The 144,179-nt window shown below is 40.2% G+C and overlaps 1 protein-coding gene across 2 annotated transcripts; it reads right to left on the reverse strand.

The window, feature by feature from the left end:
• Positions 1 to 13,998: 13,998 nt before the first annotated feature.
• On the reverse strand, positions 13,999 to 105,666 carry spred1 (sprouty related EVH1 domain containing 1). 2 transcript variants are annotated; one of them, XM_069916642.1, is made up of 6 exons: positions 105,588 to 105,666; positions 77,041 to 77,215; positions 44,675 to 44,843; positions 31,291 to 31,340; positions 17,150 to 17,311; positions 13,999 to 16,379 (listed from the first exon to the last, which is right to left on the reverse strand). In XM_069916642.1, the coding sequence occupies exons 1-6, from the start codon at positions 105,596 to 105,598 to the stop codon at positions 15,720 to 15,722; spliced, it is 1,227 nt and encodes a 408-aa protein (XP_069772743.1). In that variant the 5' UTR covers positions 105,599 to 105,666; the 3' UTR covers positions 13,999 to 15,719. The 2 variants fall into 2 exon arrangements, with proteins under 2 accessions (XP_069772743.1, XP_069772742.1); XM_069916641.1 differs by lacking the exon at positions 105,588 to 105,666 and adding an exon at positions 105,039 to 105,383.
• Between the last annotated feature and the right edge of the window lie 38,513 nt (positions 105,667 to 144,179).

Consider the following 144,179-nt stretch of genomic DNA (forward strand, 5'->3'; position numbering starts at 1 on the left):
AAAAACGAAAAACATTATATAAATTAAACAAAGACATATAACAGAAAATCGTTAAAAAGTCAAAAACATTTTAGGGAACTTAAGAAGAATCCAAAGGAACCTAAAATAAAATAATAAGGAACAAACTACAAGAGCACGTAACCTGCACCACGACCTACTTCACTGATCTGAAGCATTCCACTTCTGGCACAGTTGTTGTATTCACTTTATCTAAACGGGGTATAATTACATCTGCACACCAATGCGCTGCAGATAGGGGTGCCACACCCTAACGAATGTGTCACATTTCTTCCTCAAACTGTACGTAATTTTCTCCAGGGGAATACAACTGTGCATTTCCATATTCCATCGTGTAATGTTTAGTTGGGAGTCAGACTTCCAAGTGACTGCTATACACTTTCTGGCTACCCACAATGATCATAAACTGAATTTGGTATCTGGACAGTTTAAAATTCATGCCCATAATATTATCTAAAAGGTACAATTCAAGATCCTGTGGAAAATCCACCTTCGTAATTTTTTTCAGTATGTCCCCCAGGTCCTCCAAGAAGGATCTCACCTTTGTACAATGTTAGGTTGAAAGGATAAAGTTTCAATCTTCTCACCACACTTAAAACACATTTCCGAGATTTCTGATTTAGATTTATGTAGTTTTTGCAGTTTGAGGAACAGTTGATGCAATAAATTATATTGCACCAAACTACCTGGCATTAATAACAGCTATTAAGCTGTCCAGACACATGTCTGAGCAGCACCACTTGTGGATTGTTGTGCTCAAGTCTGATTCCCACCTTTCCCTCGACCTGTGTAAGTCCATCTTCGGGCCCCCACTTTGGAATAGGAGATACATTATAAACTTACACATATTCCCCTTTTGAATTAGAGTCTTCATGTCACTACACACGGGCAGGGCCACATACAGCTCCAAATTATTCCTTAAGAAAGATCTTAGCCGAAGATAGCAGAAGAAAGTTTTATTAGGTTAATCATATTTATCCCTCAGCTATTTGAATGACCCTGGGGCACTGGAATGGATGAGGACTGAAATAGATATTGTAGTCTTGGCATCACTTTCATTTTAATATAATTAACCCTGCCCACCAAAGTTATGAGTAGGATCCTCCATCTACCAAGGTCCTCCTCAATCTTCCAGAGCAAAGGGAGATCATTGAATTTATATAAATTGCATAAATCCTTATCCACTTTTATCCCCAAATATTTAATGCCCTCATGGGGCCACTTAAATTGATTTCCTTGTTGGTATTGTCTGAAATCCCCCTTTGCCAAGGGCATAATTTCATTCTTATCTAAATTTATTTTGTACCCAGAGATTTTTCCATAATCCTCCAGTGTGGTCCTCAGCCTGGCCAATGACCCACCTCCTGGGTCAGTCAAATATACTAACACATCATCAGTGAATAAATTGATTTATGCTCCTCTTGGCCCACTTTGAACCCCTTTGTATCTGAATCCCATTGAATGGCTTCTGCCAGCGGTTCAATAGCTAGTATGAACAATGCCACGGACAGTGGGCATCACTGCCTACTGGACCTACCCAGAGGGAACACTGGAGACATTTTCCCCATTTGTAATAATTTTAGCTTGGAGTTTATAATAGAGCATCTATATCTAAATAATAAATGGTTGTCCCAATCCAAACCTCTCCAGTAAATAAAAAGTCCCACTCCAGTCCGTCAAAGGCCTTCTCTGCGTCCAGAGCTACAGCCACGCCTGGATCCACCCCCTACTGTTCAAGATGCACTATATTGAGTAAACTACATACATTTTCTGCTAATTGTCTCTTTTGTACAAATCCAACTTGGATTTGTTAACTTCGGTATATCTTGAGCCAACCTATTGGCCAATGTTTTTGGTATAATTTTAAAATCTACATTCAGTAATGAAATGGGCCTATAGAAGGAGGGATTCAATGGGTCCGTGTCTTTTTTGGAGATCACCATAATAATTGTTGATGAGAAAGACTCCAGGAAGGTATGTCTCTCTGCTGCCTGGCCCATCACCCCCACGAGGCATTAAAAGATCCTTAAACACTTTATAAAATTCAGTGAGGAACCCATCATGCCCCCTCCCCAGTGATTTGTAAGCCTGCATTGAACCCAGGGCTTTCTCAATCTCCTCTCTAGAGAAGGGGGCATTCAGCCCCTCTCGTTAATCTTGATCCAAACTTGGTAGTTCCAATGTAAGCAAGAAATCATCTATTTTAGCGGGGTCTCCCACTGAGTCTGATTTATACAGCTCTGTATAGAACTTTCTAAATGTTTCATTTATCTCTATTGGTTTATATGAAATCTTGTCTTTCTCAGTTTGAATCACATTAATTGTTCTTGAGACCTCTTCCACCCTCACTTGCCAAGACACTACTTTATGGCGCATAATACTGTTGTTTAGATCTTAGGATAATCTTTTCCACCTTGTATGTTTGAGCTTTTTGTTCATTTAATTCCTATATTTATCCTCAGAGCCTGATCTTTGATAGTCTTTCTCCAATTGGGCTATATCCTGCTACTAGTCATTTATCTCTTTTATATGCCCCTTTTTGATTCCTTTGGTATATCCATTTATCTGGCCCCTTAAATAAGCCTTCGGTGTATGCCATAATAAATTGGGAGTAGAGGAACAGTTCATCTCATAGAACAAATCTATCTGAGCTCTAATAAAGCTACAAAATTCTGGTTTTCCTAACAGCAACATGCCCAGTTTATCTGGCATTACAACAGAGTTAAGGGTGAATGGTCAGACAGTAACAAAACCATGTCCTCGGTCTTCACTATCTTACCCTTCAATTGGGCTGATGCAAAAATATAAGTCAATTCTAGTGTAGAATCATGTTGTCTCGAGTAAAAAGAATAGTCCCTCTCTCTCAGATGTTTCCTTTTCCAGTCATCTATTAAATTCAACTCTTTCATAAAGGCCAGGGTAGTTTTGGCTGCCCTGGTCCTTGTTACTTTTCTTGCCGACTTGTCCAAGACCAAATCCAGACAACAGTTAAAATATCCTCCAATCAAAACATTCTCGAACCCCTCTATTACTTTCAATCTGTTTATTTAATAAATTGATTGTCATCCAAATTTGGTTCATACATATTCATAAGTGTTCATGATTCTGAGTATACATGACAATGAATTATCACAAATCTCCCAGACGGGTCGACGACCACTCCCCAGACTGCCACCGAAACATTTTTTTTCCTATGAGGATAGCCACTCCCCAGGCCCTGGAATTAAAGGACATCAACACTTGGCCCACCACCTCTTTTTTAACTTTATATTCTTGATTTGTGAGATGGGTCTTCTGTAGAAATATTGTATCTGCTTACATTTTCTTTGTGTGCCAAAACCTTTTCTCTTTATCATTTCATTCAGCCCATTTAATTAATACTCACAAATGTAATTGTCTTATCCATCACCCAAAAGCCTCGCCATTATTTTTCTCCCCTTTATTCTTTTTCCATAATATGTATCCTCTGTCATCTTATCTTCCTCAGACCCCTGGTGCAGACGACCATGCTCCAAATACAACCTATACAAACTGAAACCAACAAATCAGAAAAAGACACTTCCCCACTCCGCCATTTGATTTATCGTTATGATGTTCCAGAGGAGATTCACTCTGATAACGGCTCACACTTCTCCGGGAAAGCAATCTGTGATTGGGCAAATGACAACGGTATCTTATGGGTTCACCATATTCCTTATTACCCACAGGCTGCTGGGTTAGTTGAACGAATGAACCATTCACTTCCGCCATTCACTTCGAATGCCCTATGGAGGCTCCTGCCACTCCAACCGCAGTTCCTATCTGGCCCCTGCCCCGTGGATTGGCCTTACCAAGGTATCGAGGCGCTGCTGCTACCAATTATGATGTTGGTCCTGCTGTCCGCTAGGCCCCTCGCCTCACATGCCCAATGTCACTCTTGTCACTTCGACTTCAGCTCCTTCTCCCCCCCCCCCCCACCATGGATTGGCATTACCTAAGCTGTTTTCACTCACCCCTCCGGTGAGCCCTTCTCTTGCAGGGCAGTCCAGGGCTCCGCTCCTGCCACCACTGCTGTCGATTTTGATCAGAATGAAGCTTAAATGTCAACCACAACTGATTCCCTTGTGAATTGTAAATATTCCAATGAGGATCAAAATTATAATAGCACCCTATCTAGCTAGGATTTACACCTTGTACACTGCGCAAATCTGAAACTCCACTGATCTTCTCAGGGATTCTACACCTGCTAGTTAAAAGGCATTGATTTTTTTTTTAATCTTTAAATATTTTTTATTTTACTACAATGTTAAGTTTTTAAATGTCTATGAATATCAAGCCAATGACGACTGAAAGCTTTCCCTTCTGTGAAAGCTCATCAGACAAGTCCACAACATGAGCTCAACATGACATATTCTGACCTGAGGATTTGGAAAGGCAGCAAAACCCAGAAAAACACATTATATCAAAAAGTGGTTCAGTAAAGATGTACCATGGACTTGGTCCTTCATATACACACAACTTGTGAAATACCATGTGATTAGTTTATTGCAGTACAATATACATGGAAAAAATACAGAAAGAAGACAATGAAAGAGGACCTGCTGCATACAACTGAATGGCCCTGTCACAATGAAAATAGTGAAAAGTTATTTGCCACATGCAATTTTGAACTCAGTTCGGCGGGCAGCAACCTCCTTTGAAGAAGACCGCAGAGCCCACCTCCATGACAAAAGACAAAGGAGGAAAAACCCAAAACCCAACCCCAACCCACCAATTTTCCCTTGCAACCGTGCCTGCCTGTCCCGCATCGGACTTGTCAGTCACCAACGAGCCTGCAGCAGACGTGGACATACCCCTCCATAAATCTTCATCCGCGAAGCCAAGCCAAAGACAGACAAGAGGCATAAGAGAACTGCATTCTGTGGCATGTTCATACTGCATACACCATCACCAAAAATAGCTCAAAGCCAAACTAATTTGAATGAATTTATCTGTTACTTCTGATCAGCATGCACATTCCCTGACTCGTGTTCTTTGATATGGTGAAATAAATCTCTAAATTTTTTGCAAATTGTCTTGGGTAAACTTATACCTCTCATTTTGTTCATTTTAGATTGGTCACAGTGTTTGAGCTACCGAAAGAAAACAGACACACACACCGAGAGCAGTTCAGTTTATACAAAAGTTTATTACTAATTTAAAATCTGATTTCACACTACAATATGCAAGCCCTTCCCAACTATACTTATCAACGCTTGGACTGGTCCCAACTGCCAAAGCGAGGCAACGACTGCACACTTGTAGTAGGTTGTCAGGGCGCCGGTAGCAGCTTCTCCACCTCCCCCGACCGGGACGTTGCTCGGTCTCTGGCTGTTCTTCCTTCTTGACAAGGGGTGTTCCCACCCCTCGGAGAGTCTAAACTTCAGCAGCAGGACCACAAGCTTATATACCCCAAAAACAATTAATCATACGCCTACTCCTTCTAATATTTGTCAGTCAAAATCAAAACTGAACATTATATTCTACAATTTAGAAGATTAATTATTATGGATCCAGGATGTTATGATTTCCTGGTTTATCTCGTAGATACAAAGACTTATTAAAACTTCTCGAGCAAGACAGGTTGTGACCAAATCGTCAATTTCAGAGTGTTGCATTTGACAACTGCTTTCCCTGGGCCTCACAGTGGAATTCCATTTCAAAGTGTATCTTCAGATAAGTCCCCATGGCTGAGTTTAATTACATCTGCTAGTTCTGAAAGTAAGGTGACCTGCGTGTGGACCCAGTGTCGTCAGTTCCACATAAGCAAAAAGTATCTGGGTACATGGTTTTAATCCTCCATTACATTCCACCCCTTGGTCACAATCTGTCATTTGCGAGGCCTAACCAGTATTTGAGTACAGAGGGAGCGAAAAAAAGAGAAATCAAAACAACAATTACAAAGATAAGCAATGACGTGAGCAACCAACGGAGGATAGTGTAGCCCACTCCCCCAAATGTAGCAGTTAGCCATGAGAAAGGATTCCAACCAAGGCTCAAATTATCCTTGTGGGCCACAATACCCAGATACTGGAGCTCACGAACAGATTTTGAAACATGCTGAACAATAACATATTTATATAAGCTGCACTTGAGGCTGGTGACCGAGGACTTCCTTGGTGTAATGCATCGGACCGTGTTTCCCACGGGGAACTCCCTCGGAACGTCCTCGAAATTACAAATCCAATTGCTGGCATCAAAGCAGCTGTTAAGCCAGATCACCAGGAGTGTAAAATGGAGAACCTGGAACAAAGAAGCTTGACACATGTCACTCACGATACCACAAGCGTTCAGTGTTTAAACAGACTAAATCATCCTGTCCCTCAATAGCTACCCATCGAATGTTATCCTGGGCAGGTGTCACTATTTCTCCTTTAACAGGAGGGCCACTACCTGGTGGTGCCACCCATACCTTTTGTCCAACATTCTCTAGTTCGGGGATGGGGGGCAATGACTGTTATTCCTCTGGAATAGGCTGTAATTCAGGAGCGTGAAGAAGTCGGTGGAAAGGTGTACCTCCTTTTAAAGGGCGATGATTCAAATTGTCGACTGCCTGCTGCAGCACATGGCACCATCCCTTTTGGGTCCCCAGTGATGTTAAAAAACGAATTTGTTCCTTTAGTAAGCCGTTCATTCGTTCAACTAACCCAGCAGCCTGTGGGTAATAAGGAATATGGTGAACCCATAAGATACCGTTGTCATTTGCCCAATCACAGATTGCTTTCCCGGAGAAGTGTGAGCCGTTATCAGAGTGAATCTCCTCTGGAACATCATAACGATAAATCAAATGGTTTAGTCCTTGGATAGTGCTAGCTTGGTCAGCTGTCTTGGTGGGAAAAGCAAAAACAGGCCCGAAAAGGTGTCAACCATTACTAGGACGTAATGTTTACCCATACATTCTAGCATGGGGCCTATGTAATCAATTTGCCAGACCGCAGCTGAGTGAGCACCCCGTTTTATTCGGACATGCGGACCAGGTGGAACGGTATGGAACTTCGCAAGCTGACATTCTGGGCATGTACGTACGACCATGCGGACATCATCCTGATGGACGGATAAAGCATGTGTTTGGGCCCACATAGCTGATCCCTTCTCCCCCAAATGACCACTCTGTTCATGTGCCCATCGAGCCAGGGGAACAGTATCGGCGCGACTGATCGTGGCAAGCTGATCTGCCACCGCATTATGTTGGGCCATGTTTGTCATTGCAGTAGTATGGGCGTCAACGTGGTATACAGTTATCTCCCGATGGTGGGAGGCATCCCACAACAGCTGCCACAGTTGTTTGCCCCATACAGGACGGTCATGTATCAGCCAGTCATTCTGCTGCCAATCAGACATCCATACCACAAGTCCATTGGCCACAGCCCAGGAATCGGTATACAGGCGGAGAGGGTGATCATGGGGATCTAGTGGTAAAGTGACTGCCTTTAACTCAGCATACTGACTGGAGCCACCATCCCCCTCCTCCGATAAGTGAGTTCCTGACCTGGGATGGTAAGCCACCTGTTCGTGTATGCGGCCCACCCCTTCAGGCCCTCTGGTCGCACGACTCTGAATATACCACTTCCATTTAACAATAGAAGACTGCTGAGCCCTCCCGATCTTTAGATTAGCATAATTAGCCAGGACCCAATTCATGATAGGAAGTGCAGGTCGCAATTGAACATCTGCATCGCCTGTCATTCTTTCAGTCTCTAGCAGGGCCCAGTAACAGGCTAGTAACTGTTGTTCAAAAACAGAATAACGAGTGGTAGCCTCGGGCATGGTACGTGACCAGAATCCCAGCGGGACTCGGCGACCCTCTTGTTTCTGCCAGAGGCTCCAGGAGGCCACATCATCAATATAATGGTGAATTGAGAGGGAAGGCGATACTGGAAGGTGGGTGAAGGTATACTGGCACTCCTTCCAGGTAAAGGCGAACTGATCCTGTGAGTCCTCAGCTATAAGAATACTGAAGAAGGCGTTTGCAAGATCAATGACAGCATACCATGTTCCTGAGTTCCCAGTAGCAAGATTTTCAATAAGGGTGACAATGTCCGGAACTGCTGAAGCAAGTGGTGGGGCATGTTTGTTCAAAAAGCGATAATCAACTGTCATTCTCCAGGAGCCGTCCGGCTTCTGGACCGGCCAAACAGGGCTATTAAAGGGCGACGTTGCAGGCCTCACTATCCCTTCTTCTTGCAAAGCATCAATGGTGGCACTAATCTCTTCTTGCCCCCCAGGGAGACGATATTGTGGAATGCACACTGGTTTCATGGGGGGGTGGCACCATTACAGGATCCCACTTAGCCTGACCCACTACTAATTTTTTTGTAATAGTCCGAATTCCAAATGCAAATCCCCCTTGGCTAGTATTAAGGGCCGTACCGGCCAACATATTAATACCCAGGATACACTCGTCAGTAGCAGCCACAAGGGCATGTAACCAGGTAGGGGAAGGGCTATCACCCACCGTGGCACGGACTTTTATTTCCTTTGCCAGGGTGACTGCCCCTCCCAACCCCTCTATTCGAAAGGTCGGTCCAGTCCAGAGGTCGGGGTTACCCGGAATCACCGAGTGCTCCGCACCGGTATCGACCAAGGCCAAATATTGGCGGTCATTACCCCCACCCCAATGGATTGTTAACAGTATGTAGGGCCGTGGGTCCCCGTGTATCCGCTGTATCTCAATGGTGTAGACACGGGAGCCCTGCCCACACCCTCATGCTTTAGTAGGGTTCGGGGGCTTCCAGGCCCACATGCCACTATTATCCATAAGAGCCTTGTTAATCATTTGTTGTACCTCATCACGGGTAACTGGAGCAGGAAAAGCCTGCTCGATAGAAACAGCAGGGGGAGCAGAGGGCACAGCTGGGCCAGGAGGACTCAGTAGCTGGGGATGATGTTCCCCTGCTTTTCTCTTATAAAGGGCATAAAGGACCGCAGTAGGTTTCCCATCAATATCACTTTTAGGTACGCCTAACTTTAACAAGGTTAGAAAAAGGTCCTTTCTTGTCAGTCCGTTATTACCAGCAGCCCCTCTCTTTTCATCCTGTTTGTCTGATTTAACCTGGGTTGTACGTGAGTGGATTTTATCTCCCAACTCTAATTCTCGAAGCCCAGATAAGGCGTGCACCGCCTCAGACACAGGGTGCCCAATTAGTGGACTAGTTACGGACAGAACCAGCCCCCGTATAGTAGGTTGGGCGGAACGAACCAATCTGGTATGCATTCCAGCCGTGAATATCTCTTCATCAGGGCTCCCCCCGTGTACCCGCAGCCTCAAACGCCCTGCATACAAGGCAGAGGCCAGGGCCTGCTGACGAATTACTGCTATACCCTCCTCTGGGGTTCTCCAATTGTTTTGCAAATGTAAATCCCAATCTATTGGTGATGGGTATACTCGTAGCAGGGTATCCCCTAGAGTAGTAAGTAAGTAATCCATCTCTCTCCCTCTACCCCGCAGCTCAGCAGTGACCCTGATATCAGTAGACAATGTTCCTAATCCCAACAATTCCTTAGGGGTTAAAAATACATTACCCCCTCCTTGTTCCCAGACACGCAGGAGCCAGGCTGCCAGAGTTTCTCCTGCCTTTTGCCTATATCGATCTCCAATGGCAGCCAGCTCTTTTACAGAGAAGTCACGTATCATTGACTCCTTCCGACCCCTGTTCCCACTTTGGCCCGCAGGGCCCTCCACCCAGTCTAGGGGAGGATTCCGAGGCCATCCTGTAGAGGGAGTTGGCCACAGAGCATAAGCAGGGATTTGGGTATTTTCCCCTGGGTCCACTTGAGAGACCGGGGTATCTATCCCTTCAATCTCTACCTTTACATCATCTCCCTTTCTGTCTGTTTGGGAAGTCTGCTGCCTTATGGGGCGGGCGTGAACAGCAGGGGGAGAGGGTAGTATGTTAGACACATGCTGAGGAGTACCTGCATCATTACCATGGTCATCATTCCAGATATTCCCATCCCAATCCTCAATTACATCAGGATCGTCGCCATTCATTATCATGGCACGAATACGATATGGATCGGGTTCTACTCCTTGCCTTTCCTTATCTGCACAGAGCTGCTGCCGGAGTTTAATATTACGGCAGACAGTTTGAACATGCTTATCTTCCAATTCTTTGGCTCTGTCCTGACTGGTGCGAACAATTTCACTCATCTTGGAGCAGCGTTGTCGCATGGCTTCTAGCTCCTCCTCTAATTGCTTTCTCTTGCGCTGAGATTCTACTTTTCTTTGAACTGATTCTGCTTCACGCTGAACGGAGTGGCGTAAGGCTGTGGCCAGCAACCAAAAACCATCCGTCCCTTTTTATCAGGAAATCTTTTTTCTCGAAGGAGAGTGGCAACCCGCTCTCCCAGAGGTGCACTTGATGAATCTAACTTCTCATCCCAACTAATGGGTGGTCCCAACAAAGCCAGGGTATTGGCCAACATGCCAAACCCATCGTCTTTGGAAGTCCATCCAGGAATCAAGAACTGCTCAGGGCTCACCTCTTTCTTTCGGCGAAACATCTTGAGACCAACCCTGCTCGCTGCGCCAATTGTCTTGGGTAAACTTATACCTCTCATTTTGTTCATTTTAGATACAAAGACTTATTAAAACTTCTCGAACAAGACAGGTTGTAACCAATTCGTCAATTTCAGAGTGTTGCATTTGACAACTGCTTTCCCTGGGCCTCACAGTGGAATTCCATTTCAAAGTGTATCTTCAGATAAGTCCCCATGGCTGAGTTTAATTACATCTGCTAGTTCTGAAAGTAAGGTGACCTGTGTGTGGACCCAGTGTCGTCAGTTCCACATAAGCAAAAAGCATCTGGGTACATGGTTTTAATCCTCCATTACACAAATGAATGGATACATTTGCGATTTAAGTACAAATTATATCAATTTTGCAAAACAAAATTATTCATCCCTTGTCAATACTAATTGAATCCATGGTTTAACCGACAAATTCCAATTACTGATTCAGCAATGGGCTTTAAACTTCCATTCTTCCCACATCAGCAATTAAAAATGTTGTGACGCTATTGTGCTTTTTTCTTAATATTACAAGTGATCACTCCAAAGAAAATTTGTAAAAAAAATGCTTCAGGGTGATCAGGCCATGGAACTCATGAAATGACAAAGGAAAATAGTATTGATTTATTGAAGGGAAGCTGTACAAGTATAGAGTATGGAAGAAAATGAAGGTGCACGATTAGGGCAAAATAAAATGAGATCAAGTTCATGTACTAAAACAAGAAAGTTTGCAGAAGCTATGATTGAAGTTAAGGTACAAATGTGTTGGAGTAACTCAACAGATTCTGCTGAGTTTCTCCAGCACCTTTATGTATTAACTGAGATCCAATTAATATTGTTCAACCAGTGTTGACCTATTGGGCTAAATTATTCATTTCAAGCAGAACAGAAAATACAAACCTCCAGATTCAAGGAGTTTCTTTCGTGCTATTATCAAACTCTTAAATGGACCTCATATTGGTGAAAAAAATAACCTTGTAGTATTTTAATTGTTCTTTTCTCTAAACCCAGCACTTTGCCTTTGCAACACAATCCCCATACTCTTGACTTACTGTTACAATGCACCCTGCACTTTAGTTTTGTTATTGCACGAACTACTGTATTTAAGTACAAGCTGACTTACCTGAATAGCATACAAAACATTTCCCTGTATCTCAGTACAATGATAATATTTGGTAGATTGTTTAACAGCTTGCTGATTTGGCTGGCATTCTGACAATGGAATATCACAAGAGACAGAAAGTAAAGAAATTAAAACTTACTGTTTTATTATGATAGTTATTTGATATGTCAAATTACAAGTGTATGATGTAACAAAATCAGTTACAAATTTATATGCATATTTACATTATATATATTTGAGAAATTAAGAAACTATACCTTCATACATTTAAGAAATTACACAAATGGCAAGAGTTAAACTAAATTGTACATCACATCCTATATAGCTATATATATTTTCAACACAAAAAAATACCCAAAATGAAATGTGTTAAGTATAATATGAGCTAAATTTAGATGGAATTTTTAAACATACAAGCGAGGCACTTTTTGGAAGTTGACTGGGTATGAAGCAAATGGCACGGAACAACAAACAACAGAATGAAGAAAAATTTAAAAGGTACTAGACATTCAGTAGGTTATTGTTTTCTACTGATGCCTCAGTTTAAAAGTGTAGGCATTTTAAAAATGTAAGTAAAAACAAAATTGTGTTAAAAAGATAACAGTGAACAAGTACCATCAGTACTCAGAGGAGTCAATTAGCATTATTAGCTTGCCTTGTAGGCTTTTCTTATAAATCCAGAAAGCAAATGGTGCACATAAATTCAATATGTGGCTCAATGCACCAAGCCAAAAAATACCTATTACAAGATAATACTTTGCTACAGCCAGCAAGTTGACCTGATGGGGATAATTATACCATACATACCACAGCACTAGTACTCTCAGACCTTCTCTGGACCCAAAGAAAAAACAGAACAGCTTAAGATTGCATTGAGTCACTTAATTCTAACAGTCTAGATAAGAAAAATTCTCTCTCCAAATTGAATCATTTCCACTATGATTTTTTTGTTCAATGATCTTTGTTTAAAAAGTAATACACGTAGATTCTATCTGTGCATGGGGAAAGGTTGAAATGAAGGAAGCAAATTTTAAGTTAGACAGCAAACATGATTGCAGTAGAAAATAATAGGTCTTATTGTGAAAATCAATTTGACATGTGCACAAATTAGTTTACAAAATTGTAACAACAGCAACATCAAGAGTGAAAAGTGAAATGGTCAGAAACTGAGTTTAAGTCTTAAAGGAGTGCAACAGTTGGCAAATCATGTTTTCTATACAGCTAGTAAAGATGGATTCTTTTTCAAGATCTACCTTCTATTCACAATCCAGTCTGTAGTATGACAAGCTTAATATTTAGAAAAATGAAATTAATTTAGTCAAATGTAGGTACTTCTTAATATCAATTTTATGTGAAAAAGCAGGTGAACAAACTTCACACACATTTTTTCTGACCATACCCCAGATGAAAAGTAAATGCAGAACATTAAGTACTAAGGAATTGTCAGGTCGAATAAGACTGGCCCAGATGTGCACATGGAAAACCACAAAGGAAGAAATGTGGAAGCCTATGGAATCTTTTGAAATTCCATGAGTTAAAAGAATTTTCTCTCAGAATATTACATACTGGCAAAATCTGACAAGAATCTTGCCATTAGACACATACAATTTTCAAAAAATGTTTCTGATGCAAGAATTGATATGACTTCAGCTTTAATTATGGCGGTGTGGATGTTAATTGCAATTGACAGAAAAACAAATCAATCAAATCCTTTTCTACAATTCTTTCAAAAATATTAGGGTAAATTAAGGAGCACTTAATGGAACCATGGACATCAGATTTTTCAAAAAATTGGCAAAGGAAATGTATAAATACAAAATAAGCACAGATTGTCAGACTATGGGCAAATCATAATTCAAAATTAGTTCTGAATCTCCTAATGTTCAGAATATTGATTAAATTAAATTTCATAAACGGTATGGTGAACACAGCAGTTAGCACACACTGTTTCAACCCCAGCGACCCGGGTTCTAATCCAGTGCTGTCTGTAAGGAGTTTGTATGTTCACCCCGTGTCTATGTGGTTTTCCTCCCACCTTTCAAAATGTACATGGGTTGTAGGTTGAGCAGCATGGGCGCACGTGCCAGAAGGGCCTTTTACTGTGCTGCATGTCTAATTTTTTTAAAATTTAAATGTAAAATAGTCATGGATGAAATCCTATAATGAAGAATTACACACAATCTTAAATACTGTACTTGAAATTTCAAAGAAATAACTGCCCATCCTTGTGAAGCCATTCTATTCAATACAAAACTAGAAACAAGCTCTTTAAAATTTAGTCTCATATCTTTAGCTTCTACTTTCAATGTGAAATAATATTCAAAGTTGGCTTATGTACAGAATGCTGTCAGTTTATTCCATCTACTCACAGCTGATAAATAGATGCATTCTAAAGTGGACTATCTTACAAATGGGGTTATTTACATATTTAAACGTTAGAAACTGGCCAAACAACTTTACCTGAAGTCCTAATTTTAAGTGTATTTTTTAAAAATGAATAAATATGATAACATTTAGAAGCATTGAATTTTAGACCAAAGATAATCCTACCACAACCACATGAGCTCAATTTTCCCCTTCAAAGTTACGGACATGAAAGAAATTGAGTACAAATGGTGTGAGTTGAAAACGTACAAAAACAAATGTGCCCTAAGTCAAATATATAGGTTTATTTTACATATTAATCGACAACCATAGGTTCTGCACAAACTGAACAATGCAGCCAATAATAATCTTTTGGAAAGAAATCTGGTTATTAAGTCCAAGAATTTAATCTTTTCATTCTCAAAATTTGTCTTCTGTGTAAGCCTAGTTCATGATATTCTGCATGGTTCCAATACAAATTCCAATTTTTAAATGCATCTATACATAACTATGTACTTAAAGACAAAAACCACATACACATTGACCACTCCACAATAACATGGAGATCTATATCTGCGTGCAAAACTTATCGGGGAAACACAAAGTAAAAACATTCATCTTTGTAATCCCAGAAGAAATTGAACCAGCATAAGTTCAGTATCATTACTTTAAATGTTCTAACATATCCTTAAATTTACAAATTAAAACTGGATTTTTCCCAAACTACATCTTCTGTTTTTGGTAGCATTGCAAAGATAAGGCTAGGTCTGAAGTGTGTGAAGCAACTATATCTGTTTAGTTTTTTAATAACATACAATTCCAAGTTACATCAATATATTATGCCATTTGATTTCTTGACAGAAAACTTGCTGGTTGTACAAAATATTGCAAGTGTTTTTCAGATGACGAGAAATCTAAATATGCCCCTAATTTTAAATATGATTATATAAATCATTGTTCATAAAATCAGTTATTTTGTGTTGTTATGGGGGAGGTGGAACTATTCAAAATAAGGCAACGTCATAAGCAAGAGTGATTTGAAAATAAAAGATGTACCTATGGGTCCATTATATATCAAAACCTTAATACACGATTGAAAGATTATATTTCTTCAAGTACAAGCCATATCTCAAATTTAGTTATATAGAGTTTGACACTTTACACATGTTAAATAATTTGTAATTATTCTGACAGTAAATTATTCTGCGCTGCTGGATAAGTGATTCAGTAAATGTACGTAGTCATACTTATTAGAAACAAAATCTAAAATAATCTTTCTGAATAAAAATCAAACAGTTACCTAGTGCTTTTAATCTAAAACTTGAGTCTCTTCAGTAAAAGCTTTATGTGAGACACCAGGCCCCATAGCCAATTCAATGTACAAAATTGCAATATGAATACTTTCTGCATCATCGTATACAGTGTTCACTATTAACAGCTACAAAGCAACAAATCTCTCTGCTTTACAAGACCTTGAGTTAGACTGTGCCATGCAAAGTATTAGACATGGTGGCCTCGATAAATGTCATTATCATTTAAAGCCTATCACTCCTCCTCTAGACTTGGAAACTTCTGCAGCTCTGCAACTGACCCTGGGTTTAATCACCAGTAGGCCAAAACCCTCATGAGCAGGGTGGATGCCATAGGAGAGGAACTATTCGCACAACTTGGCTCCCAACTGGTCACCTCATCCAGCTGCTTTGTGCTTCCCTCCGCAACATCCACAGATCTCTCCACAATGATGGCAGGCTCTCAGAGGGAGATAGCAGCACATACATGGAGCAATAACAGACAAGGCTATAAGTGCTAGCCATCGCAAACAAAATTTGTCATCACCAGTGTCACATGAGCATGGATCAGAGAAATCTCCCTCAGAGTCTGACATGCAGTGATAGAGCATACTCTCAGCACACAGCATGCAGCTCATTTGATAAATGCACCTCTTGATGGGGTCTGGTGCATCCTGACACTGTCCTCTTCGGTTCTCCTCATGGTTAAACATATCTCGACAATATATACAACGAGAACGCTCTCCATCCTCTTTCCTTCGTTTGGATTTTTTTGATTTTAGTGAAGTGGGGGGCTGTGCTTTGAATACAACTGAACCTTTTGAATCTTTAACAGAATCAGGTTCCATCCCTTGCACTGAAGGATATAGGTAATCATGTTTCTTAGATTCAGGTTTAAAACACACATACGAGTCTACTTCAGTGTCCAAATCATTTTTTTGTACAATAGGATGCCTGTAGTCTTCATAGCCCCTAATCAATACATCTTTTAGAGGATTTATCCTCACTACTTCATCTTCATCTTGAAAGCTGACATGTCTAGTTGATTTTAACATGATCTGAAAGAGATTTAAAGTTTTATCATTAGAAATCAAACCACAAGATTGAATGGTTTAAGTTCAAGAAAAAAAATAGTTGCATGCATAGAAGATCTTATACAACAGATATCATGAAAGAGACACAGTCCCTACCTTTTCCTTGCTGCCCCTCCATAGCTCCCTTAAATGCCTGCATTAAAATCTTAGCCTTTCCCTTCTGCTTATCCTCAGATCTCTGTACAAAGGCTTTTTGTGCAATTTGTAGAAGCTGGGTTATTCCCTGCTCATGCCAATTCTCAGTTTTCTGTAATTTCCTCCTTATGTCTGGGGCTGAATTTGTAACGAAACTCGTTAATACTAATTGTTCCCCTGCTGGGGATTCTATATCCAGACCCCCATATTGCTGTATAGCCGTACGCAATCTATTCAAAAATGCCGAGGGGGTCTCCTCGGGTCCCTGAGGAACTTGTCTCAGGTCAATGATCAAAACATAATTTATGCCACTAAGATTTATGCAAACAAATTCAAATAAAGTTATGAAAAACACTATAATGAACCACCACAATAATAAATTTTAAATAGTGCTCTGGAAAGATGGAACTTGGAGTACAGGGATGCAGCACTTGATGTTCTCATCGATTAGTTCTGTAAATGTGATTTAAAAAATCACAATATTCTAATATTCGCAATCAAAGAAAAATATTGCAAATGATCCAATTTCATCTCTATAAATAGCTCCATATATTCCAAATTTAACTTTAATGAAACTAAATAAAATGATAAGAGGTTACCTGATTCTGCTGAGCAGGAAAATACAATCTTCGAGAACTGAATTCCTCAGGTGGAGGGGTTCTAACATAGCAGCTTCTGCAAGGCTCATTGGTCACTACAGTGTCACGTCGTAAAATTCTCTCTTTTCTTTTCAAAGAATCACCATCATTTTCTTCAGGAGGCTGAAAAATAACACAAATGTCCTTTATTACGTACTTTCAAAAAAGTCTTGGTTAATTCACCTCTTCAAATTATTAAGTCTATTTCCATTTTGACCACCCTATCACAATTCCAGGAAATGTTCCACTACAAGGATCTTGGATCCTTCTGGAGTATGCAGACAATTCACTGCAGAACTGCTGGAATTCTACTCAAATATCACCAAATTTGGGATTCGCAAATGTTGTAATTATACTGTCTTATGAACTAACATTGACCTAAGCCAGGAGTGGCCAAACTGTAGCTTGTGGCTCTTTAACATGTAATGTGCAACTCAAGAAATTCACTGGCTGGAGGAGATACCAGTCACTTGAATCCCTGCAGCCAGACCAAGGCGTTCTGGAACAGTCACAGTCAGGCTGCATGAGGGAGTGGGCATTGGAGGAACCACTCCTGCAGAATAGCAGAGCAAGCAGTGCATGCTGGAGATGGTATGTGGTAGGAATGTCAGGTAAAGCTCAGGGTCCTCTGCAGGGAGCAGCTGCAGAGGTTGGAAAGCTGGGGCTGGGCCAGGAGAGCTTCAATGAGGCATGGCCTGTTCCAGAGGCAGGGTGATATCCAGGTACTCTTGTGGGGAGGGGGGGTGGGGATGAGTGGTGATGGAGATGGGGAGGAGAGGCTGGAGAGCATCCCTAATGATGACCTCATTCAGATGCCAAGCAATGACAAAGTAGGAGATGGTAGCAGTGAAGTTTCTGTCAATGGCCTCGGGCAAAACCTGGCCCTACGGGATGGAGAGTTAGCACAGAGCTCCATTCCACAGCCATCACTCCCTCCTATCCCACCAGCATCTGGGAAGAGGGGAATGGAAGGTGGGACAGGAAGAAGCCTGGGCCCCTTGGAATGGGCCCCTTGGCTTTGCCCTGTCGCAGGAAGCAGCTTTGTATCAGGAGGCCTCCCATACTGTGTACTTGGCTATGGATGCTGCAATGGTGTAGAGACCAGCAGCAGTTGCAGTCCCAAAGAGAACACATCAGAAACAGGAGCAGGAATCGTCCATCAAACCTGCTCCCACATTTAGTGAGATCACAGCTGATCTGGCTGTGGACCCAGCTCCACTTTCCCCCATAACGTTCAATTCCCCAACAATGCAAATATCTATACAACTGTATCTTAAATATATTTAATGAGGTAGCATTTGGGCAAAGATTTTCACCAAAAAAATCAGGATTTTGAAAATATTTGGAGTATGTGTATTTCTTTTGATTATTGAAACTAATACAAATTAGCAGTTTAAAAACTACATATATTAATAAATATTACGCACATGTATTTCTTAATATTTATATAACATTTTTGGAACAAAATATACATGCCAGAGTAAAAATGTGCATGTAATATATTTTAATGTTTTGCAGTTCTCAAATATCTGAAGTTTATCGTATGTGGCACTTATGTTAAGCAAGTCTGGCCACCCCTGATTTAAGTGGACCATTGAAATAGGATATTGACTAATAGTTGACACTGGTTGATTACCCCAGTTGTTAGCAAGTTTTGGAATGCGTGTGGGTTTATTGAGGAATTATTCTAACAAATAGAGTGGACAAGAGAATGAGAAATAACTGAGAAAATGTATTATTAAATACAACTGTATACACACAAGCACTGTAGATTTAGCTCCACTTTATATTAGTAGTCAAAGCTTGAGCATGTATTGGTCCACACACCCGTTACAAATACCTCAGCTGTAAATTCAGGTGTGTGTGTTAAATTTTCATGTCATAGTAATGAAAATCATCTGTACAAAAAGTGAATGTTAGGAGACTAGTCTGAATTGATATTAGAATTAGAGATTCTTTTGGTGATCAAAGTGCAGCAATAAAGTTTAAACAAATGTTATTAAATTTATCGTCATGGTAATAAAGGGTATCACACGCTAAAGTGGGATTTCTCCACGCTACATCAGTTTCCAGGATGTTCATGAAGTTTGCAGCAACAACCATCTTTTAAATCATTAACTTGATAATGCATGTGCATTTTATAATTCACATCTTTCATCCCCCAGATTTATCCTCCATTTCAGTTTCATGAATTAATTTTGCATACAAACCAATTCTAATCTAAATATTTTAACCACAAGCTAAATTTAACTTGATGGAGGAACTCAGAGGATCAAGTGGGATCAGTGGGAGAAAGAAAATGGTCAACTTATTCAGCTAGAGTCCTTCATCAAGACTGGGAAAAGATGAGAGTAAAACACACAAGTCTAGAGACACTGATTGTCATAAACACTCAGAATACTGGAGGAAAACAAATTTTGTGTACACGACAATAAAGAAAGTTTAAAATTATGGCTTCTCAAATTTATACCATTTTTGCAAACATCTATTTAAATGCCTTCAGTGAGATTTTGGCTCTACCGAAGTACAAAATTATCCAATGAAGTCAAAATGATATCCAAAGAGACACTGACCATTGCAAACTTTCACTTCTTATCCTCTTGATCTATATCAAATCTCTAACAGTGGATTTCAGCCTTCTCTTCCAAGCCTTCATCATTTTCTAACTCAGTCAAACTGTTTTCATCTGCTTCTACCCCTATCCATCGGCTGATGTCAGAGAATCACCTACAGTGTCACACTGTCCTCTCAGAGACCCTAGGGAAGGTGAAGGAGGGACAGACCTTGGATACAACTTATCACAGACATTTCTTTTGTCCTAGCAATCACTCTTCCAACTTTCCTGCAAGATAAAATTAACCTCCGTCAGAACTGAAAAAGAGAGAAGACTCTTCAACCTGAAATGTTACCTCTGTTCCTCCATCCACAGATGCTGCCTGATCTGTTAAGTGTTTCTAGCATTTCCTCTTTTCATTTCAGATTTATAACATCTGCAGTTATTTTATTTATTGTAATCCTTTCCCACCGACTATTTCTCATTTGCATTCTGACTCAATCTTCTTTGGCTTGGCTTCGTGGACGAAGATTTAAAGGACGTGGAGGGGGAGGACGTGGACCTGTCCTCGGGCCTGCGCAAAGGAGCTTTTAGGTGGAGTGCAGTGCGCGCAGTACTGGCCCCACCCTTTACACCCATGGTTCGTGTGCCGTGGCCAAGCAAGCTGGGACGTGGCAGCGAGGTCCTTGGGTCGTAGGTTTTATATCGGAGTGACCTTCTCCTATGCAGGTTTCTTACCCGGGCTGGAGGGGTCTGCCTCCCCTCTTAGGTCGGTCCATACTGCCCGGACCGGGGCCGAGGCCGCCGCCGCTCTCCCTGTGCCCGGACCGGGGCCGCCACCCACAACTCTCCGCCCGGATCGGGGCCTCCGCCTGCCCCACCTGACCGAGGCCGAGGACTCAATAGCATCATTAAAAAACATCAGATTATATAAATTTGATGGAAAATCTTGTGAAATGGCGTGAGAATAACAACCCGAGTCTCAACATGGACAAGACAAAGGAGATGATTATGGACTTTGGGAGGACTAGGGAATGAACACTCTCCACTGCACATTAATAGCTCGATAGTAGAGAGAGTGGAGTGCACCAAGTTCCTCAGAGTCCATTTATTTAAGAAGTGACCTATACTGGACACATAACATCTCCTCACATCAGGAAAACACAAAAGCTTCCTTTGAAGGCTGAGGTGGGCAAGGCTACTTGCTACCATTCTCTCAACTTTCTACAGAAGCACTATCGAGAACACCCTGGCTGGCTACATCACAGTGGAGTAAGGTTGTTGTTGAGCATCGGATCAAAGGTCAATCCACAGGACCATAAAAGTGGCAGAGACGATCATTGTGTTCTCCCTCACATCCCCCTCCCCCATCAATATGATTTATCAAGATTTTGTCCAAAGGTGGCTTGCGAAATAAGAGAGGACACGAACCACCCCACACGCAGCATCTTCCAGCTACTCCCATCGGGGAAGAGATTCAGAAGTGTTAGAGACAGAACCACAAGGTGAGCAATAGTATCTTCCCACAAGGTTGTGAGTCTGCTGAATGACTACTGAGCAGCTAAAACAACTCCCCATGACTCAACTATTTATTAATAATATTTATTTTAATGTCCATAAGATGTAGGAGCAGAAATAAGCTATTTAGCCCATCAAGTCTGTCCCACCATTTAATCATGAGCTAATCCATTTCCCCTTAATCAGCCCCATTGCCTGGTCTTCTCCTCATAATCTAAAGACCTGGCCTCCACACTGCATATGGCAACAAATTCCACAGATTGTCATCCTCTGACTGAAGAAATTTCTATGCATATATGCAGATACTTTTCAATCTTGATGATATAGGCAGGAGGCAGTGTCTTAAGAAAGCAGCCTCTATCCTCAAGAACCCCCACCACCCAGGCCATGCCCTCTTCACTCTGCTTCCATCGGATGAGAGGTACAGGAAACTGAAGACAAGCACTCAGAGGCACAAAGACAGTTTCTTCCCCTTCTGCCATCAGATTTCTAAATGAACAATGAACCACAGACTTTGATTTTTTTCCTTTTCTTGCACTATTTTCATTTATTTTGAAATGTGGTTTATAGAAACATTTGCACTGTGAGGCTCCACAAAGCAACAAATTTTGTGACACGTTCATGACAATAAATTCTGATTCTGCTTCATCCATTTTGCTCCATTGATGCAGCCTGACCTGCCAAGTCCCTCCAGCTTCTCAAAGTTTGCTTAAAATTATATTGGTTTATTTTACAAGAGGCAATTTTCTATATTTATTCAGAAAAATGCAAGATATAATTTAAAACTCTCTAAACATGGGCTCAGGATAATAACGACAATTTTCTAAGAGGTTGCAAGTCCCATAGTTTTCATAATTTTCTGTTGTTACTTCAGGGTTTTCATTGTGGTATTTGCTGTATTTTCCATTTTTTGGTTTTTGAAATGGATGCTGAGAGGATGCTTTAGAAATCTAGAACTATGGATGAGATTGCCCATTAATGAAGGATCTCCTTAACTAAGCATCAAGAATCTCTGGAATCCACAGAATTGTGAAGGATGTATCACTGAATATATTCAAGGACAAAGTAACATTTTGGTCTATAGTGACTGAGTTCAGGGATAAAGGGAGCACAAAAGAAAGTGGGGATGATCTACTTTTCATTGTGAGGATGTCGTCATGATCAACCGATGGGCAATGCAGCTGAAGGCCAGATAGCCTAATCCTGCTTGTACAGTCCATGCTCTTTTGGTCTCAGATAAAAGATGGTCAAATTTATAAAATTATATCTTGCTGCCCTATGAAAAGTAGACCACTAAATTAATGCAATGCAAATCAGCCCCCAATCAATCAATCTGAGACAATACAAACACACTAATGTAAAACCTCTATTTGACTGCTTCATTTCCAATTAACTTAAATGTATGAAATAAGACCAGGATTGTACACCATCTGTTTACAATTAATAATATACAAAAGGCCTCCCACTGAATAGTCGACAAGCATTTTGAGGACAAATACAGATGTTAACAATTCAAAAACACCCATCATCAACATCTTGATGGTTACCATGGATCAGACTATTCAACTTGACCATCATATAATTATTATGATAATTAGAGCAGTTCAGAGATAAAGGATCCTCCAGTGAGTGAAACACCACATGATACCTCACCATCTACAAGGTGCATGATGGGAAGAAACTAGTTGTCTGACAAGTGCAACATTAGCAATTAAAAAATTCAAAGCCATTTATGACAAAGCAATTTGTTTGACTGGCACTGCATCCACCATCCTAAATAACTCATTGCCTTCAGAATTGGTACAATATGCTTACAGAGTGTGACATCCACAGGATGTCCTGCAGTTACCTCTCTAAGCTATTCTGTCAACATTTCACAAACTCACAACCTCTATCACCAAGGACAGTGGGCACAAAGAATACCACCAGCTAAATTGGTAATTGGCTTCCTCATTGTCACTTGGTCCAAACTCTGAATATCCTTCCCCAACAACTGAATCTTCACCAGAAGGATTGGAGTATTTCAAAAAAGTGGCCTACCATCATAGAATTTTCAGATATAATATTTTGCTTTAGCCCACATTGATAATTTAAGAAATACCAGTTGTTCAAAATAAACCGTTAACTACCCAATTAACGGATTTGGTTTAATATACACTCTTATTCCTATTTCCTTTGCTGGAAATATTCTGGATTTTTATAACATAAAAGGACCTAATTTCCTACTGTTTATCCACTATTGGCGGCACAATTAGTGTGGTGGCTACAATGCTGTTACAGTGCCAGTGATTAAGACTGGGGTTCAAATCCTGTGCTATCTGTAAAGAGTTTGTACATTCTCCCTGTGTTTGCACGGGTTTCCTCCAGGGGCTCCGGTTTCCTCCCACTGTTCGAAATGTACTGGGGGGGTTGGTTGTAGGTCAATTGGGTTTAATTGGGTGGCATGGGCTCGTGGGCTGAAATGACCTGTTACTGTGCTGTATGTCTAAATTTTTTTTTAATTCTAAAAAATGAAGTACTATTTTCCAAATTCGCAATCTCTTTATGTTTAACAATCTAGAATCGCATAAAACTTGAGCATAGTTTATTCCTAGTGCGCTGCAAAATGGAAATTTTTGAAAAGCAGCTGAGTGATTAAAAACTGTAACCACCACCCACATTCTGTGACTATTATATAACTCTGCTGTGACAAAACTTTGGCAAGTTCCGTCTGTTTAAAAAAAACAACCCAACACTGCTTTTACGTAAAACGGAAATCTGTTTTCTCCCAGCTGCTGTTATAGTAATTACTGCCCTGTGGTTACTAAGAGATGCTTCCTACGATTCCACCCCGCCCCCCCCTCAAAATACTAAAATGGCCTGGATGGATGATGGGTAAAGTTATAAAATCAACTGCAGCTGCAGAATGCTGGACAAATATAGTTGCACAGAAAATGGGATCCAGACCCAGCTCTCCTTCTTCAAAGTATCAATATTTCTTCCCCTTTTTGCAAACTGAAGTTCAAGAATAAAATTATTAATAGTGTACCAAGCATGTTCTATTTTTATTTTAGCTCAACACAATTTAAGACCATAAGATTCAAGAGCACAAATAGACCATTCACCCCTTCAAGCCCTCCCCGCTATTCTATCATGAGCTGATTCATTCTCCAACTCAATCCCACTCACCTGCCTTCTCTCCATAACCCTTGATGCCCTAACTATTCAGTTAACTAACAATCTGTGCATTGAATACTCTCACCGACTTGGTGTCTACAGTCATCAGTGGTTACAAATTCCAGATGTTTGCCACTTTCTGGCTTAAGTAATTCTTCCACATCTCTGTTTTAAATGCCCTTCGATCCTGAAGCAGTGCCTTCTTGTCCTAGACTCCCCTACCATGAGAAACAACCTTAACCCAGACTCTGTCCAGGCCTTTCAACATTCGAAATGCTTCTAAGAGGCCCCTCTTCATTCTTCTGAACTCCAAGGATTACAGTCCAAGAGCCATCAAATGTTCCTCAGAAGCTAATATCTTCATTCAAGGAATCATTCTTGTCATATTTTTCTGAACCCTCTTCAATGTTACCACATCCTTTCCTAAGCAAGGAGCTCAAGACTGTACCCTTACTCTAAGTGAGGCTTCACCTGTGCCTTATAAAGCCTCAACAACACATCTCTGCTCTTGTATCCCATTCTTCTAGATACAAATGCTGACATTGCATTCGCCTTCAGAACCACTGACTCAACCTGGATGTTAACCTTTAGGGGATCCTGCATGAGGATGCCTAAGCCCATTTGCACCTCTGAATTTTGAATTTTCTTTCCATCCAAATAAAAGTTTGCCCTGTTATTCCTTCTACAAAAGTACATGACCATACACTTTCCAACACTGTATTTCATTGGTCATTTATTTGTCTATTCTCCAAATCTATCTAAATCACCCTGCAGCCTCTTAGTTTCTTTATCACTACCTGCCCCTCCACCTATATTTGTATCATCTGCAAAATTAGCCACTAAGTCAGTTATTCAGCAATCTAATCATTAATATACAAATTTTTTTAAAAAAGTGGCCCCTGTGGATCACCACTGGGAACCAGAATATGTCCATTCTCTGTTTCCTGCCGATAACCCAGTGCTCCACCCATGCTAGTATCTTTCCCATCCTGCACCTTCCTTATTTCTCACAGAAACTCCAGCCATGGCTGCTCTGCCATCAACTCTTCTAGTGTGTCTTTCCAATCAACTTTGGCCAGTGTCTCTCTCATACCTCTGTGGTCCCCTTTATTCCACTAGTATACTGACATCTCTGATTTTAGTTTCTTCCTCTCAAACAGCATGGCAAATTCCATCGTATTATGATCATTACCTCCTAAGGTCTTCCTTACCTTCAGTTCTCTTATCAACTCTGGTTCATGACACAATACCCAATCCAAAATTGCTATTTTTCTGGTTGGCTCAATGACAAGCTGTTCTAAGAAGCCATGCTAAAGGCATTCAATAAAATCCTTCTCGTGAACCAGCACCAAGCTTTTCTTCCCAATCAACCTGTATATTGAAATTCCCTGTGACTATTGTCATAGTGGCCATTTTGCGTGCCTTATCTATCTCTCTCTGCAGTTTGCATGCCACATCCTGGCTACTGTTTGGAGGCCTGTATACAACTCCTGTCAAGGTCGTTTACCCTTAGCTTCTTAATTCTATATCTTCTGATCCAATGTCTCCTTTCTCCAAAGATTTATGGTAATTCAATTTTTAAACCAGTAGAACTTAACCCAGGAAAGATTAGAGACATAAGAATTGCTCAAATCTTTGGTTTCTAATACTTGTGATGAAATAAAATCAGCCTGCCGGTCATATGTTCAAGTAATTTAATGCAAGAAATTCAAATTATTAATATTGTAAACAATTTCTCATATGACAGGGACAAAGAGAAGTTGCAAGAAAAATACTAGGTTTCTTTAACTGATTTTTTGAATGATTATGTCAGTGTTTAAACACAACTAAATTTTAATAAAGATCAAGGGTTAAAAGTTTGAAATGAACAAAGATAAATATGTTCAACTCAGAAGGAAGCCCAACAATTCAATTGACTTCAAATTTAATATTCATTCTAAAAACATGGCAGTATAGACAAACTCAACTTAAGTAGCAATGAAGAGGTTAGCAACCTTAGATCCATGCTTCTTCTTCATATTTTTCAAATTTAAAAGTTATGATACTTCTGTATTGTGGTACAATTGTTCAAGTTTATCATCATCTGACTGTACATATGCAACCAGCCAATGAAGTTTTTCTCCACACCACGATACACACACAAACTCACACAACACACAATGATCATATATGTACATAAGTATAATTTAATTTAAAATGTTGTGTTTATATATAAATAAATGGACAAATAAATAAATAAGGCTTACATTTTTTTATATATAAGTAACACTTCAGGTAAACATGATCAATAGAGGAAAAGGAGACCTCGATGATCTTCTCAGCTGTTTTGATGATCATCTGTAACAACATCCAGTCCAATGGTTTGCAGCTGCCATGCCATATACAATGCAGCCAGACAGGACACTCTCAATGCATTCCTGTAAATAGTGGTCAACCGGTAGCCTTGCCCTTCTTAGGAAGTGTAAGTGCAGATGCACCTTTTTGACAAACGAGGGGGTGATGTGGGTCCAGGTTAGGTCGTCCTTTATCTCCATACCAAGGAACTTTGTGCCCTCTACTTTCCATGACAAAACCATGGGGCAATGGAGAATGATAATCCCATTCCAGGAATTTCTACCAAGCATAATTAGCAAACTCAGCAGTAACCTCATGTTCCAAATTCCTTGACGTTTCCACTAAAAATCATTTATACATTATTTTCCAATTGGTTTATAAATGTTCCTTGGTTAAAGAGTGACAATAAAGCAATATCATTAATACAGCCAAAAATGGTTTGTCACAGAAATATTTTAACCAGCCACCATCCATGAGTAACCAGATTCTAACTAAAAAATAACTGGAAAAACTTCATTGAAGCATTTGCCAGTCATACTGGTAAGAACAGCTAATTATTCTATTCAAAAGGTTTAATTAAAAAAGCTTTGGAATGTGTATTTCAGTGCCCATTGGTTGAGAAAGCTTAAAATTATTGCTTAGCGTGGTTTGAGAGGATGCTGAGGGCAGGAAGGCCATCAGGCGCTGAACCCTTCCTAATTGTAAATGTAAGGTTTGGACCTGGAGCTCAGGTTGCTAATGGATTGAACAGGAGTCTGTGTGGCTATAGAGGCTGCAGGAGCACTTAAGGTGAATCTACAGATATTCAGTGTCTCTGGAGGGGCATGCATGAGATTGCATTGGAGCCAGCAAGAAGATGGTGGCAGTGTTACGACTTCATCATCAAGAGAAGAATTTTAGGGATGACCCCTTGATTTTAAGGTGAACATTTTAAGTTTTGGATTGTCCTACATAATGGTATCTAGAGTAGCATTAAGTTTGAGATGAAGTTATCCTCATATAATTGCACAATGTTCAATTTCAAATGCAACTCTCAGAAAATGAAGCAGCCTGTCCTCTTGCTCATATGTGTTCCAAGACTATCAACCCTTGATATTTATTTCCAATTCTATCACCATAAACATCTTGTTGGACCAGAAAATGAACCGGAACAAACCACATGAAAACTATCCTTCCAACAGCTGATCAGAGGATGGGCATTCTGTGTGAAGAAACTCTCCTCTTGATGTCACTAACTCTTTTCACTCCTATGAGACATGGTTTAATTTTCTGCAACTGCCTGAAGACGTATGACTGACACGTCTCAAGAAGCTTGAGATCATCCAGGACAAAGCAGCCTACTTTATTAACACTCTCTCCTATCAACTAAATGTCCATTTTGTGCAAAGTGACAATGTGAACCTCGTTCAAGGTAATTTGACAGTGCCACACAATCTCCAACACCAAAGCAAACAAGAGTGCATACGCATGGGAATAGTTCTAAGGTCCCCTCCAATGTGTGTACCATTCTAACTCAGAAGTAAATCATTGGTCCTTTGTTGTCCCTGGGTTTAAGTCCTAGAAATCTATACTTTGCACCAGAACCCCCCTCCCCCCTCCACACCCCCATCATCACACCAACATCAAAATTGGATCCAACACTCCAAAATAACAGGATATACATCCCTCACCAAAGGATTTACATCAGTGGTGCAACACATATTGTAGCATCTTTCAGCTGCTCTTACTTGGCTTTGTCAACCCAGAACCAACAAAAATGTCCTACCAAGTCCACTTTCAATCAGCCTTCTTTCCCCCATCTCCTACTGCATAACCCTGCTCCAGAGCCTAACGAGCACCTTTCAAGAGTCCTATCAGTGTCTCATATGTTCAATTCCTCTTAAATACTTATGTTATCGTCTCTACCATAACCTCTGTATTTTTAGAATTGTTCAATTACCTTAAAAAAAGGATAATAATTTTGTATCTTTGGACAGTGCAATAATTCTATATTTCTGCTACTAATTGAAATAAATTTATAAAAGAACATAAGAATCAGTAGTAGTCCATTCATTCCATTGTGTCTGCTCCATCTCATCATCAATCGTCGCAGCTCTCACGGTCTTAGCCAGCCAAACAGAAATGTATCAATTTCTCATGTTTGCTGGCCATGAATCCTCACTCTAGATCAGTACATCATCATTAATAACACGCACTGCAATAATTTTTAGTTTCCACATCCCACATTGCAACTTACTGAAGTCCATCTGAAACTCCAAATATATTAACCATCACTCTTCTAGTACAAAACATAGGTGAAGCTAACTTTGGAGTATTGTGTGCAGTTTTGGCCACCTAACTACAGGAAAGATATCAGTAAGATTGATAGTGCAGAGATTTACTAGGATGTTGCCAGGACTTCAAGAAATGAATTATAGGGAAAATTTAAACAGGTTAGGACTTTATTCCCTGGAATGTAAAAGAATAAGGGGAGATTTGATAGAGGGCTATAGATAGAGTAAATGCAAGTAGCTTTTTTCCACAGAGGTTAGATGAGATATAACATGGGTTAAGGGTGAAAGTGGGAGCGTGGAATGAGCTACCAGTTGAAGTGGTGAATGCAGGCTCAATTTTCATATATAAGAAAAATTTGGACAGGCTATGGACTGGGTGCAAGTCAATGGAACTAGGCAGAATAATAGTTCAGCACAGACTAGAAGGGCCGAATGACCTGTTTTCTGTGCTGTGATGTTCTATGGTTCTCTCCCTGCTTGTTAAAATCTCAAAAAATTCAACAATAATAAATGATTAATAAAATCAGCTAAATAGTAGTTAGCTCATGAAGTTACACTAGTTATATACTGCATATGAGAACTAACAGAGCTTCCCTTAATTAAAAAATTAAAGCAGATGGTTTATCCTAGTAAAACACCTATCGTCTCCTCAAAACCAAACAACTTCACGCTGCAGGTTAATCAACCTTTAAAATTTGAGTGCAGCAAGGACTGGCTCTTGGTGCAACAGAGTTTTTTTTAATTTAATTTTTTTTTTAACATTTAGACATAAAACACTGTAACAGGCCATTTCGACTCACGAGCCCGTGCCACTCAATTTACATCCAATTAACCTACACCCCCAGTAGGTTTCAAATGGTGGGAGGAAACCTGAGCCCCCGGGGAAACCTCATGCAGACACGGGGAGAACATATAAACTCCTTACAGATAGCACAGGATTCGAACTCCGGTCCTGCTTGCTGGTTCTGTAAAGGCGATGCGCTAACCGCTGCGTCAACTGTACCACCCCTTTAGACTGATATTTTGCCCAATCTATCATTCATCCTTTCTTTTGCTTGCAGCCTGAAAGCTTAAAAATTCCTTTTTGGCCTCAACCGATCACGAAAGACCAGTGAAACTCAGCCAAGCAAACACAAAGTCTATAAAGCTTAGTTTTAGTTTGTAAAATTAACTCGAATTATCAATAACATTCCACAACTCTTAAACTTTAAGACTATTTCCATCTGAACAACAAAGTAACCAACAGTAAATCATTCAGATGATGTGCTTAGATCAAATTTTACAGAAGAAATCTCAAAACTTTAGAATGTAAACCAGTATCACAAAGGTCATGAATATTTTGAACAAGTTCAAAATATTGACTGCAGTTAATGACAGTTAAGGCAAACATTTTCCTATAGTAGTCAGGTTAATTTTATTTTTAATTCATTTGAGAGTACATTTATTGGTCATCTTTTACTCTCCAATGAACACTTGCCAGAATACAATTTAATCTGCACCCGCAAATCCATGACAGAATCAGCATGCAGCGGTTTTCCCAAAATTCCAGAATTTCTGATGGATTATCAGACCTTTTAAGGTCACCATTCTTTTCAACATAATGTGTTATTGTCCACAAAGTCAAGAATGTAACTACACTTCCTCAAACACTCCACTTGATGAGAAAGACAATTAATTTCATTTTGACGCCCACTTTTTAAAATATAAATATTAATGTGAACATTTTAATCAACTTTTCTCCTCAAATTCTTTTCTTTAATCCAAAGTATACAATGAGATCTACTAGAATATGATTTAATTTTTGAACAGAAAGTGGACAATAGGCTTTTAAGAAACTAAAGCTTCTGAAAGTGCATGGAGTGTCCTGATACTTGTAATCACAAGCTCCAAAATGTGCCATAACAAATTGCATGTTCACCATTAATCAAGTCACTTTAAGGACTATGTTCTGATGTTGAACTTCCAAACATGTTCCACTGCACAATCATTATTCATTTACCATATGTATGTGAATACTATTGTTTTCTGCAATAGAAATCTTGGATTTAAAAAAAATGCTATGAACCACAGAAACTTGAAATGTATTATGTACATGGACATTTTAATCTCAGAGTAGAAAGATCTACATGGCCATTACTCAGCTCATCAAAATAATAGGTTTTCCTGAATTCTGCACAATATGTCAGTCTCTAACTATTTCTATACAAATTTCTTTTGATATTGAAAGAGTCAATAAAATAAATTAACGCATTTTATCTACCACTTACTTGAAAGCTATCATCAGAAACTGTAGTTTCGTTGAAAGGTTCTTGGCAACCTGTGAAAAATAAAACATTAATGTCATCAAAATGCAATTCGCTTCACCACTATTCACTCTGAAGTTTGAATTCAGTGATTAAAAAATAGCTTAAAGTATACCTGTTCAAAGATATTTCTACATGGGATATAAAGCAAAAAAAAAATACAGCAATCCCTGAGCTGTGCCAAGTTCCATTCATAACATAACATAACATAACAATTTACAGCACGGAAACAGGCCATTAGGCCCTTCTAGTCCACACCGAACCAAACACCCCTCTCTAGTCCCACCTCCCTGCACAATGCCCATAACCCTCCATCTTCTTCTCATCCATATACCTGTCCAACCTTTTCTTAAATAATACAATTGACTCCGCCGCCACTATTTCTCCCGGAAGCTCATTCCACACGTCTACCACTCTCTGAGTAAAGAAGTTCCCCCTCATGTTACCTCTAAATCTCTGCCCCTTAATTCTTAACTCATGTCCTCTTGTTTTAATCTTTCCTCCTCTTAACGGAAATAGTCTATCCACATCCACTCTGTCTATCCTTTTCATAATCTTAAATACTTCTATCAAATCCCCTCTCAACCTTCTACGCTCCAAAGAATAAAGACCTAATCTGTCCAATCTCTCCCTATACTCTAGATGCTTAAACCCAGGTAACATTCTGGTAAACCTTCTCTGCACTCTCTCCACTCTGTTTATATCCTTCCTATAATTAGGCGACCAGAACTGCACACAGAACTCCAAATTAGGCCGCACCAACGTCTTATACAATCTCAACATCACCTCCCAACTCCTATATTCCATGCAATGATTGATAAAGGCCAGCATACTAAAAGCCTTCTTCACCACCCTATTCACGTGAGTTTCTACCTTCAGGGAACGATGTACCGTTACTCCTAAATCTTTCTGCTCTTCTGTATTCATCAATGCTCTCCCATTTACCACGTATGTCCTGTTCTGATTCTTCTTACCAAAATGAAGCACCTCACACTTATCAGCATTAAATTCCATCTGCCATTTTTCAGCCCACTTTTCTAAGCAGCTCAAATCCCTCTGCAATCCTTGAAAACCTTCTTCATTATCCACTATTCCACCTATCTTAGTATCGTCTACATATTTACTAATCCAATTTACCACCCCATCATCTAGATCATTACTGTATATAACGAACAACAATGGGCCCAATACAGATCCTTGAGGCACACCACTGGTCACCGGCCTCCAACCTGACAGACAATTATCCACTACCACTCTCTGGCCTCTCCCTTTCAGCCAATGTTCAATCCATTTGACTATCTCAAAATTTATACCTAAAGACTGCACCTTCTTAACTAACCTTCCATGTGGTACCTTATCGAAGGCCTTACTGAAGTCCATATAGACAACATCCACTGCGCTACCCTCATCCACATTCCTAGTCACCTCTTCAAAAAATTCAATCAGATTGGTCAAACATGACCTTCCTCCCACAAATCCATGTTGAGTGCTCCTGATCAGACCCTGTCTATCCAGATGTTTATAAGTACTATCTCTAAGAATTTTCTCCATTAATTTACCTACCACAGACGTCAAACTTACAGGCCGATAGTTGCCAGGCTTCCTCCTTGAACCCTTTTTAAATAACGGAACCACATGCGCAATGCGCCAATCCTCCGGCACTAGCCCCATATCTAATGACATTTGGAAAATTACCGCCAGAGCCTCTGCTATTTCCTCCTTCACTTCTCTCAATGTCCTGGGGAAGATCCCGTCTGGTCCTGGAGACTTATCCACCTTTATATTCTTCAAAAGCCCTAAAGCTACATCTTTTGTAATCTCTATATTCCCCATATTTACCCAATTTGCTTTTTTTTATCTCACATCTCCCAATATCCTTCTCCTTAGTGAATACCGAAGAAAAGAAACTGTTCAATATCTCCCCCATTTCTCTAGGCTCCACACACAGTTTTCCGCTCTGATTCTCTAAGGGACCAATTTTGTCTCTAGCTTTCCTTTTACCATTAACATATTTGTAGAACTCTTTTGGATTAGTTTTCACCCTGCTTGCCATAGTTTCCTCGTACCTTCTTTTAGCTTTCCTAATTCCTCTCTTAAGATTCCTCTTACATTCAATGTATCTTTCAAACATCCCCTTAACTCCATGCTTCTTATATCTAATGTATGCCTCCCTTTTTCTTCGAACCAAGTTTCCAATATTCCTTGAAAACCACGGCTCTCTCAAACCTTTTGCCCCTCCTTTTAACCTAACAGGAACATAAAGCTTTTGCACTCTCAAAATCTGATCTTTAAAAGACTTCCATCTCTCTACTACATCCTGCCCATAAAACAAATTGTCCCAATCCACACCCTGCAAGTCCTTTCGCATCTCCTCAAATCTAGCTTTTCCCCAATCAAAAACCTCAACCCTTGGCCCTGACTTCTCTCTTTCCATAATGACATTGAAGCTGATGGCATTATGATCACTGGACCCAAAGTGCTCGCCAACACTAACCTCCGTCACTTGACCCATCCCATTTGCCAACAGTAGATCTAACACTGCTCCTTCTCTGGTTGGCACCTCTACATATTGTTCCAAAGAACAGCTCACAGGATAGAGACACCCATTTTCTATAATAATCCATACCATATTGTTCCATAAACACCTACTATAATTCATTTATTTCATTGACTCATCCGCCTAACACCACCCAACAGTTGAAGAGAGAGGAGCAGTCGATAGGGCAATCAAGTTCAAGATCAAGACAAAAGGGTTGAAAAGGAGAGACTCTGCAGATAGCAGCTGATTGGGCAACTGAGTTCAACAGTTGAAGGGCAATCAAACTCAAGTGATCCAAACATCACTATAAAAGTGAGGGACTGTGTAGTGGAGTGGTCATGTTGGAGTGCGCAGAATGGCAAGGCTTTAGCTCAAGGGGCTTTGGTGAAAAGAGACTTAGATGGTGGAAAGGGCCACCCTATTTGAGAAACAAAGAGGATTAAGTAGGTAGGCACAGGTAAGGTCAGGTTATAGGTATCATATATTTCTTTCCTCTAGTCATAAACAGTGGGAATGGCAGCCAAGGCAGGGAATACTTCTCGTGCAGAAAGTGGGCTGTCAGGGAAGCCAGCGGTATTCTGACAACTTCTTCTGTGAGAAGTGCACCCAGCTGCAGATCCTGACAAGCCTAGTTAAGGAATTGGAGCTGGAGTTGAATGAACTCCAAATCATTTGGGAGGCAGTGGGGGTGATAGTCAGGAGTTACAGAGACTCCATCACATCTAGGAGTCAGGAGGAAGGCAGATGGGTGACAGGATTAGGGTAGATGGGTGACAGGAAAAGGAAAGGGAACAGGCAGGCAGTGCAGGGCATCCCTGTGGTTGTTTCCCTCAATAATAAGTATATAATTTTACCAGGAACAAGGCGATCAGGTCTCTGGCATGGAGTCTGATCTTGTGGCTAAGAAAGGAAGGGAGGAGAAAAGGCTAGCTATAGTGATAAGGGATTCTATAGTTGGGGGACAGATAAGAGGTTCTGTGGAAGAGATCAAATATCCCAGATGGTTTGTTACCTCCCTGGTGCCAGAGGCTGAGATATCTCAGATCAATTTCATGGCATTCTCAGGAGGGAGAGTGAATAGCTAGATGCCATGGTCCATAAGGGACCAATGACATGGGTAGGAAGGGTGAGGAGGTCCTGCAAGGAGAGTTCAGCGAGTTAGATGCTCAGTTGAAAGACAAGAACTCAAGGGTTGTGAGCTCAAGATTGTGCCACAAGATTATAAATAGGATAGTGTAGCTTAACACGTGGCTAAAGACGATGCAGGAGGGAGAGCTTCTGGCTTCTGGATCATTGGGTTCTCTTCCAGGGAAGGTGGGACTTGTTCCGAAGGTTTGCATCTGAACTGGAGGGGGACTAATATCCTTGCTAGTGCTGTTTTGGGGGGGGTTAAACTAGATTTGTAGGGGGATGGGAACCAGAATTCAAAGAGGAGTGGAGGAGGGAAAAGATGATGTGAAAATTGCATGCACCGTTAGGGTTGTATGTGGTGGAAATGTTCTCAGGTGCATCTATTTCAATGCAACGAGTATTGTAGGAAAGGCATACAAGCTTAGAACATGGATTGGCACATGGAAATATGACATTGTGGCCATTAGTGAAACTTGGTTGTATGAGGGGCAGGACTGACAGCTCAATGTTCTGCGCTCCCGTTGCTTTAGATGCGATAGAATGGGGGGAGGGGGGATAAAAGGGGGAGGAGTGGCATTGCTTGTCATGGAAATATCACGGCAGGCAGGGCAGACCAAAGGGCTCATCTACTGAGGCTATATGGGTGGAGCTGAGGAATGGGAAAGGTATGACCACACTCATGGACCGTACTGAACCATAGATTGCTCAATAGTCAATGAGAACTGGAGAAGCAAATCTGTAGAGAGTTAGTGGACAGTTGCAGGAAACATAAGGTTGTGAGTGTAAGAGATTTTAATTTTCCACATATTGAATGGAACTCCCATGATTTAAAAGGGCTGGAGAGCTTGGAGTTTGTCAAATGTGTTCAGGAAAGTTTTCTAAATCAGCACATAGAGGTACCAACTAGAGAGAGTGTAATCCTGGATCTCATTTTAGGGAACGAGGCAGGACAGGTGACGGAAGTATGTGTAGGGGAACATTTTTGGTCCAGTGTTCATAATGCCATTAGTTTCAATTATGGAGAAGGATAGGTCTGGACTTCAGGTTGAGATTCTAAATCAGAGAAAGGCCAATTTTAAGGAAATGAGAAAGGATCTAAAATGCATGGATTGAGATGTTGTTTTTGGGCAAGGATGCGCGAAGTCAAGGGTGAAATTTTGAAGAGTACAGAGTTTATATGTTCCTGTCAGGATTAAAAGACAAGGTTAGAAGGCAGAGGGACCTTAGTTTTTGAGGGATATTGGGTATCTGGTTTGGAAGGGGAGAGAGGTGTATAGTAGGTATAGGCAACAAAGAGTAAATGAGATAATTGAGGAATATAAAAAATGTGAGAAAAACCTCGTAAGAAATCTGGAAGGCTAAAAGAAGACATGAGGTTGCTTTGGCAGACAATGTGAAGAAAAACCTAAGGGCTTCTATTAAGAACAAAAGAACAGTAAGAGACAAATTTAGTCCCTTTGAAGATCAGAGTGTTAAGCTTTGTATGGAGCCAAAAGAGATGGGGGAGATAAATGTTTTTTTAAAATCAGTTTTCACTCAGGAAAAGGGCACAGCAGATGTGCAATTTGGATTAAATGGAAAGACAACACTCCACCTACAAGTACTCAATGGTTAAGTGATAGTATCTTGTTTAAGTTTAGAAAAAAAATAGATATGCTATTAAAGATTCAAATATTAACTTCCAAAAGATATGGGGCCCATTTATGGCCTATTATCATAACTTATTAGAGTTGTCCTGACGCTTTGGTGCTGTGCTGTCCATCTTCAGGTAGTTGTCACTTGATTCCAACATGTCAGCTTTTAACCTTGCTTAGTGGTAGGGGTTCTTAATTATAAGGTTTTTTTTTCTTCTTCTTTTGAATTTTACAATACAACATATAACTGTACTGCTCAATTGTGCATAATATAAACATATATAATTAAAAAAGGAAAAGGGGACTGAGTTGTGGGAAGTAAGGAAAACAAGCAGTGAGGTCATGTACTGATTAAAGAGAGGAACTGCTTGCTGTCTTTAAGCAAATAAGGGTGGATAAATCCCGAGGGCCTGATAAAATATTCCTTCAGATCTTGAGGGAGGCTACTGCAGAAATTGCAGGGGTTCTGGCAGAAATATTTAAAATGTCCTTAGCCATGGGTGTGGTGGCAGAAGTTTGGAGGGTAGCTCACATTATTCAGTTGTTTAAAAGAGGCTCCATAAGTAACCCTAGAATTTATAGGCTGATCAGCCTGGCATCAACAGTAGGTCAATTATTGGAAGGTGTTCTAAGAGATCGGATATACAATTATTTCGATAGCCCAGAACTGATTAGGGATAGTCAACATGGCTTTGGGCTTGGTAGGTTATGTTTAACCAATCTTATAGAGTTTTTCAAAGTTACCAGGAAAGTTGATGAAGGAAAGGCTGTGGATGTTTCTACATGGACTTTAGTAAGGCCTTTGACCAGGACCCACATGGGAGGTGAGCCATTAAGGTTCAGACACTAGGTATTCATGATGAAATAGTGAACTGAATTCAACAATAGCTGGAAGAGAGCAACTTGAGAGTAGTGGTGGATGATTGCTTCTCAAACTGGAGGCCTGTGACTAGTGGGGTGCCTCAGGGACCGGTGCTGTGACTATTGTTGTTTATCATCTATATCAATGATCTGGATGATAAGGTGGCAAATTGGATCAGAAAGTTTGCAGATGACACTAAGATTGAAGGTATTGTGGACAGCGAAGGTTTTCAAAGCTTGCACAGGTATCTGGACTAACTGGAAGAATGGGATGAGAATTTAATGCAGACAAGTGTGAAGTGTTGCATTTGGAAGGATAAACCAAAAAAGGATAAACACGGTAAATGGTACTGCACTGAGGAGTGTAGTAGACACCAGAGGGATCTGGGAATACAGATACATAATTCTCTGAAAGTGGCATCACAGGGGGATAGGGATGTAGAGAGCTTTTGGCATATTGGCCTTCATAAATCAAAGTATTCGGTATACAGTAGGAGTTGGGATGTTATGGTAAAGTTGTACAAGACATTGGTGAGGCCAAACTTGGAATATTCTGTGCAGCTTTGGTCACCTAACTACAGGGAAATGATCAATTAGATAGGAAGAGTACAGAGAAGATTTACTAGGATGTTGTCCATACTTCAGGACTTGAGATACAGGGAAAGATTAAACAGGTTAGGACTTTATTCCTTGGAGCATAGAAGAATGAGGGGAGGTTGAGGTATTTAAAGTTATAAGGGGATAGACAGAGTAAATGTAGATTGGCTTTTTCCACTGAGGGTTGGTGAGATACAAACCAGAGGAAATGGGTTAAGGCTGAAAGGGGAGAAATTTAAGGGGAACTTCTTCACAAAGAGAGTAATGGGAGTGTGGAATGACCTGCCAGCTGAAGAAGTGAATGTGGGCTCAGTTTTAACATTTGAAGAATTTGGACAAGTACATGGATGGGAGAGGAATGGAGGGCTATGGGATGGTTGCAGGTCAGTGGGACTAGGCAAAAAAAGGTTCAGCACAGACTAGAAGGGCCAATGGGCCTCTTTCTGTGGTGTAATGTTGCATGGTTCTATAAGTAAATGTATATTGTATAAAACATTTTATGATTACTCACTTGAAAGTACATGGAGAATTTGCGTAAAGTCAGATTTTCATAAGGCAAGTCGTTCATCACCTGCAAATCCATGATAAAGTCCAAAATAACCATGTAACTGTACTTCTAATGCAGAAATTCTCAAACTCTGAATTATGAAGCATTTTAATTGATTTGTCAAGAGCACAAAATCAAAGGCACAAAGTAGAATAGGTCTTTCCACTCTTAGTCGCTCTGTATTGCAGAGGAAGCAAATTATAGAAAGGATCGCTTAAAGTTGGATCAAAGAGATGTGCAAGGAGTATTACTGAACAATTAGGATACAGGGTGATAACAATGGCAAATGAGAGGAATTGCAGTCAGTAACAGTAGTAATGGATCCCAACCCCCCCCCCCCCCCACCCCCCCACAGTTAAAGCGCACTTTAGAAAGCCTTGAATTTTTGCCATAATGTCGACATGTTCAGTGGCTACCATGCACCAAGGAATTGTGTGTTAGAAACAATTTAGGCTTAAGATCTTCTACTCTGGTTCAAACAAGATCTTCAAAGTTTGGGCATTTAGGAATTCTGGGCATTTGGCCATTTAGGCATTTAGGTATTTAGGCATTTTGGGCATTTGGGCAGTCCTGCCAACGTGAGACATAAAAGAACAATGTTCAAAGCTCCATACTTGAAAAGACAGATCTTGCCAGCACCATAAAATCCCCATTGAAATCATGAATTCAAATCAGAATAGTGGGTGTCATACAATGTTCAATTTAACTAAACAAATAACATTCATGCAATCAAGGAGCATGAAATTATGAAGAGTTAATGACACCTTGTTGATGATGTCAAAGAGTAAAGCAGGAACCTCCCAGGCGAATAATAAAATTTAGACAGATCTTGCAGTTCTTCAAACAATTCATAGTTTATACATAGATAGAGGAAACTTCAGAATTGGGAATTGAGCAAAAAATAAATAAACAGATGGAAGAATTCAGCTGATCAAGCAGCATCTATCTGGGTACAGGGCTCCATCCACCTAATTTTTCTTTCCATCTTATCTGTTTCCACCAATGACCTCTGTCTCAACACCCCCCTCTTCAACATCAATCCCCTCCTTTTTTTCATTTGGTTTCACCTATGATCATAGGTCCCCGTGTTACCCCTCTCAGAGGCTATCTTCCCTTTGCCTCCACAGGTGATGCCTGACCAATGAGTTTGTCCATCAGTTTATTTTTTGCCACAGTTTGCATGGTTGCCCTTCGAATGCTAGCTCACGAATGAGAGATACTTTAGAATTGAATTCCACAGCTTGCCATAATGGGATATAACAAATATATCTTTTGCAAATGTGCAATCTCTGTCTGATAAAAAGTTTTGTGAATGCAACATATTGGTATGGCTGTAATGAAACATGAAACCAGTCCATCAAATACAAGCATAATCCGCAACACATGGAAAACATGTGATGGATGGAAATATGGATTCAGGTCTCAAAATGCTCAATTAGTTAACACAATGAGGTCATAAGTTTATACTCAAGGTTCACTGACTTAGTGGATGTTAACTGAGATGACAGAGATGCTTTGTTCTTGGTTCATGACGGAAAAAAGCTCAACTGTTCTTAATACTGTTTTTGTGTTGCTGTAACTAGGAATGTCATGCGCAAGATGGAACAGAAGGAGAATGTAATAAATCGCAACAAAATATGCTCTTCGAGAATTTTATGTGAATAAAACAAGGCAAGGTATTGAGAAGAACCTGAGGATCCCTGTAGGTTTGGGTCTACTGATTTCATTTCACATCAGGACAAAACTTTTTATAAGTAGTTTAACTAGGATACTGCATTGCTTCAAGCTACCAGTGATATTATTAACCAAAAATTAAATTTAAAACAAATCTTCAGTCATATGAAACCAGGCAAGAAAATATCAGGATAATATGAACTAATTTGACATTTTATCCAGATACCAATCCTAAAAAGAAATCTTAGTTTTACTTTCCATTTTAGGTGGAAACAGACTTCAGGTGTCATACTGCAGTTATGTCTAACAATTTATTTCACATAAATTATTGGGAAATCCAATATTCCAATATTACATGCTAAAATGGGAAACTTTCCTCATTTTATACTGTGGCACCCAAATTATAGGGTCTTTTTTATTTTAAATATAGGCATACAGAACGGTAAGAAACCCATCAGTGCCTATTTTCCCCAAAACTATATACAGTACTCTGCCAACATCAAAGTACTAGAGATGGCAGAGGCCGACAGCATCGAATCCACACTGCTGAAGATCAAACTGCGCTGGGTAGGTCACGTCTCCACAATGGAGGACCATCGCCTTCCCAATATCGTGTTATATGGCGAGCTCTCCACTGGCCACCAAGACAGAGGTGCACCAAAGAAGAGGTACAAGGACTGCCTAAAGAAATCTCTTGGTGCCTGCCACATTGACCACCGCCAGTGGGCTGATAGCGCCTCAAACCGTGCATCTTGGCGCCTCACAGTTCGGCGGGCAGCAAACTCCTTTGAAGAAGACCGCAGAGCCCACCTCACTGACAAAAGACAAAGGAGGAAAAACCCAACACCCAACCCCAACCAATTAATTTTCCCTTGCAACCGCTGCAACCGTGTCTGGCTGTCCCGCATCGGACTTGTCAGCCACAAACAAGCCTGCAGTTGACGTGGACATTACCCCTCCATAAATCTTCGTCCGTGAAGCCAAGCCAAAGATATACAGTACTGTGCCCTTCATAATGTTTGGGTCAAAGACACTTTCTTACTTTATTTACCCTGTACACGACAGTTTTTAATTTGTAATCAAATAATTCATATGTGATTAAACTGTACATTGCAGATTTTATTCAAGGTTATTTGTATGCATTTTGGTTTGACCATGTAGAAATTTCAGCATTTTTTATACATGGTCCCCTCATTTCAAGGCACTCTAATGGTTGGGACGTTTGGCATCACAGTTGCTTGTGAGCATTCGGCTATGTTTAATTGCTTTATTGGTGCAGGTATAAGAGATCTGAGCTTGCTTCTAAGCCTTTTAATCATCTTTGCAGTCTGTAGTTGCAATTTTTCAACACGAGGACCAGAAATGTGCCAATGGAAGTCAAAGACACCATTATGAGGCTGAAAAACAAGAATAAAACAGTAAGAGACATCGCCCAAACCTTAGGATTACCAAAATCAACAGTTTGGAACATCATTAAGAAGAGCGTACTGGTGATTTTAGTAATCATAAAGGGACTGGTATTTCAAGGAAGACATTAGAATTCTCATCATAATGAAGAAAAAATCCCAACATGTGTGTTCGACAGATCAAAAGTATTCTTCAGGAAGCAGGTGTAGATATGAAAATAACTGCTCTCCACAGAAGACTCAATGAAAAGAAATACAGAGGCTACACTGCAAGATGCAAACTACGTTAGCCACAGAAAGGTTCGAAATCGGACATTTTGGTGTCCGCAGTTTGGTGCAGGATATTTTGGCCCTCGTATTTTGGCAATGGACATTTTGGCAAAAAAATCAAAACTTTTGTAGCCCTTCGGACATTTTGGTGCCAGATACTTTGGCACTCACATTTGATGATGGACATGGAAGTTAATTTATTATATTTTAAATTAAATATAATGAATATAAAATTATTAATTTATTTTAATTTTAATTAAATATAATAGAATAACACATCCGCACCCCCCTCACCCACGGTGACATCTCTGCACTCCCCTCACCTGCGGTGACATCTCATAAATGTGGAGGCCAAAATGTTCAATGTCAGTAGTCAGCAAAATGTCCGGCGCCAAAATGTCCTAGACTCAGAAAGGATGGCCAGATTATAGTTTCCCAAGTATTTAGAAGAGCCTGTAGAATTCTGGAAAAAGGTCTTGTAGACAGACGAGACCAGATGATGACCTGTGTCATAGTGATGGCAAGAGCAAAATGTGGAGGTGTAAAGGAACTGCCCTAATCCAAAGTCTACCACCTTTACCATGCTTTGCATCTTGCAGTGTAGCCTCTGACTTTCTGTTCATGAACTCTTCTGCGGACAGTAGTCATTGACATAACTGCACCTGCCTCCTGAAGAGTGTTTCTGATCTATCGGACGCGCATGGGGATTTTTCTTCATTATGATGAGAATTCTTCAGTCATCAGCAGTGGAGGGTCTTCCTTGGAATCCCAGTCGCTTTGCGATTACTGAGCTCACCAGTAAGCTCTTTCATCTTAATCATATTCCAAACAGTTGATTTTGGTAATCCGACGGTTTGGGTGATGTCTCTTCCCATTTTGTTCTTGTTTTTCAGCCTCATAAATTGCTTATTTGACTTTTATTGGCACAACTCTGGTCCTCATGTTGAAAAAATGGCAACTACAGGCTCTCGCCTGCACCAAGGAAGCAGTTAAAAATACCCGAGTGCTCACTAACCCCTGTGAAGCCAAATGTCCCAAACATTATGGTGCTCTGAAAGGAGGGGACAATGTATAAAAAGTGCTGAAATTTCTACATGGTCAAACCAAAATGTATACTAATAACCGTGAATAAAATCTGGAATGTTTATTTTAATTACATGTGAATTGCTTCATTACAAATTTAAAACTGTGGAGAACAGGGGAAAATAAAGGGAAAAAAAACTTTGTCCCAAATATTATGGAGGGCACTGTAGTTTACCAAACATGAAGAAATCGTTCATTACTAGTTCAACATTTATTCAATTGTTCAATATTTCTGGTTTGCACCTTCAGTCTCCTAAATATTTGCTTCTTCTTCAGTGTGAACACTTGTTCCAACTCCACTCACTACAAGAATCATTTGTTCTCCATTCCTACACCATGCTTAAACTCTCCTGCCAGAGTTCTCCAATTGGTGTGTTTAAATGCTGGCCAAGTAATCAAACCAAAACTCACAAATTTAAATTCTAATTCAGTAAATTTCTTCTCTCGTCTATTCCCAGCTGCTTAGAATCTAATTTTAAAAAATAAGTTCAGCCTCTATGATTGCTGCCCTTCAACATAAAACAACCTCGTATTTAGCGTTTTAAAGGTAGTGAAACATTTCAAACCACAAGCGTGATGGAGAAATGCAGCAGGTGAAGTATGATTAGAAAGTAAAGGGTAACCAATGTTTTCACGATGAAGGGCCCAAGCCTCAAAAATTGATTACCCTTTACTTCCCATTGATGCTGCCAGACCTGCTGAGTTTCTTCAGCATGTTTGTGTATTGCACTTTCTTGTTTAACAAGAAATCATTCAAAACGTTTCTTTGGAGCTTCATTACTCACATATGCCTTTATTTCTCAATTCTTTTAAAAGTTTTCCAAAGAAATTTCAGGGGAATTTTTGGTTGTCCTTTTAAAATTTGAGTTAATTAATTATGGTGTGTATTAAAGGACTCTTTGGGTATTGGGAAATAAGGGAATTGTAAAAATTGTGAATGTCAAAGCAATGAAAACACAAAAGGGATTTTTATTATCACTCATCACAACATCCAGCTGGCTGATGTATCCTCTTCCAAAGAGTACAAGCGGTTTACACAAACACCACTGGCCTATGCAGGTAATTTGCAACATCAGAAAAAAAAGGTTTATTGCTTGTAAAATATTTGTGTCTTCAGCTTTCAGGTGTTTGCCAAAATAACCTATTTTGTGTTGCTATCTACTGCCTACCAGAATTGGACTGTTTTACAACTACAACTACAGGAAATTTTATGAGTCCGTGAGATTATTGAATTTCATTCATATAGTTTCAAATTGATGACTAACAGAATTCAATGAAAAGATTTTGAGGAGTTACATCCATCAACAAAGTTGACAGTAACCTTCTCTACTTTTTGCCTATCCTTTCAATTCCTGCTCAACTTACAATACAATGAAAAGGTACGAAAGGCTGTTTTTCTCTGGAATTCAGATTCCAATGCTGTTCTGTAGTCAAGAGTACTTTAAAAGGAAACTTTCATTCCTTTAATTCCTTTATACTGTGTTTGAAAGGTGCAGTACACTGTAGATATGTCCTTTTTTCAAAGTTTCTCTGCCAAGATGCTTAAAAATCAAGTTAAAGTAATTGCCTGAAGTGTTCCTGTGAATAAAATTTAAAAGCCTCTTACCTTCTGAAATAGCTTCAGTAGCTCGGCGAATACCACGATCAAATGCTCTAGCATCAGCAGGACTCTGAAAAGTAAGCCCAAACTTCTTTTCATTTATCTTCCAGTGGTGAAATATTGGGTTAACTTTGTTGTAAACGAGATCCTTCTTCAGGGCACATTCTAAAACCACCTGTATAGTTGAAAAACAAATTTAAATGAACTTTAAAAATATGCATTAATCAATTCAATAACCAAGAGCAATCTATATTCTTACCCCATTTTAACCGTATATTTTAAATTCTAGCAGTGATAACTACAATTGAGCAAAAATAAATAAATATGCATTAAACCATTACTCTTAAACATGGCAACATATTTTAGTCGTCTTGGCACTAGATACCAGTTTATCATCTTCATTCCATTTTACTAAAAAACCAGAAATGTGATGAGAGTTTATTGTCGGATATACAAATACAAAGTACGAATGCACCAAAATTCCAACTTATTGCAGGTACAAAAGAAACACCAACTACAATGAAACAAATTAAATTACCATAATAAGCTGAGGCTGAAAGAATAATAATAAACATGAAAGGATAGATAAATAAATATTTACAGTTGCAATTAGTGCAAGAAAAAAGTGGCATTTTCAATAGTGCAGTTAAATGTTTTGGTGGTTGGAGTACTTTGGTTAAGGTTGGTTAAGGTAATATGGGGAAGTTCAAGAGCCTGATGCCTGTCTCAATAATTCTTGAACCTAAAAGTGTTGGGCCTCAGACTTCTGCATCCTGCCTAAAGGTGGCATTGAGAAGTGATCGTGACCAGGCTGAGCAGGATGCTTAATGATGTTGAATACCTTCTTGAGTGAAGTCGTGAGGGAGCCTCCCACTTCCCTTACTACTTTAAGGACTTCCTATCACTTCCAACTATGCTCAATAGTTCCTCCTTTGTTCAGAGACCAATTTTTGCTTGATTTAATTTAATGAAGCTTTGTACTATATTCAAGGCAGTATACCAAGATGTCTCAAAAGAAATTGGAAAACAAAATCACATTTTCAGTTTAATCTCAGAAATCTGACTTGATTGTGACAGTTTGTCGTTTTTTTAATTCTATCTGGTAGTATTTCTGTATACCTTTAAAAGACAGTCCCATGCTCTTCTTAATCAGCTGAATGTCGTCATCAACATTTGGGGTATACTGCTGTTTCACTTTAGGGACCAAGGACTGTAAAATAATGGGAGTGGAAAAAGAACCTTCACATGAGAGGTCAAATCCTTTCTTCTCTCACAGACTCTGCCACAACTGGGTAGTTTGGGAGGTTGTGGGGTGGGAGAGGGTGGGAAATATCATGCTTTTCTAAAAGAGGCTTTAAGAACATAATTGAAAGGCATCCTTTGATCACAACACCCTGTAATAATGCATCTGTTTCAACGGTTAGTGATACGCATGCAAACAAAATGAACTGCTCAGAGGTGCCCAAAATCAATTTCAGCTTTAATACCGGTGGGTTTCTAACAATGGTGCACTTATCTTCAAAGTCAATTTGGAGAATTTTGCAGGAAATATTGGAGATGTATTTCCAGTGTTTTGAGGTATTTGATGCAGGTAGTTCACATCACACAAGTAAACAGGGGGGCAGGGATCACTGTTAACTAACTGGCTGCTTGCTTTGTGCTGGATTTGAGGTCCTGAACTTCAAATACCTCTCTTCAGTCATCCAAAGTCAATTCTGGCACACAGAAGGCTGTGGAAAATTACACTTGATGTCTGCCTTTGGCAGTAGGTGGCTCCAGAGATTTGGAAATGTTGTCTAAATTTTTAAAGACCTAATTGTGAACTCTTTTTGAAGGGGCTGTGTTATACAATGGAGACAGATTTGAGGGATATTCTCTCCCATGATCCAATGAATGAATTGATAGTGACTTTGAGCTCAGCCTCAACATACAATTAGGGTAGATCAAGGACCAAAGTTGAGTGAGCTTCATTCCAGAATGTTAGAGATATGAGTGGAACAGTTTTCTATATGTCCTCTATCGATTAGTTGCACTCCAGCTAGAAGTTCAGTATTGCAACAAGAAAGATTGAAGAAAACATTTGGGTTATTATAGAGTCTTGAAAACATTTTCACTGGAATTGATATGCAGATCAAGAAAATCAATGCAGAAGACAAGGATCCTGCAAAGATAGCTCTTCTCAGACAGAGCTTCTCAGATAAATTGATGGCTCCCAAACAACAGGAGCCAAGAAGAATCCAGCATTTGGACTGGCTTGAAGTCTATCATAACAGACATGTAGGCTGAGATTCTTGGGCTGTCTACCAGGCAAATGCCAGAACTAGATTGATGAGGATAGTCAGGATCGAGGAATTAATGAATTCCTAATGCAAGGCATTCTTGGGATGGAAGTTCCACCTTACCGATTAAAACAGAAATCTCTTAATCTAAAGGATACATGATGGCTCAAAGGGGCATAGGAAATGACAATAGCATGCTATTAACCATGACAGGCATGGATTAAAGCTATTGAGACCATCTATGGTCCAAACACACAACAGCTGAACTTGGTTCTGAACATCGCAGAGCGGCAGGACTTCCTGAAAGGAACTTCTTGAAAAATACTTCAACAGTTATTAAGACGGTAGTATCCTTGGTTGCCTATTTCAGCAAGCCGCTTAGTCAAAGCACCTCCACCACTGTCAGACAAGCATTAGAGGCAAGAGCTAACTAAAGAACAACAGAGGACCAGAGGAAATCCATGTCAAATATCGAACATTTCATTCAGAAGATTGTATCTCAAATTGACCATCTCATCTGAGAAGAACAAAAAAATGTCACGGTCTTTCAAATTCTGTAAACGCTTTCAAGAAAGAATACAAATCTAATTATGGCATATAGAGGAGTGTTTCAAAGTTCATCAGATTTATTGTCAGAGCACATAAATGACATCTGCCTGCAGGCCAGGCAGATTTTCTACTTAACAGTAGTGCAAAAAAAATTGAACTCAAGATATGTGTACAAATGTGAGAAATGTAAACAAGAAGGCAGTGAAAACTGTGCAATTCAGAAAATAATGTCGTTAAATGAGTCCTTGATTAGTTTGTTGTTTAGAAGTCTGATGGTAGAGGGGTAGCAACTGATAATGAGCCTGGTGGTACAAGTCTTGAGGCAGCAGCAAGAACAGAGCACGTCCAGGGTGGCGTGAACCCTTGATGATTGTTGCTGGTCTCAGACGACAGTTTTCCATGTAGATTTTCTCGATGGTGGGGAGTTTTTTCTGTGATGCACTGGGCTGTGTTCACTTCCTTTTGCAGGGCTTTCTGCTTAGTAATATTGGAGGTCTCCATACCAGGCCATGATGCAGCCAGTCAGCACACTTGCTACCGCACATCTATAGGTTTGCAACATTATACCAAACCTCTGAGAGAGGCGGTGATGTGTTTTCTTCACCATGACATTTGTGTGTTGGGTCCAAGAAGGGTCTTGTGAGATAGTGACTCCTAAGAAATTAAATTTGCTCACCCTCTCTACCTCTGATTTCCCCCAATGCTCACTGGATCAAACACCTTTGGTTTTCCCCTCCTGAAGTCCACAATCAACTCCTTGGTTTTGGTGATATAGCATGTGAGGTTGTGGTTAGTCAACCATTCAGCCGTTTTCAATCTCGTTCTTGTATGCGGACTCATTACCCAGCAGATTTGTGGATGGTGTTTTTGCACCTAGCCACGGTTATAGAGCAAGGGGCTAAGAACTCAGTCCTGTGGTGTTCCAGTAATAATGGAGATTGTGGAGATGTTCTTACCTATCCTCACTGATCGTGGTCTTGGGGAGAGGAAACCCAGGATCTAATTATTCAGTGAGGTGTTGAGGTATTTGCTGATCAATTTTGAAGGATGGTGATGTTGAATGCCGAACTGTAGTCGATAAAGAGCATCCCGATTTATGTGTCTTTGCTGACCACAGGGTCAGTGCCAAAGAGGGCATCCGCAGGAATTGCCCCCCCCCCCAAACGAGGTGCTGTACCCTTGCTGTCAGACCTGCCCCCACTCCCTCCTGCGTCAGTAGTGTCTAGGTTGATGCATGCTAGCGACTCTCCACAAACCCCCTGCCGCATCACATGCATGCATCAAGTGTCAGTAGTGCCTAGTGATGCTTGATGCAATAAAAGGAGCAGGTGGCACCTTCTAGCACACCCTCCCCCCCACTTACCTGGTTGACAGACCCTGCAAGCATCCCCACCCTCCCCCCCATCCCACTGAATGAGCCCCCTTCTAAAATATCTCTGGCGCCGACCCTGGCTGTCCAGGTATTCAAGAACTTTGTGCAGAGCCAGTGAGATGACATCTGCCATGGACCAGTTGCTGCGGAAGGCAAATTGGAAAGGATCCATGTCACCGCTCAGACGGGAGCTGATATCCTTTAATATCAGCCTCTCAAAACACTTCATCACTATGGATATGATTGTCACTGGTCGGTAATCTTCTGACTTCTCCAGTGAAAGTCTTCATGTTCCAAAAAGCCCTTTACTCCATTTCTTGACAGAGATAGCAGGGCATCCTTTTCAAATTGGCTGCTTTAATATTGTAAAAGCATTACATTTCAAATATATTATGAAGTCTACATGCATCTTTTCAGCATATTTCAGCTATTGACAACCATATATATATTAGGTCTTTGGCATACAAATTGGTTCAATATGTTTTGCCCGCTTTAATGTCTTGACCAAAAAATAGACTGCCACATCAAAATTCACAAAACAAAATCCTCTTTCAACAAATAAGTTTGAAGCTCGACAAAAGTTAGTAGCATTACATCCGGTATCTATTTCTGTCTGGAGTTAAACAGGAAAGTCTGCAGACACTGTTATTGCAGTCCAAAACAAAAAAGTGCTGGAGAAATTCAACAGGTCACGTGGCTAAAAAGAAAGGGATATATATTCAACGTTTTGGGCCTGAGCAAAAAGCAAGCAGGCACCCGAATAAACTAACCATCCTGGACTTTCTCATCCACTCATTCCTTTCCACTAAATGCCCCCTTGGTACCTTCCTGCGAGCACAGATAATTCTTCACTTGAGCCCACGTGACCTCCTTTACCACCATTCAGGGTACCAAACAGTCCTTCCAAGTGAAGAAACACTTGTGAATCTGCAGTGGTCATCTATTGCATATGGTGCTCCAGTTGTGGGCTTCTTTACATCAGAGAGACTGGACACAAACTGGGAGCTATGCTGCAGACTGGGAGATCATTTCATTGATCACCTTCTCTCTGCCTGCTGAATTACAGGTACCTCTCAGTGGCCTATCACATCCCATTCCTAGAATGACATGTCTGTTCATGGCCTCATGCACTCTTAAACTGAGGCTACAGGCAAATTGCAGCAACAAGACCCAAGATTCTGTCTAGGCACTCTCCAACAGGGTGGCATTAACAATGATTTTTCCTGTTTACATGCGGTCACTCATTAGTCTCTCTCCCTCCCCACCCCCCCCCCCACCATCCTTTGTCTTCTCCCTTCCCTGTCATTTTTTTTCTCTCAAGCTCTTGCACCCATATCTAACTATGACCTCACCTCCCTGTCCCCCCTTTTTTCCTCTCCTTCCCCCCATCTTTTTATTCAGGTATCTGGCTGCTTTTTGCTCATAGCTTGACAAAGGGCTCCAGCTCAAAATATTGTTATATCCCGTTGCTTCTTACAGGTATAGTGTGACCTGCCTGCTAAGTTTATCCAATACTTTTGTGTATTGCATCTATTTCTGCCCAGTGGTTTATTCAAATCACGTGTTTTCTGAAAACGGCAATTTGCTTACTCAGCAAATTGAACTATACCAATGTACACCCTTTAGCAACTTAACACAGGCTTAACTAGCCAAGGATCAAAGGAACTATCCAATACAAAAGCAGAAACCACAATTTGAGCTTCGTTTTAAATGTGCGTGTAAAGATTACATGTGAATATTTCAAAATCTTGTGCATCAATGTATTGAAGTCTTCGTGTCCTAATTGTTTTGATGTTGGAGGGTTCAAACCATGGAAAAATTGAGATTTCCATTTAAGATGAGATAAGGTGAAGTAAAAATAGTCTTTGTTATAGATGTAAAAGTAGATGGTCTTTGCCATGAGATAGAGTATGAAAGCTAAGCTCTCAAACAACCTGGGCAATACCAAAACATTATCATGTTAATAGATTATGTTGTTCAACATTTAACTAGAGCAAATACTTTTATACAAAAATGGACACCAGGGAAGCAGTTTGAAAATATTCTTCCATGAGGATTTTGTAAAGGGGAAAGATTGGAATCCCAATTTCTAAGAAGTAGATGCAACATATGTACGTCTGTATGTTTCACCTTGTAAAAACTACCAGATGTTGTGGTTTGTTCTTTATTTACTGCATCCTTACTGAGAGAAGATTTCTCATTGAGCTTACTTTTCCAAATTTCAATTGGCTAATTTTTATTCGAATTTCTCGTCAAAATGTGATAGATATAAGACTGAAGTAGGTACATTATTTCATGTTTTGGGCATGTTCCTTGCTTTCCAATTATTGGGAAAGTATCTTCCATACCGTGTGTTTAGTTCTTAATATTAATTTAGCTCCTAATTATTTTCTTGCTCTATTTGAAATAAGTAAGTCAGTTGATTTAAATTTGTCTGGGCTACAATTCCATGTAGTTGCTTTTGCTCTTCTTATTGCCAGAAGAGCTATACTTATGAGATGGAAGGATGCTGTCTATCCCTCCTGCACATACTCAATAGTTGTTATCTGATGTGATGGCAGGCTTGACATGAACCTTATTTTTTTTTAATTTATGGGGTCCTTTCTTAATTATTTTCAGAATTTATAAGATTATTGGATCCCATTTTACAGTTTGGTTGTCCTTTCTTTCATGTATTAATGGAACATATATGTTTAATCAATGCTTCCATCAGCGCTGTCTCCGCTCCATCCTCAACATTCATTGGAATGACTTCATCACCAACATCGAAGTACTCGAACTGGCAGAGTCCGCAGCATTGAATCCATGCTGTTGAAGACCCAACTGCGCTGGGTGGGTCACATCTCCAGAATGGAGGACCATCGCTTTCCCAAGATTGTGTTCTATGGCGAGCTCTCCACTGGCCATCGAGACAGAGGTGCACCAAAGAAGAGGTACAAGGACTGTTTAAAGAAATCTCTTGGTGCCTGCCCCATTGACCACCGCCAGTGGGCTGATCTCGCCTCCAACCGTGCATCTTGGCGCCTCACAGTTCGGTGGGCAGCAACCTCCTTTGAAGAAGACCGCAGAGCCCACCTCACTGACAAAAGACAAAGGAGGAAAAACCCAACACCCAACCCCAACCAACCAATTTTCCCTTGCAACTGCTGCAATCATGCCTGCTTGTCCCGCATTGGACTTGTCAATCACCAACAAGCCTGCAGCAGACGTGGACATACCCCTCCATAAATCTTCGTCCACGAAGCCAAGCCAAAGAAAAGAAGATGTTTAATCATAACTGCACAAGGGAAGGGTTAGATTATATTAAAAGTTTTTTATTTTATATACGGTACATTTTTGTCTCTTTCATAGATTGTTTACAGCTATTTATTAATATACATTAACTTTGTTGGATATATATACACACACGCACACACACACACACATATAAGATTGGAGAGATAGAGAGGACTTCTGGCTTTTTGTACCTTCCAAGGCAAATAGTATCCCCTGTGAAAATTGAGGGTTTTTTTTATAATATTTTACTTTTCACACTATGATTCATATCAAACAAAATATGTACAAACGTTTTTCATTAAATTTACACAGTGGTCTTTTCTCCCCTTTTTTTTCCCCTTTCCCTCCCTCCCTCCTCTCTACCCACCCCCCTCCAAAACCCATAAATATTCAACATTTAGAATACAATAAAACCATAAAACAATATCTTCACACAAAGGAAAATGAACAAGAAAAATGCGTCATCTATTTATTACACACTGAATCTAGTCATTTTGTCTTATCATTTTCATTCTCATTTTAGGGGATGGAGGTTATAGGCATGCTCTCTCTGATATGTTCCATGTATGGTTCCCAAATTTGTTCAAACATTGTGACTTTATTTTTTAAATTACATGTTATTTTTAAAAATAGAATACATTTATTCATTTCCATGTACCATTGCTGTCTTCCATTTTCCAAGTTGACATTATACATTTTTTTGCTATCGTTAAGGCTATCATGATGAATTTTTTTTGCACTTTGTCCAATTTGAGGTCTAATTCTCTACTTCTTATGTTACTTAAAAGAAATATCTCTGGTTTTTTTTGGTATATTATTTTTTGTTATTTTATTTAGTATCTGATTTAATTCTTCCCAAACCGTATTTACTTTCGTACATGTCCAAGTTGTATGTAGTGTTGTTCCCATTTCCTTCTTACAGCGAAAACATCTATCCGATAATGTTGAATCCCATTTTTTAAATTTCTGAGGAGTGATATATACCCTGTGTAACCAATTATACTGTATCATGCATAACCTTGTGTTTATTGTATTCTTCATAGTTCCAGAACATAACTTTTCCCATACTTAATTTTTTATCATTATGTTTAGATCTTTTTCCCACTTCTGCTTCAGTATGTAATTTATTTCATTTTCCTTATCCTGCAGCTTAATGTACATGTTGGTTAAAAATCTTTTAATTATCAGTATGTCTGTAATCATGTATTCAAAGCTGCTTCCTTCAGGTAATCTCAAGCTGTTTCCCAATTTATCCTTTAAATAAGCTTTCAATTGATGATATGCAAACATTGTACCATGAGTTATTCCATATTTGTACTTCAACTGTTCAAATGTTAATAAATTATTTTCCAAAAAACAATTTTCTATTCTTTTGATTCCTTTTCTCTCCCACTCTCTAAAGGAAAGGTTGTCTATTGTAAAAGGGATTAGCGGATTTTGCGTCAATAGTAATTTTGGTATTTGATCATTCGTTTTTTTTTCCTTTCTTCCATGTAAATGATGCAGTACTGGTGAGTTTTTATATTGCACCAGCTTTTCATCCCACTTATAAAGTATATGTTCCGGTACTTTCTCCCATATTTTATCTAGTTCTATCTTAGTCCAAGTCTGGTTTTTCCTTTGTCTGGCAAAAATCTGATAAATACCTTAATTGTGCGGCTCTATAATAATTTCTAAAATTTAGTAACTGCAAACCACCTTGATTATACCTCTCTGCTAATTTATCTAACACTACCCTTGGATTTCTCCCTTTCCACAAGAATTTCATTATTCTCTTTAGTTCCTTGAAGAATTTTTCTGTTAAGGGAATTGGTAATGTTTGAAATAATCCTTGGGAACACGTTCATTTTAATGCAGTTTACCCTCCCTATCAACATTAGTGGTAATTCTTTCCAATGTTTTAAGTCTTCCTGCAATTACTTTATTAGTGGCTGATAATTTAGTTTGTACAAGTGGCTTAAGTTATTGTCTAATCTGATCCCTAGGTATTGGATTGCTTGTGCTTGCCATTTAAATGGTGATTCTTTTTTAAACTCCATATAGTCTGTGTTACTCATTGGCATCACTTCACTTTTATTTGCGTTGATCTTGAACCCCGATATTTCTCCATATTTCCTTCAATTTCTTATGTAATTCTTTTACTGATACCTCTGGTTCTGTTAGGTATACTATTATGTCATCTGCAAATAAGCTGATTTTATACTCCTTCTCCTTTATTTTATCCCTTTTATTTTATTTTATTTTCTATTCTTATCAGTTCTGCCAAAGGTTCTATTCCTAAGGCGAACGATGAGGGGGATAGTGGACATCCCTGTCTAGTTGACCTATGTAATTTAAAGTGACTCGATACATATCCATTTACTGTTACCTTTGCCAACAGTCCATTATACAATGCTTTAATCCAATTTATATATTTTTCTGGTCGATTGAACTTCTGTAATACTTTAAATAAGTAATTCCACTCTACTCTGTCAAAGGCTTTTTCTGCATCTAGAGCAACAGCCACTGCTGGTTTCTTATTTCCTTGAAATGTGTGGATTAGATTAATAAGTTTGCAGACATTGTCTGATGTTCGTCTTTTCTTAATAAATCCAGTTTGATCTTGTTTTACTATTTTAGGTACACAATCGGCCAATCTGTTTGCTAATAATTTTGCTATTATCTTATAGTCTGAGTTAAGTAGAGATATTGGTCTATATGATGCTGGTATTAATGGATCCTTCCCCGTCTTTGGTATTACTGTAATATTGCTGTCTTACATAAATCTGGCAAGTTTTGTGTTTCTTTTATCTGGTTCATAACTTCCAGGAGAGGAGGAATTAATAATTCTTTAAATGTTTTATAGACTTCTATTGGAAATCCATCCTCTCCTTGTGTTTTATTGTTCGGCAGCTTTTTTAATATATCCTGTATTTCCTCTATTTCAAATGGTTTTATTAGTCTGTTTCGTTCCTCTTCTTGCAATTTCGGCAATTCAATTTTAGCTAAAAATTCCTCTATTTTGTTATCTTTCCCCTCATTCTCAGTTTGATACAATTGTACATAAAATTCCTTAAAATTTTCATTAATCTCTGTTGGATTATATGTAATTTGTTTGTCCTTCTTCCTTGATGCCAGTATTGTTCTTTTAGCTTGTTCTGTTTTAAGTTACCAGGCTAATATTTTATATGTTTTTTTCTCCCAGTTCATAATACTTTTGCTTTGTTTTCATTATGTTCTTCTCCACCTTGTATGTTTGTAATGTTTCGTATTTAAATTTTTTGTCCGCCAATTCTCTCCTTTTTGTTATATCATCCCTTTTTACTAATTCCTTTTCTGTACTTATCTCCCTTTCCAACTGCTCTATTTCCCGATTGTAATCCTTTTTCATCTTAGTCACATAACTTATTATCTGCCCTCTAATGAAGGCTTTCATTGCGTCCCATAATATAAATTCGTCTTTCACTGATACTGTGTTTATTTCAAAATGTTTTAATTTGGTGTTCAATAAACTCCCTAAATTCCTGTCTTTTAAGTAGCTGATGGAGTTTAACTTCCATCTGTATGTTATTGGTGGGATGTCCTCCAGTTCTATTGCTAATAATAGGGGTGAATGATCGGATAGCAATCTAGCTTTATACTCAGTTTTCCTGACTCTCCCTTGAATATGGGCTGACAACAAAAATGTATCAATCCTTGAGTAAGTTTTGTGCCTACTCGAATAATATGGAAATTCCTTCTCTCTTGGGTGTTGCCTCCTCCATATATCCTTAAGTTTCATTTCCTGCATTGATTTAACCATAAATTGGGCTACTTTATTCTTTTTACTTGTCTTTTGTCCAGTTTTATCCAACATTGGGTCCAAATTAAGGTTAAAATCCCCTCCTATCAATATATTTCCTTGTGTGTCTGCAGTCTTCAAAAAAATATCCTGCATAAATTTTGATCCCCCTAGTTAGGTGCGTATACATTGAGCAAATTCCAAAATTCTGAGTATATCTGGCACTTTATCATTGCGTACCTCCAAATTCCTCCTCCATTTTGATTGGTACATTTTTGTTAACTAGTATGGCTACAACTCTAGCTTTTGAATTATAGGATGCTGCCGTTACGTGTCCTACCCAATCTCTCTTTAGTTTGTTATGTTCTGCTTCAGTTAGATGCGTTTTCTGCACAAATGCTATATCTATTTTTTTCTTTTTCAATAAATTTAGTAGCCTCTTCCTTTTAATTTGGTTATGTACACCATTATGTTTATAGTCATAAAGTTCAACATAGCCATCTTATATTTTGCATAAACCTCTTCGCCACCTCCATCCCCCTTTTCCCCATTTTCATCTCTTAGTTTTCTCTTATTACACTTAATGTACGATACCACATTTAAAACAAAGTATCCCCGCAGTTCCCACATCCACTAATACCTTGACCCCAAACGTTTCCCCCCCCCCCTCTCTGAGTTGCCCCATATCCCTTGCCGGGCAACCACAACTCCCCTTTTCATTTGGTTTGTGATCTTGTTCGCAGCGTCAACTGATTTTGCAGTGAAGGTTATTCATCCTCCACCAAGCCCTCTCCAAAAAACTTTAAAAAAAAACACATATAAAAGCTCTCTCTCTTTCCCCACCCCCACTCCCTTCCTTCCCTTCTCTTTTCCCTCAGTTCTTTACATATACATTGTTTTTACATCTTTATATATATATACTTTATCGCCGTTCTTCATTCTTGTTACATCTCTTCATCTCTTCTCCTGTCCTGCAAACATTCTGCAAATTCTTGCGGTTTCTCTGGATCCGAGAACAGTCTGTTTTGCTCCCTGGGTATAAATATTTTAAGCACGGCTGGATGTTTTAATATGAATTTGTAACCTTTTTTCCATAAAATCGATTTTGCTGTATTAAACTCCTTCCTCCTCTTTCAGAGTTTAAGATTTATGTCTAGGTAAAAAATATTTTTTGACCCTTGTATTCCAATGGTTTATTATCTTCTCTAATTTTATCCTTTGCCCGTTCCAGTATATTTTCTCTTGTCGTGTATCTCAAAAAATTTTCTAAGATGGATCTTGGTTTTTGATGTGCCTGTGGTTTCAGAGCTAATGCTCTGTGTGCCCTTTCTATTTTCATTTCTTACTGCATTTCTGTCATTCCCAGGACCTTCGGGATCCATCCTTTTATAAATTCCTTCATATCTGTGCCTTCTTCACCCTCCTTCAGGCCCACTATTTTTGTTATTTTGCCTATAATTTTCCAACATATCAATTTTCTGAGATAACAACTCTTGTGTCTCTAATTTTTTTGTCACTTTCTTCCAGACTTAAGTCAATTACTTCCATTTCTATAGCTGTTTCCCGCTCTTCCACATTCTCTACTCTTTTCCCTATTTCTGTCATTACCAGTTCTAACCTTTTCATTTTATCTTCTGTTCTTTTCATTTCCTTTTAATTACATTAAACTCTAATTATGACCATTCTTTTAGGGATCTCATTTGTTCTTCAAAAAAGACTATCTTTATTCTGTTCATCAGTTTTACCTTCTATTTCTCTGTGAAGATCTTGGTCTTCTTCTTCCTCTTCTTCTGTGTCTATATCTGTGTTTGTGTTTGTATCTCTTTGTCGGGCCTCTTGTTGCTGGGCCTCCCCTCGTGGGCTGCTCGTCTGTTGTGCTTCCTGATGTTGATCTTCTTGTCGGTCATCCTTCCGTCTATCTCCCTCTTCTGTTTCATTGTTCCCTCTTCTGCTGGCTTCCTCGTCCTCCAGCTGAGCCCCCCTCCCGCGGGTGTCCTCTTTCTTCTTTGATTACACAGTTGCGCACTTTTGTTTTGCTCCGAGAGCCATTTTTGTAATGCACCGGCTGGTGGGTCGGGTGCCCCTCGCCACCACAGCGTCCTTTTCCTTCATGCAGTTAAGGCCTTCTTCTATCTTCTCTGGTGACTTTTCTACTTTTTTTTCCAGTTGCTTTTACTTTCTCCTTCTTGGGAGCCATCTTCTTTCTCTTCTCTGTATCTTTATCTTCTATTTCTTATATTTTATTTTTGTTATGCTTTGCTTTTTCCTAACATTTTTTTCCTATTTTCCTGGAGAGGGCTGGTTTTCCCAACCGGCCACTACTCCATCACGTGACTCCCCTCTGAATGTTGAGGGTTTAAGAAAACTTCCTACTACACTTTTTTTTCGCATAGAAGGGACTTCCTAAGGAATCTAGCCTGAGGAGGCCCATATTTGTAACTTTTAGGCGCCTCTGAATTAAAATTCAAACAATTAAAATGCTAAAAATTTGTCCAGCTCCCCTTTAAAGTACAGTAAAATCCTTGGTATCTGGAATTGAAGCAACCAGCAAAAAAAATTACAATACATTTTTAAAAGTTTAAAATTGTGAAAGCAAAACATCCTTAGTGAAGATGAAACCAAATCCCTGTTGTGCCCTGCCCACAGCAGCTGTTTGAAAAAGTTTAAATAAAGTTGTGTTTGAATAAAATGGCACTGCCCAGGATGAATAGATGGCTGATGGCGCAGGGGTGAAATCTCCCAAAGTTTCTCCCTATCACTCCCCCGTAAGAGTCTTTATCTTTACTAGTAAAGCTTTATCTGAAAACTTGGCAGAAACAGGGTTAATTATAATGGCATCATGGTTAGTGTAGCATTAGCATAACACTGTTACAGCTCCAGCAACTGGGATTCAAATTTAAATTTAGCAAGTTACAGGAATTACCTGATTAAAGTGAACTTTACCAACGCATTTAAAGACTACAATACTGATTTTTTTTTACAAATTTATTTTTCATTTGCGCTGTCTTTTGTCTTTTAAACTGTTTATTCTTAATGTAGGTGTATTAGTTAGGCATTATAAGAGTTTGTCTCAGGCAGCAGAAAAAAATCTGCATTTCCGGCATCTGCAATCCTCGTAGATGCCGGATACCAGAAATTTCACTGTAATAGTTTCATGAACATCTGAAAAAATCACAAATGAAAATATCAATTTGAGCCTTGCATAATAATCGAGAAGGATCTAAATATTGCCCTTCTGTAACAAATTCCCATGATGAACAAAATTTGAAAACTGTCACTTCAACAGGAGGTTTTCATATTTGTGCAGCATGAAATATCCTCAAGGAACAGTTTTGTGACTGCTCTGTTTTAAACGTTTAATAGCTTTCATTTCTCAGCCAATAGAACTGGACAAATTTACAGATGTTCTATAGTTCTTGATGGACAAATTTTGCCAATCTTTCATTTTATAATCATTGTATGTGCACATCTACGGAACCAGAGAGAACCAATAAGATTGAAAAATTATGAACATATTGCACAGAATTTGAAATGGGAAGCACCAGTCAGAAATATGAATACAATGATAGGCCAACTACAAAAGGCAAAGGGAATGTGGGAGGATATACATTGGATTTCAATACACATGAAGCAAAATGTTAAAAATGAAACATTTTTACAAATATTCAACAGCACAAAAATTTTTTTGAAATGATTCCATTCATTGTTGTTTCAGAACGAACTCAAAGATGCCCCCCACACCCACATGAAATGAGTAAAATACCAATTTACAAATTTTGTCAGTGAGTGGTGAATTGGAGCTTTACCTTTCATAGCCTTTGCAATGGTCTACAAGCTAACCATTTTTATTTAATTTCAGCTCACACTTTTCATAAATTTCTTCAATTTTTGAGTCATTTGGTTCAATCCAAATACTGGATGCAGCTACAGCACCATGTCAGTCTGAATCAAACTTTAGAAACTTAGTTAATAACGCTAAACAGAAACTTCATGATGAAAGATTATATCAACCCAAGTGTTCCTCAATTGGCATATATAGATGATTCTTGACTTTTAATTTTGAGACGAGTTTTGACCTGCAATATCTGCCAAAAAACTGATTTATGCCACATTAAAATGATCATAACTGCAGGCCAGAAGCAGAGCACAGTAAGGCACTATGATTAATTGGGATTCCTATTTGTAGTTACCCTGTTTCAAAATTAGAGTCAGGTACAGTAAAACCTGTTATCCGGAATTGAAGCAACCGGCAGCCTCAAGCAAATGGCAAAAAAAATAAAATCGGTAGGTAAAAATATGGATATTTAAAATTGCCATGCAATCCACCAAACTCAAGCAATTGGAAAATTCACTCATCCAACATCTATCATTCCCCATTGCTGCAGGATATCAGGGGCTTTACTATATATTTGTTTGTAAGGGGATGGGGGTCAAGACAATGAAAAATACTAATGAGTAAAACATACATGCATCATGCAGGTTTTCAAAAGTAAAATAGCACCTTAAATACAATCAGAAATAGAAGTCAAAATAATTTGAACCTTAAAAGTTCATCAATAAAACCATCCAAAAGTCTCATTGCAAAAATTATTTAATTAACCGCAGATACAAAATCAATTAACTTTCACGTCACATACCCCTTATCAAGCAAAAGATCTTATTATTTGGATCTATATTTCTCAGAATTTGTACAGAAAGAGCAGAGGGACATGATCAGGAAAGTGATCAAGTTTTTGAAGTAATTTGAAGCAGCTCATGGCCCAACACAACCATCTGTTCTACAATTTAGCAGCTTACTCCCAAGTCATAAGCCATTTGATTTTTAAAAAAATTTGGTTTCATTCCCAGTTCTTTAAAATAGAGAAACAAGATTATGTACATCAGTACTGAAAACAGGAAACTTAAATCAGCTTTACAGATGTTGGATTTTTTTTTTTAAAAAGTGCAGTCCATTGCCTGAACCAAATAGTTCTCATAAAACTTCATCCTACACAGTCCTGAACTTATATCTTTATTACAATTAGGACACATTTTGAGAAACAAACTTCACGGATCATAATTATTTATAAACTTTTGCTAATCATTCCTTGTTAAACTGATTTTAAATAAAAGCTATAGAAGTGGTCAGTGTCATATTCCATGAAAGGATCAGTTAAGTCAGACACAAATTGAATGGTAAAGTTCTAATCTATGAAGATTCAAAGTGGCAAACTAAATAAATGCTCATTCTGATTGGGACTATATGTTGTGCAGTGATTAAATATCCATCTGAAAGATAAAGAACAACATGCAGATGGGTAAATTCAGTATGAAGACCAAATTGGTAAGCATTACAAACTGGCAAGCATTACAAACTGGCAAGCATTACAAACTGGCAAGCATTACAAACTGGCAAGCATTACAAACTGGCAAGCATTACAAACTGGCAAGCATTACAAACTGGCAAGCATTACAAACTGGCAAGCATTACAAACTGGCAAGCATTACAAACTGGCAAGCATTACAAACTGGCAAGCATTACAAACTGGCAAGCATTACAAACTTTACCTGTTGCTCCTTCATATACGAACAATTATAAAACTGTGGTCACTAATTTAAAGCCCATTTACACAATTATTATCAAAGAATCCCAACATTTATAAAATCTAACTGGAATCAAGTCAGTTAATTGTTCTTCAGGAATTGTTGCCAATTTTCTGAAATTAAAATAAACATACACATTTCAATTTTTTGCTTCAGGATCAACACACTCAGCAAATTACTGTCTCCTAGACCTAAAAATAGATTCAACCAACCTTTTCAGATTGGCCAATTCAAAAGAGCTTCAACTTGCAAAATCAATTTTATTTAATCTCTCCAGAATTGCTGTGGTTTCCAACATTCTGTTAATTTCAGATTTCCATTTGTTGTTTTAGAATTGACATAATTACCATATATTTCAGCATAGAAGATGAGCTGTGAAAAAAAAACTCTCAAAGAATGGGGGTTGACTTACACGCAGGATATACTTTTGAGACCTTACATTCAGTTCAAATCTAACCTGCACTGATCTGGTGTACAGGTTGACCCTTGAATAATCAAAACAAAACTGACTGCGACTGATTTTCATTGAAATTAACAACATAATTAACACCCTTCAAAAATCGCCATCATTGTCTGTTGTTACACATTTAGAATCGTTCACAATCACTCTATCATTGTCTGAAGCAAAGATGGGGCAAACACATCCATACTCTCACTGACTGAACAGTCATCATATAGGTCCCAGTCTGTATCTGATGAGGTGGTTTCTGCTTCGTCACCAATGTTCCACAATAAATCATCTTCCATGCCGTCAATTGCGCAAGAGATACCGCACTTTTTAAATGATTTTAATCATAGTCTCTAACTTTGTCCCATGCCTGGAGCACGAAGTTATACAGATCAAATGATGCAGCCTGCATTGCCCCACCTTTTGTAAATGACTTTTCTGCACTAGACATCCATGTATTCCATTCCTCAAGCACACGGTCTTTGAATGGCTTATTCAAGCAGACACTGAGAGGCTGTCAAACCACCCGGGATAACCGCCATATAAGTATTATTATAGTGGCAATCTACTTTTAGTCTTATCAGTTAAGTGGCTATAAAACATATCCCAGACCAGCAAACTCTGTTCTTTACATAAGCTGTCTGGCTGTCTGTTCCACACATTGTCTATCCATAGCTTGACACCATTTTCATCTAGCCATCCTTTTTCATGAAAACGTATAAAAATACCCACAGGGAATTTCATTTTCAGTTTAATTTTCCATTTGGTCTTAACTTTGTCCCGTCAGCCATGCACAATAATACCTGGTCCTTTCGTGGCCTGTACTTTTGGTTTGCCCAGTTTTAACTCCTTTCCATTCTACTATTCTATTGCCTACTATGTCGCAATTCATGAGGGTTTCATCCCTGTTTCCGATATTTGCCAATACCAACGAGTGTTTCTAATGGTTATGTTTAATAAGCTGGTGAAAACTTACAACTTTATGATCAAGATCTTTTGGAATTTCTGTGCAATTTTTGTTTTTTGGCATAATACCAAATTTTTCCTGTCATACATGACTGCACCAGCCTATTGTAGCCTCAAAATTATCACTGAGGTCTGGGTGCACTTGACCCACTGCAGTGCAAATGTTCCTATTTACTTATTTATTTGTTTGTTTGTTTATTTTCTGGTGACTATGTAGCATTCTGTATCCATTCTGCATCATAATTTTCCAACTCTGGCCAACAAGTGATTCCTTTTCTCAAAGAACATTGTCTTTTTGGTATTTTTCTTAAAATCCCTTTCTTCCTCCAATCTCTTACCAACTTCTCATGGACGTAAAAGTTTCTTGCAACAGCCCGTTGTTGGTTTTCTTGGCTATTTCTATCATTTTCAACTTAAAGCTCGGTTCATATTTTCATCACATGCTGCGTGGACCCTGAATGATAGCAATCACCTTCAGCCAATCCCTAGCAGATCAATCCATGTAATCGATGGAGGTCGACGAATAAGCCAGTCAATGGCCCATCTCAGGCATCGTGAGTTTTGGGGGTCGACTTGTATGCCAGTCAACGGGACACCAGGAAAATTGGGAATGACTTTTTCACCGGATATACCATAAAACCCTTAAAATGAGGCATGGGGGGGGGGGGGGGGGGGGTCAACTTATACATCAGTTGACATGCGATGAAATATATGGTATTCTTTTCTGTTCTCATACATGTTTATTTATCTCCACCCAGCAGATTAATTAACTCAATTGGCATTATCATTGATATCACTGCATCTAATAAAAAATGCTTTCCATGGTGAAGTGTGAGCTAACTGCAACTAATGTCACTTTTATAAATCCCACCATTGAGTTGATATTATCCAAATACATGGTGCTTTGTAATAAGGATATTATATCATGTGCATCCTTTCATTGGTGAAAGATGCCTATGCATGACTAAATTCATCTTTATCCTCCACCATACCACAATTAAAAGCCTTTTAAAAACTAGTCAAATACTCATAAATACTTTTCCTTCAACTAGCAGTATGTCCTCCACTCTGACCTAATATTCATGAATATCAATTGTCATATATATCTTGTACAATGTATATATGCACTGAAATTCTAACTTGCTGCAGCTGAACAGATAATTTGTAAAATATAACTAAAAACTTAATTAAAGAGACATTAAATATAAATACAAAAAAAACATTTAAAAGTCATTGTTATCCTTAAGCATTAGAAATGACATCAATAGAGCAGCCTTTTTGTAGTATTGGAGCAACATGTGGTTCTTTATGATGTTGGCTAACTTCTTGGGGGTAACACCTCACAAAGATGCATTCAATGGATGGGAAGTCTGAGCCTTGGCAACATTTGTTATCTTCTGGAGCCTTCTACTTTCCTGGGCACACAAATGCCCAAACCAGGCTGAGATGGAACCTGCCTATATATTTTCCACAGTGCACCTTTAAAAGTAATTGATGATGTTACGTAAACTGCCAGACTCCTTAGAAAATAAATGCACTGGCATGCCTTTTTCACAGTTTCCTCGATGCGCTGGCTCCATGAAAGCTCTTCTGAAATTGGACTCTCAGGAAATTGAAGGTTCTAACCCTCTTTAGCTCCATCTCATCAATACATACAGTGCATTGTCCCTCAGCCTCTCCTTCCTAAAATCAATAATAAGCTTAGTCTTGGTGTGCTTGAGAGCAAGATTGTTGTTCTCCATTCTATTTTCTGACTCATCATTTCCAGTGATTCGGCCAACAATAATTTTCAAATGAATTCCATGATTCTATTCATTGTCATTATATTAAATATACATGAGCCACATTGCCAGGAAGTTCTTCACTTTTGCAATTGCTAAATATAGTAAGTACTGTTATTACATTCTAAATAGTGTGTACATGTCTGCCTGAGTGAAGGGATGAGCATGGATTTATACACTATCTAAATAGCATAAAGTATTTTATGATTTATTCTCAGAATAACTTTCCCTTTTAAATACATTCTGATAGTCTTTACAGAGTTGGGTCAAAAATGACACATATTGAGTCCTGAATAGCAAAGATTTTGCAGTATTCAAATAGAACATGAATCTGGTAAAATGGTGTAGGGTTGGATGGGCTGTGTTAATTAATGATAGTCTGAGTAATAAAGAGGGATAATCCACATTCTGGATGCCATGACATAGAAGTTGTTTGGAGGAAAAAAGTAAAAATATAATAACAATGAAAACCAATCATAGAGTGAAACAAGAAAATATGTAGATGCTGGGGACAAGTGCAATGCACAAATGTGCAAGGGAAACTCAGTTGGTTATGCAGCATCCATCCATAAGAATACTTCCTTATTCGGGGCAAAACAATGGAAGTTGATGTCACTTCCACCCCACACAACTGCTGACATCAGCATGGACCTTTTAAGCGTGCGAGTTTGAATCAGTAAATCAGTTGGTTTGAAACTCTATTCGATTCAGCGTGTTTCTTCCACTCGCGGTGGCCGATAGCCACAGTAGCTTTAGCCTGCTTTTATTCTCATTGTTGCTCGATCTGTTCAACCCATTAACATTAAAATTTACAAACTTCATCACTTTACTCATCTAGACAAAATGCAATAAATCCCCTTCCATTATCTCCTCCCGCAAGTCTCCACTAATTCCAATGAATAATGCTTCATGTATCAGCATTTACCCCCTCCTACAATCCAAAAAAAGAAATACAAATAAAGATACAAAAAGTATATGATTACATAGTGATATTTATGATAATATAAAAGAAAACCCTCCCAATATAAAACACTCTCTCCATTTTACGGGTCATAACCAAGGTCACAGATGTACACATAATCCTGCAGTAATCAGCACCCTCCACTCCCTTGGTATATTCAATACACAAGATTTAATCATTTTATTAATTAAAATTTAATCAATTAATTAGTTAACCACAATTAAAATAGCTTCCCAGAAATCAAAAGAAATGAGAGAAAGAAAAAAAAAGAATATTTCTTCAATTTCTTCCATCTCACTTATAAAATTGGAGTAAATAAAAAGTTAATTGCATCAAAGACACAGCGTCTTCTAGAGACTGGACTTCAGGAAGACTCCAAGTGAATTCTTCCACTTCAAAAGAGTTCACAAACAATCTATTCTGTTCTCCCAAAACAAAAATCTTCAGTCATAGGGTAACGAAGAACAAATTTATACCCTTTATCAAAAAGGACCTTCTTTTCTTCAACAAATCTTCACTCAAATCGAGATAGAACAAAATTTTATCCCATTCCCATAGGAATGGGCCTTGTCGATCCCTTGCTCCTTTCACAGCAAGACTTTTTTTTAAAAATTCTCTATCTCGATAATGCAAAAATTTTATTAATATAGAATGTGGCCTTTGATTAGGGAGAGGGTTTGGCCTCAGAGCTCTAGAAGTTCTTTCAATTTCAATTATATTTTCAAAATTCTGTTCTCCTAAAACTTTAGGGATCCAATCTTGAAACAAATTACATCTGAATCTTTTTTTTCTGATATTATTTCTTCATCTGAAATTCTACAATTCATCACTTTGTCTAAAATCTTTTGATTTACAGTGATTAAGCCAGTGGCTGTATTCTCCACAGGAGACACCCTGTCTTCAACATGTTGTAAATCATCCTGTACTCTTGTAATTTTCTCATCCATTTTCTCCAACTTTTTCTTCATTTTATTCACTACATCTAGCATTTTTTTAATTTGTTCTTCCCTTTCAACCTTCAAACATTTTTTCATTTCACCTTTCATTACTTTAAACCGAACCATTATCATTGTGGAGAACTCCTACTTTAATCTATGGATTAATTTTCATCTCTTCAATTACTTCCTCCTTGCAAATCTTCTTCTACATCTTCAGTCAATGATCCTTCTCTGGAGTCCGATTCTGCTTCCTCAGGGGCTGAGGTCAAGGTCCCCGACTTTTCAGTAAGTAACTGCTTTTCTCCAAGTAATGCTTTGTGTATGGTTGGACCATGCATGCTCGAGAAGCCTCAGGTCCCTCTCCGACACCATTTCTCATTGTAGCGGATGGGACACGCCAGCAGAGGTCCCTTCCAGAGGCTCATGAGATCAGGAGGCAGCGTGGACTCCAGCTCCATGCTTCACATCTTTTTTCTTCTTGACTTCCTGTCGGGCTCCAGAAGTTTTTTTTCTTTTTTCTGAGGTATTGTAGAAATTAAGTCGAAGGATGTAAATATGTTTTGAAGATATTATTGGAATTAAAACAGTACTTATTCAATACTCATTAAAGTAATTTTCCAAGAGAGTCAGGAGCCTATGTGTTGATCCTTTCTTCAACACATTTGTGTATTGCATAGAATTGGCAAGAATAATAAAAAGAATTAATTTCCTACACCAACTTTGGATGGAAAAGTTGGTGTAGGAAATAAAACTGGCCAGAAAAATAAAAACAGAGAAAAAGAGTTTGTACAGATTTTAGAAAGAGTTCACAAAATGAGCATTTTATCCTATAGAAATCCAGACAATGGAAAGAAAGGAGATAATTAAATAGGTATTTTGTATCAGTATTCAATATAAAGGACACCAGTAATGTTGCAGAATGGTTCTAAAATCAGGAAGTGAAATAGGAGGAAGGAATTCAGAAAAATCACTGCAACCTGATGGACCTTAATTACTGAATGAAACTGTTGATATGCTGCTTTAACTTTGCAAAATTACTTTTATTTGCAGAAAATACCATTAGATCGAATAGCAACTCTAACTCCCTTATCGGAAAAGGCAAGGAGTCAAAAAGCAGGAAACTGTAGACAGTTAAATTAACATCTGCGATAAGGGAAATTGCTTGAAACTACTATTAAATACATAACAGGCCATTTAAAATTCAGTGTGACTTTAAAAAGTCAACACTATGTGAAAGGGAAATAATCTTAGATAACTTATTGGAAGTCTTGAACATGAACAATGGGTAAGCTGACCCTGTGTATTTCCAAAAGGCATAAATGTATCATGTCAAAGGTTATTGTGGGAAAATTATAAAGGGATGAGGCAGAAACTAATGAGAATAAATTGGAAACAGATGTTTAAGGGTGTAAGCACAGAAGTGATGTGGAGGAAATTTAGGGACAAATTGGGCAGGGTTCAAGATAGGTTTGTCCCAATGTGACAAGGAAAAGATGGTAGGAAAAGGGAATGGTGTCAGACAGCTAATCAAGAGGAAGAAGGAAACACATCAAATATAGGAAGCAAGAAACAGAAGGGCTCATAAGTATTATCAATGGCATTGTCAGGGACCGTGTTAGGGAACTAGAGCTGCAGCTCGATGACCTCAGGCTGGTTAGGGAAACAGAGGTAGTCATAGACAGGAGTTATAGCCAGGTGGTCACGCCAGGGCCACGGGAGGATGAAAGGTGGGTAACTGTTAGGAGAGGGACAAAAGAACGTAAGGTGCCAGAGACGAGCCCTGTGAATGTAACCTTCAGCAATAAGTACGCCTCTTTGAGCACTGTTGAGGGGGACATCAAGGTTGGGGGGAGTGACAGTGGCTGTGCCTCCGGCACAAGGTCGGCCCCTGTAGCTCAGAAAGGGAGGGAAAGGAAGAGGAGGGCAATTGTGGTAGGAGACTCCATAGTTAAGAGGACGGATAGGGGATTCTGCGGACGCAGCAAGGAGAACCGGATGGTGGTTTGCCTCCCTGGTGCCAGGGTCCGAGATGTTGCTGCTCGTGTCCCAGATATCCTAAAGTGGGAGGGACAGGAGCCAGAGGTCGTGGTACATGTAGGTACCAATGACATAGGGAGAATTAGAGAAGAGGTCCTAAAAAGTGAGTACAGGCAGTTAGGTAGGGAGTTAAAAAGAAGGACCGCAAAGGGGGTAATCTCTGGATTACTCCCTGTGCCACGTGACAGTGTGAATAGAAATAGAATGAGGTGGAGGATTAACACGTGGCTGAAGGGGTGGAGTAAGGGGCAGGGTTTTAAGTTTCTGGATAACTGGGACCTTTTTTGGGGGAGATGTGACCTGTACAGTAAGGACGGGTTACACTTAAATCCCAGGGGGACCAGAATCCTGGCAGAGGTATTTGCTAGGGCTACTCAGGATCCTTTAAACTAGAATGGTTGGGGGGAGGGAACAAAATAGTACAGAGCAGTAAGGAGAAGGTTAGAATGAAAACAATGAAAGTTTGTAATAAGTATTTGAATATGGATGGGCAGGTGATAGAGAAGGGAAATGCTCTGGAAGAAGATGAAGGGCAATTGTCAGGAAAAGTAAATAATGTTGTTCTTCAAGATGAGGGAAAACAGGGATTAAAAAATGGGAAATCCCTGAAATTCATATATTTTAATGCCAGGATTATTGTAAAAAAGGTGGATGAGCTGAAGGTGTGGATTGATACTTGGAAGTATGATGTGGTAGCGATTAGTGAGACATGGTTGCAGGAGGGATGTGATTGGCAACTGAATATCCCTGGGTTTCGTTGTTTTAGGTGTGATAGAGTCGGAGGGGCAAGAGGAGGTGGGATTGCATTGCTTGTCAGGGAAAATATTACAGCGGTGCCTAGGAAGGATAGATTAGAGGGCACATCCACGGAGGCTATTTGGGTGGAACTGAGGAGTAGGAAAGGAGAGGTTACACTTGTAGGGGTGTATTATAGACCACCCGGAGGGGACCGAGACCTAGAGGAGCAAATCTGTAGGGAGATAGTAGATATTTGTGATAAGCACAGGGTTGTAATTATGGGAGATTTTAATTTTCCACATATAGATTGGGAAACACATTTTGTGAAAGGAATGGATGGGTTAGAGTTTGTGAAATGTGTGCAATATAGTTTTTTACAACAATATGTAGAGGTGCCGACCAGAGAAGGAGCAGTGTTGGCAAATGGGATGAGTCAAGTGACGGAGGTTAGTGTTGGCGAGCACTTCGGGTCCAGTGATCATAATGCCATCAGCTTCAATGTCATTATGGAAAGAGAGAAATCAGGGCCAAGGATTGAGGTTTTTGATTGGGGAAAAGCTAGATTTGAGGAGATGCGAAAGGACTTGCAGGGTGTGCATTGGGACAATTTGTTTTATGGGCAGGATGTAGTAGAGAGATGGAAGTCTTTTAAAGATGAGATTTTGAGAGTGCAAAAGCTTTATGTTCCTGTTAGGTTAAAAGGAGGGGCAAAAGGTTTGAAAGAGCCGTGGTTTTCAAGGAATATTGGAAACTTGGTTCGAAGAAAAAGGGAGGCGTACATTAGATATAAGAAGCATGGAGTTAAGGAGATGTTTGAAAGATACATTGAATGTAAGAGGAATCTTAAGAGAGGAATTAGGAAAGCTAAATGAAGGTACGAGAAAACTATGGCAAGCAGGGTGAAAACTAATCCAAAAGAGTTCTACAAATATGTTAATGGTAAGAGGAAAGCTAGAGACAAAATTGGTCCCTTAGAAAATCAGAGTGGAAAACTGTGTGTGGAACCTAGAGAAATGGGGGAGATATTGAACAGTTTCTTTTCTTCGGTATTCACTAGAGAAGGATATTGGGAGATGTGGGATAAAAAAAGCAAATTGGGTAAATATGGGGAATATAGAGATTACAAAAGGTGTAGTTTTAAGGCTTTTGAAGAATATAAAGGTGGATAAGTCTCCGGGACCAGACGGGATCATCCCCAGGACATTGAGAGAAGTGAAGGGGGAAATAGCAGAGGCTCTGGCGGTAATTTTTCAAATGTCATTAGATATGGGGATAGTGCCGGAGGATTGGCGCATTGCGCATGTGGTTCCGTTATTTAAAAAGGGTTCAAGGAGGAAGCCTGGCAACTATCGGCCTGTAAGGTTGACGTCTGTGGTAGGTAAATTAATGGAGAAAATTCTTAGAGATAGTACTTATAAACATCTGGATAGACAGGGTCTGATCAGGAGCACTCAACATGGATTTGTGGGAGGAAGGTCATGTTTGACCAATCTGATTGAATTTTTTGAAGAGGTGACTAGGAATGTGGATGAGGGTAGCGCAGTGGATGTTGTCTATATGGACTTCAGTAAGGCCTTCGATAAGGTACCACATGGAAGGTTAGTTAGGAAGGTGCAGTCTTTAGGTATAAATTTTGAGATAGTCAAATGGATTGAACATTGGCTGAAAGGGAGAGGCCAGAGAGTGGTAGTGGATAATTGTCTGTCAGGTTGGAGGCCGGTGACCAGTGGTGTGCCTCAAGGATCTGTATTGGGCCCATTGTTGTTCGTTATATACATTAATGATCTAGATGATGGGGTGGTGAATTGGATTAGTAAATATGCAGACGATACTAAGATAGGTGGAATAGTGGATAATGAAGAAGGTTTTCAAGGATTGCAGAGGGATTTGGGCTGCTTAGAAAAGTGGGCTGAAAAATGGCAGATGGAATTTAATGCTGATAAGTGTGAGGTGCTTCATTTTGGTAAGAAGAATCAGAATAGGACATATGTGGTAAATGGGAGAGCATTAAGGAATACAGAAGAGCAGAAAGATTTAGGAGTGACGGTACATCGTTCCCTGAAGGTAGAAACTCACGTGAATAGGGTGGTGAAGAAGGCTTTTAGTATGCTGGCCTTTATCAATCATTGCATGGAATATAGGAGTTGGGAGGTGATGTTGAGATTGTATAAGACGTTGGTGCGGCCTAATTTGGAGTTCTGTGTGCAGTTCTGGTCGCCTAATTATAGGAAGGATATAAACAGAGTGGAGAGAGTGCAGAGAAGGTTTACCAGAATGTTGCCTGGGTTTAAGCATCTGGAGTATGGGGAGAGATTGGACAGATTGGGTCTTTATTCTTTGGAGCGTAGAAGGTTGAGAGGGGATTTGATAGAAGTATTTAAGATTATGAAAGGGATAGACAGAATGGATGTGGATAGACTATTTCCGTTAAGAGGTGGAAAGTTTAAAATAAGAGGACATGAGTTAAGAATTAAGGAGCAGAGGTTTAGAGGTAACATGAGGGGGAACTTCTTTACTCAGAGAGTGGTAGCTGTGTGGAATGATCTTCCGGGAGAAATAGTGGTGGCGGAGTCAATTGTATTATTTAAGAAAAGGTTGGACAGGTATATGGATGAGAGGAAGATGGAGGGTTATGGGCATTGTGCAGGGAGGTGGGATTAGAAAGGGGTGTTTGGTTCGGTGCGGACTAGAAGGGCCTAATGGCCTGTTTCCGTGCTGTAATTGTTATGTTATGTTATGTGGTAGTTAGGAAAGAGCTTAAGAAAGGACTTAGGAGAGCTCAGATAGGGCATGAGAAGGCCTTGGCCTGTAGGATTAAGGAGAACCCCAACGTGTTCTATGAGTATGTGAAGAACAGAAGGATGACAAGAATGAAAGTGGCACTGCTAAAGGATAAAGGAGCCAACATCTTCCTGGTGGCAGAGGTGGTTGGGGAGATCGTAAATGAATATCTTGAGTCAGTATTCACAACAGAAAAGGACCTTGATCACAGTGAGATCGAAATTGAACAGGCCGGTATGCTGGATAATGTGGAGATTAAGGAAGCACAAGTATATACTAATTTTTCAACTGATCAAATGACATTAAACTTTTCTTTTCAAAACAATCACTATTCTGGTAATTCCCTCATTAGACCAAGTATTAAAAAGTCAGTTGTTCATTGTAAAAGGAATGTCTATTTTGAATCAATGGCATTTTAGGTTATCTCATAATTACTCATTCCCTTTTCAACATTTACCATATTTGATATATTGAACAAATTTATTATAAAGCAGCACAAATGAGATTTCTCTCTTCCTTCTTTGAAAAGGGAGAGAAACCAACGTTGATTGAAATAGAGATGGATAAAATAGGAAAACAATGCCTAGAGATTTTATATACAAAAGGGAGAAGAGGGATACTCCATTGTTGAAACATTTTATTAACATTACCCCTTTGATCACTGAACTACCCTCTTGCCTCCGTCATAGTTAATACTTCAGGTGATGTCTTTATGGAGTTTCAGGATTTTCCTCAATCCTACTTGCCAAGCTCATGGCATGAAACTTTTTGCTTTCTTAATGTCTTTCTTTAAGTCCTCTCTTAGAAACCCCAAGCCTCAAAGTTTGCTGATGTCTGGAAGAATCCTGAGAAACTGATAAGAATGTGGGGACAACAAAATCAATTAGTGTAGGATTAGTGGAAATGTGTGGTTCTGCGCTATGATTCTGTGACATAGATTGCCCAGAGGTTACGAGGGAAATAATGACGGGATGTGGTTAACAACTAAAAAAAGCACAGGGGGCTCAAGAATTAGACAAGTTACTGAAGACAACAAGTATTGACCGAAAGAGCGATAAGTCTGAGTGTTGGGATAGAAGCATGGCTACATGGAATATGGGTGACAATTTCGATCTCACTGTGATCAAGGTCCTTTTCTCTTGTGAATACTGACTCAAAGTATTCATTTACAACCTCCCCAACCTCCTCTGCCACCAGGAAGATGTTGGCTCCTTTATCCTTTAGCAGTGCCACCTTCATTCTTGTCATCCTTCTGTTCTTCACATACTCATAGAACACGTTGGGGTTCTCCTTAATCCTACAGGCCAAGGCCTTCTCATGCCCTATTTGAGCTCTCCTAATTCCTTTCTTAAGCTCCTTCCTGGCTACCATATACTTCTCATGAGCCCTTCCTGTTTCTTGCTTCCTATATTTGATGTGTTTCCTTCTTCCTCTTGATTAGCTGTCTGACACCATTCCCTTTTCCTACCATCTTTTCCTTGTCACACTGGGACAAACCTATCTTGAACCCTGCCCAATTTGTCCCTAAATTTCCTCCACATCACTTCTGTGCTTACACCCTTAAACATCTGTTTCCAATTTATTCTCATTAGTTTCTGCCTCATCCCTTTATAATTTTCCACAATAACCTTTGACATGATACATTTATTTGCCTTTTGGAAATACACAGGGTCACCCATATTCAGTTGTAAAAAAGGGAAGAATTTGGAATTGGGCATGGGAAAGTAGTGGACCCAGATTGTAAATGCAAGTCAGGGGATGTATGGTTTAGGAAGGTGTCAATTCAGTTATAGTTTAAATGAAAAAAAATGACTATTGAAAAATAACAGGTGCTTAGGGTGCAGGTCATCATAGAGGTGATAAGATTAAGCCTTGGACTTTATCTGCTGAGTATTTCCAGCATTTATTGTAAATGAGATGAATGCAATTACTTCAAATTAATTAGGTGTTTAGAAACAACTAAGCAACATAAAGAATGAGAATACCTAATACACGAGTCACAAAAATCAGCCAAGATACTTTCAGCCAAATTTACAAATTTTAAAACAGCAGTAAAACAGCCTGTCAAGTGGCAAAGACAGTTTAGAAAACATCAACAGGATAGCAATTTATAATAGAGTAAACCCCTGGAATCCATATACTATGGGGATTGGTAGATGCCAGATCTGTGTATTTTCTGGTTGTTTGAGATTGAATGTTGCGTGATTGGTACCAATTTCAAACTTTCATATTTTTTACCTAATCGTTTTCCTTGACTTTTTTTTGCTGGTTGTTTGAAGCTTCGGTTTCTTGAATTCCAGGTAACAGAGGTTTACTGTATTCAAAATAGGATAGAGACTCTAATCAAATAGAACTGACTTCTAGTCTGTTTCTACTTCTCACATTTACTGGACATGTGGCTTGAAGCTACAAGTTAAAATGACCAATCAATGCAGTAATGGAAAACAAAGTTGAGAGTGGAATCTCCCTTACCAGCTTCACATCCCTTTCCACATTAAAGAATTAAATATAAATAAAGCCAGATTTTGTAAAACTTAGCAATCAGAATATCAACATATAATAAAGTGGAACTCTTGCAGATTTGGCTTGAATTAATTAATAATATCAGTTTAAGTAGTGGGCTATTGGCAAATTATTTGGTCAAACAAAAACTTGATTAGATAAACGTAATTAAAGAATGAAATGAAACATTTGATTTCCAGATAAACATGGAGTATGGTTTTCAATCATAGCTCGCTGTGAAAGAGGGACCGAAAAGAGATGTAATCACAAAGGTAAAAGATAAACTTCATAAAGCTAGAAACTTTTTGAAAACCACTTGTAGCACTTCAAAAATGTCAAAATTAAGATACCAAAAGACATGGAGAACATTTTTAATTATAGTAATGACCAGCAGATCTCCCGTGGCTACTTGGTGAATCATAACGCACAGATACCATTAACAAAGGAAATTACAGGCAGAAAGAACAAGAGGAAACATGTAATACCCGCAGGAAGTATGCAGTGTATGCAATAGTTTCAGTATAATTTATGAACATGCACCTGAGTGCACATGTACAATGTAGCTAATTTTCTATTTAATTCTCATCCTTCTACATTTTTAGTTGCTTTGCATTTATATTCAATTCCAATACAACCTAATCTCCCTCTGCTCTTTTGCTTTATCATACTTTCTGCCTTTCCTTTTGGTTTAGGTACTTTGTTGGATCTCAGAAATAAAAATGAACCCAAGAGCTGAATTGTCGAGGCAAAATGAAAACAATATCAAAGTAACATTTGCCCAATTGTGTCATGAAGGAACCTTGCAAAAGTAATGTCACACCACAAACAAAGGAAAATGGTTGCGCTTGTTGGCGGTTAACAGAGCAAAATTCCTCAAGGCAATGTCCTGTGGCTAATAACCTTCAACTGCTTCATCAAGGTCAGAAACAGTGATATTCTTTTATAGCTCCAATATTCAATTCCATTCTCAGTTCTTCAGCAAATAAACCAGTCCATGCCAGCATATAACAAGGGAATGGCTGGTAAGTAGCAAATTGCATTCGCATCAAAGTAATTGGTTGTCCTTCTCCAAAAGGACAGCCTCACTACCTATCCTTGATATCCATTGGTACCATTGCTTAACTTGCCAGCATAATCCAAGAGCTCATAACTCACAAGAGGCTCAAAGGAATCAGTCATGAATATTGCAAGAACAGATAAATACTGATATCTTTAATATCAAGTAATTCACTTCCTGACAATTCAAACCTTTGCATCATCAACAATGTTCAAATCAGGTGGGTGATGAATCACATCTGCCTACCATCCCTCCAACTACATTTCTTTTTAAAAGATTCCATAACCTGTATCCCTTTGTTCCCATCACCACCTCCCAGCCTCTGTCATTTTCTCTACCCTCCATGTCCATCAACCCACCTCATCTGGATCCACCTACTGCTTACCAGCTCTCCTATGTAAAGTGGAAATAGCCAGTATAAAAAAAAGGTGAGGGGGAGATTTCCACTTTACACTCCCAGTCCTGTTGCCAGGTCTCAATCGGAAACATGGATTATCCTTTTCCTCCTCAGATGCAGGCTGACCTGATGAGTTCCTCCAGCGGGTTTTTTTTTCCTGTCCCTTCATTGTTTCTATGCCCAAAACCTAAATTTCCTCCCCTTCAATATAGTAAGTACATTTACCAGATAAACAGCAGCATTTTACAAAGATATTTCAACACCATTCTCAAGTGTAATATGGAATGGGCTTTGTGCAGATGATGGTTAAAAAAAAGAAATGGAAAAATAGTAAAGGCTGGATAAGACAGAAAAACAGGTTTGGAGATATGTGGAGAATACATTAATGAAAGATATCACATTGACAGAAGATTAAATTTGACGACCACATTCTGTTGTCAGAACGACTGTCAGCTTAAAGTTTTGACGTTTGTAGTATGCAGTGTTTCAGAGGAGAAAGATATTAAGCTTGGCTTGCTGTATTATCAAAAGAGAAAACAATAATGCAAGAAATTGAAGAGGGTATTTAAAGGCATAATGTCATATACACTGAAATTCAAAATCTCAGGTGTTGCAATAGTCAAGGCAATTCATATTTTATGTCTCAAAAATCGCACACAACCCTCTCGTTCTACTAAATTCTACAAATGCTGAATATTTAACTTTTTAAAATATAAAGAGCTATTATTTAACAGGGGGCCACTTGAAAAATACCAAGGTGTGTAAAATAATACTACATAAACACACATTCTATTCATATGGGCAAAAGTATTCAACCCACACAAAAACTAAGTAATTTGGATAATAGTTATTGGAAGTTTTATTCCTTACCATGCCCAAAATAATAATTCAACATTGGAAACACATCATCACAACTTAAAACAAATGTTAAAAATGTTATTTCCTACTGTTTTGTCCCGGAGCCTTTCCCCGTGGATAAGAAAATCATCACAACCACAGTCATCCGGATGAACTTTAAAAACTGTGACACAGCTGAGGCCGCCCCCTCCTAGAGGCACCCATCCTCCACTCGAGTCATCACGGGTCATCACCACTGCTCGCACACGTGCAAAGTAACTAGCACTGCAAAAAGAAGGCCAAACATTAGTGTTTCTTCATTTTATCTCCACTTGCGTTTTCTTCCCAGGTTGCACAAAGTTACAGTCAAAACGATTTGCACGGGTGTTGAGGTGGAGTCAATGACCCAAACACCAAACATCACTTACTCAGAACAATGTGGCTGAAATCAGGATATTAACAGAATGAGGATTACCACACTGTCCAGGCAAAAACTAAGATACTATTTATAATAATTACAAAAAAATGATATTTAAATAAAAATGGTCTAATTTTGGTAAGTGTTTTCACATAGAACTGAAAGGGAGAGGAAATAACAGTTCAAAGTCAAATAGCAGGTCTTCCACTTATAAGTTAATACCTGCACACCAATTTCCTCTCGAGATAAGAAAATTACAGCGTATTTTCAAACAGCTGAAATTTACATTCAGATTCAATATTCTGAATTGTTATTAACATGAAAACCATTTCCCTCCTATTTTTAATTTTACAAATTCAAATCCAGCTATTACTATGCAAATAATGGTAAAATTCCTTCATACGGCCTGAACAACACAATGCATACAATGCGTACTTAACTCAATTTAACAAAAAAAGGTTCTTTACTATTTGATTTTACGATCTGAAGCTTTTAATGTGTTCATTTCCTCAAACTCATAACAAGGTGATTTGTGCAGGAGTATTTTATATAGGGGCCTCAATGAAGCATTTTAACTTTTCTGGAAGGTGGTGGTGGTAGATTTTTTTGATCCTTGGGTATATTCACAAATAATCTATCTATTTTACTTATTTCTTTGCCTCCTAATTTAAGGGCATTTTTTAAAAAAAAGACTGGGACTGAAACAGCAAGGGACATGTAGACATTCTCGATAAGTAATCTAACATAAAGTCAATGAAAAACTAATTTTCGACAAGTACTTGTATATTCCTAAATTATGTGTGCTCAAGTTGAAGTGATAGAAGCATCATTTTTTATTAACCTCAATTATGATGATACAAGCAATGTGGCATTAGTAGTTTGGAAATGACATGAAATTATCTTAAACCACAAAATACCTTCATTACTAAATGTTATTAACATTAAAAAAATCATTTCCCTCCCAATTATTAAGACGCATATAGAGAGATTTTTGCATAGTAGAGGAATTAAAGGTTATGGAGAACAGAGTAGATACAAGTGGAGCCGAGTCCACAGTCAGATCAACCATGATCCCATTGAATGATGGACCAGGCTCGAATGGTCAGATGCCCAATTTCTGCTCCTCAAGAACTGTATCTCATCATACTCATCTATAAACCCAATAATAAAAAGCTGCTTTATTTTCAAGTAGCTAAACATTTGATTGCTAGTCTATCATTTTTATTAATAAATACAAATGAACAGTCAAGCAAAGAGCATGGAAATGAAATTATTAACATTGGATGAGGCTCCTCTATCCCCTCTGGAGGATCATAAAGTTGGGAAAGCAAAAACATTAAAAAGATATTTCACTACATTTCTTGGACATTTCTCTTCCCAATCCACTACTCAACCTTCCAATAATAACCAAGGAAGTTTCTGCATATCTACCTAAGAAAATGCATCCTCACACTTGTGGGAAACTAGGGAAAAAATTGTTGAAGATCTTGCTGAGATATTTACATCATGTTTGTCTTTTGGTGAAGTGCCAAATGCTCAGAGAGTAGATAATTTTGCACTGTTTTGAACAGTGGTGCATGCAACCAGAGTATCAATGTGGACAAGACAAAGGAGATGTGGATTTCAGAAAGACAAAGGACCACTCCCCACTATACAGTATATCAATGGCTCTGTTGTAAAGCGAGTGGGGACTACAAAATCCCTTGGTGTCCATTTGAAGGACAACCTATCCTGGACCCACAACACCTCATTGGTTAGGAAGACACAGCAGTGCCTTCACTGCCTAAGTGAGGAGGTCAAGGTGACCAGCCACCACCCTAACAATGTTCTACAGTGCACAATTGAGAGTGCCATGGCTGACTGCATCATAGTGTGGTATTGTAGGTGCAAAGCATCAGATTGGAGGTCAGTACAGAGGGTGATTAAGACTGTTGAGAAGATCACTAGGGACTCCCTTCCCTCTATCGATGATAACTACAGGGAGCAGTGCTCAAAGAGGGCTCAGAGAATCATCAATGACCCTTATCATTCAGCAGCAGTATCTTTGAGACACTACCTTCAAAGAAGAGGTACACGAACAGTACCTGGAAACAGTGCTTGGAAACAGTTTCTTCCCACAGGCAGTCAGATTGTTGAAATATCCTAAAACTTGTTAAAAATATATACTTATATATTTAATTACATGTTGCTTGCGTGAAAGGTGTGCTGTGTGCTTGCACTATAGTCCACACATATGTTGTTTTCTCAGGTAGTAAATGTATAATCAGTTGACAATAAACTTGAACTTCAGCATTTGGATAATCAGGGACTGATTGGAGGTAGTTAACACAGCTTTGTGCAAGGCAGATAGCATGTCACAAATCTGATAAGATTTTTGAAGAGAATTGAAGAAGTTAGAACATGGACATTATAAATATGGACTTTAGCAAGGTCTTTGAAAATGTCCCACATAACAGGCTAGTGTGGAAGGGTTACATCACTGGGAAACCAAGGGAGATGGCTCACTGGATTCAAACAAAAACACTATGGTGAAGAAACTCTGCAGATCGAACAGCACACTTTATATAATAAAAAGATACATAACTAACATTTTGGGCCTGAGCCCTTCATCAAGGTATGAGTTAAATTTAGGCAGATGTCTGAATAAAATTGTGGGGGGGGGGGGGGTGGAAGGCAGGGAGAGAAGCACAGCCAAGACATAATAGGTGGATAACGGAGGGCACAACAGCAAAAAGTGGAGGGGGGTGGCTGTGTGAATGGAGAAAGGGGTGGAGAGATGGAGGAAAGGAGACAGATGGATAGGGTAGAGAGGGAGAACGTGAAGCAGTCTAGCAGAAATCAGAGAAGTTGATGTTAATGCCTCCCAGATGGAGGGTGCCCAGACAGAATATTAGGTGTTGCTCCTCCAATTTACTGGTGGCCTTGGTTTGGCAGTGCATGAGGCCATGGACACATATTGGTGTGGGAGTGCAGAATTGAAATGATTGACCACTGGGAGATTCCTGTCATTAATTCAGACGGAGCAAAGGTGCTTTAAGGACCTTTAAGGATTATGAATATTTTGCATCATCTGAACAGACTACTGTTAAATTTAACTTGCCCAAATCTCAATTCTTTAAGTATTTGCAAGTCCAGCATTTTCTTGAATCACAAATTTCTTAATTTTCCAAGGAGACTGAATCAAATTTTGTAGATGAGTTTTCAGCTTAATGCCTTCTTTTAAAGGTTTAATATCTAATATTTATGAGAAATTATGTTTAAATCAGACTTCGTTTAAACAGGATTTAAGTTTGATTATATCGAATGTGGATTGAGACACAATTCTTAAGTTGGTTATTAGGTCTTCATTATGTGCTCAACATTGTCTATTACAATTCAAAGTAGCACATAGAGTACTTTTGACTAAGGCTAAATTGTCTCGTTTTTATTCTGATATGACTCCCTGATGTGACAGATGTAAGAGTGGAGAAGCATCATTAATTCATATACTCTAGTCTTGTCCTGGTCTAGAAAAATACTGGAGAGGTTTTCCATACTCTATCAAAAATTATCAGTATAGATTTAACACTAAACATTTTGGTGGCCCTCTTCAGTACAATGGGAGGTAATGATTCTTTATCTCTGGTTCAGAGACATGCTATTTCTTTTGCCTCTCTTTTGGCAAGGCATGCAATTTTCCTTAAATGGAAGGATGCTGCCCCACCTACTCATGATCAATGGTTGTGTGACATCATGCCCTGTTTGAATAGAAGATTTGTTATTCAATTTATAATTCCGATATAGGATTCCAGGTTATTGGGGTTATTTATGACTCCGTATCTTACTTTATAATTTTACTCCAATGTATGGTAATTAAATTGTCTAACTTGTATCTTTTTCAAGTTCTTTATATTAATTTATTTTACCTTTGTTTTTCTTTTAATGCCAATCATGTATAGCATCTGGCAACATGGTGAGGTAAGGGGTTTGATTTTTTTTCTCCTTTACTATTTTCTTCTTTCTTTTTTTGCATTATTAGTTTTTTTCTAAAAATGGTGTATATTATTTAGAATATGAATTATGAATATGATTTACAATTTATGTACGTTAGTGTTAAATGGAATGTCTTACTTAGTTTGCGTAACTGTCCATATCATCTTATTGAATTGTAACCTTTTTGTTTGTATGTTTATTAAAATAAATAAATATTTTTAAAAATCTTCAATTAAAATCAGTGCTCTGACTTGCCATTCCATCATTTTCCCATCATTCAAATTAAACTAACTGGTTTGTAATTCTTTATCCTTTTTGTTTTGTAAAATGAACAACACTCACAGTCCACCTGTCTGTCCTCTGGCAACATTCTTGCAACTAGGGAGAATTTTAGAATTATAGCCAAAACCTCCTTTGCTTCTTTTAATAGCCTAGAATATATTTCATCATGTCTAGCCATTTATCCATTTTCAAATAATCCAACCATCATAATATTTTCTCTTTCATTATCTTAACCCTTTGCCCATTTCACTCCAGGTATTAAGATAAACTCTATTTCCTTTTATTCCAGTTGCATGAACAAGGAAAAGTGGCAAAACAAATTCACAATTTTTCAACTGGGACAGGCTTTCCTTCACGAAAATCAAACCTGCTGTTGGACTAATTACCTGTCACAATTCCCTACTCAAAAGTATGACACACCATGTTAAAGTAAAAACACTATTTCTCAAATTCAGCCATTGAGAAATCCTAGTAGTTAGAACTTCCTGCTGCCAACTTTAATTTCTGCTTCTTTTGAGAGCATCACTCGCTGTAGCAAAATGCACAGAAGATGAAGATAAAGAACAAATAAAAACAATGCAAGGAGGAGATCATGATCTGGAGGATCAAATTTTAAGCAAACTTTATCCACCCAAGGGTGATAATGGGAATTGTGAGTGAGAGTTGTGAGTGAGACAACAAAGGCAAACACACAGCTTTTCATTTAATTCAAAAATCAACACAATATGCTCCACTATTACACACGCTAGTGGCACCTCAACAAGCCTGGTATTTACTTTGATTGTACAAATCAGAAATAGAATCTCAAAAACTCAAGAAACAAGCCATTTATCTTGTTGAAAAAAAATGGTGGTGTCACCCAAAGATAATTTTGCTATAATGCTAAATTCTTGAGAATTATATCAAAGTTTCAAGGTAATTTCAACCACTTTTTTTCCCCCATTTCTGAAACTGGAAAATGGTTCAACTATTTTCCATCAGCTGTGGTGGAAAATCTATTGGTAGATAAAGCTATTCTTTTGTTGAAAATAAATTTTCTTCCAGTACTAACATTTTTAATGAAAAAGCCAAATATCTTTGGCTTGGCTTCGCGGACGAAGATTTATGGAGGGGGTAAAAAGTCCACGTCAGCTGCAGGCTCGTTTGTGGCTGACAAGTCCGATGCGGGACAGGCAGACACGGTTGCAGCGGTTGCAGGGGAAAATTGGTTGGTTGGGGTTGGGTGTTGGGTTTTTCCTCCTTTGCCTTTTGTCAGTAACTCTCTCAGAGACCAATTTTTAATTTTATCAATTTATAGCACAACTTTTAAACAAGAGACTTTGAGATTTTTTCGTTTCTACTTTCAAATGCTATAATAATGTTGATTAGTCTATTCTTATGGAATTTACAACCAATAATATTTACTTCAGCATTTCAACAAACCTGCTACATTTCTCAACTGAGTAATATTAACAGTGATGTTCAAATCAGGATTCCAATACATTTTTTCTCCTTCTGATCAAAGTTATCATATAGCAGAAATAAGCATTTCCTTCTGTCCTTTTGGGAACTGTTCTCATTGCACCACACTCTAGGTTCAATTCTAGTGGCACTTTACCCAAGATTTCTCTGTGAAATTAATTGCATTTGGTATTCATCACAATTAAACCTCAGACTAATTGCAACATGAGACTCACTTTCATGTGTCAATTCAGATTTTTGACAATACAAATTAAAATCTCCAAAAATCAAATGCCCAACAAAATCCAACACCCTCTCCTATCAAATGAGAGTGGAAATAAAGGCTTCTTAAGCCTGGACCTTCATATTACATAATGACAACCACATTAGTGAATATTTGAAGATATATTTTCAATTTTAATTCTTCCAAAATGCCAAAGTTATTTTTCAGTATTCGTTTGATGCTTGGTTAATTTTTCAGAATTCCAGACGAATAGCTCAGAGGAAATCCAGTTAATCTGAAAAAACATCACCTTAAAAAGGAGACGACATTTTAAAAAAATCTTTACCTTTCTGAAATTCTGTGCATTAAAAAAACAAAGCTCATCTGTATCAAGTTAAGAAGTATTGAACCACATGATGCGATCAGCTGCTCTCATTTTGTGGATTTCTTCTGCCTTGACACTTTTCCCAGCAACTTTCAGAATCTCTAGTGCATCATCCTTGCTTGAGGTGTAATGTTATTAGTTTGGCATTTGACCTGTTGATGATTTCACGGGGGAAGGCTTCAGTAATGTGTTTCTCCAGGTCAGACAGGGCGATGGAGCAAAGGAGGGGCCGCACATGAAAAGTGTGCTGCAAGATTGTTTTCAGTAAAGGCTCTGAACACTAAGCTCAAAGTGGCCTTTATTGTATGTAAACCCAACACATGGTGTCAGAAGTGGAGCTGCTTTGAGGCGTTGTCCAAAGGACAGACATCCTGCTTAAAAGCAAAATGAGTAGCATGGAGAATGAGCTGGGACACGTGGAGGTGCCGCAACCGGGAACTGTGGCACCTCTGACAGCGACTTTCACGATTAAACCTCAGGAACCCTTTGACTTCTTGAACCTGCATGAGTGGGAGAAGTGGAGTAGGAAATTTGAGTATTTCAGACTTGTGAGTAACTTGAACAATTCCACCAAAGCTATACACCGGTATACTGCATGGGGGACGAGGGTGATGATGTGCGACGAGGGCTGGATTTAATGAGCGAGCAGCACCAGCGTTACGGTGCAGTAAGGAAAGGTTTCGACACATTTTGTTCCAAAGAAAAACGGGTCAAGTTTAACAGAGAGCAGCCAACGAAAGCAATGGACTCATTCATCACAGCATTGTATGCATTGTCAGAGAACTGTGAGAATGGAGATCTGCATGACAAACTTTTGAGCGACAGATTAGTAGTGGGTCTGAGAGATTTATCACTATCAGAGAGGATGCAACTCAACAAAGACCTCACCTTCACAAAAGCTATCACAATGGCTAGACAGAGGAACTAAAGCAGCAACGGACTGACTTGAGAGGAGAAATGAATACCAGTAAAGTAGCAATAGATGCAGTGCCCATGAAGAGAGGAAAACAGCACAAATACAAAGCCTAGGAACACAACCAACATTTAAGAAAACAGTGCAGAGCAGGGTGAACCCCAAATGTGGTAAATCACCTTTCCACTCAGCATTTCAGTGCCCAGCCAAGAGTGCAGAATGCCACAACTGTAGAAAACGAGGACGTTATGGAAAAGTCTGCAGGTCAACCAGCATAGTGAATGAGGTTGAAGAAGACTTGGATGGACTGTTTCTATGAGAGGTGGCTTCCGGCGAGGAACCATGGATGGCTGACATCAACATAGGAGGCAGTAAGGTAACCTTCAAAATCGACAGCAGGGCCGACGTTATACCCATTCCCGAGCAGGTGTTTAAAAGAGTCATACACGGAGAGGGCAAGCTAGATAAAGCTCAGAAACCACTCTATAGTCCAGGTGGAGAGGAACTGATGGTCCTGGGATCAGCTACTGAAACCCTCTCATACAGAGAGAGGAGTATCACAGAGGACGTCTTTGTAGTGAGAGATCTGCAAGGTGGTGCTACTGAGCAGACCAGCAGCAGTGAGACTCAAGCTCGTAGCCAGAGTTGATGCCATGGACCAAGAGACAGCCAGAAATACATATCCTAAACTCTGTGAAGGACTCGGGTTGGTTCAGAAGCCTTACATGATTAAATTCAAACCCGACGCCAAGGCATTTTCTCTTCAAGTGCCATGACGGGTCCATTGCCACTCGTGTGCAAAGTAAAGAAAGAGCTAGAGAGAATGGAAAATCTAGGAGTAATCCAACATATTGGAGTTGTGGCATGGTGGTAGCCCCGAAAAAGAACAAAGAGGATGTCCGCATTTGTATGGACTTGACACCCCAAATGGGTCAGTGTGTCATGGAAAGTTTATTCTCCTTTCGGTGGACCAAGCCTTAGGCATGCTCACAGATGCACAGTATTTCACCAAGCTGGATGCGAACATGGGCTTTTGGTAGATTCCTTTATCTAAAGAATCAGCTCTCTATACCACCTTTAACACGCCATTTGGGAGTTACTATTTTAACTGCCTTTTGGTATCTCCTCTCCCAAGTACACTTCCAAAACAAAATGCTGACTGAGGTTACTGCAGATCTGGAAGGAGTTGTCTGCTACATAGACGATATCTTCATCTGGGGGACCACAAAGGACCTGCACAACACTAGGGATGTTCTGAAGTAAGCAGAACACTCTCAACTTGTCCAAATGTGAGTTTGGGAAAAGAGAGGTTAAGTTTCTTGCCTCATCTCACCTGACAGCATGAGACCAGACCCAGATAAAACAACAGCAGTGCAGGACACGAAAGAGCCAGAAACTTCCTTAGTATCATGAATCAGTTAGGGATACTCATACCAAACATGGCTGAAAAGGACAAACCACTGAGAGACCTGCTGTCCAAAAACAGAGGACATTTTGCAGCCTTAAGCATGAGCTTTCATCTGCACTGGTCCTTTGGCTGTATGACCCCAACAAGCAATTGAGAATATCAGCTGATGCTTCATCTTATGGGCTAGGAAAAGTGATGCTAGAAAAGAATGGGGACATTTGGTCACCAGTCGCTTATGCTTCCAGGTTGCTGACAGACACAGAGCAGCAATATGCTCAACTGGAAAAGGAGACGCTAGCACTGACCTGGACCTGCGAGAGATTTAGTGATTTAATCTTTGGACTACATTTTGAGTTGGAAGCGGATCACAAACCTCTTGTGAGTCTACTAGGTTGGCAGGCTTTGGACTCGCTGCCACCTTGGATACAGGGGTTCAGGATGCGCTTAATGAGGTACTCTTACACGATCTCACCCACACCTGGAAAAAGCCTCACGACAACTGATACACTCTCTTGCTCCTCACTCAAAGATGGTGCTACATCTGCCGTTAGTGACCTCATGGAAGATATTAATATCTACATTGAGTCTGGCTGGACAATCTCCCGACAAGTGATGGATACCTGACTGAGCTTCGCGAGCAGCTGCATGCCGACAGTGTTTTCACACAAGTCATAAGATACTGTGTTGAGGGTTGGCCAGAGAGGAACCAGCTACAGGGATCAGTCAAACACTACTGGCATGAGAGGGCAGTTCTAAGCATGCATGATGGACTTCTCCTGCATGGCACAAGGTTAGTTATTCCTTCTAACGTGAAAAATTATGTATTTGAGAAAATACACAAGGGCCACCAGGGTGTAGTAAAGTGCAGGGAACATGCCAGTCTGACAGTATGGTGGCCTAGGCTAAGCAGTCAGATAAGTTAGCTTGTCCTTATATGTGGAGAATGTATTAAGGAAAGAACAAGTTCAAAAGAACCTCTGGTACCAACCAAATTTCCAGACAGGTGCTGGCAAAAACTAGGTGCAGATCTATTCACTCTCAAAGATAGTACCTACTTGCTAGTGGTGGGCTATTTCTCTAGATATATAGAAATAGTTCAGCTCAGTCCAACAAGGTCCATAGATGTAACTGTTCATCTGAAATTTATGTTCACATGACATGGCATCCCAGAGACATTCATAAATGACAATGGGCCACAATTCTCTGGACACGAAATGAAGGACTTTGCAATTGATTATGGCTTTGAGAATGTAACCAGCAGCCCTAAATATCCCCAGAGTAATGGTGAGGCAGAAAGCACTGTTTAAACTGTTAAAAACTTGCTTAAAAAGGCCAGCGATCCCTATCGTGCCTTATTGGCCTACAGAGCCACACCTCTGAGCAATGGCTACAGCCCTGCCCAATTACTCATGGGACATTGCTTTGCACCACATTGCCTACCTTTCCAGAAAGGTTGCAGCTGGCTCTTCCAGACCTGCTACAGCTCCATCACAAGAAGAGGGAGAAAAGATGGATGGATGGAAAACATTTCAATAAGAGATATAGAACAAGCAACCTTGCAAAGCTGCCACCTGGAGACAGTATTTAGATCTCAGATATAAGAGTACAAGGCACAGTGACATCCATACACCACAGCCCACGGTCATACCTGGTCAGTGGACTACAAGGAACAGTGAGGAGGAATCAGCACAATCTCATGCTATACCAGCGCCAGAATCCAAGGATGAGAATGTACAGGAGCACCTGCTGGAAGTGGACACTTCTGCAGAAGCAGGTTCAGGGACGCTGTCACCAGCAACAAAATCTTAGAGTATGCTTGGCATCATGAGAACGAAGTCAGGTAGAGAGTTAAATAACCACAGAGACTTAATCTGAGAGAGACTGAAAAAAAAGTTCAAAAGAAATGTGTATTATGAATGTTTTTTGTGTTAATTGAAGTTAACAGAAGCCAGGCTAAGGTAAACTTTGAACTTAAAGTAAGGGTTGTGGGGTAACGTTATTAGTTTGGCATTTGACCTGTTCAGATAGGGTGATGGAGCGAAGGAGGGGCCCCCGCATGAAAAGTACACTGTGGGATTGTTTGCAGTAAAGGTTCTGACTGCTAAGCTCAAAGTGGTCTTTATTGGGTGCATGTGAACCCAATACACCAATCCTGACCAAACAGCATCAATGGTCTTTCAAAGCCACAAAGGCAAGATCCTTCCTCATCATATTGTTAAAACAGCTTCACAACTGCAACACATCACTTTGTCAAGGGAATAAATCCACAGAGACTTAATGCCTTTTAAAAGCACAAAAACACTCAACCTTACACCAGAGAAGGAATGGAAATTGCTGGCCTGGGATGTGCATGTGCATGTAAATCCTCAATAAAGTGGTTTATGCCTATTTGCCACAACTTCCAAATTAATGCCCAGGATGAGGACAAGTTGAAAATAGTCACACTAGCAGCAGGCAATGACAATCTTCAACTGGAGATCATAAATTACCATCGTATAATTTTGAACCAGGGATTTATGCCTTTGGGGTATGCATACAAGGTGAAGGAATATAAATAGTAGGTTACTATATGCATAGGAACACTGGATTTTTTGAATGTATGTCCATGGGTTCATGAGGGTCAAGTCAAGTAACCTTTATTTTTTTGTTCATACCAGACTCATCACATGGTAAAGACGAGGTAGCGTTTCTCCAGGTCCACAAAGCACATTTGCATAAATAGAAGTTAAACACATTAAAATATTAAGATGTATACAGTAAAAGTCCACAGTACACTATCGACATATGTTCTGGGAATTCAGGGCCTGATGGCTTGGGGAAAAAACTGTTGCCCAATCTGGACATAAGCGCCAGAGTGCTACTACCAGATGAGAGAAGGAAGAACCGTTTACGTGAGGGGTGTGTGGAATCCTTCACAATGTTTATTGCTTTTTGCCTGCATTGAGTGTTGTAGATGTCCTTCATGGTAGGAAGAGAGCCCCCAATGATCCTTTTCCACTGACTTCACTATCCTCTGCAGGGTCTTTTGGTCCAAAGTGGTACAGCTTCCAAACCAGGCAGTGATACAGTTGCACAGGATGCTCTCAATAAATGCTCTGTAGAATGTAGTGAGGATATAGGATGGGAGATGAATTTTCCTCCCTTTCCAAGAAGTAGAGGCACTGCTGGCTATGGAGCTGCTATTAAGGGGCCATGTGAGATTTTCCAAGTGCACTCCAAGGAACTTCATAATCTTGATGACCTCAATGGTCGAGTTGACAATGATCAGCGGAGAGTGGTCCCCCAAGGCCCTGCTGAAGTCGACAACCATCACGTTTGTTTTATTAACATTCAGATACTGTTTCTGCACCAGTCCATTAGTGACTGCATCTCATGTATGATGACTCCTCATTCTTACTAATAAGGCTATACAGTCTTGTCATTAGCGAACTTGATGATGTGGTTCGAGCTGTGTTTAGCTGCACAGTTGTGGGTCAGCAGAGTGATTAGCAGTGGACTAACCTCGCAGCCCTGGGGAGGCCTCCATGCTCAATGTGGTGGATTGAAAGTGCTGTGACCCATCCAGACTGCTTGAGGTCTCTCCAACAGGAAAGCAATAATTCAATTGCAAGGGGAGGTGTTCAGATCCAGCAGGCTCAACGCACTAATCAGGTACTGTGGTATGATTGTGTTGAACGCCAAGATGAAGTCAATAAACAGCATTTTCCAGGTGGGTGAGGGCTACCTGGAGGGCGGTGGCGATGGCATCATTCATAGAGCGGGTGGATCAATGTGAACTGCAGGGAGTCCAGTGACGGAGGCAGCCGGAACTTGATGTGCCCCATGACGAGCCTCTCGAAGCACTTCATGACCATGGACGTTAGTGCGACAGGGCGGTAAGTCATTCAGTCAGGACACAGATTACTTCTTCAGCACAGGGACAATGGTGGTGGCTCTGAAGCATGTTGGGACTATGGCGCTTCTCAGGGAGATGTTAAAAGATGTCAGCGAGAACATCTGCTAGCCGAGCTCACATCCCCTGAACACTGCTGGCAATATTATCTGGTCCAGCAGGTTTCCATGGGTTGACCTTGCCTAGCTGTCTCTTCACATTGGGCACTGCAAGACACTTCACAATCATTTGGAGGAGAGTTGGTCTTCTTCGCCACCACATCATTTTTCACCTCAAAATAAGTGTAGAAGTTATTCAGTGCATCTGGGTGGGGCAGGGAGATAAAGTGATTAAAGTAGCATACAGGATGTTTTATGAACTATGACATGATAGGCATAGAAATGTAATTCGGAAACTGTACAAATCACTAGAGAAGCTGAGAGTACTATGTCGTAAGCAGTTTCTTTGAATCAAGGATTTTTGCTTCCATTCCAGTTCTCAGCAACGGAAGATAATTGTGAATTATTTTCACATGCACTGGGATCACTTTTAGTACATGTATAAGCAGCTACTGTACAGACTTGACAGGAATGGAGTCCAGGCCAATGAAAAAGTCCAAGAAGAGTGGAAACCATGTTCTGCTTCCCAGACATGACATATTCACACATAATCAAACACAAAGCACACCAAGATACACTTTGACCACAAGCACACACAGTCAGAAATATAATCTTGCCTATATCCTTTTCTACCAATTTCCCTTTCAACCCTCTTGATTCTACCATATTTCTTTCTTGCTACCTCTACCCCATTTTCCAGCTGTTTGGCCAATGTCTGATCAGTAGTACTTTCACCCTTCAAGGATCTCTCCCAAATTGCCCTCATTCCATTCCCCACAACCCCTCCCCAACAGCCACACTGACCTATAGCCCAGAACCACCAAAACTCTCTAAGAAAACCACAGAAGAATCTGGCTGTCTGACAAATGTTCAACAAAGTTGGAATATTACATTTTCCACAGTGGTTTGCTCAGTTCAGGTGTATGATCCTGGAAAATGGGGGCAGAATCATGCCAGCAGTTTGGGAGGGTCATGATAGGATTAGTCAATACACATAGTTGATCCTAAACCCATCATCCTTCCATCTCCCACACTGGTTTGAAGTGTCGGGTGGGTGGGATATGCAGTGAAAACACAATTGAGGTGTACTGGTGTCAGGCCTTACTGACAGTTCAGGAAAGACAATAACTTGGGCACAAAAACTCAAATTATTCAGAAAGATTTGTAAGGAAAATTGTAGAAAAATATATGAAACCTGCTTACTGAAAGACTAGTAGAGCCAAATACTCTCACTTCACTGACGAGTATACTATGTTGAAAAGCCATATGTACAAGGATGAAGAGCTACTAGTGTTTAAAGTTTTCACTTAATTATCCATTTTTAGCCAACAAGAATGCGAGCTAAATGGTTCTCTTTTGTGGCATATATTTTCAAGACTCTACTCATTTTTGCATTTTTTGAAAAATAGGTTTCTCAGTCCAACAGGCCAGATGTAAAGAGTCCATGCCATCAAAATATATCCAATTAACCTACAATCCCTGAACATTTTGATAGCAAGTTATTGGAAATAATTCAATTACCATGATGTAAATACATATAGTGGGTACAGGGGAGGGAAATGAAGGAAACTCCCCACAAGAGTGAACCCATACTGGAACTCATATTTCAATTCTCGATGTTTATATTACTTTAGTTACTTTGGATCATAGTTGAAATCACTCAATATAATGAAGATGCAGAACTTAAAAAATGTTTTTGAAAATTTAAGCGCAAGTTTCTGATAAGACTCCAAAGCATGGTATATTTGAAAATGGTTTCCACGAACACAAAATGCACAAGCTGTATTACGTGAGCGTAATAATTAAACTCCGAAATCACCTCACATACACCAACTTTCTGAATTGGTTAAAAGTTCAAGAGGATTCCTTTTAATATCATATTCTATCCATGATGTACAAGAATCAAAAGTATGAGGTATTAAAGTACACTTCATTACCTCAGAAGAAAAATAAACTTTATGCAATACAATTTACTCCAGAGTCTGTTGTATTTTTTTTGTATATTTTATTTTTGGTTTTTTTTCAAAAAATATACAAAGTAACATTTTAAATATACAATATATTAAACTTTTTCTTGTAAACACAACAAAAACAAAATAGTCAATCCCTCCCTTCTCTGATTCCATACATACAGATCAGTTCTCCATCAGAGCTTTCATATATTTTAAGTATAGAGTAGAGTTGGGGAAACTATGTTTTTATATATGTTACTTTTATAACTTTTTTTTTCCTTTTTATTACTCTATCTGGGCCCCTATGTTGTCCACATACGGCTGCCATACCTTTACAAAAGTGTCATATCTGTTCTTTTTAAGTTATATGTGATTTTTTTTCCATAGGTACATTTTTTTTTTCCCTTTGAGACCAAGCTAAGTTTGAAATTCTAGTATTAGGAATATGAAAGTTCTTTCCAATTTTCAATTTCACTGTGAACCTAGAATTCCAACTTTCATAACTGTAAAAAAATTTTTTTAAAGCACCATAGCGGGGGGAGTTTAGTACTTTTGCAGAAGATTAGTGGAGCTGGAGGCAGAGGGATATCTAACATGAAAGGTTATAGACCAGCTCCAGAAATGGGCAAAGAAATGCAGATGGACTTTAAACTGGACAAGTGAAATGTCTTTTACTTTTGGACATATACCATTTCAAGACTGTTTTATTATATTTTTTTTATCATTTAACATCAATTTAATATTAAATCTTGTTGCACATTTTATATCAGTGCCCAGTAATCCATTAGGCCCAACACCAAAAGCTTAAATGAATGTCATTAAATCATTCCATGATCCTCATTCTTAACTTTGTTTAGACTTTTATTTCTTCTCAATCCCTCTCCACATCCCATACCCAAGCACATTGCAACTCCAGTATCTCATACATCCCTTCTTCTGCCTCTGCTCATCGTGCCATGGTCACCTCCACCCTATCACCTTGAAATGCCTTCTGAACACATCTGACTCTCCTTGGAAATCCTCTCCACAGCTCCTGTCTCATCAGTCAAATAGCCATGTATGTCTTGTATAATTTATTTTTATTTGTGCAGCATTGCTTTCCTTAACGATTATTTTCTTAAATGCCGACTTTCCAATACTTGTAACATTCCCAAAACAGCATATTTTGTTTTCAGACAAACAATTCATATCTGGATTGCACAATTCTAGATGTTAACATAACATAACAATTACAACACGGAAACAGGCCATTAGGCCCTTCTAGTCTGCACCGAACCAAACACCCCTTTCTAGTCCCACCTCCCTGCACAATGCCCATAACCCTCCATCTTCTTCTCATCCATATACCTGTCCAACCTTTTCTTAAATAATACATTTGACTCCGCCGCCACTATTTCTCCCGGAAGCTCATTCCACACGGCTACCACTCTCTGAGTAAAGAAGTTCCCCCTCATGTTACCTCTAAATCTCTGCCCCTTAATTCTTAACTCATGTCCTCTTGTTTTAATCTTTCCTCCTCTTAACAGAAATAGTCTATCCACATCCACTCTGTCTATCCCTTTCATAATCTTAAATACTTCTATCAAATCCCCTCTCAACCTTCTACGCTCCAAAGAATAAAGACCTAATCTGTCCAATCTCTCCCTATACTCTAGATGCTTAAACCCAGGTAACATTCTGGTAAATCTTCTCTCCACTCTGTTTATTAACTTCTAATGATCACTTTTATGGAACCATTCACACAGGAATCAAAAACTCACTGAAATAAAAGAAACATAAAAGCTCAGCACTTTTTTGAGCTCTAATAGTTATATGAAGCCAATAAAACATATTTGTTTTCATTCTTCCAAATATAATATCAATTTCTTCACAACATATTTCTATGATCTCAAAATCAGAACATTGTAGAACCTACAATAAAGAAAATTAAAAATCTAAAAGCTCAAGCCCATAAGAATCTACTCAGGGTGGGCAATCTTTTTTTTTTTAAAAACTCACATTTTACCTTAAGTCACACATGTCAAACTCTGGCCCGCGGGTTTTATATTTGGCCCGCAAGATCATTTCAAAAATGTATTAGAGGTGGCCCGCCCTGCAGCAAGAGCCGATGCTGTTTTTTAGTAATGTCACCCCCACCATCCTCCCCCTTCATTGCACATCCTTCCCCATTGTAACACGAGAAATTGTAACACAAGAAGTCTGTCGATGTCATCAGCTGGCAAGCCAGTTGGAAGGCTCCCCGCACAACCAGTCACTTCTCCCACCTGTCGAGCAGTGCGGCGGATGGGCGAGCGCCTGTGATTTCCTGTCGGCGCGACGGACATGGCAGGCTGCGCACGGCCCCCAGGCAGCGCGAGCCCCGCGGGGCTGGCATCGGACGGCCCTTCCACAGCGCGAGCGCACTTCTCCCGGTCGCCACGGCCTTCAGCGCTTCCACCCGCGCGGACCCCAGGGACGGCTGGTTCGGCCCTGCACGTGAAGAGAGAGATGGTGGCTGTCCGCAAAGGCTGATCGGCAGCGCGCTGGGCCTGAGTGGGTGGGCAGAGGGTGTAGGTGAGGAGTAATGGGCAGGGGAAGTTATGGTGGTGCGAGGGGCAGTTAGAGGGAGGGATGAGTAGAAGGAGGGGTGAATAGGGAAGAGGTAAAAGGGGAGGGGCAGGGAGAGTAGGGGAGGGGTGATTAGAGGGTGAGAGACGGGTAGAGGGAGGAACAGGTTGAGGGGAGAGGCAGTAGAGGGGCGTGTATAGGATGGGGTGGGTAGAGGCAGAGTGAGTGGAGTGAGGGGTGAGTAAGGTTGGTTAAAGGACTGGTCAGGTAGAGGGATGGTGGGTCGAGGGTGAATAGAGGCCTAGAGCCTGAGGAGTGTGCAGGAAAAGCTGAGTCCTGATGCAGGCCAAAATGGACACAGCCTGTGAATGCTGACTACATCTCCACAGGGACCAAATAGGTTTCCCTCAGGTCAAGCAAAGGGTGAACTTGAGCTACCTACTCCTGACCTGTAACATTATCCTCCTAAAGTTTAACATTACATATGTTGAAAGAAGAGAAAACATGCAGATGTTGTTGAAAATTTTCAATAAATATTTAGTTCGGCCCTCGACTTAGTCCAAGTTTTTAATTTTTGCCCTCCGTGAATTTGAGTTTGATACCCCTGCCTTAAGTATTCCCTATGCCATAAGTACTCTGTGATTAGTAAGGGATTGTTTATGGTGGTATGTGAGTGGAAAGAAAAAGTTTGAAAACCACTGTTTTAACCTAATTGACTCGTTATGTGCACTGTTTCATAACTCCAAAGGAAATGGGCCAATGACAATTTTTCTCAAGCAAAATATTTCAGTTACAATTGAGTCTAAAGCAGTGATTTTCAACCTTCCCTTCCCACTCACATACCACCTTAAGCAATCCCTTACGAATCACAGAGCATTTATGGCATAGGGAATACTTAAGGTGGAATGTGAGTTTTAAAAAAAGGTTGCCCACCCTGTAAAAGTTCACAAGGACATCACTTAGAGGTTAGAAATAAATCCGATCTCATATAGGTCTACAAAGGTTACATGCTGCCACTGTGCTAATTGTGTCCCATTAAATCCAATACAGTTGCTGGAGAACTCATCCATATGTTAAATTGTGTCTGTTGAAATGCCCGACAGACAAGAACAAGAGATTGAACTAATTATCAATATCGGACGAGATTGTCAGGTGGAGACAGCATTGATACTACACTGCTAGAGACCACAGGAGGAATGTCAGGATACTTTTTGACACAATGGACAAACAGGAACAGAATCATTCTTTAATGGAACAAATTAACATCTTATAATTAACCTCGAAACCAAGCTAAAAGAACAATGCAACCCAATGTAACTTTCAAGTAATGTGCGAGACTCTATCAAAGGATCGAAACGTCAGGCTGATGAGGGATAATCTGTATAAGACTGATCAATTTCCATGACAAACCAATCAAAGTGTGTGAATAACTTAGCCTGTAAAATACCCACCTCACTGACAAAAGGCAAAGGAGGAAAAACCCAACACCCAACCCAAACCAACAAATTTTCCCTTGCAACCGCTGCAATCGTGTCTGCCTGTCCCGCATCGGACTTGTCAGCCACAAACGAGCCTGCAGCTGACGTGGACTTTTTACCCCCTCCATAAATCTTCGTCCGCGAAGCCAAGCCAAAGAAAGAAAAGAAGAAGAATGTATTGCCGAATATGTAAAAATATGGATCAAAAAGGGTAACCTTGCTGCCTGTAATTTGAACAAGGTTCAATACAGAGCCGTTGTCATACCCACACTCCTGTTCGGCTCCGAATCATGGGTCCTCTACCGGCACCACCTACGGCTCCTAGAACGCTTCCACCAGCGTTGTCTCCGCTCCATCCTCAACATCCATTGGAGCGCTTACACCCCTAACGTCGAAGTACTCGAGATGGCAGAGGTCGACAGCATCGAGTCCACGCTGCTGAAGATCCAGCTGCGCTGGATGGGTCACGTCTCCAGAATGGAGGACCATCGCCTTCCCAAGATCGTGTTATATGGCGAGCTCTCCACTGGCCACCGTGACAGAGGTGCACCAAAGAAAAGGTACAAGGACTGCCTAAAGAAATCTCTTGGTGCCTGCCACATTGACCACCGCCAGTGGGCTGATAACGCCTCAAACCGTGCATCTTGGCGCCTCACAGTTTGGCGGGCAGCATCCTCCTTTGAAGAAGACCGCAGAGCCCACCTCACTGACAAAAGGCAAAGGAGGAAAAACCCAACACCCAACCCCAACCAACCAATTTTCCCTTGCAACCGCTGCAATCGTGTCTGCCTGTCCCGCATCGGACTTGTCAGCCACAAACGAGCCTGCAGCTGACGTGGACTTTTTACCCCCTCCATAAATCTTCGTCCTCGAAGCCAAGCCAAAGAAAGAATACAGAATGAGAGTCGGAGTTGAACTCATGTCATGTATCCCTTGCTCCCACCGGCGTAATAATTGTGTGACCATTGTGAATAAACTGGGTTGAATTCTCCATGGTTCTGATGTGGTTTTCTACTTCAGCTTGGCCAGACTTTAACAACCCATAATCTACAACAATATTAATACAGGGATTGCATTGGCATTACTTTTCCATGACATGGTCATTTTATAGAACTTTAAATAACTTACAGAAATTGCCATGCCCTTGAGAAACATACATAATGTAACAAAGGAGTACCAACATGCTGCCTAGATTTATCAATTTGATAGGAACTCTAGGAGCATCCCTGAAAAATCAAAAGCTGCAAATGCTGGAAATCTGAAATAAAAACAGAAAATTCAGGAAAGGAAACATAGCAGGCTACACCTGCAGAAGTAGAAACAGTTTACATTTCAAGGCCATCATAAATCTTGCTTGAAGATCAATACCAAGTACACTTTTATTACAGTAAAATCCCCATTCTCTGAAATTCAAGAAAGCCCAAGTAACTGGCCAAAAATAATTTTAAAATTTTCAAATAAACAAGAATAAATAAAAATTTTAAATTGTAAAAATAGATGTTCTTCGAAGAACACACAAACCCTTGGTGAAGGTGGGAGCAAACATTCAGCCAGAAGAACACTGTGGTCATGCCCCATCCATAGCAGCTGTTTGAATAGTTTCAATGAAGTTGTGTTTGAATAAAATGGTGTTACCCAGGACAATCCTGCTCGCCACTGGGGCAACTCTCCCAGTGTCTCCCTATACCTGCCTAGTAAGAGTGTTTATCTTTATTAGTATATTATTAAGGGTTTATCTGTAAACTTGGGGGTTAATTATGATGGCACAGCGACCGGGGTTCAGATTTAAATTTTGTAAGTTAGAGGAATTACCTGATTAAAGTGAACTTTACATAATTAAGGACTACAATACAGATTTATTTTTCAAAATTAGTTTTACATTTTGCACTGTCTTTTGCCTTTTAAACTGTTTATTCTTAATGCTAGTGTACGAATTGGAATTTGTAAGTGTCTCAAACACCCGGAAAATTTGCAGAAACTTTCCCTGGGTGCTAGGTACAGAGGGTACAGAGGACATTAAAATAGTTTTTTGGGGGAAGAAAAATCATCTTTTCTACAGAAAGTTTCTCCTTAATTCATATCAAGTAAATACCAGTAAACTTTAACAATTTTTTAAATTTAGAGATACAGCACGTTAACAGGCCCTTCTGGCTCATGAGCTCACCCCACCTAAATACACCCATATTACCAACTAACCTTGTAATTTTTTTGTAATGTGTGAGGAAACTGAAGCTCCCATTGGAAATCCCTACTTGCATAGGGAGAGTGTACAAACTCCATATAAACACACCAGATTTGTACCTGAGTCACTGGTGCTGTAACAACATTGTGCTAACCTCTACATGGAAATTGGTAAATATCAGCTAACCACATTTTGAAAGTATATGCCCATAAAACATAGGAGCAGAAATAGGCTATTTTGCCCATCAAGTCTGCCCCGCCATTCATTCAGGAGCTGGTCCATTTTCCTACTCAGCCCTACTGTCCAACCTTCTCCCCATAACCTTTGAAGCTCCAGCTAAACAAGAAACTATATTAAGAAAATCATGTACAAAATAATATTTATTCATGCATATAGTTTTTAAACTGCTAATTTGTATTAGATCCAAGAATCAATAAGTACAAATGCTGTATATACTTGTGTGCTAGTTGAATTTTGTGGACCAATTTCCAGGGTAAAATTCGGGGAGTCACCTATTACAGGCATACTACTTTTTTGACCACGACAAGTATCTGCGTTTTTTGGGGGTATTGAGAGCTCAGAAGGCCAGGAGAATGGCAAGGACCAGGTGATAAGTCAGCATTCAGAGTGTCAGGAGCTCAGATGGGCTTGTGGGTGACCCTGACCTACCTCAAAGGAGGTAGGTCTGCGCTGGAGGTGTCGGGAGATTAGATGGGAGTAGGTGATAAGTCCACATTTGAGGTGTTAGATGCATGGAAGGGCGGACAGCCAGGCCAAACATCACATCCCTGCTTTTATTTTTAGAATTGAACAAGTTAGACTTGTGGAATATTGCACAAATGACAATTATTTTCTGTAAATCACTTACCACATTCTCTTGATAAATATATTTTTCATGACAAAGTATTAAGTTCTATGTTAATTCTAGAAACTTTTTTTTTTGAGGTTTTTCAGTTGGTTGTTTTTCCAGACTCTTTTGTGTAGTCTTCCAAAGGCGCTATTTGCCTTGGCGAGTCTGTTGTCTATCTCATTGTCGATCCTTGCATCTGATGAAATGGTGCAGCCGAGATAGGTAAACTGGTTGACCGTTTTGAGTTTTGTGTGCCCGATGGAGATGTGGGGGGGCTGGTAGTCATGGTGGGGAGCTGGCTGATGGAGGACCTCAGTTTTCTTCAGGCTGACTTCCAGGCCAAACATTTTGGCAGTTTCCGCAAAGCAGGACGTCAAGCGCTGAAGAACTGGCTCTGAATGGGCAACTAAAGCGGCATCATCTGCAAAGAGTAGTTCACGGACAAGTTTCTCTTGTGTCTTGGTGTGAGCTTGCAGGCGCCTCAGATTGAAGAGACTGCCATCCGTGCGGTACCAGATGTAAACAGCTCCGAATCATGGGTCCTCTACCGGCACCACCTACGGCTCCTAGAACGCTTCCACCAGCGTTGTCTCCGCTCCATCCTCAACATCCATTGGAGCGCTTACACCCCTAACGTCGAAGTACTCGAGATGGCAGAGGTCGACAGCATCGAGTCCACGCTGCTGAAGATCCAGCTGCGCTGGATGGGTCACGTCTCCAGAATGGAGGACCATCGCCTTCCCAAGATCGTGTTATATGGCGAGCTCTCCACTGGCCACCGTGACAGAGGTGCACCAAAGAAAAGGTACAAGGACTGCCTAAAGAAATCTCTTGGTGCCTGCCACATTGACCACCGCCAGTGGGCTGATAACGCCTCAAACCGTGCATCTTGGCACCTCACAGTTTGGCGGGCAGCAACCTCCTTTGAAGAAGACCGCAGAGCCCACCTCACTGACAAAAGGCAAAGGAGGAAAAACCCAACACCCAACCCCAACCAACCAATTTTCCCTTGCAACCGCTGCAATCGTGTCTGCCTGTCCCGCATCGGACTTGTCAGCCACAAACGAGCCTGCAGCTGACGTGGACTTTTTACCCCCTCCATAAATCTTCGTCCGCGAAGCCAAGCCAAAGAAAAGAATTCTAGAAACATTACATTACATCTCAATACAATGACATTTCTTAATAGCTGTAGCTTAATTAATTGCTTCATTTTTAGTGTATAGGTCATTAATGTGCTCTTTAATGTGTCTTATTACCAACATTTTGTACCTTCATCGTTGATACTTAACACTCAAACTCTTGAGACACACATTATAGATCAATGAGCCACATGGGGCTTGCAAGCCCCAATTTGGCCACCCCTGCCCTAGTTGCTACCTTTAAGATAGCTTGGAGCATTCTGTGACTATACTCAATTTTATTTTACATTTTTAAAAGAGCCTGAAAGTTTTCCTCTTGCAAATGCTGTTCAGGAAAAATGATATATTGAGTTTAATAAATTATGAAATAGCGCATGCCCATTTGTTTCAAATGAATAGAACATTCAGCAATCACATATAGAATAATCATTCATTATAAAATGATTGGAAAGAGAATGGCATATTGTGAAAATCATGTAGAAAATGACATGCTAGAAAGATTTGATATCACAAAAAGCGTAGTATTCAAATTACATAAACATAATGGGTCATAGTCTTTAGTAATGTTGGATTGGGGTCAATTTTGGAAGGGAAGTGAGGGACTGCAAAGGAGAGGGGTAACAAATACAGCATCTTCAGTGGTACAGGCTACCTTGTTTAATTCAAAGTTTAAGTCCTTTGATGAACTACTAAAACCGCAGCGAGCCAATCATTATGGCCATTTCAAAAACATATTTAATATCTCTATATTCGCAAAATGTTCCCAAATGATTTCATGAATAAAATTATATCACTGTAAAGCAATGAGTAATAGGTTTGAAAGCAGTACCCTTGAGAATCTCCTATAAACATTTTTAAAGCCCATTTCAGAATGGTCATGCACAAGAAAAATTATCCCAAAGTCACAAAGTCACAAAGTCCCAAATTCTATTGCTTAAAGTTGTATTCTGGACTAAGAATTCAAATTAATCAAAAGCATTCAGAAAACAAGGTACCAACATTTTTTTCTGTATACTATACAATATTACACTAGATAATTTAAGCACCAATTGCTCCACATAAAATTACAGTAATGTTGTCCAAGAATTAAATTTTAAATATAAATTACAGTTTGACTAAACATTGCCTCCAAATCCAATGACGTTAAGAGGAAGGACAGCAAATAGACCGAAGGGTTGGGTCATGGGAAGTAACTTACAAAACCAAACTGGTAACATTATAAGCAGTAAAAGAGTTATTTATGGGCATGAGTCATACTACCGTTTTCATTAAGCGAAAAATGTTAAAATGCATCTTTCATGAAATATTTACTGTTGATAGCTTGCACGTCAGAACAACATTCTATGGGCATTTCTTTTAAAGCCAGATTGCAACGATTATTGAATAAGAAAGTGATTGGAGAAAAAGGTTGTTACAATACTTCTAGCAACTATGAAAGGTTAGCCTTTCATTCATGGAAATGTTAACCACAAAGCCAAGACCATCAAAGGTGGCAAAGTGGATTTATCATACAGCATTTGGGTAAGTTCATTTGATCTCAGAGAAGTGGTTTCAATCATTTGGTTCGAGTTCAAACAGTTGTTGCCCAAGGAAACTGTGTGTGCTGAATACTAAAATGTTCTTGCCCTTGACTCTTAAAAGACCAAATCTTTTCATTAGCATGTTTAAATCTATTGCATCTCTGAAGTGCATTTGGGTAACTCCCTGAAAAAAATCACCATTTCATTATTAAATATAAATCTCACAAACCATGCACTCAACAATGTCAAAGTGAATATACAAATGATCAGCAAGCATTGGCTACTGATCCTATGTTCACAACTTTTCTCACAATACTACACATTGGTAACATTCCATGGCCTTATGTACTGCCCCACCATGACTACCGTAGATTGGAAGAACAACACCTTATTTTCCATCTCAGCACCCTCCAGCCACATGGCATGAACATTGGCTTTACTACTTTCCATTAAACCTGCTTGCCTTTTCTTTCTCCTCCCCTTTTTCCTGTCTTTCCGGTTCTTTCACCCACACAGCCCTGCCAACACCACCCCCCCCCCCCCCCCCCCACCTTGTTGCTGCTGTACCCTCCTTCCTACTCTTTTGTTCAGACACTTGCCGGCATTTTCTCATACTTTGATGAATGGCTCAAGCCCGAAACGTTGGTTTTGCCTTTGCTATATAAAGGACACTATTTGACCTGCTGAGCTTCTCCAGCATTTTGTGTTTTTACTCCATCCACGGTGTCTACAGAATTTTGTGATTTACTTCTGTGTTGTGTAGTTACCAAATTTTTTTTAAATTGTTCTTGATAATTTTGCAATAAACTGAATTCAAATGGTTAAACAATACAACATTACATCAAACATTGAAGAAATGGACATTTATAATGAATTCAGAGACTAGGCATGGTTAGAAAATGAATGAAGTACAGTAATACCATTTCCAAAACATATGTTCTCTTCTTTAAACTTCATTACTTCACAAAAAAAACACCACATGCACTCATATCTTCTTCACACAAGACCTTAATGCTAAATTTTACACTTTTATCTACAATTTAAATCACTTTCACTCCAGCACCTAACACCACAGATTTGGAACAACAAAATCTATAAAAAAATTGTTGACTTTAAATAGCTACAATTTAAAAAAAGGTGTTCTACAGGTTTCCTGAAATGGCACCAATACATCACCAAACCACAGCACCTGTTCAACAAAGAGGATATCTACAATTCCTTCCATTTCCAATACTGTTCAGCCTCTGGTAGCAAAAGTTCCCCCCATGATTCCCCCATTGCCTGTAATTTGCTAATTTTCAGAAAGAGAACAAGATTATAAAGGCTAGAGATATTTTGCTAATTTATAAAAACATTTGTAACAAATTTGCAATGCAGAATGTTTTACTGAATATGTAGGAAATCAGTTATGTGCAATACAATTGCAGTTAATTATGCCTCAATTTGTAAACCTATGTTCATGATATTGAACATGGTATAATATTGTACTCTTGAGGGCAATTCACTCATCTCGAGTTACAGATTCAACTTCGTTACTATTGTTAAATGGTTACAAAACAGGAGACTGTCTGGCAAGACCTGTCCCACTATTGGCTCTCTCCTGCACCTCTCATCTTACTGTGTAATGCGAGTGAATAAAGAGCAGTGAATGGACAACAGGTATTTTCTGAATGGGGTGATCACGTGACAGCCGCACCTCCCAAGCTAATATTTCTCACCGCGTGAATGTATCCTGCAAAGTGTTCTCCTTTCACACGATTCTCCACAACTAAGATTTCGAAATGATACCATTGCAAACAATACGGATGTGACAAGGCCAGCGAATAATTTAAGTATTGCTTAAAATGAGTCCCCTCACCGCAGCTCGAAAAGAGAAGGAAAATGACACATCACAGGATTTTTTTAATGAATGAAAATGCGATAGGAAGAAAAGAATGAGCAAAAATTGTGAATGAGCTCGTGATGGGTCATTACAGAGCATAATTCTACCGACGAAACCGCGAGGGGTGAGCGCAAGAGAATACAAATGCAAACTTAATCTAACCAAATTTTAAAAAACCGAATGTATAGCACACATGTGTAGGCAAGGCACAGGATACGCCTACAAATAAATGCAGCCGAACATTATTTAAAATAAAATAAAACCTGCCCAACGCCCAGCACGGTATACGGACCAGATCCAACTAGGCGGTGGGGGTTGGTAAGGTGAGGGGCGGAGGGGAGGGGCATTGGGAACGTCGTTGATCCGAGGGAGGTTGGTGGGTGAGGCAGAGGGGGGGGGGGGGGGCGTGGGGGATGAGGATGGTATGTGAGTGGGGAGAGGGAGGGGCGTGGGCGGATGGGGAGTGGGGATGAGAGGGAGGGGAGTGAGGAGGGGATGCAGGATGTGGAAGGGGATGAGGGGAGTGGGGAGGGGAATGATGGGGAGGGGGTGGGGAGTGGGGGAAGATGAGGGGGAGGGGAATGGGGATGAAGGGGAGGGGAGTGGGGAGGGGAAGGGAATGAAGGGGATGTAGTGGAGGGGAATGAAGGGGATGTAGTGGAGGGGAATGAAGGGGATGTAGGGGAGGGGAATGAAAGGGATGTAGGGGAGGGGAATGGATGAAGGGGATGGAGGGGAGGGGAATGGATGAAGGGGAATGGATGAAGGGGATGGAGGGGAGGGGAGGGGAGAGGAGGGGAGGGAATGGATGAAGGGGATGTAGGGGAGGGGAGGGGAGGGAATGGATGAAGGGGATGTAGGGGAGGGGAGGGAATGGATGAAGGGGATGTAGGGGAGGGGAGGGGAGGGAATGGATGAAGGGGATGTAGGGGAGGGGAGGGAATGGATGAAGGGGATGTAGGGGAGGGGAGGGAATGGATGAAGGGGATGAGGGGGAGGGGAGGGAGTGGATGAAGGGGATGAGGGGAAGGGGAGGGGAATGGATGAAGGGGATGAGGGGAAGGGGAGGGGAATGGGGGTGAGGAGAGGGATGGGGATGAGGAGAAAGAGGAGATGAGAAGGAGGGGAGGAGAGGGAAATGAGGAGAGGGATGGGGAGGGAGGGGTGTGGAGGAGGAGGGAAATGGGGAGGAGGAGAGGAATGGGGAGCGAGGGGTGTGGAGGATGAGGGGAAAGGGAGGTGGAGAGGGATGGGGAGCGAGGGAGGGGCATTAGGATAGAAGGGAGGGGCGAGAAGGATGGGAGCATTCAGGAGGGGCATGCAGCAGAGGAAAGCGAGAGGATGGGGCAGAGGGGAGGGGCGTGGGGGGTTAAAGAGGGTGCTGCCTCAGCATTTATGCAGGGCAGTGTCCCTTCCGCCGGACTCTGGGTGGTAACCCTGCGGCGGGGTCGTGAGGCGAGCATCGGTGCGGCCAGCCGCCATCTCGGCTCTGGTTTGTTTATTGATGCCTTGATGTAGTTCCCTTACTCGGTCTGGTTCGCCTCCTCGCTCATCTTTCAGCGACTTGCGATCATGGCCACGTTAATCCTCAGCAGCATCCCCCGGCCCAGAAGACCCCATCTTCATGTGGCGGTCGCCGTTCCTGCTCCCCGTCCCCGGCCGGGTCGCGCCTCGGCTGCTGGTATCCACATCACACCGGGGAAGGGACTGGGGCTTGAGGGGAGAGGGTCTGGGGAGGACGCGGGCCGGCACTCGTGGCCTGTCTTCAGTGACCTGACCCCGGCCTGTCCGCTGCCACTGCTCCGCACCGAAGCTCCATCGCGCTCTCACTCGACTGGAAGCGAGAGGGAGGAGGAGGAGGGGGGGCGGGGGGCGGGGGGGGGGGGGGGAGGGAGGAGGAGGAGGAGGAGGAGGCGGGACGCTGAGCTGTCTCGAAGGGGGAGGGATGGGGGCGCTGGCGGAAACAGCGGCCGTCACACGTACCCTGGGAAACCCGTATCGCTCCGCCGCTCCTGCAACAACAGACCCTGCTCACTGATTTTCTCCCCCTCCCGTTCTCTCTATTTCTTCTCTTACCCCGTGGGCATGTTGGTACTTTTTCAGTAGATCCAACCCGATGGAACGTGTGAAGGGGCAGGAGTTGCTCTTTCTTTCAGTGCGAGCCGAATGGAAGTAGTTCTTCGCTCTTTCCCACTGGGAGCGCGCAGTAATTTGGAGGCACCCACTCGGTGAGCTGGCCGTGTGCCAGAGCTGGGGAGCATGGCCATGCTGAGATGGGGAAGCCCGTGTGCAGGGACAGTCACTATGTCAATCCAAACTTCAACAGTTAAAAAAATAACCTGTCGCTTTTTTTTAACCCTCCCTAACGCATTTGCAGTCTATTTAATGTGCAACAACTACTTCTGTTGTAGTTTAACGCATGAATATTTTATGTGGACCTCTGAAACAACCTTGTATGAAAGTCTTTTTAAAAACCCAGAAGGATCAAGGACTGCTGTTTATTAGCCAGAAGCTTTGAGTATTTTTTTGAATCAAAAATAGCTTGTTCTGATTTAATTACAACAATCTTAAACTACGACAGAAACGAATTTCTGAATGTGGAAAGACACTAATTATATTTGAAACTTGATATTGCCTTTTTTTTTCAAAGGATGTGGGTTCTTCCTTTCAGTTCCCTGCATGATTAGTTCCTTTTCTAACAGAGGATTTTTTTTTAACCACAGACACTGAGTCAAATGTCAAACATCACAGCTCACATGCATTTCCTTGCAAGCGGTTCAGAGAGGTTTCCTGACCTGTTATCTGGGAAATAATGAGTAAATTCCGCAAACATCAGCGTTAGGTCCATGGTTTTTCATGTTAATGGTTTGGATGATGGAATGTAGGCAAATTTGTGGATGATACCAATAGATAAGTGGAGGGGCAGATTGTGAGGCAGGAGGGAGTCTAAAGAGGGCTTTGGACAGTTTGAGAGAATGGTCAAAGTGGCGACAGATGGGATACAATGTATGTGGACTTTGGTAGAACCAGCATATTTTCTTAACTGGGTGGTGAATTCAGAAAGTGGAGTCCAAAGTGACTTGGGAATCTGAGTGCAGAATTCCCTGAAGGTTAACTTGCAAGTTGAATTTGTAGAAAAAAATGCAATGTTAGCTTTCATTTCGAGAGTACAGGAGCAAGGTTTTTAAAGCCTTGGTCATACCAGATTTCAAATATTGTGAGCAGTTTTGGGCATCATATCTAAGGAGGGTTTTGCTGGTGTTGGAGAGGATCCAGAGGAGGTTTGCAAGAATGATCCAAGGGATGAGAGGGTTCACGTTTGGCTTTGGGTCTGTACTTGCTAGAGTTAAGCAGAATGAGGCAGGGGTCTCATTGACAAACTTGCATAGAGAGGATGTGATGTTTCCAAAAGTGGGAGTCTTGGACCAGGTTGAGAGGAATATATCAGCCATGATTTGATTGGCAGAGCAGACTTAATGAGCTGAATAGCCTAATTCTGCTCCGACGTCTTAAGGTCATATGGTCTTATTAAGCGATATGTTTGATGGTAAATAATGTATCAATGCTTTAAAAAAAATATCCAGAAGCCCACAGCGTAACAAAATATTGGTAATTGCAGACATTAGAATTAATAATCAATAAATATCAGACTATTCTAAATCACTTTCCTTCTGTTAATTGTTTATTTCACCTTTGAGTTTCAGAACATTACTTATTTTGATGGTCTCTTCTCATGCATTCGTTATTATAACCATGTCCACTGAATTTTGTTCTTCCTGTCTTGGTGAGCACATGTCATCTGCAACATGTATCCATGGCAAAGAATTTAAAATCAAAACAAAACCTTTACATTTGGAAATGCTGTAGATTGTCCCATGAAATGAATTGTAAATTGAATTATTTTGAATCCATTTCATAACAAGAAAATATTTCCCATGATATTCCTTGCAGAGCATCTTTGATGCTCTGATTTATGTTTTGAATAATACACAATTTATTTTTACTATATTAAGGATTCATATTGAGATCTGTGATATCTATGGGGTTGAAATATTGAAAGATGCGAGTGGGTAATAGTATGCTTGGTTTTTAAAAGTGGGAACATTGTTGAGAAGTAGGATAAGTTTGAAAGAGACTATTGCTTCAAAGTTAGAAAGAATTAAATGAGTTAGAAAACTGTTAAATCTTCATTTAAATATTGTATTCTGAACACATAGAGAGCTCAAAAGGGAAGTTCAGGGGAGCATTGAATAATGGAGCTAACAACTGAAACAGGCCCTTTGTCCCAACTCACTCATGTCGACCAACTTGCCCATTCTGAGCTAGTTCCATTTGCCTGCACTTGGCCCATATTTCTTTCATCTATTCCTATCCATTTATATGCCCAAATGTCTTTTAAATGAACTATTCCACCAAGACCACCCGCAACACCTGATTTTCTGTCTGGGCACTCTCCAACCAGATGGAATTTCTGGTTTCTGCTAACCTGCTCTCCACTTCCCCCTCCCTCCTCCCCTTCCCCTTGCCAGTTCTCCTCCCTCTCTTCCTCCTCCCTTCACCTGGCCAGCCCTCCTCTTGATCACTGCTGTCCCTTCCCTCCATTCTCCACCTATCACTTCTTGCCTTTATGACCACACCTCCCCCTTTCCTCTTTTGCTCGAACGCCTGACGACTTTTTTTCCATACCTTAATAAAGTGTTCAAGCCCGAAACGTTGGCTATGTATGTTTACCTTTGCTAAATAAAGGAATAATGCTGAGTTTCTCCAGCATTGTGTGTTTTTACTTCTTTTAAATGTATTTGTACCCTCTGTGCGAAAATGTTACCCCCTCAGGTCTACTTTAAACCTATATCTTCTTGTTTTAAGCTCTCCTACCTTGTGAAAAAGATTGTGATTATTCACTTTATCTATGTCTGTTTTGCTTTTATAAACCTCCAAAAGGTCACCTCTCAGCTTCCTCTGATCTAGGGTTAAAAAAAGACATCTCTTCAGCTTTTCATGACACAAGCCCTCTACTCCCAGTTATTTCCCTATGAATCCTTTTCACCTTAACCCCCACCCCTCTCCAATTTAATGACATCCTTCCTATAAGAGGTTGACCAGAAATGCACACAACATTTAAAATATGGCCTTGCCAACATCTTGGAGAGCTGTAACATGACGTTCTCAACTTTATTAATTGAAGGCAAATGTGTCAAATACCTTCTTACCACCCGAGTTACCCGTGTCACTATTTTCAGGAAATTATGTAACTGCAACCCTTGGTCTCTGCAACATACCCCAGGGCTCGACAATTTACTGTGCAAGTCCTGCCCTGGTTCAACTTCTCAATGTGTGACACCTTGCACTTATTAAACAGCATCTGTAATTCCTCATCCCACTGACTTGTTTGATCAAGATTCTATTTTAATCATCGATAACTTTCATTACTGCACACTGTAACACTAATTTTGGTGTCACCTGCAAAATTACTGACTATGCCACCTACGTTCTTATCTAGATCATTAACTTAAATGATGAACAATAGTAGAGGCAGCACTGATCCATGTGGCACACTTCTTGTCATACACTAATTTAAAATAAACCCTTTACAGCTATCCTCTGTCTCCTAACTTCAAGCCAATTTTGTCTATTGGTTAGTTTGCCCTAAGTCCCAAATGAATGAAACTTATGGATCAGCCTCCCATGCAGAACTTTGTCAACAGCCTTGTTAAAGTCTATGTTGACAAGATCAATCTGCTTGGTCATGTCTTCAAAAAACTCAATCAAATTTGTAAAATTGAAGAAGCAATAGATCAGGAAGATTGCAGTAAACTGAGGGAGTAAGTGGGCATTGGAATTTTATCACGAGAACATAATGTCCATATGACAATTATTTATTTCTCATACCCTCTCTGAGTTTGAAAGATGTATTGTGAGAATGTTTGTCTTTAGCAATCAATTACAGGATCTAAGATTTGTGTTTGCCCATTTCCCTCTTTCTTTCTCCTGATTCCCAGAACAGTGCTAAGGATTGGCCAAAACTATAAGCTTGCATAGTTTGATCAAGAACTCATAAGCATTTAGCAGCCCTCCTAAATAGATTAGAGAAAATTACAGCATTAGAAAATTTAAACTATTTTATCTATCATTTATATTGCTGGTATTTTAAAATTATTAAGCTTATTTCACAAAGAGCTTACTGAAAGTGCAATTGTTTGGTATTTGCAATATACTTTAAATAAAATATTGCTGTACAGGTCAATTCATATTATGATGGGTCAGACTTTCAATATGCTCAGTGGTGATGGAACATTAGCATTAACTATATTCAAAATTAATTAGTTTTGACAATTTAAAGTAGTGGTCATCCTATGATGTAGTCAGAGTACATGAGCAGTGCTCAGATCACAAAAGGTTTTGCATACCAAAGAAATAAAATCTTGCTCATTCCTTCTCTGACACCCCAGATTATTATATGTTGTTCCACTCTTCTTACTGACATATCAAAAGATTGTTCATCATGCAATAATATTTTTCATGTTATCTGGCATGATTCACTCATGATTAGGCACCTACATTTACATAGGGGCCATATTTTAGGAATTGTGTTGACTGAAAATTTTCTTGCATTATTAGGGAAGTTAGATTGCAAGCCTTACTTAATCTATTGAAACTGTTTGGTGAGTAGTTCTTATCTAACAGTTCTGATTAATTTTTTCCATTATTGCTCATTTTTATTAGTCTAGCTTCACTTCCAATTCTTGTAAAATATCAAACTATTTTGTGAGTTTCTTGAGCTTTGTTAACCAGAATTGATGGAGACTGACATACGCTTGTGGATATGTTATGTTGAACAGGATATATTTTGTTAAAATAACTTGCATCACAAGGGCATTATGCTGATATTTTGCTGGAGATTCAACATATTCTACTAGCCTTTGTATGAAAAAGTGTATCTTGATACATTGTAGCTTCATGAATAAAATAACTGAAATGATTCCGCCTAGTTTTCTACTTCCCCTATCAGAAGAAATGGTTATTGTGAATCAATGGTATTGAATTATTTCAAGTGCCTAATTCAGATCCGTCCATATTCTTTTCTAGCTAAAGCAATACAAACAATAAAAGAAATACAAACAAGTTTTGCGAATACATTGGAAATTTCAATACCATTCTGGTGAATCTCTGTTCCAATTCCTACAGAAGAACATGAGAAATAGGAACAGGAATTGATCATTCAGGCTCTTAGGCCTGCTTCCAATCAAGCAAACCATATTTTACTTTAACACGATTTTTGTGCCATATCCCCATATCCCTTGATTCCTCTAATGTGCAGAAATGTGCCAATCTCTATTTTGAATATCATCAATTACTGAAGTTCCATTGCATTCCTGGAATGTGAATTCCAATGACTTCCTTTTAGTGTAATCTCTCCTTATTTCAGTCCTAGTCCTAGACTCCCTGACTAGGACAAGGATCTTCCCTCGATGTATCCACCACACATCTTGTAATTTTGTTTACTTCAATAATATCTTATTAGCGAAGAGAGCCTAGCCATTCTTTCTTCATATAACAAACTCGCTATCCAAGGAACATGTCTGATGAGCCTTCACTGCACTCCTACAGCAAATATGTCATTGTAAGAGCCCAAATTTGTACACAATATTTTAGATGTGGACTGACCATGGTCTTAGGTAGTTGTGAATATTTATTTTCAGTACTGGACCTAGTGTTCCATATTCTTTGGCTTGGCTTCGCGTACGAAGATTTATGGAGGGGGTAAAATATGAGACTAACTAAATGTCTACAGATCAGTTTTAAATTCAATTCTTTGGTAGGCAACTTCTCTTGAAATAAAGACCAATATCGTATCGGTTAGATAAAATTCAGTTAGATAAATTATTACATGATAGAGGAATTAGGGGATATGGGGAGAAGGCAGGTAGGTGGAGTTAGGTCATAAATTAGATCAGCCATGATCGTATTGAATGGCGGAGCAGGCTCGATGGGCCATTTTTGGCCTACTCCTGTTCCTACTTCCTATGTATCCACCTTTTATCTTCTCTATATATTGATCAATTAGCTTTAAGTTATTACTTTCACACCCAGATGATTATATCTTCTATTGTCCCAACTTCTTTTATATTTAGAAAATGTTCTTTAGCTGGATCCAAAATTAAAGAACTCACACAACCCCAAAGTATGCTCCAAAATGCCATCATTTATCTCACTTCTGAATCAGTAGGACGGCCTGGTCATCTCCCATGTTGACCATGTCATTCTCAACGTCATTGGGGGCCCTCCGTGTCGGATGCTGCCTGGCTCAAGATGGCAGCAGCACGTGGGGGGGCCGCTGCATGGCTGCCTCCTTCCCCAGCTGTGTCCGCTGCGCCGGGGGAAGTGACATCATCACAGCTGGCGGCAGTGACATCATTACATCAGCCAGAAGTGACATCACACCATGAGCCATAAGTGACGTCGCTGTAGTTCTCAGTAAGCAGCGCCGGTGAGGGCGGGGGCTGGTGCAGATGCTCGGGGCACACACTGCAGTGGTCACTGGCGGGGCCGGATGTTGCGCGGTCAAAGTCGGGGAAGTCAGAAGTCGTTGCAGGGACAATGGCGCCGCCGGCACACACACATGGGGGGGGTCCACGGGGGAGGTGGGGAGGTCATAGAGGGCTGCTGAGCTGCCAGCAGGTTTAGAGAGGCACACTTTTGCAAAATGGCCTTTCTCGCCGCATCGGGAACAATACTGGTTCCCAGCTGGGCAGTTTTGGCGTGATCGGCGATCTGACCCACACCAGGACCCACAGTACTTACAGGGGCGCCGGGCGCCTGCTGTAGCAATATTCTCCTCCCCAGCTCGGCCTGGGGCTGCAGCTGCAGTATGAGAGGGGCATAAGGGAGCCTGGGGGAACCCAGAATTGAAGGATTCGACGTGCAGAGCTGCTGCTTCCAGGGTTTGAACCACTTCCACAGTCTTGGTTAGGGCATAGATGTTGTCTTCCAGCAGCTTCTGCCGGATGGCCCTCGAGCATAGCATTCGGATGAAGGTGTCCCAGATCAGCCTCTCGACTTCATCTGCACCTACCCCGGGTTCAGCCAGACATGGTTGGGCCAACACTCGCAAGTGTCCCAGGTAAGACTCAGCCGTCTTCCTGGGTTGCTGGGCTCGTACCAAGGAGGTACCTTGCACAGACCGCATTCATGGGGGGCTTGTACAAGTTCTTGCGAGTGTCCATTGAAAGAGGGGAGCGAAGAGCCAGAAAGTTATACCAGCCTATAGTGTGGATTAATAAACACTCATGCTGTTCTGACACAGATCTGACCAGCACTGCTCATCAATCATTATTCCTAAGTCTGACTTCCACGTTTTGCCTTGATTTGTGAAGGCCCAGTTTAAGGCCTTCCGCTGGAGTAGGAAATACATTGTCGAGATGAACTTCCCTGTGTTCCCCTTTCAAATCAGGGTCTCTATGTCATTGCACATCGTTAAGGTTATGGATGGACCTAATTTGTCCCTCAATAAAGATCTTATCTAAAGATACTTATGAGGAGTTTATTGATTATTTCTGGCTCTTATTCATTTTTGTGTTTTGATGTTATTCTATGATAAAATGGAGAAGGGCTGACCAGAAACCAAACGTTTTCGCAGTATAAATCAAAATACCATGAGACACCAGCTTCTTCCATATCCTAAAAATGAATGGTTACACAGGGTTTCTTGAAAAAGAAGAGAAACAAATGTTCAGCATATCATCCCATTAGCAGAAGATAATTGAGCATCATAGATCCAAAGGGATGAAAGAAAGAGAAAGGATTTCTTATTCCATCAGTTTTTATGGAGCTACGCGGCATTTAGGCTGGCTCCATTGGGGGAAGAAAAAGGCAGACTTACTTTTTTATGGAGAAGGCCTATAAGGCTGCTCCAGTGTTGCTTTTATAGAGAGCGGCATCAGGAGCTGTCCTTTGGAGCTGAGGGAGGCAGGGCGTGTGATGCCACCCATTGCCATGAGGTTGAAGATACACACTGAGCAATGGCTGTCTTTGTTACCTATAATTCCCCCATGCAGCTGGTACCATTCTGGGAAATGAAGCTGTGTGGGTGATTATTGGTAATGAAAGCACCATTGATCCTTCTTCTAGTTCTTCTGCCTGGCTCTTCACTCCCCTCTTTCATCCATCGGACTCCCTGGCTCTGCTTCTCTATCTCCACTCCTCAGCATCTCTCCTCCTTCCTCCTGGGCCGTGGAGTTCAGCACCCGGCTCCCTTTGGCCTCTAGCCCTGGCAGCTAGCTGGGCTCCGACTCTCCTTGTCCACATGGGGCTTACCCACTCCTTCATCTTGCATGTTCATTCCCATTCTCTCCAGCTCCTCGGTCTGGGCGGCTTTGGTGAAGGAGTGTGGGGCGGAGGAGGAACAGGAAGAGGATATTTCCGGGTGGCAAGAGGGAGCACTAGCTCCAGCACCAATCACTGTGGGAGCCCTGGTGGTGGCTCCTGGGTCGCGGGCTGAGGTGTCATCATGACGTCATCACCCCGCCCATAAGCAGCCACCTTCAGCAGCATTGCCTTTATGGAGCGAGGTGGAGTGACTCACTTCACCTGTGAGACTACCCCTCTAAAAGGATCGGAGTCCCCATCCAGTATCTGCCATCGGCGCTTTTATAAAGGTAGATGAATCAATGTAAGGGTGGAGAATATCCGCCTTTACATTAATTTTTTTCCTCTATAAATAGGCCCATAGATACATGAACCCAAGAACCCATCTCAAATTGTATAGATCAGTATGTACCATAATTATTTGTTAACTTTTATTTCCAAAGATGGTCAAAATTACTTTCAACTTGCTGGAAATTATTGCACATGGGAAAACAATCAAATAAAAGTCATGAAGAAAATGCAGACCGAATATTATTCCCAGATGCCTTTTATTCTTTATCAACCTATAATTTTTCAGAAAATGCTTATTTTTTCAACATATTGGATAATGTTTGATGCACCACTACAGTAAACATGTATTTTAAAACTTTTTTTGGAGAAATTGTTATATGACAATATATTACACAATACTTTCTTGTTTATAGGTTATCCTGAGGTTGTGAATGAGACTGCTGTATGAATGTAAGATCTTTTTTTTTTGTCTTCTGTCTTCATAAGTTAAAAAAAGCAATTGCGAAAAACAATTTCCAGAGAAAAGTCTGCTTTATTTTTGTGGAACATTCCCTACAAATTTGTGCAAGTAACTTTTTATAGATTCTGCAGCTATTTGAAGTATGATTGCAGCAAAGTAAAATATTTTGGGCAGAGTTTGAAAGATTGCTCACTGATTTATTGGAGTAGATTATATTAGAGTAATCTCAGAGTGTAATTGCACATTGCTCTTTGAATAGTGTCACACTGGAATGGTCTTTGCATCTCCTGCTTTAAGCTGTAATGAATGACTCATGTTCTATATAGAGTTGTTTTTTTTCAGTGCTGCTTGTGAATGAATACATATATAATTTCTGATGCAGGACTGTTTGCTGATGCAGAGCTACTGCATATGAGCTAATTATATTTAAAAATAATACTAATGTGATCACATTCCATTCCTAATTTCCCTTCCGTTTTCTAAAATAGGTCACTACCATTGAATCCAACTCTATTTTACATTCAAACTAGGCATATGATTAATAAAGAGTAATGTAAAATTAATTTTGGGTGGAGTTGATATAAGAATGTAGAGCATGTTTCTCTGGTAATTTACCGGAACTTCTGAATCAGCATATACCCCAAGGAATTTAAGAACATAATGTGGGCGGTGATCGAGCTGCTGCTCCGGGCAGCGAGCACAACCAAAGGCCAGCAGCCCACGCAGCGACGCTGGGCCCAACAAGTGAACCGGCAGGTTAACGGCAAGGGCAGCTTAAAGGCCAGCGACCCTAAAGTGGCGCTGGCCTTGCTACGAAGCCAACAGACAGGGACAGGGCGCGGGGAAGAAGGGCATTGTTATGCAGGAAAGTACCTGTGTGCGGGAATCCTGTTTTTGTTATGCATGTTATGACAGCAGCCAAGGAGGGCCACGGCAGGAACAGTGCAATATAAAAGTTGGGCTTGAGCCTTATTAAAACTCTGAGCTTAACATGACTACACTACATGTATGTGTCTTCTTTTGAGTAGTGCGTGGCTACAATAGAACAATACAGCACCATGTCTGACCATGATGCCAATCTAATTAATCTCATTTGCCTTCATATAGTCAATATCCTTTTATTTCCTGCCTATTCATCTGACTGTGTAAATGCCTTTTATACTTTAATAATGCACTTGCTTCCACCTTCTCCCCTGGCAGCAGGCAGGCACCCACCACTTGTTATTTTTAAACAAGTTGCCTCATAAATCTTCTTTAAACTATTGTATTTTCTTCCTGCTCTGGCAAGGTGTTCCAGGCACCTAACACTGTCTGTAAAATACTTGCACAGTTCCTTTAAACTTTCCATCTCTCATTTTATGCCTGAGTATGGCATTATCAATTAGACCCGACAGACCAGAAGTCGAGATGAATAGGCTTTAATCACTATAAACTTACAGGCATATCTTACACGCTGTAGGCCCAATTCCAAGGCAGTACTGAGGGAGGGAATTGGGAGGTACTGCCTTTATTAGGAAGCCTGAGGAGGAAGAACTACAGTATGAGAGGCAGGCCAACCGGTACAATGCATGGATTACAGTGTTCCACCACACTGTCTATGCCACTCCTAATTTTATGCAGTTCTATTGGGTCGGCCCTCAGACTTCAACACATCCAAGAAATTAACACAAGTTTGTCCAACCTCTTCTGATAGTTTATGCTCTCTAATCCAGGCAGTATCCTGGTGAATCTCTTCTACCCTGTCTCCAAAGCCACCATATCTTTCCTATAATGTGGCAACCAGAACTGCACACAATATTCCAAAAGTGGCCTCACTAAAGTGTTTTGCAGCCACAACATGACTTCTCGACCTTTCTATTTAATACTCTAACCAATAAAGGTAAGCAAGCCTTCTAATTTACTTTTGTTGCCACTTTCATTATCTTATTTTTGCTTGCACCCCTACATCCCTCTTTACATTAATGCTCTTAAGTGTCTGACTTTTACTGTATACTTTCTTCTCTTACTTTATCTCCCAAAATGCAGCACCTCACACAGTTTCAAATTAAATTCCATCTGCCATTTCTTGGCCTAAACTTCCAATTGACCTATACCCTTTGTCAATCTTCCTCACTGTCCATAATGCTATGAATTTTCATGCCATCTGCAAACATATTAATTAGACATTCTACTTTTTCATGAAACAGATGTCCTTGCAGAAAATCATTGGTCAAAGATTTCCAGTCAGAAAAATAATCCTCTAACGCTACCATGAGAGACCTTGTCAACTGCTTCATCACTTCCTCAAAAAACTTCATCAAATTTGTGGGACTAGACCTCCCTGAACAAAGCCATGCTGACTTTCTCTCATGTCTATGCTTTCCCAAATGCAAATACATTTTGTCCCTAAGAATTTTCTCCAATTATTTCCCTACCACTGAAGTAATAATTGTCCTGGTTTAATCCATATTGCTATTCTTAAACCAAGGAAAAATAGGAGCTATTTTTCATTCTCTTTGAACTTCTTCTTGTAGTGAAGAGGTTACAAAGATCTCTGTCAATGCCCCAACCATTTCTGTCAGTGCTTTCTTCAGTATCCTTTCTTCAGAAGTTCTTTCCTTTTTTTTTGTTTTATTATTTATTCCTTGCATCTCAAGAACTTTGTCTAATATCACCTACCTAAACCATTCAAAATTGTCAGTGCATCCTTATCTTTCATCTTCACAGAAACATGCTGGTCCTGAACCCTAACTAGTCAGCCTTTAAAAGATCCCAAGCTGTCCAATGTAGATTTCCTTTCAAATAGCCTCTCCCAATCTATTTTCCCCAATAATAGATTTTAAATGCTTGTGTTAACCAAAACTTAATAATGAACACTTTTGCTCCTGTTATTATCAATAATCAGTTTCTTCTCTAATGAAGATTGGGAGGAATGTCACTGTTCCTCTCAGAAGGGACATCTAGGGGTGCTTATCTTCCAAGGCTATTCCTGTTTAATACTGTTGCAGTTTGCCTTTGCTCAATTTAGCATTTTTACCCAAGGATAAGGCTTATCTTATCCATAACTATCTGAAAACTTAGAGAACTATACACACTGTTCTGGAGATACCTCCCCTACAATCACCTGGCCAGACTCATTGGGGTGGCATGGTTAGCACAATGCTATTACAGTGGTAGTCACTGGGTTTGAATCTGACACTTTATATTCTCCACTTGACCTGCCTGCATTTTCTCTAGGTGCTCCTGTTTCCTCCCACCCTCCAAAGTGTATGGGGTTGGTAGGTTCATTGGGTGTAATTGGGCTGCATGGGTTTCATGGGCCAGAAGGGCCTTTACCATGTCTTATCGTTAAAATTAAAAATTAAATTCCCAAAATAAAGTCCAGTTCACCCTTATTCCCATTTCTACTTTCTGCATGTTGTTTCAAGAAACCACCCTGATATACTAAACAAAATTCCATCGCCTTTGGTGATAAGAGAATCCCAGTCAATATTGGGGAAATTAAAATCAACAACTAGATGAACCTGTTGCTTTCACATCTGTCTGTGATCTATCTGCATATCTGTTTAAGAGGCTTCTAGATAGACACATGCACACAGGGAGGGGTATGCATCATATGCAAGCAGCAAAAATTTAATTTGGTATCATGTTTGGTGCAAACAATATAGGCTGAAGGGCTTGTTCCTATGCTGTTGTATCTGTACCCCAAGCTTCGCTGGCAATTTGAAGGCCTTTTGAATATTTTTTCTGTAGTGATTGCAACTTCCTTATTCCTGAGTTCTACCTACTTAGCCTTGATGGATAAGCTCTCCAAGATATCCCTTCTGAGAGCAGTGACATTCTCCCCAATTTATACTGTGGGAGTTTATATCCCTCCTAATGCCGATTACAAACAGATACTTTTGGAGCTACCTGATGTGGTCAGTAAATAATGCACTCAAATCTTAGTCAGAGAATTTAACCAAGCCTGTCTCAATAAAACCCTGCCCAACTTCTACCTGCATGTAATCTGCTTTACCACAGGTACCAATTCAAGCGATCACTCGTGCACCAAGATTAGAAGGCCTACCCGTTCTTTCCCGAAAATTGCATTTCAGTAAGTCAGATCATCTGGCTGTTCTCCTTCTGCCTTTATACAGACATTGCCTAAAAAGTGAGGCTCCGGAGATCATGTCAGCTAGAAGATAGTCACAGGAGGCTGAAGAACAGTTATAGGACTTCCTCGAGTCAGTGGATTGGGTGGTATTCAAGGACTCAGCTGAGGATCTGAATGGCTGCTACAGTCTTCATCAAAACAGCTATGGACATGTGTCCCACTAAATCGTTCAGGGTTATACCAAATCAAACAATGAAATCCAGAAACTGCTGAGAGCCAGATTACAGATATTTAAGTCCAGAGATCCAGATCAATATAGAAAGAACAGGTATGACCTAAGGAAAGCCATCTCCAGGGTGAATTGAGTTTCCGGATGAAAACGGACACCACGAATGATACTCAACAGCTGTGGCAGGGCTTAAATGACTTACTTGCTACAAAACCAAATCGGGTACAATAGGAAATGGCAAAGCTTCACTCCCAGATGAACTTAGAAGCCTGATTCAACCACAAGAACAAGAGAGAACCACCAGTCCGTACCTTCAATGATCCCATCCTGTCCGTATCCAAGGAAGACATACAGGAGAGTGAATCCAAGGAAAGCATCTGGTTCAGATGGAGATCCTGGCCGAGTATTAAAAATCTGTGCTGACCAACTTACCAATGTATTCCCTGATATCTTCAATATCTCACTCCAGCAGGGCATGCTACCCACCTGTTTCAAACAGACGTCAATCATATTAGTGCCCAAGAAGAGTGTGGTAACTTGCCAAAATGACTATCAACCCGTGGCACTCACATCAACAGTGATGAAGTGTTTTGAAAGGCTGGTGATGAAGCAGATCTGCTCCTGTCTGAACAGCGACATGGATCCATTCCAAATCACTTATTGTAGTAACAGGTCTATGGCGGATGCCATCTCACTAGCTCTACACAAAGCTCTGGAACATCTGGACAGCAAAGATGCATACATCAGGATGCTCTTTATCGACTACAGTTCCATATTTAACACCATCATCTCCTCAAAACTGAGCAGCAAACTTCAAGGCCTAGGGCTCAGCAACCCTCTGTGTAATTGGATCATGGATTTCCTCACCTGCAGACCACAATCTCTATCAGTACTAGAGCATCACAGGGCTGCATTCTTTTCCCCCTGCTCCACTCACTTTACACTGAGTGGCTTGATTTGACAACAACACCATCTACAAATTCACTGACGATACCACAGTAGTGGATTCTATAAGAAGGGGTGATGAATCATCATACAGGAGGGAGATCGTAAACTTGGCCAAATGGTGAACCAACAACAACCTCATACTCATTGTCACCAAAATCAGGAAGCTGATTGCTGACTTCAGGAAGGGAAAACCAGAGGTGTACAATCCAGTGATCATTTGTGGAGAGGGTGACCAAATTTAAATTCCTGGGAGTCACTACCTTGGAGGATCTTTCCTGCACTAATGACATCACGAAGAGAGCACGTTAGCACCTCTACTCCTCAGGAGTTTGCGGAGGTTTGGTATGACATCTGAAACCCTGGGAAATTTCTACAGATGTGTGGTGGAAAGTGTGCTGACCGGATGCATCACAGCCTGGTATGCGGACACCAATACCCCCAAGCATAAACCCCACAAAAGGTAGTGGACCCAGACCAGGATATCACAGGCAAAACCCTCTCCACCATCAAGAACATCTGCAGGGAATGCTGACAACGGAAAGCAGCAGCAATCATCAAGGATCCAAACCACCCAGAACATGCTCTGTTCTCGCTGTTACAAAAAAGAAAGAGGAAATATGTGCCCACAAGACCCGCACCAGCAGTGTCAGGAAGAGTTACTACCCCTCCACCATCAGACTCCTCAACAATAAACTCAATCAGGGATTTATTTAAGGACTCTTACTTTTGCACTTCATTGTTTTTTTCCCCTCTCTGTATTGCACAGTCAGTTTGTTTACATGTATATTTTTTTCCGCACTACCAATAAGTGGTAATTCTGCTTGCCAGCAGAAAAATAATCTCAGGGTTTTATGTGTTGTCATGTATGTACTTTGATAATAAATCTGAACTCCCTCACATCTTGATTGGAACAAATAATTTACAACTAATATTTGGTTAATACAACATTTAAAAAAATATAAAATGACAATGTGCCTGCCTATTGCACTCATCTTCTAGGTTGCCAGGAATAATTCATGAAATCCATTCCACTGTAGTCAATTGCATATTTGAGGTTACAGTTGCAGTGAACTAAATAAAAATACATCATTTTATTGGATAAAATTGTGAAAGAATGACATAAACACAGAGAAAATAAGGTGGCAGTTCAATTTCTTCTCAGCAATGCACTGATGAAATACACAAAAGTGCTAGAGAAACTCAGCAAGACACCCTCCATCTATAGCAATCCTTTTCAAACTGCCCCCTAAACTCACATTCCAGCTTAAGTATTCCCTATGCCATCAGTGCTCTGTGATTAATAAGGGTTGCTTAAAGTGGTATGTGAGTGGGAAGGGAAGGTTGAGAACCACTGCTCTAGACCGAATTGTTACTGAAATATTTTGCATGAGAAAAATTGTCATTGTCATTGGATTATGAAACTGCACATAATAAATCTATTAGGTACAATTAAAAACTGTGATTTTCGAACCTTTTTCTTTCCACTCACATACCTCCTTAAGCAATCACAGAGCACTTATGGCATAGGGATTGCTTAAGGTAGAATGTGAGTTTATGGGGCAGTTTGAAAACCACTATCTATAGGAAGCAAAGGGTAACCAACATTTTGGGCCTGAACCCTTCGTTGAGCAAAAAGCAGATAGGCACCTAAATAAAATGGATGGGGGAGGAGAGGAAAGGAGGGAAGAAGGGACAGGAGGAGGAGCACAGGCCAATAGGCAAGAGGTGGATATGCATGGGAGGGCAGAGGAGAAAAAAAGCTGAGGTGATAAGGTGAGGGGATAGGTCTCTGAACGGAGAGGAAAGGGGTTGAAAAGCTGGAGGAAAAGATAGTGAAAGAAAGAGAAGAAAAGAGGAGGGGTTTAATGGAAACTGGAGAATTCAGTGTAACTGCCATCTGGTTGGAGAGTGCCTAGATGGAATATTAGGTGCTGTTCCTTCAATTTGCAGGTAGCCTTTGTCTGACAGTGCATGAGGCCATGGGAAGACATGTCGGTGTGGGAATGGGGTGTTATTAAAATGGTTGGCCACTAGAAGGACCATGTTATCACACTAAACAGAACAAATATGCTCAAAAAATGATCTCCCAATCTGCATCCACTCTCTCTGATGTAGAGGAGGCTCTAGGATAATTGGATGCAGTATATTACTTCTGCAGAATCACAAGTATTGTTTCACTTGGAAGGATTGTTTGCTGCCTGAATGGTGGTGAGGGAGGAGGTGTGGATGCATGTGTAGAGTTCTTTCTCCCTTCCATCTCCATTCAGAGGGTTACCCTCCCCCATCACCTCAGCTTTTTTTTCTCTTCTGCCTTCCCACCTATATCCACCTCGGACCCCCTTGCTTGTTGGCCTGTGCTCGCTCCCTCTGCCCTTCTTCCCTCTACTCCTCACCTTTATATTTAGGCACCTGCCTGCTTTTTCTTCTTACCTTGGTGACAGGCTCAGGCCCAAAAGGCTGCTTCCTGAAGATGCTGCCAAGACCTGCTGAATTTCTCCTGCACTTTTGTATATTCCACCACAATCAGTGTCTGCAGACTTTCCTGTTTAAATGCACCGATTGATATTTATTTCAAAGAGGAAAACACCTAAATATTTGCCAAAGGAGAAAAGTTTTTAGTGCCTTGCATATTTTGTGAAAAGCTGCAAAAGCTGTAACTCTAAACTTTGGTCATGAGATACATACTTTAATAATAGGGAAATTCAGAAGCAATTGTGGCAGGGGATTTGAGGTCATAACTCATGTGAATCCAACATAATATTCAAATATTTGAATTTTTTGCTTTCAATTATATCCAAGTTATTGTTGTATATTTTAGAATCACATTTCACACTTTCAAGAAAACTGTTGTTTAAAAAAGGGAGAAATTTGAACACAGAACATTAATAGGATGAAGATTTAATAATGAGGATAAAATGCAAGGATAAAAACATAATTATGAGGAGGTCAAGATGAAACATGAGTTTAGAGAGCATAATCTGAACAGCTAAAGTCATGATGGTCAGTGCTTGATGGTGAGGAGAAAGGAAGGTCAGAGAAAGATTTGGTAAACCCAAAAGACCAGTTAAGGAGGCAATGCAAGATATAATGTAGAAGGAATGCTGGAGATTGGCCATTGGACTTCCATATGGAACCTGATTGTTACTGTCTGTACAAAAGTTGAATTGCATGCATCTCCAAAAGATAAAACTGAATGCAGAAATAAAAAAAATCATGCAAAAACATGAAAAATTATTTTAAAAACTACTGCATTGGTACTGTTTCCTATAGTCACACAGAACTCACAAATAGTTTTTACTGCTAACTTCCTTCCTGCTATGGCACACAAGTGCCACAGTGATGTCTTCACTTGTCTGAACTGTGACTTATTTTCAGTAACAGTGAAAAAGAGCTTTTGACTATATCTCTTGCACCTCTGTCCTCATCTCCTTTCCTCCTGGATACGGCAAGTTTCTGTGGTTGCCACCTTCTTCTCACTGATCTTCATGTTCAACAGATCATCCATTGCAATTTCCTAAGCTCCAACACTAGACCCACTTCACTCACATTTTGAAGAGGCTGTACCTTTTGAAACTTCCTGATCCACCCCCAGCAACCACTCCCCACCTTATGGCATTTTGACAAACCTTTGCAGAAGATACACCACCTCATCATCCTGGGATCCCAACAGCCTTTCCAGGTGAAGCAGTGATTCACTTACTCTTTTTCCACATTCAATATTCACGATATGGTTTCCTCTACATTGACGAAACCAAACACAGATTGGGCATCACTTGCTGAAGCATTTATATTCAATATGTAGGATAGAAGGTGGTTATCAGGTACTTTAATTCATCATCTCACTCCCTATCTGTATTGGCCTCTTGTACACCTAACAACATCTTGAGGAACAACATTTTATATTCTGTGCAAGTTGGAGCCTGCTGGACTCTATATTGATTCTCCAAATTAGGTAATTTTCATTTTATTTCTCTCTGTATCATAATGGTCATTTTTGCCTGTCATCATTTAGGCTCAATTTTTCTCTTTCTATTCATATAGTTTGGCCTGCAGGGCATGTCCCATAGTCCTGCTATCAGGCTGCACATCACACAGAGAAACATAAAAACCTTCTGTTACTTTAAAGAATTTGTTCTTACCGTATTAAAGGTATTCCCTTTGTCTATCCATTTCTTTACCTCACATTCTATGTTATTGAAAACAGACTTGTTTACTCTTCCCTGGTTCTGATAAAGGGTCTTTGTCCTGAAATGTTAACTCAGCTCTTTTTACACATTTTCTGCTTTTAAGTTAGATTTTTTTCAATTTTCAGAACAGAAAATATATTAGCTATTTTTTTAAAATGTATTCTATTATAATAATCATTTTGAGAACTTTCAAGAGTTTTATAAATGTTGTTATATTTATTTATGTAAGTTTGCATTTATATCTACTTTTACTGGAATTGAGATGTTATTATAGACAAGGTTATCTAAAATGGTGGAGTTAATGAAAAATATATTACTCAAACATCTTGCCTTTTCATGATTTTCTAAAATAATTTGCAATCAATTAATTGATTCTGACATGTTGTCCATGTTGTTGACATATAGAGTACAATATTTATTTTTTAAACATTTTCTTTTTTCTTTTTTGGCTTGGCTTTGCGGACGAAGATTTATGGAGGGGTATGTCCACGTCAGCTGCAGGCTCATTGGTGACTGACAAGTCCATTGCGGGACAGGCAGGCATGGTTGCAGCGGTTGCAAGGGAAAATTGGTTGGTTGGGGTTGGTTGTTGGGTTTTTCCTCCTTTGTCTTTTGTCAGTGAGGTGGGCTCTGCGGTTTTCTTCAAAGGAGGTTGCTGCCCGCCGAACTATGAGGTGCCAAGATGCACGGTTTGAGGCGATATCAGCCCACTGGCGGTGGTCAATGTGGCAGACACCAAGAGATTTCTTTAAGCAGTCCTTGTACCTCTTCTTTGGTGCACCTCTGTCTCAGTGGCCAGTGGAGAGCTCGCCATATAACACAATCTAGGGAAGGTGATGGACCTCCATTCTGAAGATGTGACCCATCCAGCGCAGTTGGGCCTTCAGCAGCATGGATTTGATGCTTGCGGACTCTACCAGCACGAGTACTTCGATGTTGGTGATGAAGTCATTCTAATGAATGTTGAGGATGGAGCGGAGACAGCACTGATGGAAGCGTTCTAGGAGCCGTAGGTGATGCCAGTAGAGGACCCATGATTCAGAGCCGAACAGGAGCGTGAGTATGACAATGGCTCTGTACACCCTGATCTTTGTGTGTTTCTTCAGGTGATTGTTTTTCCAGACTCTTTTGTGTAGTCTTCCAAAGGCGCTATTTCCCTTGGTGAGTCTGTTGTCTATCTCTTTGTCGATCCTTGCATCAGATGAAATGGTGCAGCCGAGGTAGGTAAACTGGTTGACCGTTTTGAGTTCTGTGTGCCCAGTGGAGATGTGGGGGGGGCTGGTAGTCATGGTGGGGAGCTGGCTGATGGAGGACCTCAGTTTTCTTCAGGCTGACTTCCAGGCCAAACATTTTGGCAGTTTCCGCAAAATAGGACGTCATGTGCTGGAGAGCTGGCTCTGAATGTGCAACTAAAGCGGCATTGTCTGCAAAGAGTAGTTCACGGACAAGTTGCTCGTGTCTTGGTATGAGCTTGCAGACGCCTCAGATTGAAGAGACTGCCATCTGTGCGGTATCGGATGTAAAAAGCGTCTTCATTGTTGAGGTCTTTCATGGCTTTTTTCAGCATCATGCTGAAGAAGATAGTAAAGAGGGTTGGTGCGAGGACGCAGCCTTGCTTCACGCCGTTGTCAATAGAGAAGGGTGCAGAGAGCTCATTGCTCTATCTGACCCGACCTTGTAGGTTTTTGTGCAGTAGGATAACCATGTTCAGGAACTTGGGGAGGCATCCGAAGCGCTCTAGTATTTGCCAAAGCCCTTTCCTGCTCATGGTGTCAAAGGCTTTGGTGAGATCAACAAAGGTGATGTAGAGTCCTTTGTTTTGTTCTCTGCACTTTTCTTGGAGCTGTCTGAGGGCAAAGACCATGTCAGTAGTTCCTCTGTTTGCACGAAAGCCACACTGTGATTCTGGGAGGACATTTTCAACAACACTAGGTATTAGTCTATTAAGGAGAATCCTAGCGAAGATTTTGCCTGCAATGGAGAGCAGCGTGATTCCCCTGTAGTATGAGCAGTCTGATTTCCCGCCTTTGTTTTTGTACAGGGTGATGACGATGGCATCACGAAGGTCCTGAGGCAGCTTTCCTTGGTCCCAGCAGAGCTTGAAAAACTCATGCAGTTTGGTATGCAGAGCTTTGCTGCCAGTCTTCAAGACCTCTTGGGGGATTCCATCCATACCTGCTGTTTTGCCACTTTTCAGTTGTTCAATTGCCTTATATGTCTCTTCCCGGATAAGGGCCTCATCCAGCTCTAGACTCAAGGGTGGTTGAGGGAGCTGGAGCAGGGCGGATTCTTGGACTGAGTGGTTGGCACTGAAAAGGGATTGTAAGTGTTCTGACCATCAAATGAGGATGGAGATCTTGTCGCTGAGGAAGACTTCGTCGTCTGAGCTGCGCAGAGGGCTTTGGACTTGGGGTGAGGGGCCGTACACAGCCTTTAGTGTCTCATAAAAACCCCTGAAGTCGCCAATGTCTGCGCTAAGCTGGGTTCGTTTGGTGAGGCTAGTCCACCACTCATTTTGGATCTCCCGGAGTTTGCGCTGAAGATGGCTGCATGAGAGACGGAAGGCTCTTTTTTTCTCTGGCCAGGAAGGCTTTGGAAGGTGAGCCTGGTGGGCAGATCGGTTCTTTGCCAGCAGCTCCTGGATTTCCTGGTTGTTTTCGTCAAACCAGTCCTTGTTTTTCCTGAAGGGGAAGCCCGGTACCTCTTCAGTGGATTGCAGTATGGCCATTTTCAGCTGATCCCAGAGGGTTTCAGGAGACGTGTCCGTGAGGCAGTTTGCATCCTCAAACTTTGCTTGGAGGTTTGCCTAGAAGTTTCCTCTCACTACATCTGACTGCAAGTTTCCAACATTGAACCTCTTTCTGGGGGCTGCGCAGTGTTCCAACAGGAGGCGCCCGTTGTCATTGCACTTGCCGACACCATGCTTGCCAAGGATTCCTGGCCAGGTTTTTGAGTCTTTGCCGACGCGAGCTTTGAAGTCGCCAAGGATGACAACCTTGTCGGCTGTAGGCGTGCGTTGGATGAAGTTGCGCAGATCAGTGTAGAACTTGTCCTTTTCTGCTTGTTCCACCTGAAGGGTTGGAGCATAGACACTGATGAGAGTGATGCGTCGCTTGTTTTGAAGGGGGAGTCGCATGGACATGATCCGGTCAGAGTGGCCTGTCGGGAGGTTTTCGAGTTTGGAGGCAATGTTGTTCTTGACCATGAAGCCAACACCAGATAGGCATCGTTCATCCTGAGGCTTGCCAGACCAATAGAGTGTGTAGCGCGTGCCGTGTTCTTGGAGGCTGCCTACATCTGCAAGGCGGACTTCGCTGAGAGCGGCTATGTCGATGTCAAGTCTGAGGAGTTCATGTGCAATGACGGCAGACCGACGTTCAGGTCGGTGGCTGTCAGCCTTGTCTAGCATGGTTCTGATGTTCCAGCATGCTAGCTTGAGTTTGTGTGCATCTTTTGAGGGGGAGGAGGTGGACCTGTCCTTGGGCCTTGCAAAGGAGCTTTTAGGTGGAGTGCAGTGTGCGCAGTACTGGCCCCACTCTTTACACCCATGGTTCGTATGCCGTGGCCAAGCAAGCTGGGACGTGGCAGCGAGGTCCTTGGGTCGTAGGTTTTATATCGGAGTGACCTTCTCCTAAGCAGGTTGCTTAACCGGGCTGAAGAGGCCTGCCTCCCCTTTTAGGTCGAACCATTTCTGGAGATCTACGACCGCTGTTTACAGTTATGGAGTAATACACACCTCAAAAACCAATAGTCTAAACACTAACAACTGTGAACTCCATTGCAGAGTTCTCTCCAGTCTTTAAAAAAAAATTCTACTGGAACTTTTCTTTCTGATCCTCAAAGGGTGCATCCCCTTTACTCGGCCGCGGCAGGAGTAAACGCACGCAGTCCGATTCCAGGGCGCATCACTCCATTAAACATTTTAAGCACATTAAAATCCAGGTTCAGCTTTTAGTTTACTTATCCCTTTCAGAATTGCTGGCAAAGACAACATTTAATGTCTGCTTTCAAGAAGGTGGCACTGAGCCTTTTTTGAACCAACAGTCCAATTTTCTGTAAACTTTAATTGATGACACTGTTCCACAGTAAAAAGCACTAGTTTGCATTGAACTCAATCTGGCATTCCACAATCATGGTATAGATAGTGTTCAGGCTGTCATCGTTGTTAAAAGGTTTAGTGCCACCTTTCAATTTTTGATATGCATCATTTAATTGCCTCACCATATTGTGAGAATTGGATAAATCACTCCCAGTAAAATGTATGCATGGCATCAAGGTTGAAGTTATAAACGAAACAGTAATGTAGAAAATTAGCCTTTTGGGAAATATTATTTTTGCATCTTCAAAGGCCCCATTTTAATTTGTGATGTGAATCAGGTATTTAGAGCTAGTGGCAATTTTGCATCTTGGTGTCTTTTGATGCCTAAAAAGATTTAGAAAGTTGTCTTTCTCCATAAATGTATATGAATATGGAATTTACTTAAACTGGGTGGGTAAATACTAAATGCAGGGCACAGTCACCCTTCAAGGAATAAACATTTATTCACAATAACTAATGTGGAACCCAAATGCTATTCATTCTGTTTCCATTAAGTACACTAAATTATTAAAACGAAATGTTTTGAGAAGGAAAGGAAGTACTATGGTCTTTGATACTTTGGCGGTATGGAGAGTGTAATGGTTAGTGCAACACTATTGCAGTGCCAACGACCTGGGTTCGAATCTGACACTGATTGTAAGGAGATTGTACATTCTCCCCATGACTCCATGGGTTTCCTCTGGATGCTCTAGGATCCTTCAAAATAATAAGGGTTGTAGGTTAATTTGGGTATTTGGCAGCACCGGTTCATGATCTGGAAGGGCCTGTTACCATGCTGTATGTCTATTTAAATTGAAAATGCCTATGTCCTGTAAAGGTTGTCATAACTTCAGAGTGTCAGTGGGGATGAGTTTCCACTGTTACACAGATGCTCTTTGTGGTATGCGTCTCAACTCTTGGCCTTCACGTGTGGCATAGTTCTGATGCCTGGCAGAGGTGTTCTCCCTGACAGGAGAAGGGGCAAAGGTGGGCCACTGGTGCCTTGAAACCAGTTACTCCAGGCAGATGGAGCTCATTAACCACAGATAGTAACTCACCTAGAAGAGGGAAAACTCTGATTTCAAATGTTCGCTGCCTTGTGGCTATACCCGCTCATGGGAAAGACTTTGGGAGAAGATCCCGAGGAAAAATCCTAAGTTGGAGTCCTGAAGGTGGCTGACTGTTGTACCCTGCATCAACACGGCAACTCCTGGCACCAAAATTTGGACCTGGCATTAGCATGGAGAGTGGGGTACATGGGCAACAGATGGATCTCTATATCAATTCTGCTCTGGCTTGTGCCCTGGAGAGGCCACTCCAGTTTTAACTACCAGAGACAGGCGCAGTACCCATGGTCAAATAACAGATGGAGGCCACAAATACCTGTTTGCCATGTGTTAACTCACATGTAGAGGAACTCTTTGCTGGTATCTTAAAATAAAATGCCACACGCACCAATTTTGGACCAGGTCCTGTCCATAATATTTGTAATTTTGGGAAGTTGCCCATTGACTAAATTCTTGAAGGGTTTTCCTGCCTCATCATTATGTATTGTAGGAGATCATGCATAAATCTGGAGAGTCTCAGACTGGAAAAAACCAGAATTATCTTCCATAATTCAGATTATTCTGAATTAATTCTGTTTTTCTTAGTTTCTATAATTGCAGGGAATGTGTCACAATTTTACAGCAAGTATTTCCACCCACTTAGTTACTCTGATGTGATATTCTGAAATTATAAGGCAATTGCATAATTAAGTGAACCTGGAACTGTCATAAATGAAAAAATAAAACTTGAGTAATTTATACGCTGATCAAACTTTAAAACAGGGGCATATATGTCTATCAGCTCATAGGTTGCTTAAGACTGCAGATAACATACACTTTACCGTATATACGCACGTAAAAGTCAATTCCATGTAAAAGTTGATCCCCTATTTTTTGCTCCAAAATCTGGTATTTTCCATATATTGCATTTAAAAGTCGACCACTTTATTTTTGGCCAGGCCGCTCACCCATTGGAGCTTCTGACTCCCTATCTGGTCCTGGGTGGCTGCCCGCCTGGAACTCCTCGAATGATGCAGATACTTAGCGCGGTCAAAAGTAGTATGCATATAATATTCGACCACCAGAATTTTACCCTGAAAATTGGTCCACAAATTTTGACTATTATATGCATATATTCGGTATATAGTATGAATTCAAAACAAGCGTCACATCACCCTCATCAGTGTCTATGCTCCAACCCTCCAGGCGGAACCAGCAGAAAAGGACAAGTTCTACACTGATCTGTGCAACCTCATTCAACGCACCCCTACAGCCGACAAGGTTGTCATCCTTGGCGACTTCAACGCTCGCGTCGACAAAGACACAGAAACTTGGCCAGGAATCCTGGGCAAGCATGGTGTCGGCAAGTGCAACGACAACGGGTGCCTCCTGTTGGAGCTCTGCGCAGAACAGCGGCTTGTCATTACAAACACCCTTTTTCAGCAGAGGGACAGCCTGAAGACTACCTGGATGCATTCCCGATCCAAACACTGGCACCTCCTGGACTACGTCCTGGTGCGAGAAAGAGACAAACGAGATGTGCTCCATACCAGGGTCATGCCCAGCGTGGAATGCCACACTGACCACCAGCTTGTTGGCTGCAAGCTCAACCTTCACTTCAAGCCAAAGTCCAGGAACAGTAAAGCCCCCAGAAAGAGGTTCAATGTTGGAAACTTGCAGTCAGACGAAGTGAGAGGAAACTTCCAGGCAAACCTCAAAGCAAATCTCGAGGATGCAATCCGCCTCACGGACTCGTCCCCTGAAACCCTCTGGGATCAGCTGAAGACTGCCATACTGCAATCCATTGAAGAGGTACTGGGCTTCTCCTCCAGGAAAAACAAGGACTGGTTTGACGAAAACAACCAGGAAATCCAGGAGCTGTTGGCAAAGAAGCGAGCTTCCCACCAGGCTCACCTTACAAAGCCGTCCTGGCCAGAGAAGAAAGGAGGCTTCCGTCACACATGCAGCCATCTTCAGCGCAAACTCCAGGAGATCCAAAATGAGTGGTGGACTAGCCTCGCCAAACGAACCCAGCTCAGCGTAGACATTGGCGACTTCAGGGGTTTTTATGAGGCTCTAAAGGCTGTGTATGGCCCCTCACCTCAAGTCCAAAGCCTGCTGCGCAGCTCAGACGGCAAAGTCCTCCTCAGCGACAAAATCTCCATCCTCAACTGATGGTCAGAACACTTCCAATCTCTTTTCAGTGCCAACCGCTCAGTCCAAGAATCCACCCTGCTCCAGCTCCCTCAACAGACTTTAAGGCTAGAGCTGGATGAGGTCCTCACCCGGGAAGAGATATATAAGGCAATTGAACAACTGAAAAGTGGCAAAACAGCAGGTATGGATGGAATCCCCCCAGAGGTCTGGAAGGCTGGCGGCAAAACTCTGCATGCCAAACTGCATGAGTTTTTCAAGCTCTGCTGGGACCAAGGAAAGCTTTCTCAGGACCTTCGTGATGCAATCATCATCACCCTGTACAAAAACAAAGGCGAGAAATCCAGACTGCTCAAACTACAGGGAATCACGCTGCTCTCCATTGCAAGCAAAATCTTCGCTAGGATTCTCCTAAATAGAATAATACCTAGTGTCGCCTAAAATGTTCTCCCAGAATCACAGTGCGGCTTTCGCGCAAACAGAGGAACCACTGACATGGTCTTTGCCCTCAGACAGCTCCAAGAAAAGTGCAGAGAACAAAACAAAGGACTCTACATCACCTTTGTTGATCTCACCAAAGCCTTTGACACCATGAGCAGGAAAGGACTTTGGCAAATACTAGAGAGCCTCGGATGCCCCCCAAAGTTCCTCAACATGGTTATCCAACTGCACGAAAACCAACAAGGTCGGGTCAGATAGAGCAATGAGCTCTCCATTAACAATGGAATGAAGCAAGACTGCGTTCTCGCATCAACCCTCTTTTCAATCTTCTTCAGCATGGTCCTGAAACAAGCCATGAAAGACTTCAACAATGAAGATGCTGTTTACATCCGGTACCGCACGGATAGCAGTCTCTTCAATCTGAGGCGCCTGCAAGCTCACACCAAGACACAAGAGCAACTTGTCCGTGAACTACTCTTTGCAGATGATGCCGCTTTAGTTGCCCATTCAGAGCCAGCTCTTCAGCGCTTGACGTCCTGCTTTGCGGAAACTGCCAAAATGTTTGGCCTGGAAGTCAGCCTGAAGAAAACTGAGGTCCTCCATCAGCCAGCTCCCCACCGTGACTACCAGACCCCCACATTTCCATCGGGCACACAAAACTCAAAACGGTCAACCAGTTTACCTATCTCAGCTGCACCATTTCATCGGATGAAATGGCTTCACCATTTCAAGGATCGACAACGAGATAGACAACAGACTCGCCAAGGCAAATAGCCCCTTTGGAAGACTGCACAAAAGAGTCTGGAAAAACAACCAACTGAAAAACCGCACAAAGATTAGCATATACAGAACCGTTGTCATACCCACACTCCTGTTCGGCTCCGAATCATGGGTCCTCTACCGGCACCACCTACGGCTCCTAGAATGCTTCCACCAGCGTTGTCTCTGCTCCATCCTCAACATTCATTGGAGCGACTTCATCTCCAACATCGAAGTACTCGAGATGGCAGAGGCCGACAGCATCGAATCCACGCTGCTGAAGATCAAACTGTGCTGGGTAGGTCACATCTCCAGAATGGAGGACCATCACCTTCCCAAGATCGTGTAATATGGTGAGCTCTCCACTGGCCACCGAACAGAGGTGCACCAAAGAAGAGGTACAAGGACTGCTTAAAGAAATCTCTTGGTGCCTGCCACATTGACCACCGCCAGTGGGCTGATCTCGTCTCCAACCGTGCATCTTGGCGCCTCACAGTTTGGTGGGCAGCAACCTCCTTTGAAGAAGACTGCAGTGCCCACCTCACTGACAAAAGACAAAGGAGGAAAAACCCAACACCCAACCCCAACCAACCAATTTTCCCTTGTAACCGCTGCAACCGTGTCTGCCTGTCCCGCATCGGACTTGTCAGCCACAAACGAGCCTGCAGCTGACGTGGACATTACCCCTCCATAAATCTTCGTCCGCAAAGCCAAGCCAAAGAAGAAAAGTATGAATTATAGTATGAATTGTTGATTGCTATTCTTTGTCATTTTCAAATGTATTTCTTTTGTTTTTACTGTGGAAGAACTTTATTACTTAATTATTTATCTTTTTTCTAGCACTGAGAAGCTATCAAAGACATTTCTTTGGATCTGTTTGGTTCCGTCCCAGCTAATCAAAAGCAGTCAAGCACTTCCAACCTTAATGTTTTCATTTGGAGAAGTTGAAGCACAAAGAAAAGGAAACCTAGTTGGCAATTTAATAAGAACTCTGACTCTTTAATACAATCAAACAAGATATAGATTCTTAAGGGATTAAACATTTACCCGTATAATGGCCTTTTCCTTTAGTTCTCCTTTAGAGTCCTCATACATTCCACTCAGATAATCGTATTCAAAATTTGCAAATGTGATAAAATCTATCCTTGAGACATTGAAAGGGGAAAAGTTAAATTAAATTATGAGGCAGATAGGTGCTGATATTTTTCTCATTTTTAAAAAGAAACAGTCTTGGGTGAGAACCCAATATTAAAAACTTAACCAAACTCATTCACTCTTCTGTTTATTAGGCAATCCTTTGGGATAGAGAGTCACTTATTTGCATTCCAGTCTTGTGAGTACTGAGGTGGTTAGTGGTTAGCGCAGTGTTATTACTGCACCAGGGATCTGGGTTGGAATCCAGCGCTGTCTGTAAGGAGTTTGTATATTCTCTCTGTGTCTGTGTGTGTTTCTTCTGGGTGCTTCAATTTCCCCCCACCCTACAAAATGTACAGGGAGTTATAGGTTAATTGGGTGTATTAGGGCAGTACAGGTTTATGGGCTGGAAGGGCTTGTTACTGTGCTGGATGTCTAAATTTAATAATTAATAATTCAGTTTGGCCACTCTTCCACTGAATGGGCAGGTGGGTGAGTAGTTTGTGGGGTGGCATACTCCTGCTGCTTCTCCTTACTCGAACTTTCTGTATGTTCCTGATGCATTGACCTGAGGTTCACAAATTCATCCCAAATGGTCCTTCCTCACTTTAACCGATCATGGGCCAGGCATTCCCAGTTTTTTTTTGGGGGGGGGCAGGGTGAGGCTTTGAGCTTTGAATCTTTTCCCTCTGTCCACCTGTTAATTTCTTTCCATGACAAGTCTCAGAAATAGAGTGTTTGTGTTCCATTCTTAGACAATCAGTAAATGAATGAAGTTTCTTGTTTATGTTTTAAAATTTTGTTCATGGGTGACAGCATGGCACAGCTGGTAGAGCCACAACTTCTGTTAGTTGAGTTCATTCCTGACCTCTTGTGCTGTCTGGAATTTACACATTCTCCTCATGGCCAGGTGTGCTTCCATCTGGGTACTCCAGTTTTCACCCAATGTCAAAAATGTATGGGATTGTAAGCTAATTAGCCACTGAAAATTGCCTCTAATGTTAGATTCTGAGGGGATAACTGATAGGAATGTGAGTACAAATGAATTAGTATGGGATTAGTATAAAAATGGATGCCTGATGGCCCATTGTCCAGGCTGTATCTCTCGATAGAGCGGATCAGTTGAGGAGGCAAAAGGAGAAGTATGTTTGTATAGGTCCCAAAGCTGCATTTACATACCAAGCTCACTTCTTAAATGCTTAGTCGATCTCTGACTTTGCTTCCTCAATATCCAGCTTTCTCATCTAGCATCCATTTTACCCTGCAATGTCACTGCCGTGACCTCTGGAACCTCCATGCCCACATGTATTCTTAACCCTCCATCTTCTTGGCAGTTTGGCTGCAGCAGGCAAGCAGCCTGTTAATCAACCTGGCTGCCTCCCAGAAAGCTACTAAGAAAATTTTAAAATACATCCTGCAGTTAAATCCTGCTGGACATCCGGGAAACACACTTGCTTCCAGGTTTCCTGTCCAGAATTACCCCCTTCCCCTTCCAATGCTCTCTCATGAAGCCAAAAATATATTGGTGCCCACATCTCAGAGTTTCTTTCCATAAGCTCCAGAAGTTTTGCAGTAGGAAGTACTTTTTGGCACCAAATCTAACTCTTTTCCAAGCTTGTCAGTAAGAGTAATTTCTGTCATCCCTATCTAATAAAATAACCTATCTAATATGCTGAATATAATCCTTTCATTAAAAAAACCTCATTCATATCCTCTCTAAGCTCAATCTTCTCCAAAATAAATAGCTCAAACTGCTGCTGGGTTTCCCCTTATATGTTCCTATTTTCAGATTCTACATACACCGGTATTGTAAACAGGATGAAGATGAGACCAGGATTGTGGTTTCTGGTAATAGACTGAAGTACTTCAGGGAATGAGAAGGTAATGTTTATTGTATTCCCAATGTTGCAAGATTAGTTACACTTGAATTTTTTCTTTTGATTTCCTCCCCCCAACCCAGTCTTTTAAAGTGCCTTCTTATTCCTTTTAGACATCATCCTATGAAAATAGTCCTGATAATAGAGGTCCAGTTGATATAATAATCAGCTAATAGGAGAACATTAAAGTAACATATTTGGTTTAAGCATCACACTTTCCTTCCTTTTCAGTACTTTATAGATTGTGAGGAGTTTGAGGCGATTCGGTATGTCACCGAAGACTCTCTAAAACTTCTACAGATGTACCGTGGAGACCATTCTAGCTGGTTACATCACTGCCTATCCTCAGGACTGGAAAAATCTCCAGAGGGTTGTTAACTTGGCCTGCGCCATCACTGACACCAGTCATCACTCCACCGAAGATATTTACAAGAGGCAGTGTCTTAAGACAGCAGCCTCTATCCTCAAGGACCCCCACCACCCAGGCCATGTCCTCTTCACTCTGTTACCTTCATTACAGGAGCCTGAAGACAAGCAGTCAGCAGCACAAGGACAATTTATTTCCCTCTGCCATCAGATTTCTGCATGAATAATGAACCATAGACACTATCTTATTTTGTCTTTTTTTCTTGCACTATTTTTATTTATTTTGTAATGTGGTTTATATAAATGTTTGCACTGTGACGCTGTCACAAAACAATGAATTTCATGACATGTTCATGACAATAAATCCTGATTCTGATACTGATAACTTGTTCAACAAATCCAAATGTGACAAATCCTGTCAGAAAATTAATATACAATATAACACTCTGACAATGCAATGAATCTACTCCTGATCTTTCTGCTATGCAAACGAATAGAGTTTCTGTCAGTGAAAATATTTGAATGAAAGAGTCATGCAGATTCAGAACAACTCACTGGGGCAGACATCGTGGACCAATTGGATTCTTCCTGTCCTCTATCAACTTCCAATTGAATTTATGAATTTATCATCCTGATGAGACAAGGGGAATATTAAAGCAGCTGCCTGTACAGTTTTCTGGTTTAGTTTTTCTGGTCACAGAACCTCCCATCTTTTAAGGAAGGCCAGCAATATAAATGCAAAAAAAATCACATTCATGAGCTCAACAGGCAGACTGAACCAGCAGAGGTGGTTTCTTTATATTGTAAAATGTAAATGTAAATTCAATTATTTTCAACTTTCAGTTTGCTTCATGAAATATAACAAGGTTTAAATATGGCCCAGAGCTGTATAAATTCCAGCTGTTTACATCATCCTCACATTTCTATAATATTTTTTACAGCTTTCAAGTCATTCAGTTTCTAGTGATTAAAAGAGTTGTTGTCCGAGTGATTTTACAACTCAACATTGTTCATTCTTTTAAAAGCCAATCACAGAATGTTTAAATGATGATTAATGCTCCTTCGTTAAACCATTTGAACATTTTTCTAGATTTAATTCTCTCATCCAAAGCAATCTCTCTCCACTTTCCTTTTCCAATCATGTTTCACTCGCATTGGTATTGGCGTTTCCCTTTCAACAATTTGCTCCTTTCATAAATTCTGGTTTTCTACCCCCTTCCTTGTTATCACCCTGGAGGTAGGTGAATGATGAAGTTGGGGATGGGGTGGGGGGGGGGGGTGGTGAAGTGGGGGAGGTGGGTGGAGAAATTAGACCACACTAGTATGAACTGAAATTAGTACACATCATTATTTTGATGGCGACACCCAGACAACACAAATTATGCTGTTCATTGAACAGTGGGCTGTTGTTCTAGCTGCACACCAAAGTGCTCTAGATAAGGTTGCCATATTTTGGCAAATATATCATATTTATTTCTTAAATTATAGGTTATTGTCTCCATAGGCCTGCAGTTGTGTATCTCCGTGGTCCGTCGAGTGATGAGCAGGGGTGAGTCGGATTTCCAGGTGATCGCAATGCATTTTTTTGCTACTGACAGGTCAATGTCTACAAATTTAATTTGGAATTTAGTTAATGATCTGCCCAGGTCCTGCAAGTTACCCGATAAATACAGCTCTGGATCCACCGGGAAGTCTGTTCCTGTAATCCTAGTTAATATATTAGGTGATTCCAACCAAAAGGGTCTCACCTTCACGCAGGTCCATGTGGAGTGTGTAAACATACCAATTTCTAACCCACACCTGAAGCACATTTCCGATATCTATGATTTTCCTTTATGTAATTTTTGTGGCGTGAGTTATATTTGGTGTAAGAAATTATATAGTACCAATCTCAGTCTGGCGTTGATCACCAATGTTACACTTTCCCTATATAAATCTGACCAAAACTCTTCACCGATCATTATGGTATCCTGTTCTTCTTATAGGGCTCTTCAGTATCTTAGTTTGCAAGTTGGAAAGGAGGAAGGGAAATGGAGAGGCAAGGTAAATCCCTAAAACCTGGGAATTCAAAGAACCATCTAGTTCCATTATGAAGTACCAGTGCTTGGGGGTGGCCAATGAGATCAATGTTAGGAGTGAGTTAGTGTGGACATGGATGCAGCAGGGTAAAATTTTAATGGCTATTCATATGCAATGAAAGACGGTGAATTTATCAACAAATGATATTCTTCACAAACATCAAACATTACTCCGAGCTATAAGTGTGAGAAAGTGCTGGTCAGTATTGAAGCTGCCATCACAAGATCTTTAGCTGGTGACACTGTAAAGCTCATTGAAGATGATGATTTATTTATATCTAATGCCTCTATTTCACTAACTCTTCAGATTTATCAACAGATGGAGTATGTCTGCATCTCAAAATTATTTCCATTCTCACTATCATCCTCTCCTTGTGATCTCCATTCAGGTAGCAAGTGCTCCCACTCGGCAAGTGGATAAGCCTAGTAAAGACCTTTTGGCAAAAGTAATCCTATCAGCTACAAATGTGAATTTTGTGTGGGTTTATTGGAATTTGATAGCCAAACCAGTGTTGCCCTGAGCAAGATGAAAGGTGAATGAATCAGTTAAGGAAAGTTCAATAAAATGAAAGAGTTCCAAGATTAGCAAAATTCAATCACTCAAACTCTTACATTCACACTGAATAAATAGATCAGGCAACATTACTAATGGTTCACTATTAAAAATTCAATGGTGAAGCATATTAATTGAAGCTCTTAACTATTGATTAACAGGCCTAAATCATCAAGCAATTTATGACTGAATTTACAACATATTCATCAAGTGAGCTGAAATGTAGTGCACTTCAGAAGGTACAAACGGTCTAGGCTCATATTCCCTAGATTTCATCATCACACCATGATTATGGGAGGCTACTTCCTTTTCAATGAATCCGCAGAAAGTAAAATACACATATCACCATCAGTAAACTATTCTTCAAATCAAAATAGAGACCAACACTTATCTCTCCAGTAATATTTAATCATGGAGGATTGAAATTAATTTAGTTTACAAAATAGAAATGTATTGGGCAATTCAATTTTAAAGCAGTAATGCAATGCACATGCATTTTCAGAACACCACTTAAAAGCCTTCTATCAGCTTTTCATTCATATTGAAATAATTTTCTGGCAATAATTATCAGAGGAAATGTGATTGGAACTATAAACATCAAGTTAGAGCTATTTTTGGCTTTCAACTTTTTGCTGGTATCAGCTGTACAATCGTGGACAATCTCTTCTGACTGCTTTATATAAATTTATGTAAGTACAGGTTGTGTGTTTGGGTTGGGACAGACTTTCGGAAGTTTGGATTTGATTTTCATTTGTCTACGCAGAAAATATAATTTGAACATTTGGGGACCAAAGATGTTAAGGTAAGCCACCGGAATATTATATTTATGTTCCTGGAGATCTATTCTTCGCTGCTTTGATTATTGTTGATACAACTGAGTGTAGAAGCGCTAACATCTAGCTGTAGCTGTAATGTTTAACTTCATAGACCGTGAGAATCCCAGAAGCATAATATTTTTAAGGGGATAATGTAATTACACCAGTAAATTGGCAAGCGGATCAGGATGCCAATTTGATCCAGTTTAGACAACTTGCAAATTTCATGGTGCATGTTTGGTAATGTGATTGTAACATTCAGGCACCAATAACCACATTAAGCTGATTAATATCTCAACATAGAGTCCAAATTCATGTGGAGCTAACACCTGTTGAAGCTAGTGTCCTTCTCAAATTATAGGGCATTTTGGCTTCAGAAACTGATGAGAAATTGGTCGAATGGCATAATAAAATGCAGGAAAGCATGAATCCCACTTTGCTTTAAAGGCCATAGATGCCACCCGATAGACAATATCACAAATTCCATTCCAGTTACAACCCTATTATCCACGATCCAGCTGAAACTGTATGCCAGCTCTTCCTGCTGCTCTCTTGTATGGAAATGAAAAGATTTAAGACCTGTTGGAAGGAGTTAGTCAACCTTCTGTGACATTGCAGGGAACTCTGTGAAATGATCAACTCTATTTGAAAGAGAACATGGTCTCCAGGAGCTTAACTGCATTTATCAAAGTTTTCTTGAATGAATCATGGGGACCTATTTCATTGTTGAGCCAGAATGAGGAGGATTTCTCCTTGGAAACCCTTGGAAGAGATGGAATCTGACTGAAGATTTTTCTCCTCTTCCGTTTCTAGCAGATTGTTTTACCTTGATTGCCCTTTGTTTATTTCCCCAACCTGCTTCGCTGTCAGAGGAATGGAAATGAAACAAACTGGCTATTGCAGGAATCCTTTGTTTAAGATAATAGAAATTGTTTGAACTCCTGACATGTTCATCACTGTCAAAACTAAGGTAAAAGCAGTACTCAACAGTTTTATCTGTTTTATGGCCAAATGTTCTAAGTGTTTCACAGGAATATTTTTGAACAACATTTTACACTGATCATATAAAGTAATGATGAAAACTAAAAGTTTATTAAAAATTAAAAAGAAAGAAGAAGCAGAAGGTAAGAGAGATGTAGAAAGGGTAATTCCCTTAAACCATATCTGAACACACAGCTTCTAAAGATAGAGTGAACAAGAGGATAGTTTAGGGGAGCTGTGGGGAGGAATGGGAGGAGGATATCAATAATGAAAACAAAGCTAGGCAAAGCTTAAGCATTGGCAGTACATGGATTTGTTATAATTCAGCTCTGAACCTTGAAGCATCCAGGAACTAATGAAGGTAGCCAGAGGATTAACAGGAAGGATATAACAGAGATTATGAGATGGGCATCATCTTAAACTCCTGCAAGGAGGGTCCAGTGCAGCAACTCCAAAAATAATGGAAGATTTGTGAATGCCTGCAGATTGTCATATCCATGTAATAGAACCCCAACCAAGTTGATAGCAGAGATTTCTTTCATCTTCAATATATCATGGTAGTTCCCCAGGAGAACTTCCAAAATATTTATTGAACAAGATTTAAGTGCAAGGGTCTTGGTGGTAAGACCATGTATATGACCTTTTTCAAAGGTCTCTTCTACCTAAAGAAGGAAATATTTTTAAAAGAAAGATTGTAACAAAGATTCACTAAATTAATTCCTGAGCTGATGAGTTTATCGTGTGAGGAGCAATTAAACTGGCTGGGCTAGTATTTGAGCTAAGAAGAAAGAGACGTTATAATAATGAAGTACAAAATTCTTACAGGGCTTGAAAGGGTTGATGTAGATTGATGCTTTCCCTGTCTGGCATTTCTGGTGCCAACAATATTGTCTCAATAAATGGTCAGCTGCTCAGGAAAGAAATAAAAAATTTGCTTACCCTGAGGTGAACAAATCTTTGTAGTTCTCCACCAAAGAGGATTGTGGAGGGTTAGACTCCATGCCTCACATTGCATGAAAATTTGGGACACATGACCATTGATGGCAATACAAACAACTGTGCCAGGTGTCATTAATCCCACAGTGAATAAATCTTTTGCAGGTCAACTTCACATCTTCTTTAATATAAACCAACACATGGGACAATTCACTTTCCCTTAACAAATTGATCTTCCTTATTACCATACTGTATAGACCTGAAGGCATTATGGTGTTCATCAGATGATTGATTCTGACATAAAATATATCAGTTGGTACAGCAATGATAGATTTGACATTTTCCAAGTTCACATTGAATTATTTCTTAGTGGTTTCAGCTGTATTTTTTTTGAAATGTTATGGCTAGTTTTAAAGTAATTGTTTCATTATCATGTCTGTCATTATTGCCAGTATTCTGATACCATGCCAGGAAACACAAGCAGCATTTTCAGAAATTTAATTAATCAGATTCTGCTACCAACACTCGCATCAGTGATATTAAAACTGCTACAACACCTTGAAGAAGAATCTGAATATTCTTGGCCTGAGAACCGAGATTCACAAGTGATTACAATACAATTTTAGTGAGTAATGTTTACAAAGTAACTATAATGTACAAGCAGGTTGTACCTACAGTCCACGACTTCATCTATTCAGACTCTTTTCTTCAATGTGATTGCACTCCTCCTGGAATTGTTCAAGCAGCAATTTTAAAGAGGTTTGTAATAAATAGTTAAATTTCACCATTGAGCTCCAAACCTTAAACTACTTATGACCAACATCATAGAAGAAAATCTAATTTTCTAGATACATTTCAAGCAATGGACTATACTTACTTAGATAAATATGTTATTAAAAATCTTAAATCAAAGGCTTTCTTGCATGTTCATGAATACATATCAGTGGAAACATAGTTTATAACTATCTTTATTAAGAGAAACCTAGAGTGGCATTTTAAAAATCAGAATCCCTGGTTACAGATCTGCCTGCAGTGTTTAAAGACAAAGATTTTGTTGCAAAGTTTCAGAGAATATGAAAAGTAACATAGCTACACTTACTTAAGCTCCCTCAGACATTTATAGCTACAGTGATTTGCACTTAACATTTTACCACTGATGATTTCTGCAGTGCTCCCTTGAGATTTTACATATTTCATTTCTTCACAGATCTCACTACAACCAGCATGTGAATTAAAACATCACAGTGCCACATTTATGAGATTGCTGAACTTGAATTGACTCGAGATTAGTTCCCTCAACCTATCTCTTGTTGGTCCTGCTCAGTGGCTGCTTGAAATCATCCTAATCAAAGGACAAGAATTTGGGAACATTTAGAGCAAGTGACTGTGAAACAGAGAGTGTTTATTATTCATCTTTGTACATCCTCTTGCAAAACCTCTGGTGCAGAAACGAGATATTCTAGTGCCTGCACTGTCCTGTGTTGCATCATTCTTCACTGTTTCCAAAGTCCAATTCACAACGTGCACCACCACCTGCCCTTGGTTGAGCCATGATGCATGATCAGTTTCAGTGAGAAATAGTGACACAAGATATTGGTGTCCAACTATTTAGTTCAACTCAGCAACAGCACTGATTGAATTTACCAGTGGAATGAGGTTGTGTGAAATTGGTACACAAGATGCATTGGGTATGTTTGAGGTTTTCTACATTAATCATTTGATTTACAGTTAACCACTTACCCCAACTATGTATATGTGTATAAAGCTAAGTAGCCAATATAAATTTGATTTTAATCAAAGATACAATTACATTTCCTTGTACTATAAGTAGAAGATATTTTGAACTATTGCTCCCATTTTGTAACTCCAGAAGATTTGTAATCCTGAAGACTTGCCTCTGGATTTTGGATTACATTTTTAAAAAGCAAATCCCGATGAGTTTTGACACCTGGAAAAAGAAGTAAATAAATCAGATTCTTTTTGAAGGCATGGGTGTAGTTGGGACAGAGACTCTGCCAGGTTCAGCTTGGCATCAATGCCACAATGTGCTGCCAACACAACTTCATGCGGGCAGGTGGGGGTCTGGGATGAAAATTATATAAATTATAATTATAGCTTCTATGACCAAGACTGCAGGAATGAATTAAGTTGAACATGTATATCATGGCACTTGCTGCTTTGATATTAAAAGTAATATACATACATCCAGAAAAATATAAAAAAAATAATGGTAGTAACATTTCTTTCATGCAAGTCAAACCCAAATAAACATGCATGTTATATTTGGATAACGATTCAATTTTCTGGTATACAATTTAACAATTCAAAGTAGCTCTCAGTTGTCACATAACCAACCACAAAAGCACAAGGGTTGGTCCTGTATATTTAATGTAAACATGGAAAACATACACTAAATAATTTCTACCTGCACTATATAGAACACACATTCCTTGATATACAGTTTATCAGCAATATGTAACATTTAATGTGCCATATCATTTGTTGCACACTGCTTGTAAAATTCATTTCCCATTGACCTGATATATTTTTTTTAATGACTTACTTGTATCTGTACCCTTGTCTCACCAAAAGAAAAGGTGATTTTATTGGTGAAGGGGTGCAATAGAGTCAGTTTATTTTCACTGTCAAGGCCCCAAGAAGAAGAATGGCCAGTTTGTTGGAGGAAAGGATAATAGTTTGTACCAGTGGGAACTTTGGAAAGGTAACAGATCTTTCAGGGAGGAAAGGAGAAGGGACAGTTCAAAGAAAGATATCTGCAGGGCAAAGAGGTGAAAGTAGGTTTCAATCTTTGTCAATTGAAGAAAGTGGTTCATCTTTAGCATGTTACTTTGCAGGCTGTGATACCTTTTATTTTCATTGGTAACTGATCAGAAC

The sequence above is a fragment of the Narcine bancroftii genome, chromosome 2 (assembly GCF_036971445.1).
Source record: "Narcine bancroftii isolate sNarBan1 chromosome 2, sNarBan1.hap1, whole genome shotgun sequence".
NCBI classification, from domain to species: Eukaryota; Metazoa; Chordata; class Chondrichthyes; order Torpediniformes; family Narcinidae; genus Narcine; species Narcine bancroftii.

What these genes read in the sequence shown, in the direction of transcription:
- spred1 (XM_069916641.1), bottom strand. Translation starts at nt 105,064, where the DNA reads ATGAGCGAGGAGGCGAACCAGACCGA. An exon ending in GAGGAGGCGAACCAGACCGA is followed by an intron (nt 77,216 to 105,038) that starts GTAAGGGAACTA and finishes TTCTTTTTGCAG; the next exon opens with TGCTAGTTACTTTGCACGTG. An exon ending in TACTGAAGCTATTTCAGAAG is followed by an intron (nt 31,341 to 44,674) that starts GTAAGAGGCTTT and finishes TATTTTTCACAG; the next exon opens with GTTGCCAAGAACCTTTCAAC.